The 105811-nt window shown below is 43.5% G+C and overlaps 1 protein-coding gene and 1 pseudogene across 1 annotated transcript; one reads left to right on the forward strand and one right to left on the reverse strand.

Moving 5' to 3' along the window:
* Positions 1–847: 847 nt before the first annotated feature.
* Manba (mannosidase beta) lies at positions 848–87110 on the reverse strand. The gene is made up of 17 exons (XM_052179181.1): positions 86868–87110; positions 67688–67782; positions 62255–62360; positions 61343–61513; positions 55123–55246; positions 50431–50606; positions 48828–48938; positions 34897–35048; positions 32566–32683; positions 28942–29028; positions 27910–28077; positions 25236–25454; positions 22184–22354; positions 9533–9677; positions 6106–6248; positions 5026–5283; positions 848–2286 (listed from the first exon to the last, which is right to left on the reverse strand). Exons 1-17 carry the CDS (start codon positions 87042–87044, stop codon positions 2065–2067), a joined length of 2643 nt encoding a protein of 880 aa, XP_052035141.1. The 5' UTR covers positions 87045–87110; the 3' UTR covers positions 848–2064.
* Positions 67922–76593, forward strand: LOC127682450 (60S ribosomal protein L39-like; annotated as a pseudogene).
* Positions 87111–105811: the final 18701 nt, after the last annotated feature.

Here is a 105811-nt window from a genome sequence, read left to right on the forward strand (position 1 = left end):
TCCTCTTCCTCCTCCTCCTCCTCCTCCTCCTCCTCCTCCTCCTCCTCCTCCTCCTCCTCCTCCTCTTTCTTCTTCTTCTCCTTCTCCTCCTCCTCCTCCTCCTCCTCCTCCTTCTCCTCCTCCTCTTCTTTCCCTCCTCCTCTTCTTCTTCTTTTCTTTTTCTTTTCTTCTTTCCTTCTTTTCTTTTCTTCTTCTTCTCCTCCTCCTTCTCCTCCTCCTCCCCCTCCTCATCCTCTCCCCTTCTCCTTCTCCACCTCTTCTCCTTCTCCTCTTCTCCTTTTCCTCCTCCTCCTATATTTCCTCCTCTTCCTCCCCCCTCCTCCTCGCCCCCTCCTCCTCCTCCTTCTTCTTCTTCAGTAGGTAACATTTCGCAGTGCTAATACCTCAGAATTTGGTTCCATACATTTAAAATTAAGTGGTTTTACACTGCTATGCTGGGTACGCACCTCCCACAGGAGGCAGATTATGTGTGGCTGCCAGTTTATCAACTTCAAAGCCCCCTTTACAGGATTCACACGGGGAACTCACCCAGTGAGCGAAGGACAAAGTCCCCCCTTGCCCTCAGCACCTTGCAAGGCGGAGTCCTGGAGAAGCCTTACACGGGTGTGAGAGCGTCTATGTTTGTGTGTGTCTGTACAATGATGAAGCACTTGGGTATTGAAGAAGAAGACTGAATAACCTGTAGTATTTAATCTTCTTTACAGAGTTTCTCAGCCTAGAGATTCTCAGTGTTAAAAATAAAACCTTTAGTCAATGAGTCTCGGCTTTAAATAAAATACTCATCACCAGTCCATTACACTATGTAATTACGAATGCTTTCCCGTAATCTTGGTTTATAGTCTTCAAATTTTCTCATTTGTCAAGCAGGCATGAATGCTCAATGCAGCTTTGTATGCAAGGAAATGTTTATTAAATGGTTAAACAGAGCGCAAATAAACTTTCAAGTTTTCAATGCAATCTATATAACCTATGTTTTTTTATATAATTTAAAATATATAGAAAAAGTATAAAAGTAGTACCAAGAAGCCCACAAACCAGTACCCAAAATAGCTACTTATTAACTTTTTTTGCTCCTTCCACACCAGAGCCAATGAGTTTAAATATAGCTCATACCTTTGGATTAGAGAGTTCATCAAAATCAGTATTAAGCCTAAAGCTCAGCAGGGCGGTGGTGGCGCACGCCTTTAATCCCAGCGCATGGGAGGCAGAGGCAGAGGCAGGCGGATTTCTGAGTTCGAGGCCAGCCTGGTCTACAGAATGAGTTCCAGGATAGCCAGGGCTATACAGAGAAACCCTGTCTGGGGGGGGGGGGGGGGGAACCAAACAACAACAACAAAAACTAAAGCTCACAAGAACATTCAGAGCCAGGAGAGGTGAAAAATTCTACAGTATAGTCAAGGCCAACTCTGAATTTGTGATCCTCCTGCCTCTTCCTACAGAGTCCAGCACAACCACCCTAGACTGCTTTTTAAAGAAAAATCACTCTCTTAGTCTCTTTAAGAAAAAGAGTTATTGCCAAAGTATATGAAAAAGGGAGTCCTACCTGAAGATGGTTATCAAGTACAACATTCAGGCCCCTCCGCTGTCTACTGACAATATATAGCTGCCGTCAAGCAATCTCTATTGTAGCATCTGAGTTCCCACTTCCTTTGGCAATTGTAGCCACACACTTCACCTTCAGCGGGTAGGATTCAAAGTGCTATGAAAGGCCTATATTACTTCAGAACCTTCACACTTGGTTATGCACATACAATCAGCTCATAATCTAATGGTTTCCCAAAAAGGTCATTGGGTGGTCTAACTCCTCTGGCTGTGCTTTAGCTGTAGAAGAAAGCTCTAATAAAACCCACAATCCTAGAAGATTCAAGAATACCTGGGCACGACCTTGTCTAAGGACATCACCTGGATGAACAGTATCTACTGTTCAAACTGTAGGTGAGGGAAGTCATCGCACCCCAGGCAGCAGCAGATACTTCCTCCACTTTACCTTAGACAGTCTTCCCTCCATGCTTTAGAAAGGCTTCCTACGTCCCCAGTGTCCACTGAAATACAAGCCGCGTCCCTTCAGTAGGTATCAGTCAGGGAGGTGACACTGAAGGCCTGCAGGAGCTCGCTCTTGCTGGTGGGCCTCCAAGGGTAAAACAGTACCGAGCAATTCTTAATCATGAGGAAGCCATTATCACTAAATCTCCCTGGGATGCTTCCTACGTCCAACCAGACAAAGGGAGCGACAGCTGTCGTTTTCAGATCAAAAACAAAAACATCGCCCTGCTGAGAGATGTTGACCTGAAAAAAAAAATTAAAAAAAAAAAAAAAAAAGGTAAGTGAAATGAAGGACAAGACGGAGCTACAGTCTACATCTGTCAGCTAGACATTTATGGAGGCCTAATAAAAACTGCATTTCCCAACACTCCGGGCTGAACCGCCTAAGTCATATATATTCTGTGCAGTTGTGATAGTTGCCAGTATCTGGAAAGTGATTTAAGTCTGCGGGGAAATTACCAATTGTCACCTCAAACCATGGGGATGTATAAATGCCAATTATTAAGGAAAACATCTCTGAGAAGCTGAAAGTGCAAGAAATGGGGCACTTGGCATTTTGGTGGCTTAAGTGACTGTTTCAAAAGATTATGACTGGACCTAGCTTCAGAGCACAACGACAGAGTTCCTAAACCCAGGAATGAAGTTACACAGCATGATCCCAAATCACGGCACCTTCCTCTTCCAGTGAAGACCCCAGACACAAGCAAGCAGATCATGTGGTTTACGCTACCCCTGTTAGGAAGTACCAGGGGAAGCCCTGGCTACTATTGCTGCAAGGCCAAGGCCAAAAGTGGAACCAGGGCCTAGCTTTCTCTGATGCCTACTTTGGAGAAAAAAAGTCCCATCGCTGTGTATCTTACAGCAGAGCTGGGGCTTGACCTTAAACTCTGGGTTCACAGAGAAGGACACAATAAGTACCCCTTAACCATAAGTGCTGATCAACGTTATGAGAAGGATGAGTCTCACTGATATGCTAATGAAATAGAACAAGAAGCGCTTATGCTATTTGACCTCCAATTATCATGAGTAACCAAAGTCTAGCTAAAACAATAAACAAATAAATAATTTTTTAATTAAGTCTTTTAGAAGTGTGTATGTGTGCGCACGTGTGTGTGTGTGTGTGTGTGTGTGTGTGCATATGTGTGTGTGTGTGTGTGTGTGTGTGTTTGTGAGAGCATAAGTAAGCACACTGAGACCATAGGTCAGGGTCAAGTAGCCTCTTTCTTTTGGTTTCTCTTTTTTTTTTTTTTTCTGTTTTTGTTTTTGTTTTTTTTTTTCTGAGACAGGGTTTCTCTGTGTAGCTCTGGCTGTCCTGGAACTCAGAAATCCGCCTGCCTTTGCCTCCCAAGTGCTGGGATTAAAGACATGCACCACCACTGCCCTGCCTCAAGTAGCCTCTTCCTCTCCTTATTGGCTTTATTTTTTGAAACAGGGTCTCTAAATCTAGAGCTCTCCAGTTAAGCTAGACTGGCTGGCCAGTAAGGCCTAGGATTCCTCCCTGTCTGCCTCTCCAATGCTGGGATTACAGAAACAAGCTGTCACAGCTGGCTTTTTACTTGGGTTTCTGGGGACCAAACTCAGGAGTCCCCGTTTCCTAGCACTTCAGCAACGGAGCCATCTCACCTACAACAACAACAAACCACTTTTGATTTCAACGTCATAAGCTGATAGATCTTGAATGTGACCGTTATTTAGCTATCTTTGCTATCTATGGCTGCATATCAGTCATTCTGTCGCTGTGATAAAACACTAGGGTAGCAACCAGAAGGGTCTGTTTGGGCTCATACTGCAGAGTATTAAGATTCCGTAATGGCAGGGCAGAGTCTTGGCAACAGGAACAGAAGCTGAGGGCTCTTATCTTGAACCACCAGCACAAAGTACAGGGAGGGTAAACTAGAAATGGAGTGAGTTTTAAATTCTCAAAGCCCCGCCTCCAAGATGGCTGACCTTCCTAAACCTTCCCAAACAGCACCACCCCCTGGGGACCAAATACACAAGCCATTTGGGGGACATTTTCTCATTAAAACAGCCTAGGCTATTTCTTGCTTTGCTGTTTAAAAAAGAAAAATAGAAATTGACATAAACACATCATGACTTTCTTCTCTCTGTTTACCTGCGTGTTACAATGAAGGTATGTTTTCAGTTATTTTAACTTTTTTTGAAAAAAAAATAGGCCTCAAAAAAAAATTATCCTTTCTAAAGCCAACTAAAAATCTCAATAAACTATGTAACAAGTTTAAATTTGAATAGAGAGAGAATGAAAGTTTCTAGAAAAATACTGTCCGTTTTTATGTAGAGGGAGAAAAGGAAGGAAACGTTTTCAATCAACTAGACAGGTGCCAAGTTTACCAGATGCATTAATTTGAAAAAAAAAATCTTGATTATCTTTTTTCCCCCTTGCCAATTATAAAGCAATTTGGTGATTAAGGGACTTTGAAGCAATGAATCAAAGAGAGAAGAATAATTAATGAATGACACTAGAGTCAAACTAGACGGATTTAATCACTGTTCTTCCTGGGCCATGGGACACTGTGCTCGCTGCCTAACCCTCTGTGCACTGGTTAGCTCACTTGCAAAACAGTTCACGGCCTGTCTGAGATATCAAGGAAGCCAGCCAGAGCTTATGCAATAGCATGCCAAGAACAGAGCCCGGAGCCCAGCGGAGATGCAATCAGTGTAGATGTAGATGCAATTGGTGTAGATGTAGCCTCCACCTCTCACTCCACCATTGTAACCCTACCAGGCAAAGGTAACAGGACAGCAGAAACTGTTTATGAACAGTTTCTGAGGCAGAAACTGATTATGAACAAACCCTGAAGCAGAAATAAAAATGACTTAGTCTTAGCATCCAGTAGGAAGAGAAGAACCATCCCCAAGTCACAGGCTAACAGTACTAAGAGGTAAAGGACCAGGCAACAGCTCGCTTGCCCAAGAAAAGGAACACCCCACAGGCCACTGGGACCCCAGACAAGAGACACTTACCGTGATGTTGGCCTTGACCAGCCCTTTAGCAGCCTTCAGGGAGGACAGGAAATGGTAGTTGGTTGGGCTGAAGAGTTCTTTGTCAGTTGAGAGGTAAAAGGAAACCACACACGTTTCCCTGGTACATCCCCTGCATCTCAACAGCAGCTTAGAAACTGGCTTCTTGAACAGAACCACAGCCTCCCCGGCTTTAATCACAATACTTGAATTCACGAAGGAGCACACGGGCTTCAGGGAGCTCCAGCGATGGAGACTCACCTGGGGAGAAAAGAATGACAAGGACCACTCTTGCCTACTGCTTTGCTTGCCTATTTACAGAGGAACATTGGCGGGACAGCAGAACGGCAGAACCGATCAACTGTAAAACCTGCCCTTGCACCCCAGACCCTCGAAACGCTAGTCATGTAACTAATTACTCAACTTCCATTACCCACGATCCATTTCTTCACCTATAAAATGAAGAGGACAACACTGAAGACCATACTGCCTGTCGTGAGACTTGAAAATGACAGGAACCCAGCACACTGCAGGTCGTCTATAGCTGGAACCTGTTTCTAGTATTAAGTGGCATCAGTTAAGCAGGAAACATCCAAAGGTTTCCTTTTTACTTAAACTTACGACACAAGTTTATTTTGTTCTGGATAGTTTTACCCATTCGAACCTTACCACGCCCCTTTAACCACCTCTGTGAAATGTGGACTAGTCCCAGCTTCTCACAGTGATAATCTTACACTTACATAGCACTTCGCTCTTTGCACAGTTCTTCATGTAATTCTTTTATTCATTTTTCATAGATAATACTAAGGGAGACAGACTAGTATTATTTGACAACCCAGGGAATTGAATCCCCAAGATGATAACAGCTTTGCTCATATCGGTTATATAATACACAGCATACATTAGCCTGATTAGTGTATCGTCTACACAGCCAAGCATATACTACAAATATTAAAAGCATTAGTATTAACTTTGCCTTTGTTCATTCCCAAAAGGATATCACCAGACAATTAAAGAAGTCATCTAAAAGTTGCCCTCAACTTTAGAAACGGAAAATATATATATCTATATCAAGTAACTCACGGTGAGCTTTGTGTGGTAGTCTCTGTGAAGATCTGACACACCATAGACATAAAAAACACCTTCATCTTCAAAACCTACTGGTAATAGCGGCGCGAAGAATCGCTGTGCAAAGTAATGCAGCATTTTCCATTTTCCTCCGTACTCTGAAAATAACCAAGAAGAGTCAGAGACACCAGGAACAAGCAGCTGGGGGCAGGGTTCACATGAGCAGTAGTTTGGCTTGTGAGAATTCTTTGAAGCACGTGTGTGAGGGGGAGTTTGCATTAGGGTGAACTCGGTGTTCTAAGGGCTCGAGCATCAGCTCTGGAGACTGCTTCATGTGATGCTCACATCAGAAAGACAAAGGGAAGTAGGAACTACCAGTGTTCCAAAGGAAGACTCAAGCACTTAATTGAAGCCTGCTGGGTAGCCGGATGTGGTGGCGCACGCCTTTAATCCCAGCACTTGGGAGGCAGAGGCAGGTGGATCTCTAAGTTTGAGGCCAGCCTGGTCTACAGGACAGCCAGGGCTATACAGAGAAACCCTGTCTCGAAAAAACCAAGAAAAAAAAAAAGAAGAAAAGAAAAGAAACGTGCTGGGGACAGCACCTTGCACCCAGATCTCACTCCAAGACAGGCCTTTCTTAGAGTCAGCCTTGCCTTCGGAAGCACAGCCAATCGATGCAGTTTTGACATTGTTTGGCTGGTTTTGTTTTGTTTAGATTGAGACCAAGATCCAGATTGGCCCTAATCCCTAGGTTTGCAAACTTCAGCCTCTTCATGCTGCAGCGACAAGAATACACCAGTACGCTTGTAACCAGTGTTCTTTCTTACTACACACTCATAAAGGAGAGGATCATTAGCAGCATGAATGGATGCTTGTTGGAAAATTTCATTCATACGAATTATCTAGACTTCATTCTCCTTTCCCCATGGCTACGAAATCTAAGCAAAGCAAAACAGGCACGCCACAAAAATTTGTCTCGGAAACAGATTGAGCATCCAAATCCAAACTTCTCAATTATTAATTAATTAATTACCTTCTCAAAGATAATCTGAAAGTGTCAGGACTCTGTAGAATCCCACACCCTGTTCAGATGTCTACTAGGCTGAACCTCCTTAGGTTATATTTGAGTTGGTTATATTTGAATTGCTATTATAAAATACCATAACCAAAAGTTAACTTACAAAAGATTTGTTTTTTGGGCTTAAAGTTCCAGAGAGAAAGAAAGTCTACGGTGCAGAGAAGCCAAAGTATGGTAGCAGGAGCTAAGTGTCACATTTTAGCCACACAGAGGAAGCAGAGAGAAGCAGGAAGCCGGGCAAGGCTATGCACCCGAAAAGCCCCGCCTCCTGAGACACAGTTCCACTGCCAAAGCTACACCTCTTGGAGGTGCCATTACCTCCCCAGCTAGGGAACTAAGCGTTTAAATACATGAGCCTATGGGGTACATTTCTCATTCAAATCACCACAGTTTATCATTCTGTCTTTACATTTTCTTCCATTCTCAAAATCTGTCTGAGAATGAAGATTTTCCCTGATAAAGAACTAGTTCTACAGGGGCTGGAGAGATGGCTCAGCGCTTAAGAGCATTAACTGCACTTCCAGAGGTCCTGAGTTCAAATCCCAGCAACCACATGGTGGCTCACAACCAACTGTAATGAGATCTGATGCCCTCTTCTGGTGTGTCTGAAGTACAGTTACAGTGTACTTAGATATAAATAATTAAATAAATAATAATCTTTAATAAAAAAAAAAAAAAAAAGAACCAGTTCTACAGGCCAGAAGAACAAGACAAAGAAAAAAGGGTGGGGAAAAAAAATAACCTTCTTCATGATGTGGATTTATAAAATAAATCTTAGTTGGTTAAAATGGGGAATGAGCTTTCTAGAAAATATTGTTAGCTACTGTCTGTGGGGGAAGGGGAGAATGAAGTAAAGATTTAATTAACTAAACAGATAACAATTTTTTCCAGCTGTATGATTTTTAGAAAAACATCTTGACTATCTTTTTTTGTCAATTATAAAGCAATTTGGTGACTAAGCCATTTTGAAACAATAAATCAAACAGTGCAGTGATTAATAGACTGTACTTAAAGAGGCACAACTGGAGGGATCCAACCAGCCTTGAGCCTGGGGCACTGAGCTTGCTGTCTAACCTCTGCTCTGCTTTCTCACTTGCAAAAGCAGATCACAGTGCTTGGGGGTGATGCGCAGGAGGGAACCTAGGGCAGAGCCTGGAACACAGTGGCGCACAGTTGCTGCCACTGAGAGAAACAGAGACTGGGAGGTGGTCACACAATGTAGAGTGCAAGCTGTGGAGGTGAATGAAAGATAAGACCTCAATTATTTCTAGTTTTGCAAAATTTAATGTCTGAAAATCTCATTCCCAATGGTTCTTGCTTTCTTAGAGCAGCGCCAATTGGTGGGAGAAGTGTGCACAGACAAGGCAGTCCCCTTGGATTTTTACTGGTGACGTTTTCTGCTAATGGGAGATGGCTCCTGAGGTAAATTACCATCTCATATATGACATATGACGTATGATGACCTTTATAGTGGAGAGACTGCAAGTAAGCATCATGGCTCTTCCCCCTTATAGCATCCCATGATTCCCTCTACCAAAGGTCAGAGACCCACTATGACCCCTTAGCTTTTCTAGAGATAAAAACATAGACAAAATCATCCAAACTGCAAATTCCACACCAGGCGTGTCACCCATTGCTACTCGAGCTGGTTCAGGTGCCAACCTTTCCTAGTTGCAGTTCTGACTCTGCTACCGTTTCCAAGGTACACACGGAGCACATAATGAGGGTTTTATAGTGTTAAGTCAAATTCATCGAGTGGGACACTTCGACATATACATGAGGCAACCTTCTGCTCGGCAGAATTCTCCCACACTGAACGAAGTAAATGCCCTTTGTGCCCTGAAATAAAACCTCTTGAATGGATGCAGAATCCTATGTGATGAGGACCGGGGGAGGGTTCACGCAATGAGGATGGAAGAATTGGTAAATTGCTTGCCACGCAAGGTCAGATGGTCCGCATCCATGTAAGAAGCGTGTCGTGCACTGGGAAAACAGAGACTGGGAAATCCCTGTGGCTTGCAGACCGGCCAGTCTCCAGGAAGGGGTGAGGTAGGAGACTAAGATGCAGAATGATTGATGAAGACGCGTCATATTGACCTTTGGTCTATACACACACCTCTCCACCCCACATCACACCTGGGATCTCTACACCGGAACCCACTCCTCCACAACCTGCTGTGACTTTGCCGAGAACAGCAGGCTCACGGAGAGACTGTTAGGGCCAGCGGAGTTCACCGAGGGTTCAGAGAATAGCCTCTTTGGCCCAGTTCTCCTTAGGGGTAATCTGATTCTTCAGGCTCCACTGTGTTTTCCCAGTCCCTCTCCACACAGGCATTGATTTCTCTCACACAAAGAGATACTCACCGAGAGAGGCCCAGGAAGGAGCCTGCCAGATATCATTCAACTGCCAGTACAGTGCCCCCATGGTGTGGCCTCGGCCGTCCACTATCTCGCTGCGGCTGCGCATGTAGAACTCCGTTTCTGTCTTGATACACTGGGCCTGCATCACCTGATCAGGAGGCATTCACAGACAGGCGTTATTGTTCGATGGAGGCTGTCCAGATGTCAGAAATCACAGGCTCGGGGCAGTTTGTTTGTTTGCTTGCCTGCTTGTATTTTTTTTTTTTTTTTTTTTTTTTTAGTAAATTGGACAAACTAGAGAGTTGAAATTGCATTGATTAAGGCTACATTATTTTTATTAATTAAATTAATAAATTTTACTACATTACATCTGGAGCTAGTCCCTTGCCATGAGAGAAAATGCTGTCTACAACAGGGCTGGGGAGGGGCTCGGTGTTTTATTTGTTATAACAGCAGATGAGGAAGACGAAACGAGGGAAAGAAAAGCTATCATTCCAGAATAAACTCAGTACTCGGTCAAACAGCACACGGGTTTGCAACAACAGATTCTGCAAAGACATTCATAGCTTTGGAAAACTTTTATTAGTTTAAAAAAAATCTACAAGAAAATCAGCACTGTTGTTATGAGTAAATTAGCCAATCTCTGTTTTTCTAGCCTAACTCTTCACATCATGGTTTTTGATAATTAACCTGCAATTTCTTATAGCTGCCATTTCTCCATTAGAGCAGGACAGGCAGTGTGATACCAACAAATGAAGCACGCCCAGTTCTTGTTTAAGAGGCGTGGAACCACTCCAAGCAGGGCCTTAGTGACTGTCATCAACACTGGAAAATCAGTTCTTCATATGCACCGCTGCTCTTACTGACGCTGGCTGTACCTTGTGGTCTTAGCTTGGAGTTCTGCTCGGGAGGGGAGCGTGGATAGTCTGAGAGCCTCAGAGATGGTCAGAGCAACAAGATCTCACTCAGAGAACAGAGTGACCTTAGAACAGGGTGTGGATCATGCCAGAAAGAGGTAAGAGAAAAAGAAGCTTTCCTGGCCACTAGGAAACTAAGTGCAGATTACTTCCTTCTATAAACCACAAAGCTCAGACGGGGAGGAGATTTCAGACTGTAGGGACTAAAGGCAGAAGAAGCAACAAGGTGACTACTCAAGACTCAGAGGCGCACGTTTCCGGAAGGGTGACATCACAGTCATCCCATAGAAACAATGGACGTATTCATGATGTTAAACCTCTTACCCAAGCAAAAATGAGGATATATCCTTTCTTCGTGGCATTTACTGCCTTGTATAGAAAACAGGCCAATGCCGGGCAGTGATGGCGCATGCCTGTAATCCTGTAAGACCCCCCAAAAAAACCCAGGGTGCCCCAGCACCCCATGCCTCAGAAGGCGACATCCAAATCACTCGCAAGAAACGGTCTTGGTGCAATAGCATGAGGATTTCTTTATTCCAGAATTCTGGGTTCCACAGCCATACAACGCGCAGGGTAGAGGACTGTGGACTCCGAGAGCAGAATTGTGACAGTTTTTATAAGTTTACAACAAAGCCCTCGAATCACAAACCAATTATTCCTTAGCATTGAGAGCCCGCCTAGTGCAGACCAATCAATTTGTACCACTCTATAATTTTTAGACCAATTAGTTTAAATTATCGGAGCCCACGCTCAGTGGACCAATTAGTTTCCTATTGGAGTCTGTAGCTGGGTGAACTCCTGGATAGGGATAATGGTGTAAGCAGTTTACAGAAGCAAGATAAGCTTAGCTCATTTCCAGTAACCTTGTGGGGCCAGGATCACCTATTCAAGGCCTCCCCTCTCTCCCTTCCTCCTCTTCCCCTCTCTCTCCCTCCTCCCCTCCTCCTCCTCCCCTCTGTCCCCCTCTCTCTCTTCTTCCTCCTCCTCCTTCTTCTTAGGCTTGACTAGCACCATGCCATGAGGCATCATCACCTCAGACTCCTTCCACAGAGACTCCAACCTGAAGGCAGTCTTCTTCCTAGTCTCCCTGGGTTTCCTCTTCATCTGTAGGGAGAGCAGGGACTCCATAGCTGCGTTCTCCGTGCCTTCGAAAGCCCCTGTACAGCAGTGATGCTGCCAAGCCCTGCTTGCAGAAGCTGCATGTGGGCCCCCTCGTAATGAAGCCAAGGGGGGGGTCTTTTTGCCAGCAAACTAGAGTTCCCAGGCCCCTTCCGGGCTCGTTCCTGGGGCCCCCTCAAAGAATCCTTCTTATTGCCAGGATTCAACACGACAACCTCTGTTTATCAGATTCAGTCTTCTTGACCTGAGCTTGTTCTAGAAAGCCTTTCCTCTTTAGATCCCGGTGGCTTCTCTTCTGGTTTCGAAGCTCTGCTTTCTTTTTATCAAGCTTGGTCTTCAAATGATCCCTCTGCTCTCTTGTTAGACCGTAAGCCATTAGGAGCAGCCACGCTGCAGCCTGGGCGCTTTGGTGTTTGGCAGTCTCCTCTGCTAGGTACATTGGTTGATCACTCAGAAGCTAAGTCTTCCAACATGCCTCTGGACAAGGACACAGGGAAGCCAAACTCTGCCACAAAGTAACAAGGATGGCCTCTACTCCAGTTTCCAAGAGAGTTCCAATTTCCATCAGGAACCTCATCCGTGTGGCCTTCACAGGACACATGCCCAGCAGCCTTCTTGGTCTCTGAGCCCTCACCCACACTGTAGGCTGATCTTACAGTAGCCTGCTGCTGCTCCAGCCTCTTCCTTCCTTTCCCTCTTAACCAGGCCCAAAGGGTCTGCTACATCTTCAGGGGCAGTGATAGAAAGGACATTTTACATTAGAAAGTCAAAAAGAGGTCTACTTTGCTCTTGACCTTTTGAAGGCTGGAAATCCAATAGAAGATGTTGACAATGCTGTCTCTGTTTCTCTCTTTCTCCCCCTCTCTCTCTCCCTCCCTCTCTCTCCCCTGCTGTATCCTAAGAGCAACTGAAGTCTTGGCTGCTGTATAGTGAAAGAAGGGTGTGGCCAACTCACATTTCCAACATGTCACTAGAATTCTGAGCAGATACAGGGCTAGGGACAGGGCTACATGGATCTCGGGAGACATCGTTGCCGAAGCTTCTGTTGAAGAGTTATGTGTGCTGAGCTGATGAAGGCACAGCCTTCCCTCCCATTCTGAGCCAGCCTACTGGGGCCAACAGCAATGGCAGTCAGAGAGTGTGACCAATGACCACAGGACAATAAAAACAGATCCCGTGACAAGAAGCACTTATGACAGCTCAGAATGGCCACAGTGTACACTTGGAATGTGTTCCTCTAAAAATACCTCAGGAGATGAAATTAAAAAAAAAAATAGACCAAAGAATGTTTTCTGTTAGTCAAGCTAATCTGCAGTCCAACTCAGGATCTCTAGCCAGGTTTCTTGTAAAAAAAATACCATTCTTATCTAAACTAAACAGAGCAGGATTTATCTCCTTTGAGACTTTGATACCTATGCACAGAGAATCTGGGTCCTTGGAGTAAGCATCTGTAGTGTATTGAGTTGCCGTGCCTAACTAACTTAATAAAGCGATTTCTAGACTTTCTATGAAGAGAAGTAGCCAAGAAGGGAAATCTCAGTAGAGATAGATGGGATATTGAGTCTTGGGTCTATACTAAATATCATTCTATGCCCAATAAATATCTTAAGCTCGGGGTTGGGGAGATGGTTCAGTGGATAAAGCATTTGCCACGCAAGTGTGAGGGCTGGACTTCAGCTCAGGTAAATGCTGCCAGGAATCCTAGCACTTGGGAACAGAAACAGGGACTCCTCAAAGCAAGCTAAAACTGGTAAGCTCTGTATTCCGCAAAAAGACCTGTCTCAGTGAAGTCAATCAGTGGAGGAAGACACCTCATGTCAACAGTCACACACACGTGCTCCCACATACATACGAATGCACACACATGAACATACATGCACAATCAAAAAAAATTTTAACCTTTCATCAGCATGGAAAGTAACCCATTAGGTTTCAAGATTTGCTAATAATATCTAAATTCATTAAATCACTGAACTTCCAAATAATGCCCTTCCAGTCATGGTGCCTGTAGTCTCTGGGGACAGTGTCAGTTAAAATACCTGTTAACGTAGCTTATACACCCAATACCCAGAAATCCCTTCTCACCCTGAGATCCGTGAATCACTCATGATTTCAAGTGTGAAGGGCTCACCAGAGGTGCGAGGAGTCTCCATTGTGCCCCTAAGAAACAACACAAGCTTCCAGAACCCCCGGGACCCAAAGCATCACTGAAGGCTGGACCATTCCTCACAGAGCAACAAGGTTAAGGAGCCCAGTGTGGATGAAATGGGCCACTCAAGGCATCTGGGAGAGACGCCACTTTCCTTAGATTTAACTGTAAGAGAAAAGAAAACACTAGAGGGACAATGCGTAACACGAGGCATCAGCATACGCGAAGTAAGTAAGAAGTTTGCCTATGTCAGGCAGAGATAAAGCTTCCAGGAAAAAGCTATGAAATATAAAGAATGGCTCGGGTTTAGTTAACTCTTAAAATGCCACAACTAGATGGCTTTGATGGATCTAGCACGCTTTTCTTTTTGTACGTGGGAAATTTGATTTTTTTTTTTTAAGGGAGAGGGAAAAAAATCTAATAAGGTCCAAATTATTCACCTGGCTTTAAGCTCATTTGTAATCTCACTAACATATCTTATAACTCAAAACCAGTTATTGTTTTCACATTATATAATTATAATAATAATAAAGACATTATATAATATATATATGTCTGTCATGTGTGTGTTCTGATTTTGTGTGTGTATGTGTGTATGTATGTGTGTGTATTTCAAATACTAGGTGTTAGGAAAAATAGTTTCTTTTTTTTTTTTTTTTTTTTTTTTTGGTTTTCCGAGACAGGGTTTCTCTGTGTAGCCCTGGCTGTCCTGGAACTCACTCTGTAGACCAGGCTGGCCTCCAACTCAGAAATCTGCCTGCCTCTGCCTCCCAAGTGCTGGGATTAAATGTGTGTGCCACAATAACCCAGTAATATTTATTTTTAAATACAAGGGCTAGTATTTTCCATTCTCATTTTTTCCTCCTTTGTGCTGTCTTTTTTGATAATGATATATGATGAAGTAAGCTTGGAAACAGTCCAGTCTGAATGAAATCCCAGCACTTGGAGACAGAAACAGGAAGATCGGAAACTCAAGGGCATCCCTAGCTTCCTGTCTCAAACAACAAAAAGTGAAAAAGTGTCCTGAGTACTATCTGAAACAACAAAAAGTGAAAAAGACCCTCAAACAAATATGTGTGTGCATGTTATGTTTGCATGTAGGTGGGTATGTGTACATATGTATGTGTGTATTTGTATGTATATATGTGACAATGTTCAATGCTCTTGTTTTATATTGACACTTGCTTTGGTAAGGACGTTGCCATAAACTGGCAACAACCTTGCCAAACTTAGTGGTGCGCTTGTTAATTTCTGGGTGTGTTTTGTTTCTCCTGTTGAGGTTATTGTCACTTAATGTCTTAAATTAGAGCCAGAATACTCCATTCACCACCATCCTCAATAGATATTTTTTTTTATTTTAGTTTGTTTCTGAGTACCAAGTCCAGTGTGGCAGTTTGAATGAGATGTCTCCCATAGGCCCCTAGGTTTGAAAGTGTTTTTAAAGGTGGTGGAACTGTTTGGGAAGGATTGGGAGGTGTGGCCTTGCTAGAGCAGTGTGTCACTGGACATGAGCTTTGAGGTTTCACAAAAGTCCACAACATTCCCAATTAGCCTCTCTTTTCTCCTTGTGGTTTAACATTGTCTAAATATGTAATATTGTCTCAAAGTAAGCTCTCAGCTACTGCCCTGGGGCCGTGCCTATCTATCCAGTGCCGTCCCCACCATGATGGTCATAGACTCTACCACCCTCTGCAACTATAGGCCCCAAATTAAATGCTGTATTATATAAGCTGCCTTATGGACATTGTGTTTTCCATAGCTATAGAAAAGTAGCCAATACACCCAGGGTCTCACATATGCTTAGCAAGAACTTAGACATGGGTGACACTCCAGCTCCATAATCCTCCATAATCATTATTCCCAGCTACTTAAATCATTAGTCAGTTCCTATAAACACTTGTCTTCAACATTTAAATCATATACGTATTCATGGCTACTTACAACATAGTTATTTCTGTAACCCAGTCTAACATTAGCTTCAGTATTATAATGTATTTTTCTACCATAATAGGTAAATACCATAAATCCCTAAGAATTTTCAAACTTTAAAAATATTAAAAAAGAGAGATGTCTCAGTGGTTAAGAGCACTGACTGCTCTTCCAGAAGTCCTGAATTCAATTCCACATGGTGGCTCGCAACCACCTGTAATGGAATCCAGCGCCCTCTTCTGGTGTGTCTGAAGACAGTTAGAGTGTACTTATATACATAAAATAAATTCTAGTCCATCTAGTCTATCCAAAACATTATCCATTCTATTGATCTTCCCAAAGAACTGTCATTGTCATCTTCTCTAGTGTTTCAAAAGGGTTCTAGAAACTAATGACTCAACCAAATGCCTCAATAGCTGCACAACTTCTATTTTTCTCAACTGTAAGGTGGTGGACTGTCACACAAATAATTTAAAACTGAGTTTTGTTCTAGTCATTGACTTGAGTTCTTGAGCAAAGCATTGCTCTTCTGAACATCTGTTTCCTCTGGCATGAAATCAAATAGTGGCTGTAGCTGTAGTTCAGTGATAGTAGGCTTGCCTAACATGCAGAAGGCCTTGATTTTAAATCTCTCAATATTGCCACAATAAAAAACTAAACAAAAAAATCTACTTTATGATACAAATAGCTAATACGATGTCTGGAGATGTTAGAATTTCAGGGGAAAGGGTTCAAAATGTTTTGTGGCCAAGGATCAGACATTCAGTAGACACTTAGAGGAATCTTGATTGCCTGAATATTAAATCACTTGATGCCTTGAAAAGATTCTAATATATGTCATATGTTAGCTATGTTAGCAAACACTCTTTCATTTTCTCAATGCAATATGCATACACACACACATATACACATACACACACACACACACACACCTCTTTCCTGTGGTGCTTGGAATAGAAGCTAAAGCATATCAGGAAAGTGCTGTGTCGCTGAGAAATACTCCTAGCTGTAATTCACATATCTGACAAATACTCCTAGCTGTCATTCACATATCTGACAAATACTCCTAGCTGTAATTCACAAAACTGAGAAATACTCCTAGCTGTAATTCACATATCTGACAAATACTCCTAGCTGTAATTCACATATCTGAGAAATACTCCTAGCTGTAATTCACATATCTGAGAAATACTCCTAGCTGTCATTCACATATCTGACAAATACTCCTAGCTGTAATTCACAAAACTGAGAAATACTCCTAGCTGTAATTCACATATCTGACAAATACTCCTAGCTGTAATTCACATATCTGAGAAATACTCCTAGCTGTAATTCACATATCTGACAAATACTCCTAGCTGTCATTCACATATCTGACAAATACTCCTAGCTGTCATTCACATATCTGACAAATACTCCTAGCTGTCATTCACATATCTGACAAATACTCCTAGCTGTCATTCACATATCTGACAAATACTCCTAGCTGTCATTCACATATCTGACAAATACTCCTAGCTGTAATTCACATATCTGACAAATACTCCTAGCTGTCATTCACATATCTGACAAATACTCCTAGCTGTAATTCACAAAACTGAGAAATACTCCTAGCTGTAATTCACATATCTGACAAATACTCCTAGCTGTAATTCACATATCTGAGAAATACTCCTAGCTGTAATTCACATATCTGAGAAATACTCCTAGCTGTCATTCACATATCTGACAAATACTCCTAGCTGTCATTCACATATCTGAGAAATACTCCTAGCTGTCATTCACATATCTGACAAATACTCCTAGCTGTCATTCACATATCTGAGAAATACTCCTAGCTGTCATTCACATATCTGACAAATACTCCTAGCTGTAATTCACACATCTGAGAAATACTCCTAGCTGTCATTCACATATCTGACAAATACTCCTAGCTGTAATTCACATATCTGACAAATACTCCTAGCTGTCATTCACATATCTGACAAATACTCCTAGCTGTAATTCACATATCTGACAAATACTCCTAGCGGTAATTCACAAAACTGAGAAATACTCCTAGCTGTAATTCACATATCTGAGAAATACTCCTAGCTGTCATTCACATATCTGAGAAATACTCCTAGCTGTCATTCACATATCTGAGAAATACTCCTAGCTGTCATTCACATATCTGACAAATACTCCTAGCTGTCATTCACATATCTGACAAATACTCCTAGCTGTCATTCACATATCTGACAAATACTCCTAGCTGTCATTCACATATTTGATTAATACTCCTAGCTGTAATTCACAAAACTGAGAAATACTCCTAGCTGTAATTCACATATCTGACAAATACTCCTAGCTGTAATTCACATATCTGACAAATGCTCCTAGCTGTAATTCACATATCTGACAAATACTCCTAGCTGTAATTCACATCTGACAAATACTCCTAGCTGTAATTCACATATCTGACAAATACTCCTAGCTGTAATTCACAAAACTGAGAAATACTCCTAGCTGTAATTCACATATCTGACAAATACTCCTAGCTGTAATTCACATATCTGAGAAATACTCCTAGCTGTAATTCACATATCTGAGAAATACTCCTAGCTGTCATTCACATATCTGACAAATACTCCTAGCTGTCATTCACATATCTGACAAATACTCCTAGCTGTCATTCACATATCTGACAAATACTCCTAGCTGTCATTCACATATCTGACAAATACTCCTAGCTGTCATTCACATATCTGAGAAATACTCCTAGCTGTCATTCACATATCTGAGAAATACTCCTAGCTGTCATTCACATATCTGACAAATACTCCTAGCTGTAATTCACATATCTGACAAATACTCCTAGCTGTCATTCACATATCTGACAAATACTCCTAGCTGTAATTCACATCTGACAAATACTCCTAGCTGTCATTCACATATCTGACAAATACTCCTAGCTGTCATTCACATATCTGAGAAATACTCCTAGCTGTCATTCACATATCTGACAAATACTCCTAGCTGTCATTCACATATCTGACAAATACTCCTAGCTGTCATTCACATATCTGACAAATACTCCTAGCTGTAATTCACATATCTGACAAATACTCCTAGCTGTAATTCACAAAACTGAGAAATACTCCTAGCTGTAATTCACATATCTGAGAAATACTCCTAGCTGTCATTCACATATCTGACAAATACTCCTAGCTGTAATTCACATATTTGATTAATACTCCTAGCTGTAATTCACAAAACTGAGAAATACTCCTAGCTGTAATTCACATATCTGACAAATGCTCCTAGCTGTAATTCACATATCTGACAAATACTCCTAGCTGTAATTCACATCTGACAAATACTCCTAGCTGTCATTCACATATCTGAGAAATACTCCTAGCTGTCATTCACATATCTGACAAATACTCCTAGCTGTAATTCACATATCTGACAAATACTCCTAGCTGTAATTCACATATCTGACAAATACTCCTAGCTGTCATTCACATATCTGACAAATACTCCTAGCTGTAATTCACATATCTGAGAAATATTCCTAGCTGTAATTCACATATCTGAGAAGAGATACCCAGAGGTAAGAACTTCTATAAAACAGAAATCTTGAATAAATACTTTACTACAAAAAGCTACCCAAACGGCCACTATGCTCTACAGGGCAGTGGTGGCGCATGCCTTTATTCCTGGCACTTGGGAGGCAGAGGCAGGTGGATCTCTGAGTTCAAGGCCAGCCTGATCTAAAGACTGATTTCTAGAGAAGCCAGAGATACACAGAAAAACCCCATCTAGGAAAAACCAAAAATGAAAAAAAAAATCACATTCTTTAAAAAAAACATTTTATTTGATATGTATGGGTACTTTGCCTACATGTAAGTCTGTATAGCATGTGTGTGCCTGATGCCCACAAAGACAGAAGAAAGCATCAGATTCTCTGGAATTGGAGTTAGGAGCAGCCATTGGGTGCTGAGAATCCAACCCGGGCCATCTAGAAGAGCAGCCAGTGCTCTTAACCACCGAGCCACCTCTCCAGCTCTTCAATCTCATTTTTAACCAAGCAAATGAAAATTAAAGCCATTTACGACGCATGCCCACCAGAACTCCCGCAGTCAACAACTGACAGCACCAGCTGTCAGCGAAGCGAAGGTAGGCCAGCTGGAACGGTGAAACGCTGTCCCACGACCTGTCAGATTGTTTAACCACTTTGGGAAGGTTTCTGACAGTTTCTGTCAAAGTTAAAAACTCAGCTTCCTTGTAAATCAGCGATATATCGAAGTGAGCACACCCATCGACTCATTGTCATCTAAAACTCTGTTCATAGCAGAGTTACTCATGACTGCCTCCAGCTAGAAACAACGTAAGTGTCCTGTGGTAGGGAAACTGTACACAGTGTGATTTGTTCCCATGGTGACACAGTCCCTGCGCAATACAAAAGAATACACGCTCATTGTCTTATCGGCTCAGGCAGCTCGGCAGAGTGTGTTGAGTAAGCAAGTGGAGAGAGATGGTGTTGAAATCTAAGTATAGGGAGCACTCATCAAGGCATCGGGGCAGACGGACATCAGTGTGGTTCTCTGCTCCTGTGTTTCAGTACTGACCAGGTTTGCCTGGGCATTTAGCATTCATAGCCAACTAAGCCTTGGTTCAGAATTGGAGACTTTTTCCCACTCGGTTTGTCACTCTGCGTCGATGCCCTCTAAGTCTGAACCGGCTGGGATCTCAATGGACTAGCCTGCTGCTTTTCTCCTCCCTCCCATCTCCACCTTTGTACCTACACTCCCACTTTCTCCTCCTCTCCTCTGTTGACAGGAACTAAACTAAAACCAAACTCAAACTGCCAATTAAATAATTCATTTTAAAAATCCTTGAGCTGGAAGCCAGGCCTTGCCAGGTAAGAAGGAACGGGACGAAGACAAGGAAACACTGACTGGGACGATGCAGGAATTGAGTGATCTTAAGTGCAATTCTCATCAAAACCTGTTTAAATGACAGGGAGGCGAGAGGAGGGGAGCATGGAAGGAAACTCGATTAATCCTTTCTCTGGTTCATCCTCTCTAAACTCCCTCCCACACTGTTCTCTTTTCTTATTAGTCATTCATAAGGTTCCGAAGAACAGGATGTGTGCCCACGTCACTTTTTAAGACTCTATTAGTTGAATGAATTTTGTAACTATCAAAAAAGTTTGAACCGAGAAGGCTTTGCAGAAAGCTTCCTCATAAATGCGTAGAACCTCCCTTCCCTGCTTCGTCTCATAGTAACAAGTGGGTTCCTCTGCCTCAAGTTCTTCCAGAATTCCAAAGTCTCTTCTCATTCCCCTTTCTTCTCTGGTTATGTCTGGTCCAAACGGCCGCACACCCAGCATGCTCTCTTAATCTATGATTCACATAACCACTCCCTAAAGCTGACTAAACCAAACTTCATGACACACACGCCTCTCACTGACCACCTACACCAGGAGGTGACTTCAGAATTCACCAACCCCTGAGCTTAGAGCCCCCTCTACTGCTTTCATTTGTTCCTAGCATATATTTGTTGGGCATTTGATGCCAGGTTGGGAGAAACTGATTCTTTAAGGGCACCTTTTACCTTTCTGCTCCTCTGATAACTCAAGTTGTCTATGGGAACAGATAATTATTCTATTATCTAGAGGGAAAGAGCTAAGGTGTGCCTGCAGGCTCAGGTTTGAAATCAAACGTGATTTATTTGGTAAGCCGCAGACATGATGAAAGACCCAGGCCAGACAAATTATATATAAATAATTGTAAACAGTAGTCCTCAATCTATAGCTTGCTTCTTTCTCTTTCTCAGTAGTGCTTTTAAAAAAATATTTAAAAGCCAATGATTTTAGTGAAATATAATTTATCAGCATTTTTTTTCATGGTTAGTGTCCTTATGCCTTAAGAACTCTTTAATGGTCTCTAAGCCTTGAAGACATTGTCTTGACTTCTCTCCAAGATGCTTATTGTGTTGCTTCTTTATTTCAAGGGCTTCACTTTCTTTGTCTCAGGGATCAAATCCAAAGCCTGGAGCACGTAAGCATGGCTGTGCTCCAAACCCTCCCATTTGAATCTCAGGTCAGTGGTGGAAGTAATCTGTACACATAGAGACTCTCATTTTCCTATAAAGCTATCTTCTCAGTCCAGCATACCTCATCAATGACTCCGCCCTTCTCTACCAGAAGTGCCAGGTCGCATAGCCAGACACCAGGTAGCCATTGTGTGCAAGTCCATTTCTGCCCTCGTAGGAGATTCTCCTACTGCCTTCATTGCTGAACCTTTACACTAATCTTAAACAACTAACACTTTAATACACAATTTTAGAATTTCGTAAGCTGTTCTTGTGAGAAGAAACAAAGCCAAAAAATTAGATACAGGTTTTACGAGTTTTCTCATCTGTATTGTGAAGAAAACAACAACCTTAACAAGAGCGTGCAAACCTGAACATTTTCCACCATGCGAAGGCTACAAAATCTGCATGACTGCATACGTTCAGCGTAGAAACCTATCAACTGCAGACTTGGCTTACCTGAGTGAGGTAGATGATGTATTTAAATGTGCGCAATGGGTCCGTCCTCATCCTTTGGGGGAGTTTGAAATGCAGCTTAACCTGGTGGAGCATCTCATGGTTACCATTTCCATGATGCTGCCGGTGAAGGGAAAAGTGGCTGTTGTAAGACCAGTCCTCTCGAGATGAGACCTTGCGAAAAGAGAAGTCGCAGACCTTAGCCGTGAAACTACTTCTCTTATACATTCCTGGAAAGTGTTCTACACATCGGGAAAGAACTTATGAATTGTTTTGTGGTATCGATTTCAAACATTAAAAAAAAAAAATGCTGGGGATTGAACTCAGGACCTCTGGAAGCGCAATCAGTGTTCTTAACCACTGAACTATCTCTCCAGCCCTGTCATTCTCATTATTACTATAAAGGCCGGCCTTGTGCAAGATGGAATCTAGTTTGGTAACAATGGTCTGCTTTCACACCTAGAAAGTTGCATTGTATTATTTCTCTTAAAAGCCTGGCGTACAAAGACATTCTGTTCATTAAAACACATATCGCTCAGGCTGGAGAGATGGCCCAGTGGTTAAGAGCACTGACTGCCCTTTCAGAGGTCCTGAGTTCAATTCCCAGCAACCACATGGTGGCTCACAACCATCTGTAATGGAATCTGATGCCCTCTTCTGGTGTGTCCGAAGACAACAAAATAAACAAAACAAAAAAAAAAATCTAAAAAAAAAAAAAAAAAACACATATCGCTCATATCTTCTTCCTGTTGTTGACCTCTGTAGCACCCACAGCGTCTTCTCCACGTATGTGTGACACTGAACTGATTGCCCTGCCTCCCAAGTGCTGGCCTTACAAGACATTAGTAGGAAACTGACCTCACTGAGTACATCTTGCAATCCCATATCATTAATTTAGGGTAAATTCTGTTATCAGGTTTTTAAATCTGAATGATGGGCAACAACTGATATTCTGCTTAAAATGTCATAGTTTTAAATAAGAATCAAATATTGATATTACAGTAGTCGATATTGTAGAATTTTCTCATATTCCTTATCTGAGAACTGCCTAGACCAGCAGTTCTCAACCTATGCATAGCGACTCCTTTGAAGGTCAAATGATCCTTGACTAGTACCACCAGAAAACCCAAATATTTACATTACAATTCTTTTTTTTTTTTTTTTTGATTTGGTTTTTTCGAGACAGGGTTTCTCTATATAGCCCTGGCTGTCCTGGAACTCACTCTGTAAACTAGGCTGGCCTCGAACTCAGAAATCTGCCTGCCTCTGTCTCCCAGAGTGCTGGGATTATAGGCATGTGCCACCACCGCCCGGCTTACATTACAATTCTTAACAATAGCAAAGTTAAAGTTATAAAATAGCAGCAAAAATAAATAACTTTAGGGTTAATAATATTAAAGGGTTAAGAAGGTTATAGAATGAGTTAAATTACAGGATAAGTTCCAGACTAGTGAAATCCTCACTAAGACAATAAGTAAAATTGAACAAAGGATCGGAATATACATTTCTCAAAGGAAGATATGTTAACTGCAAAAAGCACAGAAAAATATGTTCAGAATAATCAGCTATCAAAGACATACAAAGTTTCAGCAATACTTTATTTCCACAAAAATGTTTTCAAAGCATGGAATAAGCATTGGAAAGTATTGGGGAGGGGGGAGGAGATAGGAGGAAAGCTAATCGGTGACATCACTAGAGAAAAAAACACGATTCTGAGCCTTAGGAGAGTCATCGAATGATTCAACAGCTACACTCATAGGTTCACACCCAGTAAGTCTGAAAAATGTTTATTCAAAAGCAGACACACTGGTGCTTACAACAGCTTTCTTCTTGATAGCTAAGAGATGGAAATAATACAACTAACTGTCCATTACAGACAAAATGATTAACAGAGGTAGAAATACATCCAGGAGAACAGAATGAGCAGTAAAGAGCAATGACCTTCTAAGGCAGCATGTTAAGCCAGTTTCATAACACCACTTAACATAGTGTACTAATCCCATGGATTGTGAAGAACACATAAGCCGGTAGACATGGACGCCCGAGCAGGGCTGGAGGGGAGGGTGGGGAGAGAGTGGAGAGTCACTGCTAACAGGATCAGAGTTTCTACTGAGGGATGCAAAGGCTCTAAAGTCAGACAAGGGGTTGGGTGTGCAAGTCTGCAAGTGCACAGGGGACTGGCTGAGTTATGCACTTTAAGTAAGCAAATTCTTTACCAAGAGAATTGCAACTCATTAGAGGTGTTTTTAAAAGAGCACACACAATGCTAAAATTAAATCTTCAGATATAGTGATATGAGGAGGAGGAAGAAGAGAAGAGAAGGAGAAAGAGGAGAAGGAAAAGGAGAAGGAGGAGGGAAAAAACAAGAGAAATAGAAGACAGACATGAGGAAGGAGGAAGGGGAAAATGAATTTGGGTAACACAGACCAGGACTTACTTATCTTGTTCAATTCTTCTACTGTGCTTGAGTATCCAGTTCTATAGCTATAAATAATTAGACTGTATAGAGAGTTATCAATCCAGGGTCACCCGGGATGACCCAGCTGGGAAAGGTACTTGCTGCCCAGCCTGACAGTTGGATCCCCAGAACTCCAGTGGTAGGAGAGGACCAGTTCCTATAAGCTGTCCTCTGCCCACACACACATGTGGCAAGAGTAAACATACATAGATAGATAGATAGATAGATAGATAGATAGATAGATAGATAGATAGATAGACAGATAGATAGATAGGTGGGTGGGTGGATGGATGGACAGACAGATAGACAGAAAATGTTTTTAGCAACTAGTTATTTTCATGTACAATTGTAAGTCAAGCTTAAGTTTCTACAGTCTTCCATTTCGCTTCTAGGTGTTCTTGAAGGCACACAATTAAAAGCATACTGGAAAGTCCCTCCCTCAACAGGCAGTTATAGCATTTTATCTCCTCAGATAATAAGGCAGGATTCTTTTCTTTCATCTTCTTCCAGAACTATCAATGAAATAAGAGGCGGCTCTCATCTGAACCCACCATCTACTGTTGTAAATTGGGCAAAATCAAGAGCCCAGTGGCTTACCTTTTCTAGAGTGCTAAAGGAAGGCCAGGACTGGTAGCCATATTCAGACACTAATCGAGCTTTTGGGAAGGTCTTCCAATTCCAGCAATCATTGATATAGTCATAAAAATGTGTGTCGCCATACTGGATGCTATACGGGTCTTGAGAGATCCAGCCTTCCTCCATGGTTTTGACCCCATTGGTTGGGCTAGATGCAATGAAAGGACGGCTCTTGTCTTCCTGGACAGGGAGGTAAAATGATTTTAAAGATAATATGTTGATTTTGCAAGGTACAGATAGTTAACTTCTATTAAAAAACAAACAAACAACAACAACAAAAAAAAAAAAACATCAATTCCTAGAAAGGTCAAATCACTGAAAGTTAACAGGGTGGTCACCACTCTCCCCGTCAACACTGTACCACTCATCTTTGCTATCCTTCCTCCAGCTGTGAGCACTAGAGCCTGTGCCTCGTGGCACCATGCCTTGTGGCACCTGGTCCCGATGTTTTCTGCCATGATTTGCCTCCTCTCTTACTCCACAGGTATGTCGTCTCACGCAGGGTCCCGACTTTGGTACTATTGACTTTAGGGTTAATAGTGTAGAGGAATGTTCGTGGTAGGCCTCTCTTGTCATGACAGATATTTAGCAACATCTCTAGCTCATCCCCTGCTGGGATGGGGAGTGTTTGTTTGCTCTTGCCACATGTGTGTGGTAGACCTATCTTCCAGCCATGACAAATTTCTCCTAGGGACAAAACTGCTATATTTCAGGATCCTGGGTTAAGAACAAAAGCTACTGAGTCAGAAGCACTTGGGTTTAAAACTCAACTCAAAATCTTACTGGTTTGGGGTGGGTTTCAACCTCAGGAATCTTATCTGAAACAAGAAGAAAATTCTAGATCATGATCTTAGATGTTTGCTTAGAGCAAGCTGAACCACTAGGAACTAATCATAACAATTATACCTTTATGGAAACAAAATAGTAATTACATATAATTCAACACTATCCATTTTCAAGAAGCTCTGTAAACATCATGACTTAGAATCAAGTCATCTGTGCAGTTTGAGACAAAGAATCATAAGAGCTCCTAGAGTTAGTCCCTCCTTCTAGCTCAGTTTTATAACTTGAAAAATGGATGTTAAGCAGATTGCCAAAGATTGTATAGGCAGAGCATTAGAAAGCAAGCACACGCCCACGCCGGCCGTTGGTGGTGCCCACCTTTAATCCCAGCACTTGGGAGGCAGAGGCAGGCAGATTTCTGAGTTCAAGGCCAGCCTGGTCTACAGAGTGAGTTCCAGGTCAGCAGGGGCTATACAGAGAAACCTTGTCTCAAAAAAACCAAATCCAAAAAAAAAAAAAGAAAGAAAAAAGGAAACATGCACTTTATCACTATCAAACTAAAATCCCCAGGCATTAAAATCAAATTATTACATTTTATGAACAAATATTCTTTAAGCCATTTCTCCAGCACTCACATGATGACTCACAACCATCTGCAACTCTAGTTCCAGGGATCCAATGCCCTCCCTGGGCACTAGCCATGTACTTGGCATACATATACATATACATGCAGGGAAACACTCATAAAATAAAAATACATAGTTTTTTTAAAAATAAATACACATATAAATCATTGATTAGGATATGTAGCTGTTACCTATCCCATACTGTTTTTAAAAATATATTCCCCTTCAAATTGCTTCAGAATATTCCAAATATGTAATTACAGATGCAAAAATGTAAAGACAGTCAGATTATTAAATCACTCAGTAAATATTAAAGTTTTTGTTAACAATATTTTGAAATTGTTACTGAAAAAAAAACCACCTTCCTCTCATCTCACACACATACACACACACAAACATACACACACACACACATACACACATGGCCAGTGTGCATTAGCACAGACTGTTAAATATGCCTAGTTCACAATAGTGACACAAGAGAGAGACAACATAGAAGTACCCAGGGTTCACTGGTAGCCAGACAGCCTTATTCCTCACACCACAGACAAAATGTCATGTATGATACACACCAAAATATACATCAGCACATACAGATATATATACATTTGCATATGCACTGACAGAACTGTAAAGGAGGCATACCATCAAATCTATAATCCAGAAACTTAGTAAACATTTGAGGATCTATGCATGAACTCCATAGTGTGTACAAATCTGAAACTAAGTACTGAATACAAATGGAGACTCCCAAAGGCAGTTTATTGTCTAAGAAATCCATACATAATCCATATGGACCAGTTCCTAGAGCATTACAATGAAATACTCTGAATTCAAATGATGTTTCAAACAGTACCTTTAAAAGAGGTGTACAATTAAAGAAGAAAAAAAGACCAGGCAGTGGTGGCACACACCTTTAATACCAGTACTCAGGAGGTAGAGGCTGGAGGGTCTCAGTGAGTTTGAGGCCAGCCTGGTGTACAGAGCAAGCCTGGTCTGCAGGCACATTGAACAGTCTGTGCCTTTTTTATGTCAAGAGGAAGATGGTGTTTTCTTTTCAGCAAAGATAATTTTTTAGCAAACAAGAACAGACAAAGCTACACAGAGAAACCATCTTGAAAAACAAACAAAAACAAAACAACTTAACATACTATACCAATACTGAGGCCTATGCATTTTAAAAGCACATTCTTAAATTCTGCTGCCCCCCCCCCACCTTTGCTCACCGATAGGACGATCTCCCTGATGTTTTTCACGTAGAGGGTCACGTAGTCGTCGAAGTAAGTTTTCATGTCACTGGGATTTACGTGGAACCAGTTCACCCTGAGAGCTACTTCGTTCTCGTTATTACCACTCCATATGATGATGGAGGGGTGGGGTTTCAGTCTCCTAACCTGAAATGTAAGAAAACGTAATTTCCCTATGCCTGCCACAGAAGAACTCAGTCATAATGGCTAATCAGACTGCAAACACTGCCTTTCCACATAGGCGTTCTTGCCCAGCTGACATCTCACAAAATACGGCCTTAATAGTTCTCAGAGAGACTGGGAGACATAGTTCAGTCATTTAAGAGCTTTGTACTCAAGCGTGAAAACCTGAGTTCTATCCCCAGCACCCATGTCCAAAACCGTGGGCAGGGTTGAACACATCTGTAATCATGGTGCTGGGGAGGCAGAGACAGGAGAGGCTCAGGGATCTCACTGACTGACTGGCCAGCCTAGCCTAGACCATGATTCTTAGGTTCCAGTGAGTGGAATTAAAAAAATAAACAAACAAATAAATAAATAAATCTTTTAAATAAACAAACACGTAATGACTGATGAGGCATGTATAAAATGCAAAACAATTCATGGATTCAAGAGTCACATTAAATCTCTGTCCTGAGCTGGACTGGTGTCCATTTGCTGAGGAAAACTCCAGGAGCAGCAGGATTGGGGAAGAGATGATGTATGGTTTACACATGTTACACTGAGGTGCCGACTAAACCTCTGGCCACACCGCCACGCAGGCAGCTGGACACAAGGACGAGCGAGGGATTCATCAGAGACTGGAAGATTGGGCACAAATCTGGGAGTTCTCAGCAAGTAGGTGACGCTTCAGCCGTGACACTGGGTAAACCACTCGGGGAATGCGTCACCAGACTGCAATTTTTCAGAGGAGTTAGCAGGAAACACCAAAAAGAAATGGGTGATTTAACAAAAGAAAAAAATAAGATGTATTCATTTTTTCTCTTTTTTAGAGGTGTAATAATAGCATACCTGGTAAGTGACTTCTTTCCTCACTGACTCTAGGAATCCCTGCTCAGTTGGATAAAGGGCACTGGCAAACATAAAGTCCTGCCACACCTACAGGACAAAAGAAAAGGCAGTGTCGTCACAAAGAAAGCAAGACTTCATTCTCACTTAGGGGATTATCTTCCAAATAAAGGAAAAGCGAACTCTGCAAACGCACCCACCTGAGCATCTCTGCAAAGGAAAGGAAAGATGCCCACGCACTGAAGGAGTTTTGAGGGTTGCACAAAAATGTTTAGAAAATTGAGAGAATGATAAGTAAGCAGGAAAGCTTTGGAAGGAAAGGATCCAGAGGCTGAGCCCAGTGTGGCCCTGGTGGGGACAGGGTGACTTGGTGACATGGTTCCTGCCCCTGGAACAGGGAGGGCCCTGGGTTAAGCCTCCATGAGTGTCAAAGACCGCTGTGGGCATAAGGCTTGTTTGTATAATAATGCACATATTTCACATTCCTCCGAGGAAGGTCCTCCCAGTTAATATTAATGATTCCATGAAAATTAGAAATAGCAGGAGTCGAGGGTGTGGCTATGTCTCTGCAAAACAGTAAACACTAGGACCTTCAGGACAGCCCTCAAGGCTATGGGAAAGAGTTCTAAATACATGAGATCAAAATATATATAATTTCTCAACTATGCAAAATATAAGGATGCAATATGAATTATGGAGGCTTCATGAACCTAAAGGAACAAAGGCAGCTACACTCTGAGCCAGCTTGTCAGAAAGATTCAAAGGCAGGCAGATTCCAGAGTTCAAGGTCAGCCTGGGAAAGAGAGAGGTTAGGCCCAAGTGTGGTAGAAATGGTAATTTTGGGGCAGGGTCCCACCCAGCTAAGCTAGGTAGTCAGCATTTAACAAAGGCACACAGATCTCTGAATCCTTTTGCAAGGTTAAGAGAAAAAAAAGCATGCTTCCTGTCTCTTAAGATTCAAAGGGCTAGGCTCCCTCACAAGATAATCAAAAGGAAACCTGGAGTAGATGACTGGACTGGTATGTAAAATAAAAGACTGGACCTGGGCTCTGCAGGGGATGAGCTATCCAGAGAACTTTTTAGGATAAAAAGAGAACTTCTTGGAGAACACACACACACACACACACACAGGCAGGACATGTCAGAGAGATCTCTTAGAACAGCAAGCAGCACAAATGTCATCCGTCAGCTTGGATCCACCCTGTTTGACTGTGAGTCGTTCTTTTTTGCTGCTCCTTGTCACCCTTCCCTCAGAATCCCTCTCCAAGCCGAGTCTAGCCCTTGGCATCCAGAGAAAGGAAATAGAGAGGGGGAAGGAAGCTCTGTAGGCCCTCCCTCACTCCCATGTTTTCCTCATTTCACCAGGCATTTAGTAATGAGAACTACACCAGACTGTTAACACTGCAGTACGTTTACAAATGATTTCGCTTTTCTGCAGACAGGAAGAGAACTAGATGCCCACGTTCATGATGAGTCCTTTCCTAAGAGGCCTGGGGGTGGGGATGTAAGACTCCCCCAAAACCGAAGGCACCCCAGCACCCCATGCCTCGGAAGGCAACACCCAAATCACTCTTGAGAAACGGTCTCGATGCAATAACATGAGGATTTCTTTATTCCAGAACTCTGGGTTCCACAGTCAGCCGTACACCGCACAGGGGTAGAGGAGTGTGTGCTCTTCCAGAGGACTGTGTGCCTAATTGCAACAGCTTTTATAAGTTTACAACAAAGCCCGAGAATCACAAACCAATCATTTCTTAGCATGGAGAGCCAACGAAATGCGAGCCAATCGATTTGTACCACTCCATAGTTCTTAGGCCAATCAGTTTAAATCATCAGAGCCTGAGCTCAGTGGACCAATTAGTTTCCTATTTTCTTGGATGTCTATAGCTGAGTGAACTCCTGGATAGGGGTAATGGGGTAAGCAGTTTACAGAAGCAAGATAAGCTTAACTCATTTCCAGTTACCTTATGGAGCCAGGATCACCTATTCAAGGCCTTTCTGCTAGGTCTAAACAAAGGGCGGGCTCTGGACTGTGACCTTTTACCTAGTTTCTAACAAAGAGCACAAAGAGCGGGCTCAGGAATGTGAAGTTTGGGGCTCCTTGGCTGGAGTTAGGCTGTATTTCTATTCTATCAGGGGCAGCTGAGCAAAGCCCAGCCCCCAGCAGCCTGCCTTCCTGCCCTGATCCTACCATACACAGACAGCGAACCACTGGGCAAGATGTAAACCCTCTTCATGGGTCAGTTTAACTCCCTGTAAATGGCAACAGAGAACAAGAGTAGACACGTCATGAATGCTTGAAAAATACTAAAACAAAATAAAAACGTGTAGCACCAAAAAAAAAAAAAAAAAAATGCCTGACATTCAATGAACAGTATAGAATGTAGTTGTCATCATGAGTGACCTCATTGTTGCTGTGACTCCAACTCTCTCCTGGCACTCCGTATTCCTAGAACTAAAAATAATATAGGGGGCTTCAGAGAGCACTGACTGCTCTTCTGAAGGTCCTGAGTTCAAATCCCAGCAACCCCATGGTGGGTCACAACCATCTGTAATGGGATCTGATGTCCTCTTCTGTAGGTTCCTGAAGACAGCTACAGTGTACTTACATATAATAAATATATCTTTATACACACACACACACACACACACATGCATATAATTGCCTCTCCAAATCCACAAGTTTAACATCTGAAGATTCAACTATGGGTCAAAAATATCCACAAAAGAAAACAAACAAACAAAACAAAACAAAACAAAACAAAAATCACACACATGCATGCACACAAGTACGCCCAGGTACACAAGATATGGATATAGACAACATAGATTAAACACAGACAGATTCTTTTTCACAAGTCTGGAAAGATGACTCAGGGATTAAGGCCACTTGCTACTCTCACAATTCCCAGCACCCACACGCTGATTTACACCCACCTTTAACTCTGTGCCAAGGAGATGTGATGCCCTCACCTAACCTCCAAGGGCACTAGGCGTGCACATGACACACATACCCATGTAGGTATTCACACAATGTGTGTGAGTAGACAGTGTGTATGTCTATATGTGTGTATTGTATGTGTGTGTTTAATGTACCATGTTATATGAAGTACGGTAAGTGGTTCAATAATTATATAAAGCACATAAAAGAATGTGGGTTTGTGCAAACATTCTATTTCTTTGTGTGAGGGGATCAAGCATCTAGGAACCACATGCCCACAGGACTACTGCTTAGTCCTTCTCAAAGCAAAACTTGTATACTAAGAACATCCTTTCTTTGGTTAACTTTATTGTTCTTGTTTCTCTCCAAAGTTCATCAGAGCTCCTTAAGTTTCTTACTAAACTCTGATACCTATATATCAGAAAGAAAAAATATGAAGGAGGCATATATAGATATGTGATTAGCTATAACCCACTATAATGACTATAATTTTAAAGTGGTAAAGAATTCTGTTTTTTGTTAGCAACTATAGTTCACTTAGTCCTTGGCCAAAATTAATAAATAAATCAACAATGGAACATGACTCCCTGCTCTGAGAGAGGTTATAAAGGGATAATAATGTCACTCACAACATCAGAGTGAAGACAAGTCACCATGGGTACACAGACACCGGATCACGTGCTCACCATTATTCCAAGTTCGTCACAGAGGGCATAGAACTCATCCTGCTCGTAGATGCCACCCCCCCACACGCGAAGGGTGTTCATGTTAGCATCCACGACCGACTGCAAAAGACGTTGCAACCTGCAGAAGGAGTTGCAAGAGCACATGCTAATTCAGGAGTTGGGGAACAGTACAAAATTTTCTAAATCAGTTAAGGGAATAAATAAAGAAGAGCGAAATAAGCCGGGCGGTGGTGGCGCACTCCTGTAATCCCAGCACTTGGAAGGCAGAGGCAGGAGGATTTCTGAGTTCGAGGCCAGCCTGGTCTACAGAGGGAGTTCCAGGACAGTCAGGGCTACATAGAGAAACCCTGTCTCCAAAAACCAAATCCAAAAAACAAACAAACAAACAAACAAAAAAAAAGAGCAAAATAATTTTGCTCTACTCAACACCAAAGAAACTGAGGCAAAATAACACAGAGACTCATAAAACAATGAGCCGAAAACTCTCGCATGATTTCCTCATTATAGAAATTGTCGGTAAATTCATACCATTTCTTAAAGTATTTTTTGCTTTGTATTTTGACCTGTAGGAAAATGCAGCACATATGTAAGGAAATGGCTTAGAAAGTACTTGATGCAGAAGCGTGAGGACCTGGATTTGATTCCAAACCCTCATGTACAATGTGGCACGTGTAGGCATGTGCCTGTAATGTAGCTATGCCTATGCATGGGCACATAACTGAAGCCCATCAGTAAGCCCCAGGTTCAGTGAGAGACTCGGTCTAAGAAGGTAGGGCGGAAAGTGATTAAGACACCAATATCAACTTTAGCCTTCACATGTGTGTGCATGCCACTGAACATGTAAACACACACAAAAGAAGGAAGGAAAGTACAGTATAAACACGCCATATATATGAATGGACATTAATTTTTAAATTCTAATTTCAAGACCTTCTAAGAACACTTGTAGTCATCTTCCAGATAAAGAACTTTCATGGTTTTGTTTTGCTTTATAAGTTTTCTTGTGGGTGTATTTAAAGTACAAGGCATGGCATTGTAGGAGAGCTGTTGATAATAAAAAGGTTATTACTGAAATAAATTAACAGAGCCATCATTTTGAATTATCTATCTCCCTTTGGTTTCATGCATAGGAAAATGTTATTACCCAGAATCTTCAAGTCCTCATGGTATCCCTCAGATCTCTAGACTTGCTTTCCTTCCAGACATAACATTTTGTGTGCTCTTACATTTTTACATATTCCTTTCCCACCAAGACATTTTTTAGTTCCTTAGTGGAGCCAGATAGCCTGTCAAACACAGGGATGAACAACAAAGGGACCATGTCTCAGATAAGATGGGCGGTAAGGATTGACATCCACGGCGGACCTCTACACTGCATAGTTTTCTTTCAACTTGACCTAAGCTAAAGTTATCAGAGGAGGGAACTGCAATTCAGAAAATGCCACTATAAGACAGGAGGTCTGTAGGGCATTTTCTGAACTAGCGGTTGGTATAGAAAGGCCCAGCCCACTGTGGGTGGTGCCATCCCTGAGCTGGGGGTCCTGGGTACTATAAGGAAGCAAGTTGAGCAAGCCATGGAGAGCAATCCAGTAAGCAGCGCCCCTCCACAGCCTCTGCCTCAGCTCCTGCCTCCAGGTTCCTGTCCTGCTTGAGTTCCTGTCCTGACTTCAGTGATGAACAGTGCTCTGAAAGGATAAGACAAATAAACTCTTTCCTCCCCATTTTCCTTTTAGCCATGTGTTTTGTCATAGCTCCACAGACATGTGGCATACATGTGATTCTATATACATACACATGAACGTGGACATGTGCACACAACACACACATATCATACACAAAAAAAGATTTTTAAGTGAAATAACATTTTTAAATAATATTTTATTTAAATAGTAAATATTTAATAATATTTTTAAATCTTCAATAGGATATTTTAACTAAAATAGTATTTAAATTAAAAAGATGTAGACCCTTATCCCTAAAACCATGCTCAGAAATATTTAATGTATTTTTTGAAGAACAACAAAAACTAGTCTTACTATCAATGTGTCACTTCCTTTTTTTCCAGAGAAAAATGTATAATGGTTTCCTAAAAGGTGGATAACATATCTTTAACAGTCTCAAACTAATTATCCATAAGACTGTATCTCAAGAGGGAGAATGACCGATTAAGCCCGATCGTGTCCATCCTGAAATTCCTGTCATGCCATCAAGCTATACTAGCCTCGGGTCCTTCTGCTGGGATTAAAGAAAATGATATGAGTCACTTGACCTTTGAGCTTGGTGGCATTGCAGAGAGGTGGGGGAGTGACAGGGAAAGAAGTCCGTACTCACAGTTCGGAAGTGACTTTATCTTGGAAGGAGTCGGCTGGAATCCAATTGGAGCCTTTCAGAAATATAGGAAGTCCATTAATTTTGAAGTAGAAACTCAGACCGGGAGACCCTTTTATATCCTCTTCTATAAGCTGCACTGTCCTGAAATAAACCTGCCGTGAAAAGAAATAAACTTGAATGGGAACTGGAAGGAGTAGTAGTCAAACTGGTTTGTTTGTTTGTTTGTTTGTTTGTTTGTTTGTTGCAAAGGGAAGTAGGGATGTGGGAAGTAGGTTCACAAGTGTGAGAACCCGAGTTCAGATCCCCAGCGCCCAGCTATGTCACCGGTCCCTCCTGTGATCCCAGGGATGAGAGGGGTGGAGACGGGGCGATCTCTAGGGCTGCTGCCCAGCCGACCCAGCTGGGGAAGCGGTGAGCTCCAGATTCGATGAGAAATTCCGTCTCACAGGAACAAAGTAGATAGCAAGTGAGGAACTCAGCAGACGGCCTCCCTTGACCTCAGCTCATGCAGGCATCTGCACACATCCATACGCGCGCGCGCGCGCGCACACACACACACACAGACACACACGACACTCACACACAACAGACATACACACACACATACAAAATCTTTAAAAAGGGAAGTTTGATTATTTAAAAATGTTTTCTCTCTCTCTCTCTCTCTCTCTTTCTCTCTCTCTCTGTGTGTGTGTGTGTGTGTGTGTGTGTGTGTGTGTGTGTGCCCTCACAGCCAGAGAGAGTGTAGCATCTACTGGAAGAGCAAGAGAGAAGCAGAGAGAAGAGTAAGTATTTCCAAGCTATCCCTGTAAAAGAGTTAACTCAGGAACTTTGAAAAAGTCATGGAACACTCGCCCCTCCCAGAAGGGCATGTGTTCCCCCTCCCAGAGGAGAGAGGCTAAATTACATGCCTCAGACCACAGGGAGGTCCCTGCAGCTAGGAAAGGCCCAGAGTCCGTTGGCCACCTACCTCATCCCCTAACAACCAATTACCAGTTTAAAGTGTTACCAGTTTAAAGGTAGCACTGTTCTGCCAATCACACTGTGCCTAATGGTGACTGCCCTTTGGACTGTATAAAGGCCCAAGGAGCCCGGCGCATGTGGTCATTCTCTCTCCATGTGCAGGGAGACCCCAGCATGTTGGATATTAAATAAAATTCCTCATGCGTTTTGTGTCGATTCCCGTCTCCACGTGATTCACTCAGGGGTCTCTGGTAAGCTAAGGCTCTTCAGAGCCTTGCACCTGCCCCACTGGAAGCTGACACTGTCCCTGCATCACTCTGTGCAGGCTGTCCCACGGGAAAGCCTAGGCAACAAGATTATCTCTTCTCATCACAATCTGCTTCCTCGGCACACCAAGATGGCTCAGTGGGTAAAGACCCTTGTCTGCCAGCCTGAAGACCCAAGTTTGAACCTGGGGCCGCACATCATAGGAAGAGAAACTGAGTCCCACAAGTTGTCCTCTGACCTACATATGTGTTCACACACATACACACAAAATAAATGTAACTTAAAAAAAAACTGCATTCTTGCCAGCCATAAACTAGATCAAGGATTGAATAACATGGTTCATGCTAATAAAACCTAATCTTGAACCAGAATGAAACACTTCTCAATTTTTAAAAATAATTAATAAATTGGTCATCTATCTCATGAAAGGGAAGGAGCTACCATGCCCCCACGTTCTCCTGCTTCTTGGCCTTTATATTGATGACATAAGAAAGGGCACCAAAGCTAGCATAAAGGACAGAATGCCTGGATGAGGCCCATCAGACATGGCCACAAAATCCACCCTTCTGCTATAGAGGTAAAGAGATCACTTGACATTTTTTGTAATTAATTTTATTTTATGTGTATGATTATTTTGTTTGCATGTATGTATGTCTTTGTGCCGTGTGTGTACCTGGTGCCCATGGAGTTCAAAATAGGGTATCATTTCCCTGGAACAGGAGTTATCAATGGTTGAAAACCACCTTGTGGGTGCTAGAAATGGAACATAATCTTCTACAAGGACACCCAGTGCTCTTAACCAACGAATCGTCCCTCCAGCCCCCAGAGGGAACTTTATGATGAAACCTAGGACAGAGGTATCTCAAGGTGTCAAGCTATTATCCAAGTAACACTGAGACATTTGTCTCCTCCTCTCTCGCTACCTGGAAAGATAGTGGGACTTTCCAGAGACAGGTGGCTAGGATGATGTCATTAACAATAGACAATGGATACTGGCTGCATGCTCTGAGTCATCTATTTCTAAGGTAGAGGTTGGAAGCATAAAAAAAAATGGTTTTGTTGTTATTGGTGGTGATTTTGTTTGTTTTATTTTGTTTTTTGGTTTCTGTTTGTCTAAGTGGTTGGTTGGTTTTTGTTTTTATTTTTTAAGTGTCTTGCTGAGGAAAGCAAGGTTTTTTTAAAAAGATTTTTTTATTTTATGTATATGAATACACTGTAACTGTCTTCAGACACACCAGAAAGTAGTATCGAACCCCATTATAGGTAGATGGTTGTGAGCCACCATGTGGTTGCTGGGAATTGAGCTCAGGACCTTTGGGAGAGCAGTCAGTGCTCTTAGCCAACTGAGCCATCTCTCCAGCCCCTGTTGGTTGGTTTTTTAGGAGAAGGTCTCACTGTGAAGCTCTGGCTAGCCTGGAACTCACCCTGTAGACCAGGCTGACCTAGAATTCACAGAGAGCCACCAACTTCTGCCTTCCGAGTACTGGAAGTAAACACATGCTCCACCACTCCTGGCTGAAAAAGCAGGTCTTAATAGATTAATTTAGGCAGGGTCCAGTGTCTTAGTTCATGTACTCTGAGATGCAGAGGCAGGCAGATGTCTGTGAGTTTAAGACCAGCTGGGCCTACATAGTGAGTTCTAGACCAACCAGAGCTACATAGTGAAAATTGTTTCAAAAAGAAATAACAAAAGAAATTACTTTGCAGGCTGGGAGTGGTGTTGTACACCTATAACTCCAGAACTCAGGAGGTAGAGATAGGAGGGAAGAGTTCAGGACCAGCCTGGAATATATAGTGAGATCTCCTGTCAAAAAAAACAAAACAGAGACTCCGTTTGCACTCACCAGCTTTCCTGAGAGCCTACTGGCTCTCAATGGCCATCTTAGTTCTGTAACCTTTCTTTTGCTCAATACATGCTTATTTTGAGCCCTAAGGTTTTTCTATACTAAACTATAGAAAACTTTATAGTTTTTCAAAACTATAAAGACCGAGTTGTATTCATTAATTTGATCTGCAGCAACTGATATTTTAATTTAAAATTATATTTTCATTATAATCGAAACTCACTTTAGAGTTTAATACTATTTTGGCTCTCTCTAAAAGGACACTTGTAACATTTTTTTTTTCCTACCCTAAAGATGAATTGTAAAAATGTGATCAGAAGGCTTAAATTCTCAGGCTCCGGATGTGGCTCCCCTGGAAGCCTGCCTGCCTGGCTTGCAGAAAGTCCTGGGCTGGGTTCCTGGGTCTCCTAAAGCTAGGTGTGGTGACACATATCCACAAGGCCAGGCCAGAACTCAGGAGCTGGAGGCAGTGGGAAGAGAAGTTAAAGGCCATCCTTCTCTGCATACCGAGTTTGAGACCAGACTGATTTACAAGCTACAGGTTCTAATGAACAGAACATTTCAATTCTCAGTGTGGAAACTTAAAATTTAAAGATAAGAGAAACTGGGCGTAATTATAAACAAGAAATGGAATTTTGATAAAAGGCATCTTTCCCTTGACTTTTCAAAAGTCAATAATTTTTATACATAATGTAAATGTAACATCTGTTTAAAAAATATTAATGGGTTATTCCTCCTTTGGGAGTTCTTTCTCACTTTTTCTGTATAAATCTTTTCTCTATTTAAAAGTAAATAAGTAGATAGACAAGTAGGTAGATGATAGATAAGATAGAAGGATGGATGGATGGATGGGCAAATAGACAGACAGACAGACAATAATTATGGGGTTTGGGGAGATGGCTCAGTGGGTTATATGCTTGTCACGCTATCATGAAGATTTGAAATTGAATCCCCTACATCTATGTAAAGAATATCAATATGGCAGCGTACCCTTGCAATCCCAGCATGTGCCTATAATCTAGAATTGGGAAAGTAGAGACAGGAGGATCCCTGGGGCGGGCTAGCTCTCAAATCATGCCTAGACTAATCTGTCTATCTATCTATCTATCTATCTATCTATCTATCTATCTATCATCTATCTATCATCTATCTATCATCTATCTATCTATCTATCATCTATCTATCTATCATCTATCTATCTATCATCTATCTATCATCTACCTATCACCTATCTATCATCTATCTGTCTATCTATCTATCATCTATCTGTCTATCTGTCTATCTATCTATCTATCTATCTATCTATCTATCTATCCTTCTCTAACTCTTGTCTCTCTCCAACTTCCAATAAGTTGTAAGCTCCCAGGTACTTAGTGCTCCAGCATCCTGCTAGCCTGTCTGTTACCCTATACCCTGACAGTCATGCACTAACTCTCTGAAACTGTAAGAAAGCTCCCAATTAAATGCTTTCCTTTACAAGTTTCATTGTCATGGTGTCTCTTTGCAGCAATAGAAAAGTAACTAAGACAAACTCCAAGGCCAAGTACATGTCATTTCAATACTCATGAGACAAAATGGAGAACACACACAGAACCCCACACCAACAATGTCCTGAGGGAAGAGCAGCTGAGCCATCATCTGAGCGGTGAGCAGAGTTAACCATCTAGGTCAGAAAGTTCCATATTTATTTAACTGAGCAGTGGCCCAATAACCACAGCTACTTGGCTTTGAGGCATCGTAACAGTGAATGAAGTGTACATTGTCAATATCCAAGGCCAATAATAAAATTCAATAGAAAAAGAAGGCTTAGGAAGACTTGTACCTGCCACTGTGAGCCTAGGAGCATCCAGTAGACTCCACTGTAAGTAAAGGTCAGGGAGGGGTCTAACAACAGCATCTCAGATGACATCAGCGGAAACACCAACATGTGAATGTGCTACCACACGTGGAAATGTTTCAACTTTGGGAAGATTCATAACCCTCAGGAATGCAGTACTTTTCAAAGAGCCCATGTGTACATTACTATAACACACCTGGGTAGACTCTACTATAAGTAAAGGTCAGAGAGGAATCTAACAACAGAATCAAGAGGGCATCACAATGCCTTTAATTCTCAGCCCAACTCACTTTAAGAAACAGAACTCTTAGTGGTTTTATTTTTCAAATACTTGCTTTTTTAATTTTTATGAGTATGGGAATGTTCTGTGTGGGAGTATGCATAAGTGATGTTAGCATCCAAAGGAACCAGTTAAGATCATCAGATCCTCTAGAGCTATCCATACGGAGCTGGAAACCAAACCAGGGTCCCATCTCCCATCTCCAGGAACCAGCACTTGTTAAACTATAGTACAATATCGACAACTATCTGAAAAGACTATTCTTGTCCTCTCTTCCTTTCTAGCTAAATATGAATGATATATAAAATATATATTGTCTTTGTGAGGTCAGAGTGCTGTTCCAAGACAACACTGCCAACTGATTACATGCAGATATACTGAGACCCTCATCCCCCTCATTAACATATTAGAGATTTTCAAGCATGAAAAATTATGTTATTATTCACCCCCAATTTTTTTCCTAATTATATTTTTTTAACAAAAGGAGTCAATGGACCTTCAGAAGTTTATACCATGAACTTCTGATGGTGACGTCAAATAAATAAGTAAATTATCTAACTCTCAGCTTCAATATTTAGCATGCTAAACTATGGCCCACAGAAATATATACATAGCATAATGTTTAATTTTTTTATGTAAAAAGTAGATCTATGTCAAAAATAAATTTGAGAATAATTAATGTTAGAGGAAATGAATTATTTCTTACTATCTATTAATATTACAAATAGTATTAACTATGAAACACAATACCTTTCGATGTTTTTCCTGTGAGGTAAAACAGAAGTATCTCTACCTATTCCCCAACCACTCCAGCAAGAGCAAAAGGATGCCTCAAAGTACCCAAGAGCCTTTGAGGAAGAAGTTCTCAACCTGTGGGTCGAGACCCCTTTGGGGGTCAAATGACCTTGTTACAGGAGACACTTAAAACCATCAGAAAATAGATATTTACATCACAATTCATAACAGCAGAAAACTTACAGTTAGGAAATAACTTTATGGTTGGGGGGGTCACTACAGCATGAGGAGCTGTATTAAAGGGTCACGGCACTGGGGAGGCTGAGAGCCACTGCTCTCGGGGGAGGCCGTAGTCACCAGCCGCCTTGCTCTGGTACTTGGTCCTCTTAAAGGCCAGCACTCTCTGGATAAATGTCACTGTCCTTATGTCCTCTGGCAGCCTTGATTGGTAGCACCGAAGCCTTCTGCAACAGGTATTTTATTTCCCTGAATACAATGGCGTTTTGAGACAGCTTTTGAAAAAGATCCCCGAGCAATACACATATTTGCATCATGTGCATGCAGAGTGAACACATCATCCGCTGACGGGGATTTAAAAAATTCTGTTTTAAAAGGATTTTAAACAACGAAGTGTAAAAGTAGGGGAGGAGTATAAATATTTAAAAAAAAATTGAAGAAATGTAAAATCAAGCAGTTTAGATTTTTAAATGATTTATGGTTTTTGTTTTTTGTTTTTGTTTTTGTTTTTATTTTGGGGCGGGGGGGGGAGGGGCTGTCACTGTGCGAGTGGTAAAAGCCTGAAGAGGGTGTCTGATCCCTTGGAGGTGGAGTCCCAGGGCCTTAGGAGCTGCCCAGTGTAAATGCTGGGAACCAAGCTCAGATCCTCTAGCACCAAGCACCTCTTAGCCACTGAACCATGCCCCAATTTTAAAATCAAAATTTAGCATTCAACATTTTCCATCTCTTTCTCGATGGTTCTATAAACTCATCACTTGATCAGAATTTTTTTTAACTGCTTCATATAGCAGTTAAATTCAACTCATAAAAGAATCATTTTTATTCTGCTCTGTTTTGTCTTTTGAGGCAAGGTTATCACAAAGCTCCCAGGCTAGCCCAGACCTCACTATGTAGCCAAGGCTCACCTTGATCGCTTCTTGATCCCCCTGCCTCAGCCTTCCTTCCGAGTACAGGGGTGACAGATAATGAACCATTGTGGCAGCCATGGCTTCGTTGTTAAAACAGAAATGCCAGATTCAAACGTGCAGAAACCTCAATGCTGTCCTCCAGATGGGGCTCTGGACACTGAGACCAAAGGCCAGGAGAGCCCATGACTGATAAGCAAATACCACACGCCTCACATTTCTCTCTCTTGCTGATCAGACAGACAGAGTGACTCTCAAGCCTGGAGACACTTCTCAGGTATGTGTAAGCAGATATTTACGAAACTCTCTGGAATTTTCTTCTTAACAACAAAACTGCTTGTTTTTAAACTTTAGCAAACCTTGTGCTTTCAGGGCCTTCCAGACCTACCACTCTGAGCTTCAGAGATAGAGACCAAGTTATCTGCACCAAAAAGGACCACAGAGTGGGGGTGGGGGACCTGCCTGGTCTCCACAAATAGCTCCAGTCTGTAAAAACGACAGGTAGCCTTCCCTTCACTGCCCCCTTGCTAACAACACAAATGGAAGCCACCAGGTTGGCATTCACATACCTGCAAAGTTGTCCGATCATGTTTTAGCCAGATGTGCATTGTATGTATCTGATGCCAAATGACCATTTCGACACCTCCCTGTTCTATGTAACAAAGCTGGACTGGGTTGTAATAATAAAATGGCATAAACGATGTGGCCAACATGACATGCAGATAATAACAATAGTCTCTACTTGACCTTTGTTTGAATAATTGCACTATTTCATTTTGTTTAGGGTCACCAGTTGGCTTAATTAGGGTTACTTACAGGGGTGTCAGTGAAGGGCTGATTACAGGAGTATGGTCAACCGAAGAAAATGGTCTCCCCCAGCTCCAGAACCATTACCTATAGGCCCTGTGGCATGGTGGCTGGAGCAGAGAGCTCATATCCTTTACTGTAAACACGAGACAGAGAGAGAATGGGAAATGGCATGAGTCTTTAAAAGCTCACCTCCAGTGCCCAACTGCCAGGGCCAACAGCCTCCCAGAAGAGTGTTACCAGCAGGAGAACTAGTGTTTAAAACATGAGCCTGAGACGATATTTGTGACTCAAACCACAATACTGATCTTTAGATATATATAAAGAATACCAAGTTTGCCAATCTACCACGTCACAGCCGATAGGAAAAAAACTCCTTTTGTGAGTCTTAGAGATGTTCTCTCAAGTGATGGGGATCTCTTCATCAAAGAGATGGAGATACTTTAAACATACCAGTAAGTTCGGCAGACATCCCTGCTTTTCTTTCTTTCTGACCCATTCCAGCAACTTGCTAATGCCTCTGAAATTAAAATAAACAAGTACGTTCTCAAGTATTTCTTCCACAAAACCAGAGAAGCGTTGAATACGAGCAAGCCTAAATGTTTTTCCGGTTCGGAACAGGTGTGTAGCTCCTGGTACAGTGGCCAGGTCATCCTGTGATCCTGTCCTCAGCACATGGCTGCACCACAGAATGTTATTTCCTCAGGACCCTCTCTCCCACACCAGCTCCTCTCTTACAAACGGATATCTATTTCCTTCCATGTTATTGTTGCGCTGTAAGTCATTTCTACCAAATTTCCTATGTACTATTTTCAAAGAAGGGGCTTAAACTGTGATGGTCCAAGACAGTGTATATTACCAAATATACTCTATCTGATGGCCACACCACAAAGTACAAGAAAAAGATAACTCCAGAAAGAACAATTCATGCAGACCAGTGCACAATCTGAACTGAATTGCAATGTCTACCTTTTTTTTTTAAATCCATGTCACAGTTCAGATTGACTTCTTGGGCTATGTCCCTCTCCTGTCCCAGGTCCACAGTAAGCAGCTCACTTAGGGAGGCCCTTCTAGACTTTATAGATTTTTTTTTCCATTAGAAAGAATGAAGTGGCCGGGCGGTGGTGGCGCACACCTGTAATCCCAGCACTCTAGGAGGCAGAGGCAGGCGGATTTCTGAGTTCGAGGCCAGCCTGGTCTACAGAGTGAGTTCCAGGACAGCCAGGGCTACACAGAGAAACCCTGTCTCGACAAAACCAAATCCAAAAAAAAACAAAAAAAAAAACAAAAACAAAAAAAACAAAAAAAAAGAAAGAATGAAGTATTTCCAAAGTTCTGGAAGATTCACATCTGAAGGTATGCTCCCAGAAGAACAAGTCCCACGAGGTTCACAGGACAAGCTTCAGGCAGCAGAGGTCAGTTGGGGGGGGGGGGGTGGGGTGGGGGGGGGGAGTCAATAGCATTGACCTCTGTATGACCTCTACAAGGACTGTTGGTCTTGCTAGCATTTTTATCTTGGACCATAGCAGGGAATTAAGAAACACGGATGCAGTTGCTTGCAGATATCCTGCCTCTGTCTCCCCATTGTTTGGACTACAGACGTGGGTCACTGCACCCAGCTTTTATGTGAGCACTAGCCATCAAAGGCAGGGCCTCATGCTTGCCTGGGAAGCACACTGAGCAAGCTCCCGGCCCCTTCACCTATTCCTAACTACATATCAATGAAAGGACATGATATGAAGGCAATGACTGAAGACACCAATCGTGTTCAAAGCAAGCTCACGCAGAGCAACTGTTTTAAAAAGAGCGCTACGGGACTGGAGAGATGGTGCATCAGCTAAGCACTCCTCGCTCTTGTAGAGGACCCAGGGTTGATTCCTAGCACCCACGTGGTGGCTCACAACCATCCATAACTCTAGGACCAGGGACACATGCCCTCTTCTGACCATCTCCGGCACATATATACATACATGCATCCCCAACACTCACAAATAAATACAGCAAACAAATCTAATTTCAAAAACTTTTTAAAAACCACATGCAAAGGAGTATCCATGAGACCAGGGATACTATATCACTGGAATTCTCGAAACAAATATACATATATAACAAATATCTGCTAAAGGAACAATAATAAGAAAGAGCCAGATGCATCTCTCCACACATATTCAAAAGTGATCACCCACATGTAAAAAACTTAGCCCAACAACAGATGCAAAAGAAAGAGCATTTAATCACTGACATTTTCTAAAACTCCCAAAACTTAGTAATAATTAAAATCTGATGACAAAGCAAGCCACACACTTACTGCATGTACCTGGGTGAACTGCTTTCACAGAACCCTGTGGAAGCACTGACAGCAGCCAGTTTGTCAATCTTTAAGTTTTTGACAAGGAGAATGAAGGGAGGGAGACTGACTTGAACCCTGTGCCTCCAAAAGTCAGGTCTATCTCAAACCACAAAATGGGACCTAATTTGGAAATAATGCTTTTTTTTTTTAAGGTTTATTTATTTTACGTATATGAGTACACCACCATTGCTGTCTTCAGACACACCAGAAGAGGGCACTAGAGCGCCTCCCCCCATTACAGATGGTTGTGGGCCACCATGTGGTTGCTGGGAATTGAACTCAGGACCTCTGGAAGAGCGGTCAGTGCTCTTAACAGCTGAGTCATGTCTCCAGCACGGAAATAATGCTTTAAAGATATAAATCATTGGGTTTGAATAGGGCCATACCAAGCTGTAACCCAACGGATAAGAAGGTGGGCGTGATGACTTGTGCTTGTGACCCCAGCATTTGGGAGGCAGAAAATTAATACAAGAGAAAACACGGGCACAGCTGTCTGCCCGGGAGCTAGTGAGGTCTTAGGATCCTGAGTTCTAAGCAGCACTCAGAAATGATGAGTTTCAGAGCAGCCTGGGCCACATCGCAAGACCTTGTCTCAAAAAACACACAAACTTCGAAAGAAAGAGAGATGTGGGAGGTAGGGTGGGGAGGGAGGTGGGAAAAGCTATACATGAAGGGGGACAGAAACTGAATCAGCAGAGCAAAGAAAAGGTTTCAGGCAGTGAGGGGGAAGAGGCAAGGAAGGGCCTTCAGCATGTCTGCAGGGAAGCCTAGCTCCAGATGTGCCCTGGATTGGACCTGCAGCATCTGCCTCTCTCTGTGAACGAGCACACTCTCACTGTTTCAAGCAACCCAGTTTGTCAGAATCTGCTCTGACAACGCTGGGGAAATTAACACACGAGAAAACGCCGCACGGCCTCGGGCAACTGTACGTGGAAGCACACTTTCATCATTCTGAATTCCACCGAGTCTGCCTGGAGCTAGTGATGTCTTCAGAGAATTCTGAGCGGCACTCAGAAGGGAAAAGCGAGAAATCCATGGGTGTCAAGTTCCCTTTCTGCCCTAGGGAACAACGGCAAAGCTGAAAATGGGGATTTGAAACTCAAAGAAAGGACTAGAGGGTATTTTATGAATAAAAACTGAAGAAGTCCCAGTTGCTTTTCTAATTAGAACAGCTATTGGCAATCTTCTGTATATGAGACACAAGTTGTAATTGGCTGCTTACATTGTCTTACCGCCTCCACACGAAAATTCAACTAAACGATCTTGACACCAGAGACAATACAAGGACACAAAGAGCCTTCAGCAAAATTAGTTACGTTGAACGGAGAGAGAAGTTAAAAAGAAATGGCAACCAAGCGACTCTCTATCCCCACCCCCCACCCCCGAAAGCGAACTATGATTAGCATTCAAAAATAGTCAGTGGGTGAGGGAGTCAGATGGAGGTGCCCACTGCACAGGCCAGAGGGCCAAGTTTGGTTCCCCAGGACCCCAGTGTTGGAAGAAGAGAAGCAACTCCACAACACCGGCCTGTGATCACCACACAGGATCTAAAGTAAACCTTTCTGCCACTCACTCTTTGTCTCTCGAGTCCTTTTGTCACAGAGATGTGCAAGTCACCAGAACAGTATATGCGCCAACCATTATGCAAACTCTGGTTCCTAATACATCCACTTATTTGCTCAGATGCCTACAGGTGGACAAGCTCTTGATTGGTCCACAGCTGGCCACCATCACTCTGTGGTGAAGGCAGACGGGCAGCGTTAGTAGCTGCCGTAGCCACTGTCTTAACTTAGCAGCTATGGCTAGAAGAACCCTTGCAGTTTGGTTTCCATTCCTGTCAAGGCAACCAGTGACCTAGCTCCTCACAGCCAACCCTCAGGATCCTTCTCAGTGTCTTTCTATCAGAAGCACCTTTGCAAGGGCCAATGCTTGTGAGAACTCTCCCACGGGCTCTGCTTACCTCCACTGGGTGACGCTCTCCCTCTGATCACCCTTTGTGTAGACTTATCTACGGACTTTTCTGCATCCCTATTTATTATAATACCTCAGGGTTCTATCCTCTCTGTATCTTCTCCTACCACACCTACGATTATCGATATTTTGCTGATTTCCATGTTCCCAATCCAGTTGGAATCCTTATCTAGTTCTCTTTCTGTGTTTCCTTTAAAGATGGGGGGGGGGGTCTTACTAGATAGCCCAGGCTGGCCTCAAACTCTGACCCCTTCATCTCATCCTCCCAAACATGGGATTACAGACATGTGCCTCCCTGTGCCTGGCTTGCTTCCAAAGTTCTCTATTTCTCTAGCATGTTCATCAACCGTGATTATAAGTGCCTGCTTCACAAATATACCTCCCAACCAAATTATTAGCATTGTCAGGTTCTCAGAAAGAAATGAACACAACATATGCATCGTCATGAACATAGCAGCCAAAACACAATAGAACCCCAAGAGGTAACTGAATGAATAAGCGTCCACAATCAGGAGCTCTCCAGAAGCCACAGAGAGGGTACACGCCTCACCTACACATGAGGGCACGGAGGGGTGACACGTCATCTCTCTCTTCAAAGGCTGGCCTCTTCGTACGGAGTGAACAGTGGTACAACCACAGTGAGTCTAAATGAGAAGGAATGGTACACCGCACACAGAAGCTCTTTTTGCTCTGTCGTGAGCTTGGCTGACTCATTACTTTTCACGTTTTTATGAAGACCACACACAATAAATCAGCATGTGGGAGAGCACACAGCTACTGTCGAGAGGGCAAGAAAAAAAGTCCAAGAGTCATCCTCAAACACGCTATGTGTGCGCGCGTACACACAAGACACTCACACTCTTGTAGAAATACGTAGCACAATTAAACAAGAAAAAAGCAAAGGGTATGTCCTACACTCAGAGTGCCACCTGGGCTGGAGGAGAAGCGATACCCATTGTGAGAGGTGGCACCAGAAGACCTCCATCAACAGTAGACACCGAAGGTCCACGACAAGGGAAGGAAAACTCTAGGAAAGGATTATTATTGCTTTGACTTATACACTGTGGTGGCGATAGGTTAGAACCGAGTTATGTCATTCCAATTGCCCCATTTAATATAAGGAAATGGCACTTGAAAGGGTGACTTAACCCATAGAGCCAGGAAGTGAAAAAGTGTAGCTCTCTGTATTTCTAAGTGCTCAGTCCCAAAGTGGGCAGGAGGGATGAACTGGAACGCATCGGTAGAAGCAGGTTGATTTGGAAAATGAAGACAAACGCCTGGAGAAGTTAAGTAGAAGTTATTTTCGTTGTTGCTGTCCTGAGATGTAAAACGACAAAGGGCTAGGCAGGGTTCTTTCCGATCACAGAACCTTCCAGCAGTATGTACACTTTACAATTACATATTATGTGTTACTTAGCTATAACGGAAGAGCACACAGAAGAAGGCCAAGCCTTTCGTGTCCAGGGCAAGACGTAGTCTGAAGCCCTGGCTCAAACCCTAGCACTAAGAAAGAAAGGAAATACAGAGACAGTGGGAAGCACAAGAAGCTATGGCCAAAATAGAAGCCTGATGCATTTAGGAACCCACAATGACACACCCGGAAACCCTGAATGCTATTCATTACTCTGGGTGGGAGAATTGTAAACGTTGGTAATGACTACTTTTCTTTCGAATCTCAGTGTAGCTATGTTATCAAGTAATAATCTCCTTTCCATGAAATAGTTTATTTACTTACCTTGGCTGCTTTTTCAATTTTCAAGCCTCCATCCAGAGCAAAGAGAATTGTCATGTTGTACCCGGTCTGGTTCCCATGTCCATGAGGCCACCAGGTCTCCACAGCAACATCCTTTTAAGAAATAAGTCATTCTAAGTAATGTTTAGACACATGCTTACAAAAACAGTGTGTTATATGAAATTCTCAACGCTGAAGCACACACTGCGTCCTGAAGCCGCACAAGTCTCCGTGCCTACACTCTGCCAAAGCACAGCCACAGAATGGCTGCTTTCAAAATTTATATATTTGTTTGCACATTTCAAGCCAGGGTCTCCTGTAGCCCAGGTTGACTTCAAACTCTTTGTGTAGCAGGGGACGACCATACATTTCTGATGTTCCTGCCTCCACCTGCAGAATCCTAGGGCTACAGTTAAGTGGTGCCAGGCATCAAATTCAGGACTTCATGCATAGCAGGGAATGACTCTACTGACTGAGCCCCTCCACGGAGAATATTTAAAGCAAAATGCTGGAAGCGCAGCAGATTCCCACAGCAGAACACCACGCCATGGAAACCCAGCTGTTCCCTGCTCCAGTGTTTATTCTCTGGTCTCTGCAGTTGGACCTGGATGCTGACTGCTCGTCTAAGCCCGAGACAGTGCTCTCGTGGAGTCTTACTTCCTTCCAAGTTGCTGTCCGTCTGCTCTGCCTTCCAGTTCACAATCATTAACCAGAATCATAAAACAGTGACAGATCAAACTATGAGGAAACCTCAGTCCCGGGTTAGAGCTTTACGGAGGAATAAATGCCAACATTCAGCGAGAATGAAAAGAATGGAAGGGATCCACACTGGGCCCTGAAGCCCTGACCACATTAGGGGCAAAGACACTGTGAGTAACTGGGGAAAAACTAAAGAGGTACCTAACTTCTTAGAAGACAAACTGGCAATTAATCACATATTTCCAATTATATTAATCTCAAGTGTGAGAAAACCAACCATTGGTTAATACGCAGAATATAAGAAAAGTTAAAAATAAAGGCAAAAATGTTGTGTGTGGTGGTACACACCTGTAAACCTGAAATCTCATCTCTTAAGTGAGCCACAAGCAGGCAAGGTGGAGAACAGCCTGAGGTACTTACGGCCAGCCTAGGCTACAATGTAAGACCTTATGTCAAACAAACAGACAGACAGACAAACAAAAAGAAGCCACCCTGGGCTGCATTGTGAGTTTCACTTTGTGCTATAGTGTGCGATCTTGTCTTTAAAAAAAAAAAAATCTAAATAAAACTCTTAAAAATAAAAAAACAAGCCAGGCATGGTGGCGCACGCCTGTAATCCCAGCACTTGGGAGACAGAGGCAAGCGGATTTCTGTGTCACTCTGTAGACCCTGGTCTACAGAGTGAGTTCCAGGAGAGCCAGGGCTACACAGAGAAACCCTGTCTCAAAAAACCAAAAATAAATAAATAAATAAATAAATAAATAAATAAATAAAATAATAACAGTGAGAAAATAACTTTTAGAAAATACAAGACAAAGTTGATAGCCGCCACCCTTCACTCCACCATTTCTTCCCTTGATCAGCAAAAGCATTCACCCAGGACGGCTCAGGAAGTGACGTCACTCACCTTCCTAATTTTGACAAGGAGTTTAACAATCCTTTGATCCCGTTGAAGTTCAATATCGTTTGTCTGCCATGTTTTCAGCTTAGGGATGGCTACATTCACCTGGCCACCAACGGGCTCGGAGCTGACGACATCAAAAGAAGCCTCTATTTCAATAGTCCAGGCCTGAGAAGTGTTATCTGCAGCGCAGAGGAAGAAAACAACAGGTGCATCATTAATGCATACCTCTGAAGTCATGCAAAATAAGAACAGAGCAGTGGCTAAGCAGTGAGCGGCTCCACAGGGCTGCCACAGCAGGGGGTGGGGGCGGTGCTAAGCAGTGTGCACCACATCCGGGTGTGGCAGAGGGGCTAAGCAGTGAGCGCTCCATGGGGCTTCCACCCCAGGGAGCAGGGGAGGGAAGGGAAGGTGGGGGGGGGGGGATACTGGATGGGGATGCTACACCCCGAAGAAACCATCCTCATTCTAAACAACCAGAATTGTGTATTTTATACAGAGTTGTAGTTAGCACATGGAAAACTAAGGAACTTGGGGTAGCCAACCTTTTTTTATGATATCACTAGAATAGTGTATAAAGCTGTCCTCTGTCTTGTGCGCCGCCACCTATGCCTAGAAAACAGCTTCCTAGTGCATCTCTCCGGGAGTCAACAAGTCACCAGCTCCTACATAAACCAATGATCCTCAGTCTCTCGTATGCAAAATAGTTTTGAAAGTTGTTCTGGGAGGCAAGGAGAGAAGAACCGGGCAGGGAGTACCCCACAATTCTGTACAGCACCTGCCCCTCCCAACCTGACTAAACCTGGTGTGCTGCCCTCCCTCGTTCTTACACCCTAGGCCCAGACAAGAAATGGGCTCTTGAAAGAACAGGTAGGTGGACAGGCAAGGCCGGCCTTCCCTCCCTGTGAGGCCAGCCTTGGCCTGAAGCCTCCTTCCTCATTGGTGTCCTGTGCCCATGCAGGAGGAACTGCAGCTTATTTTAGTCTTATGACCTCAACCAGGAAGGTGATCCAGGAGGGCAGACTGTGGTTCCAAACAATGACTCATGCTAGGGTTTTCCCAAGGCCAGCTCACAAACTCATGCAGGATTTTGAAAGGAAGGAGGGGAGTTAAGAAAGGGAAGGAAAGGAAAGGAAGGGAAGAAGGGGAAGGGGAAAGGAGAAGGGGTAGGGGAAAAGGGAAGGGGAAGGGGAAAGGGGAAGGGGAAGGCGGGAGGGGAGGGGAGGGGAGGGGAGGGGAGGGGAGGGGAGGGGAGGGGAGGGGAGGGGAAGGGAAGGGAAGGGAAGGGAAGGGAAGGGAAGGGAAGGGAAGGGAAGGGAAGGGAAGGGAAGGGAAGGGAAGGGAAGGGAAGGGAAGGGAAGGGAAATCCTGTGTCTGGCTTGGATGGAAAGTCACAGTAATACTTAGCAGACATGCCCCAGTCAAAGGGTTGAGGAGTCCCTAGTATGTGTGCAACACATATGACTGAAAAAAAAAATCCTCTAAGGAAAGGTGGAGAATGTAACTAAGCCAAAGAGCTCTTGCCCAGTGCATGTGAAGTTCTGGGTTTCTTAAGCATTCTCAAGACATTCTCCGTTGGCAGGGTCTAGCTGTACATATTCATCCCAGCACTCAGGAGGCAGAGGCACTCAGATCTCTGTGAGTTGAAGACCAGCCTGGTCTACAGAGAGAGAGGAGTTCAGGATGTCATAAGGGCTGGAGAGATGGCTCTGTGGTGAAGAGTACTGACTGCTATTCTAGAGGAGCTGGTTTGGTCCTAGCACTCACATCAAGTGGCTCAAAATGTCTATAATTCCTATAATTCCAGTTCCAGGAGACTGACTTTCATGATGCTCATTTGCACATGTGTCTTAGTCAGGGTTTGTATTCCTACACAAACAACATGACCAAGAAGCAAGTTGGGGAGGAAAGGGTTTAACTTAGCTTACACTTCCAACACTGCTGTTCATCATCAAAGGAAGTCAGGACAGGAACTCCAGCAGGTCAGGACCCTGAAGGCAGGAGCTGATGCAGAAGAGGCCATGGAGGTGTGTTGCTTACTAGACTGCTACCCCTGGCTTGCACAGCCTGAGAACCCAGGACTATCAGCCCAGGGATGGCACCACCCACCATGGGCCCTCCCTCCTTGATCACTAATTGAGAAAGTGTCTTACAGCTGGATCTCATGGAGGCATTTCCTCAGTGGAGGAGGCTCTGTTCTCTGTCATAAATGCATCTCTAGTCAGGTTGACACACAAAACCAGCCAGTAAATGCATGATGCACATAAACTCATGCAGACACACATATACACACATTTCTTAACATCTTAAAGAGAGAGACAGAAGCTTGACAATGCAGGCCTTTAATCCCAGCACTCACAAGGCAGAGGCAGGCAGATCTCTGTGAGTTCGGTGACAACCTGGTGTACAACCCGTGAGCATCAGACGGGGCTGGTGTGGTCACTCAGCAGGCAAAGTACTTGCCTCCCAAGTGTAAGAACCCAAGTTTGAATTCCCTGAAGTCTTGTGACACTGTAGAACATGCCCGTAACCTCATCTTCAGTGAGACTGAAGACGGAGATGGGAAACAACTCCTCAGAAGCTCACAGCTAGATATCCCGATGTACAACCCAACAAAGAGAAGACTAACGGAATGGAAGGCCAGGACAGACAGACACCCAGAGCTGTCTTCTGACCTCCATGTCTGCCCCAGTGAGAGATGGGGAGAGGCATCTGGGACTTGAGAACCAATGAGGTGGGACCGGGCGTGGTGGCGCACGCCTGTAATCCCAGCACTTGGGAGGCAGAGGCAGGTGGATTTCTGAGTTCAAGCCCAGCCTGGTCTACAGAGTGAGTTCCAGGACAACCAGGGCTACACAGAGAAACCCTGTCTCAAAAACAAAACAAACAACAACAACAACAACAACAAAAAAAAAAAAAAAAAACAAGAACTAACGAGGTGGGAACATTCAGGTAGGCATGGGATGGTCTGCAGTTTGTGGGCCATTGCTTGTGTAAGAGGAAGGTGGTTCATCTCATGGGCAGAGAAGGTTGTTCAAAGGCAGCTGCCTTAAATGATTTTCTTCTGTTGACCCCCTCACAGGCAGTCTCCTGCGCTCTGCGCTCCTGATCCGTTACTAGAAACTGAGAGATTAGAGGGAACTCTGGTCCCGCGCATTTAAAGGTTCTGCGACCTCTGCATCACGGAATGTGTAAACTCCAACACCATGCATTTTCCCAGACTCGTTTTACAGGACAGATTCAAGCAGTTGATGTTCAGGAAGCTGCCAGCGAAACCGGCCAGACAGGCAGGCTCACGGCCGATACACAGCCCTGACTGTGTATAGGTGCCCTGATGTGGCTGGTGCCCTGACTCACCAGCCAGCCGAGCTCCTTGCCTATTTAGAGGAAACCTTCAAAACTGAACCGAAAGCAAAACACCTCAGGCAGAATCCACTCAAAACAAGGACAAGCCAGCGAGAAGGTAACATACACGAGTGAGCAGTCAGAGGGCAAGAACTAGAGACTCGTCATGCAACTTAGTATAAATGAATCACTTTTAAGGGAGGACTCTGGCAAAGTAGAAACTAAAGGAATAAACAATATAACAACAACTGCCAATAAGACACTCAGCGGGACTGACAAATTCTTGTCAGTTTTTACATTATGTTTCCCAAAGGAAACCGTAGTACAGAGCAGCTGTACACCAGGCAGGCCACAGTCAGGCTGAGGGAGCAGCCTGTGTCTCCATTCCCGGGCTGGTCATCTAGAATGAAGGAGGGGGCCGGAGCCAGGGCTGAGGCGAGCATCTATGTGTGGACAGGGCAAGAGTGCAGAGCCTCTGAGTCGGCGGATACGACTCCAAACACTGATACGACTCAAACACTAAACGGAGATCAACAGCCCTGCTCAGCTCAGCAAGTCCAAAAACAGGCTGGAGCGATGGCTCGCCGGGCGAGCCGTTGCTGGGCAAACCCCAGGACATGATGAGGTCAGGCCATAGCACCTATGAAAAAAGCTGGGCGTGAGTAACCCCAGTGCTGGAGAGCAGGGTGGAGACAGGAGGATGGCTGGTGCTTGCTGGCTACCTGCATAGCTCCAGTTTCACAGAGAGACCCTGTCTCAAGGAAATAAGTCGGCAAGGGAGAGTGATGAAGCAGGCGACTCGAGGTCCCTCTCTGGCCGCTGCGCATGCGCGCCAGTATTCATTCCTACACTGTATACATGCTCACACAAAAATACATTTAGAAACAAATAAATACACATTATCAATGCGACATTAAGAAAAAAAATCAGTGTGAAAGGAAACTGACAGCGGAAACAGCTCTGACAGAGAGTGGGGCTGTCTCAGCGTGGGGTAGGAGAGGGCGCTGGGGAAGGGTAGCTGGGGCAGGAGACCCTCTCAGGGGTGAGGCAGCCCCTGGGAGAGCAGAGCAAAAGCAAACCAACCAACTTCCCTCCCTTCTTTCCCTCATTTCCTGTTGGGTACCCCCCCCCCAATAAAATATTTTAGCAGGTATCTACCTACAGACCTGGTTTATGCTGTAAGTTTCATGACAAACTATTTGCATGCATTTCACACTTTTATAAGATGGATATGCTGCATTATTTTAAGAAGTCCTTGAAGAATATAATCATATTCCAAATTATAAATAAACTTTTTTGTGAGAAGGCGAAGACTCAATTTTTCTTTTCAAGAACTCACAAATCTGGACTTACCATATATGGGCAAAAACGTGAGGTAATCCAGGTGAGCAATGTTATAGGCCTCGATCCTAACATCTTTCCAGATCCCTTGAGAGGGAAAGGAAGGCCCCCAGTCCCAGCTGAAGGAGCACTGTGCCTGGAATTTCGGGGGAAGAGAAAGAGAGGTACGTTGTTCTGGTTACCTGAAAAATTAAACATTAGGAAAAGGGTCTTACAGACTACTCCCCCTTTTTAGGGACTACTCTCCCTAAACGAGAAGTAAGAAAGGAAAGGTTCTGTCTTTAATTATGATTACATATACACTTGTATAGCAGTTTACTAATGATGCCATAGCCAAACACTGGCCTGGAGGGGCGGGGCCTCACCCACCACACCAGCATCCCTGGGCTTCCGGTCCCACCATGCCTCCCCACCCCTCCCACTGCTGTCCAAATTTCCTTACTCTAAACACCTTGCTTTAACTTAGCTTGATCAGGACTCCAAATCCAGTTACAGTTACTTTCTGAGATGCTTGAGCAGAGGGGTGTTACGACTTCCACAAGCAAGTTTGGGGAACAGTTCAGCTCCTAATTAACTGTGTTTGGGTGTCAGGCATGTGTGTGTGTGTGTGTGTGTGTGTATACACATGCGCGCGTCCAAGCCCTCCTGTGCTCACCTCCCTTGCGCATGCGCTACTTAAAGAGAACCACTTCCTATGAATAGAATATGGCAGAGGTGATGTCATTTCCAAAATTAGATCACAGAAGACCGGCCCTTCTGTTTGGGGCCCTGTCCCGTGCTCTCTCTTGGCCAAGAGGGAAACCAGCTGCTGTGTCCGAGCAGCGCTGTGGGAGGCCTGCGTGAGAGATTTGAGCAGTAGATCTAAAATTTCTCGACAGTCAGGGTGAGCTCAGAAGTCTTGTCAGCCCCAGTCACACCGAGGTAATGGCTTGATTAAATCGCCCTGAGCTACAGGTGCCCGAGGCATACTGTACATAGGCTGAGAAATGTAGGCTTGTTTGCTATACATTATTATTATTATAACCAAAATACCAACCTTAGTGACATAGTTAAATTTATCAAGAAGAACGTAAAATCTAGTTATGCTTTATTTTACATTCATTTCTTCAAAAGCGCACTATATCAGAGCACTGTTGTTTGTTTGTTTGGTTGGTTGTTTGTTTAGTGCTTGCCTTTCAAGTACCACTATGAAACCCAGGCTACCCCAGTCCTGTGCTCCTCCAGGCCAGGCCTGAAAGTGCCAGGACTCCAAGCATTGACCACCACACCCAGCAAATGTTTACTCTCTCTGAAGCTCCAAAATACTGCTACGCCTCACCACGCCTCTATTAAACATAACAACTCAATGAATGAGTAGCTTCATTGAAAAATAAAGATATTATTAAAATGTTTAAAAAAAAACAAACCTAGCCTTATTCCCTACCTCATGACGTATGGACTCTGTTTAGTCCCTGTTTAGGAATACCAAACACAAGCCAGTGGTGGCATCATTTGCCTTTAATCCTAGCACTGAAGAGGCAGAAATGAAAGTCTGTGAGTTCTAGGCCAACCTAGTGTACATAATGAGATCTGAGTTAGCCAAGGCTACACAGAGGGAAATAAAAAAAGGAATACCAGGTACACACACACACACACACACACACACATCACTTCAGACTCCGGACTGGAGTAGCTAATTATCTGAGAGGCCTAATCTTGTCTGCGGACTATCTGTCTGAGAACCATGACACTAAAAAAAAAAAAAAAAAAAAAAAAAAAAAAAAAAAAAAAAAAAAAAAAAATTCCAATTACAAAGGTTCAACTAGTAAGAAATGATTCTGTGAAGTGAGAGGAAAAGAGAGAATAATAGAATCCAAGTGACGGAAGAAGAGACAGGGAATGAGACTCTCTGGGGGAGGGGACCGCCAGGCCAGGCTGGGGACACAGTGAGAGCAGTGGGGGTGAGGGAACAGCTGAGCACAAGACAGAAAGCTCCCCTGAATGAACTGCCAAATGAAACCTTCGTGTGCTAAGTTTAACTTAAAAAACAGAAATTAAAAAAAAAAAAAAATTCCGGAGGGCTGGAGGGATGGCGCAGCGGTTAAGGGCACTAGCTGCTCTTCCAGAGGTCCTGAGTTCAATTCCCAACAACCACATGGTGGCTCACAACCATCTGTAATGAGATCCAGCGCCCTCTTCTGGTGTGTCTGAAGACAGCTACAGTGTATTCATGTACATATATAATAAATAAGTCTTTAAAAAATATCTTAAAAATATTCCATCAAGCAGAAAATTTTCTTTTACTTCTTAAGTATAAAAGATATTTTGAAGATAATGAAATCTATGACACTGTGAGTTCACTTTGAAGAGCTGAGGCGGAACAGAGGCGCTCTGAGCTCAGGGATGGCGGTGTGTTCAGAAGATCGGGCCACACTGCTCTCACTGAAGCATGATTTCCTTCAGTCTGTATTTATGTCAGAAGAAGATAAACATGTTTCTACTGCAGAGAAAAACGCAAGTGTGGCTCTCACCCCCCACCAGAGAAGTTTCTTTTCACAGCAGACAGAGACCATCTCAGAAAACCAAAACTAGTCAAAACACAGAGAACACCTGATGCAGGATTCCCAGTCACAATGAGGGCAGCCACTGCACAGCTCCTGCACCTGAGGCCCAGGGAATGTTAAGGAGGAGGTGGTAGCAAACTTTGAAGAGCCAGAAGATCTGCAAGTCTGCTGGGACCCTGTACCCACAGAGACCTTGACAGTGACAATACAGCTCCCTAAACAAGACCTGGACAATGAAAGACCAATAGGTGTGAGTGGGGACATTTTCACAGGGCCCCACCCCTAAGTAAAGGACAACAGCATTCAAGTGACTGCTGAGAGAGCGAGAATTCACTAATTGGCTGAAGGGCACCGAGTGGTTAGCCCTGACATCATGTACAAAAAAGCAATGTTAAACAGACTCAGCAGGTTGTGTCTATACATTTATGCATTTTTATATGCATACTTAATAAAATAAGGAAAAAGAGGTCATAGATTTTAAAGGGAGTAAGAGAGGAACAGGGTACGGATAGAGGGAAAAAACACGGGAGGGGGAATGATGTAATTATATTTTAATTAAAATAAATAAATATTAAGAAAAAGCAAGGGTCTGGAGAGATGGCTCCACAGTTAAGAGCACCGACTGCTCTTCCAGAGGTCCTGAGTTCAAATCCCAGCAACCACACAGTGACTCACAACCATCTGTAATGGAATCCAATGCCCTGTTCTGGTGTGTCTAAAAACAGCTACAGTGTGTACTCATATACATGAAATAAATAAAATCTTTTTTAAAAAAGTAAAGAAAAGAAAAGAAAAAGCAAGACCAAGAACTAGATTTACTTCCCAGCACCCACACCTATCTAAACTCAGCCCTTGGGTATCGGATTTTTACATATGAAATGCAATCCACCCTGAGGATCTTTATAGAACATTTATAGATACATAGATAGGTTTAGATCTTCTGCTAGCCTTGTAGGGTGTGCTAGCTAGTTCTATGTCAACTTGACACAAGCTACAGTCATCTGAGAGGAGGGAACCTCAATTGGCAAGGTACCTCGAAAAGATCGAGCTATACAGGCAGGAAAGCAGGGCATTTCCTTAGTGATTATGTGAGCGGGTCCCGCCCATGGTGAGCAGTTCCACCCCTGGGCTTGTGGTGCTAGGTTCTACAAAAAAAGCAGGTTGAGCAGGCTATGGGGAGCAAGCCAGTAAGCAGCACCCCTCCACGGCCTCTGCATCAGCTCCTGCCTCCAGGTTCCTGCCCTGCTTGAGCTCAGGCCCTCACTGCTTTTGATGACGAACTGTTACATGGAACTGTGAGTGACATAAACCCTTTCATCCCCAAGATGCATGTGGTCATAGTGTTTCATTGCAGCAATGATAACCCCAGGTAAGACAGAAAGCAAGGAGAGAACACAATATTCAGCATCCCAATCAAACTTCAAGTCACTTAATTCCTTCAGCCAATGAGGATTTTCACTGATTCAGAAAGTCCCTGTGACACCCTGTGACTCAGGCTGGGTACATCAACACACAGCGCTGAATCGGCTCCAACTCATGATGTTTACAGATGAGTGAGGAAGTTGAACACTGAATGAATAGTAGATGCATGGCAAGCGTTATAACAGAAATAGAGCGCCAGAAGTTGGGAAGGCCAAGTATCTACACGAGTTTTCCAAAGAAAAGGAAGAAAGAAAGCCTTTCAAGCTAAAGATGTGGCTCAGTAGTGGAGCGCTTGCTTAAGTGTACGCAAGACCCTGAGTTCCATTCACAGGACAAAACAGCAAGAAGCTTCTCTTGCAGGGAAGTCTCTTTCTTCCACCTTGAATTAGGGAAAGGAAGTGAAGTGCTCTGTCAGAGGATATGCGACATTAACCTACTGATGGTGCCAAGCTGTTGAAAGATAAAAATGATAAACTTTGAAAAACATAACTGGACCGATCAGCCCCTACCTGAGTACGAATGAACTAAGAAGTCCCAGTTTCTATTTAACCGAAAAGGACGCTGTGGTCATTTTTGTCCAAAGAGACCATGCCAACTGCTCCATGGATAATTAGTTGAAAGAAGGCAAATGGAGTTGTGGGGATACCAGGTAGGTGACGGAGCAGCATGCTGTAAAAGAAGTGACTGGACCCACATGCAAACAATAAAGATTGTCTTGGAAATTGGCAGGAAGTAGACTGTGGGGCCCGTTGGAGTGAACAGATCACTGATGAGAATACACCCTATCTCAGTCACTCCCTCAGTATCCCTCTGCTTCCGGTAAACAGTTTTGTCCTGCACTCCCTTCTACCATGATGTTCTACCTCACCACAGGCACAGAGCCAGAGAGCACGGACTGAACACTTTTGAAACTGAAAACCAAAAGAGATGCTCCGCCCACCCCCAATCTGTTCAACGCAGCATATTGCCATGGTGATGAGAAGTGACTGACAACAAGGAGAAGAGGAGTAGAAAAGATGGAGGTGACCATCGTGCTGAGCAGAGAAGGGAGCAGAGACAAGAGAGGATTTACAATGATGTGGAGAATAAGGAAGGGTAACATTTTCTTCTAAAAGCTAAAATGTCTTCCAGAACTCTGGAATCAGAGGCAGGAAGATCTCTGTGAGTTCAAAGCCAGCCTGGTCTACATGATGAGTTCTAGGCTAGCCAGGGCTACATAGTGAGACACTGTCTCAAAAAACAGAAACAGAAACCAACCAACCAACCAAATCTAAATGTTACATACAATTATAATACAATAAGTATGCATTAGTACATGTTCAAGTACTGTGGAACAGAATAAACCTCAAAGAAAAATCATCTGTAGATTATACCTTCCCATTCTGTTTTTAAGATCCTAGCAGTAAAATATGAGAACATCTCAGGAAAAATATTTTTTCTTTTTTGGGGGGAGGTATGATGGAGGATAGGATGTTTCTCTATGTAGTTCTGGCTCTCTTAGAACTCACTCTGCTGACCAGGCTGGTCTCCAACTCACATAGCTCTACCTGCCTCTGCCTCCCAAGTACTAGAGCTAAAGTGTGCACCACCATACCCAGCTGAAAATATATTTCTTTCAAGCAGGTTGCTAGTCACAAGTCTCACTAATACGTTTTCACATCTGGTAACAACTTTAATAAATATAAACGCTATAAAATAACTTATAGAGACAGGACTGTAACTCAGTTGGAAGAATTATCTTAGGGCTCTGCCTAACATGCACAGAGCCTTGGGTTTCACCCTCAGGACCTCATAAAACCAAGCAAGACTGTGCATACCTTAAACTCAGCACTCTGCAGAGAGGTGAGGGATGGATTGGGAATTGGAGGTCATCCTTGGGTACATAGCAAGTTTGAAACCCACCAGGACTAGATAAGTCCCTGCCTGAAAAAAATATAATAATTTATAGAGTCCTATTATCAGCTACCCATGGTGGTTCATGCCAGTAACCCCAAGACTTGGGAGGCTAAAGCAGGAGATTGCCTCTTTTAACAACATAGTAAGTTCTAGGCCAACCTAGGATATAACATCAGGTTCTACTATCCACAGTGTGTGTGTGTGTGTGTGTGTGTGTGTGTGTGTATTAACCTAAATTCTGAAACATGTTTCAGGAAGGAAACCTAGAAGAATGAGAATCCACCACAAAAATCCAGAAAATCTTGTTTCCAAACCTTCAAGTCTGACAGACACATAGCCGCAGCCCACACCCTTGAAAGAGCATTCACTACCTTTCGGATGAAGTTAACGTGGCATTCTCCCTTCTGCTCCACCGGGGGACACTCTGGGGGGACCCGGTAGCGAGTGTGAGCTGTGCTCTGCTGTTTGGCATACTGCACTGCTGACTGGAATCGCAACTTTAAGGAGTTCACGTCTTTGACCACATTGGTGACGTCAAAGCTCTGAAGGACAGAAGAAGAGGATACAGAGCCATGAAGAAGACCTGGTCTTGTGTGTAACACTTTAGAGAAAGGTAGACTAGGTGAAAGATACACGCGATAGCTAAATCTCGAGCTGGCCTCATTAACAGAAGGAATCCCTCTGAAAGAGAACTTAGTGGGCACCTTTAGTTACAACTCCAACCTCCTGTCCGAGCTTGGATTTCCAGGCTTCTCCTACTTTTACTGACAGAAATATGGTCCTAGAGAAATATTCACAAGAGAAAGTATCTTCAGCCCTGGACTGTCTGCTGAGGTTTGCGCACATGGCCTTGGGCTGCCAAAGACTCCTAGACACTATATAACAACCTGACGCCTGAAATACACAGTGTATATTTCTAAGTCATCAGTTATTTTTGCTTTCCAAAGCACACCCTTGAAACAGAAGGGAAATACAATTCCAGAACGTATTTCCTTTTAAAATGGTCTGTCACTTGTCATTTCCCGTGAATGTGGATCACCAGACCACTGAGGAGTGAACATCAAACAAGTTGAAGCTGTAATTTCTTTCCTCAAGGCCCACAGAACCATCATGGGATTTGCACTGTCCCTAACATCCTTCAAATGGGTGACCTAAGAGGCCCAGTAATTTACCAGTGTTTCAAAGGCCTTGTACTTGACCTATGGCAAATCTCGCAACTATCCTTCCCTATTCAAGAACACAAAAGCACACTCATTCTCTCGAATCTAGAGCCATGTACTCACGTATCCAGTGAACATGTTGTCTGTCTTCCCAATAGTGACATCATTGAACAGGATTTTTGCAACTGTATCAACTCCATCAAAAATCAACTTTACTCTCTGCCATTCACTAAGAGACAACAAAAGAATTTTAAAACATTAACTCACATAAGTCTCTTTGTCATCAGTTGAGAAGCAACCAAGTAAAGATTCCACAGGAAAATATACACCCTTAACCTTAACGCCATCAGATTTCAGGAGTGTGGGTTTGGCATAACTGCAATTTCTTTGTGTGATCCAACTCATTTGTTCCTCTGATGTGTCAGTCAGAGCTTTGCCTTAAAATCAAGAGTGCAAATTATAATTTCCAAGTAAGTTGATTCTCCCAGTTATTTCAGAGTTCTTGAACAACACAGAAAACATTTGTCAGAGCTATTAAATCCAAAACAACACATTAACCACCACCTAGGGCCAATGATGGAGAATTCTGTGCTCAGAGTTCTGCTCAGGGAATTTGAAGTCTGTAATCTGGATGGCATTCAAGCCTAAAATACACAGGAATCAAACAAACTTCTTGATCTATTGGACAAGGGCTAAGAGAAGTTTACCGTGTGTGAAAGAAGAGAATAAGAAAGAAAGTCAGAAGTCAACAAAGTGAATATTTTTCAGCAGTAACAAGGAACTGGGTCATGACGGACACTGCGATACTGAGGAATTTTGGTTATTTAAACAGAGGAAGCCTTGATAAAGAACCAATGTCTCCAATGTGCTCTGTCAGCGAACAGTGCTACATCCCATCCACACAGAGGGAAAGTGAGCTGGTACTGGCTGTCTAGGCCGGGATAGGAACAGGGGATGGGAATGAAAAATGACAACTGATGAGTCATGGATGGTGGTTGATTTAATTAGGGTTTCTATTGCTGAGGAAAAAAACCACCTTGACCAAAAGTGACTTGGGGAGGCGGGGGTAATCTCAGTTTACAACCTAGGCCGCTCTCCATCAGCGAGGGAGGAAGGCAGGCTCTGGGGGCAGGAACTGAAGCAGAAGCCTCAGAAGAATGCTGCTCACTGGCTTGCTCTCCAGGGCTTGCTTGCTCAGTCCACTTTTTTGTACAATACTGGACCACCGGGGAGTCCTCCCACATTAACTGTTTGAAAAAGGACAGCAACCCACCCATAAAGCCTTTGACCAAAATGTGTCCTGCCTACAAGATGTGCAGGGACAAAGACAGAGCAGAGACTGAGGGAATGGCCAAGCAATGACTGCCCCAAATTGAGGCCCATCCCACGGACAAGAACCAATCCCTGACACTCTTAAGGATTTACAGACAGAAACCTAGCATAACTGTTCTCTGAGAGGCTCTGCCTAACAGCCGCAGGAAAGCGAGGCAGAGACTCACACCCAGACAGTAGATGGAGCTCTCTGAGAGTCTTACAGAGGAGTTGGAAGAAAGATTGAGGGACCCAAAGAGGACAGGGACTCCACAAAATTAACCAAAAGAGTCAACTAACCTGGACCCTTGGGGGCTCCCGGAGACTGAACCACCAACAACGCAAGCACAGGCAGCACCTAGGTCCCCTGCACACAGTAGCAGAAGAGCGGCTCGGCCTTCATGCAGGTCCCACAGACAACTGGAGCAGGGGCTGTCCCTGAGCCTGTGGCCTACCTGCCTACTGTGGATCCTGCGCCCCTAAATGGACAGCTTTGTCTGGCCTCAGGGGGAGAGGATGTGCCTAGTCTCACAGCAACTTGATGTGCAGGGTCGGGGGCTGGGAGAATGAGACGGGTGGGGATGGGGGGAAGGGGGGGAAGGATGAAAAGGGTAGGGAGGTGGGGATGGGATGTGGGGGATGTGTAGGGAGTTGATACCCTCAGGGGATGTACTGGCTAGTTTTGTGTGTCAACTTGACACAGGCTGGAGTTATCACAGAGAAAGGAGCTTCAGTTGGGGAAGTGCCTCCATGAGATCCAGCTGTGGGGCATTTTCTCAATTAGTGATCAAGTGGGGAGGGCCCCTTGTGGGTGGTACCACCTTTGGGCTGGTGCTCTTGGGTTCTATAAGAGAGCAGGCTGAGCAAGCCAGGAGAAGCAAGCCAGTAAGAAACATCCCTCCATGGCCTCTGCATCAGCTCCTGCTTCCTGACCTGCTTGAGTTCCAGTCCTGACTTCCTTTAGTGATGAACAGCAACGTGGAAATGTAAGCTCAATAAACCCTTTCCTCCCCAACTTGCTTCTTGGTTATGATGTTTGTGCAGGAATAGAAACCCTGACTAAGACAGGGGGGCTTCCCCTTCTAAGGGGAATGGGGGGAGGACTTACGTGGGAGTGTACTCGAAGGAGAGAAAGGAATGATATTGGGTTGTAAAATTGTAATTAATTAATTAAAAAGAAAGAAAGTGCCCTACATTTTCTTACACCACACTAACCTGTGGTAGTGCAGGACTTTGATCCTAGCAGGGAGGCAGAGTCAAGCAGGTCTCTGTGAGTTCAAGGCCAGCCTGGTCTACAAATTGAGTCCAGGACAGTCAAGGATATTATTACACATAAAAACTTTGTCTCAAAAAAACTAAAAAAGGGGGCTGAAGAGATGGCTAGGAACACTGACTGCTCTTCAAAAGGTCCTGAGTTCAATTCCCAGCAACTACATGGTGGCTCAAAACTATCTGTAATGGGATCTGATGCCCTCTTCTGGTGTGTCTGAAGATAGTATACATATAAATAAATAAATAAATAAATAAATAAATAAATAAATGTAAAAAAAAAAACTAAAGAAAGAAAGAAAGAGACAGAGACAGAGAGAAAGAGAAAGAGAGAGAGAGAGAAAGAAATTGTGGTTCTCAATTGTGATAACTCCCATAGATAACTCCAGCAAGCATCAAGTTGAAACAAACAAACAAACAAAAAACAAAGAAAACAAACAAACGAAAAACCAGGATATGACTGCCAAACTCTGAATACACTAAAGACCATTGAATTGTTCTTTAAATAAAGCAAATTTCATGTTACTAAGATCAGAGCTCTATAAAACTGCTTTTGTTCAGGTAAGTAGAAAAGCCGGAGTCTCGCACCCCACCTCACAGAACCCTGAGAACTGCGCCGCCCCGCCTCACAGAACCCTGACAGCCTCAATCAATCACTTTAAAGACAGACTTTTTAATCGGGCACATCAGTGGGGCTGAAGAGCTGAGAAGGAGAAATTGAACAGGTTGGGGGTCCATGGCAGGGCCAAGGGGTGGTGTGGCCAGTGTCACGGGTACACAGTGAAGCGGTGTTTCATTTATGAAGCCGCGAAACAGACTTTCTATTCCTGAGAAAACGCACCTGGAGAAGAAAACATGTTCTCTCACATGATCAGAGACTGAAAGGCAAACCCGAGACATTGGATTCTGCACTTTCTGGGCAAAGTTGAAACTGGGAAGTGAAAAAATTCTACTGAGAGAGATGTCAGATAAACTTAGAAATAATGGGGTGAAGACGGTGGAGAAAAATCGCGGCGGCAAACCCACATCCCTCAGCACAAGCTTGGGTAGAGGCGCCTCAGTGCTCAGTGTTACATGAAGAAGAGCAGTGGCTACTGGGACCTAAAGCTGTTTGAGTGCGGAAGCCAGCGGGCTGGATTTAGGAAGTGTGACTTTCAAAGTGAAATGGGATTTTTTTTTTCTGGTTTTTTTTTTTGTGAGTTTTGTTTTAGTTTTAGTTTTGTTTTTGTTTTGAGTCGGTGTCTCAGGGAGCCCAGAGTAACCTGGAACTCACTATGTAGTAGGAGAGAGGATTCCTGTGAGAAATATTTTAAGCGTTATCTGGAAATGAAAGCACGAAACGCAGTAGATTGCATCCCCAGGTGAGCACTGTGTTTCATGGATCTCCTAGAATATGGATCGTAATATTCCGGCTTCGTTCTCAGCACTGAGTGTTGAACCCAGGGCCTTTTGCACACTAACCACGCTCTTTACCCTATCCCGTGGCTTTAGATTTTAATGACATAATAAATAATATAAAAAAAAAGTCATATACAAAACAATTATTTAAATTTAGTAATAATGATGGCTTGTATATCTGCGTGCATTCTGCTTCATCTAGAGATATTTTCTTATAACAGAACACGACTGAAAGCAATACTTGTACTTTTCTTTATGGCCACACATAATTAAGGTTAAGGTCATAGTCTAGTAATATCAAAATTAACCTGTAAGCTCCCCCTGCCCAAGGACCAGAAAACCTTCTGGGATGCTGGGAGTTGTAGTTCTTGCAATATAACAAAAGCTTTGTGGGAAAGTATGGTGGCCTATAGGTTTGTCTTTATAAACCCCTGCCACATGTGTCTCCGGGCCATTCAGCTTGGAAATTCCAGGGATTGGTCTTGACCAAAGTCCATCTCTTGGTCAGTACTTAATATTTAATAAAGCTTGCTTCAAATTTGGCCCAAAATGGTGGAACTGGTTTTTCTCCCAAGAATCTCAGGATTAACAATATCAATGGGTATATAGCACTAACAATACTATGGATCTGGGGAATGTGCTTCAATGCAAAGGCTTTGGGTTCAGATCCTAGTGCCATCCCTATACACACACAGACACTAACACACACACACATACACACAGACACACAGACACAGGTGGTGGGGGAGCCTGTGAAGATAACTTGGCAACTGGCATTGCCATGCAAACATAAGAATCTGAGAGATGGAGCGATGGCTCAGCGGGTAAGAGCACTGGCTGCTCCTCCAGAGGTCCTGAGTTCAAATCCCAGCAACCACATGGTGGCTCACAACCATCTGTAATAAAAGCTGATGCCCTCTTCTGGTGTGTCGTAAGGCAGCTACAGTGTACTTACAGTGTATTTATTATTATTATTATAATAAATAAAATCTCAAAAAACAAATCTGAGTACAATTTACAAACCCACATAAAAGGTGGACACAGCAGCACTTGCCCACAATCCCAGGACTGGGGAGGCGGAGGCAGGAGAACCCTTATGACCCATTGGCCAGTCTAGCAAAATTGGAAAGTTCAAAGTTCAGAGAAAGACCCTGTCTCAAAAGCAAAGTGGAAAGTAATTGATTAAATCACCTGGCATCTCTCCTTTGGCTACACACACACACACACACACACACACACACAAATAACTTCACAAAAAATACTGCCAATCAATATAGTCTCCTAGATACTGAGAGGTCCAGGACATTTGTATAAAGGGAGGATGGGATTTAGGTGACTTCAGTATAACCACTGGAGTGATTGTTCCCTAAAACACAAGGTCACGACTGATGAGCAGTGGCACTGTCCTCACATATAAGATGAAACATTAATTACACAATCACTTCCATAGCAGGTTTGATCTGATTTAAACTCTGATATACATCCTAAGCAGACATAAAATATAAAAGAAAATCTTGTCATAATATTGTATATATGCGCATACTATATATAATACAGTATATATAAACATATACACACCTGAGATTAAAGGGGATTTTAAATTCTGTGCTGTAGGTCCAGTTATCTAAGGAAATCCATCTGTAGTTCAGGTCATTAAATCTGTAATAAGGATCCTGTTGGGACAAGATAAACATTATGATAGATAAACAAATGTGCTAAAAATAAACCATTGAAATAGGTAACAAACAATAGCTATTGATCACCTAAAAATTTATGAACTCTTGGCCTAGGAAAGTCAGATTAACACTAAGAATGTGGGCTGTGGACCAGAGGCTGCAGATACAGCCCAGTGGAGGGATGTGCAAGGTCCTGTGGCCAATCAGTGCCCAGCGCTGCAAAGTGAGGAGGATGTGGGAGAAAATTCCCAACAGTCTATGTGAAATGAAACAGCTCTGCGGTACAAATAATACTCATTATCAGAACATGTCTGGAGATCGATACCGGCTCCCTTTGTGTTGATTGTTTTTTATTATATTATTATATTATATTATTATATTATATTATTTTTTATTATATATTATATTATTATGTGTGGGTGTGCGCATGCATGCACCAGCATGGGTCTCCCTTCTCTCTGGGGTCATCAGCCGCCAGACCCAGATGACGTGGACGAACGGGGCAGAGTCGTTGAATAGGGTTTTAGATGGCCAGTACAAAGGAAAATGAAGTCATTCCAGGATCAGTTTTAGGGAGACAGACCAACGTTTTTAGGGGTGAATCAATGGTTAGATAGTTTGGGGGAAAGGAGCAGGAAAATCCAGGAAGGGCAAAGGTCACTACAGGCTGAGGGCAAAGTAAAGAGATGACTCATTAGCATAGAGAGGCATTCCGGGAATCTCAGGTGCCTGCGGAGCCAGTTCTTATCGAGAGAAAGGAAGCGAAAGGAAGCCGAACCTGTAATCTAAACAAAGACATTCCACAGATGGGGGGGGGGGGGGGCTTGAACTCTCCAGATAAGGTCAAAGGACACGCCCTGCTGATAAAGAGAGTCCACCATTTTGTGAGAGCTCCGAAGGCTATCTGGACTTCGACCTTAATTAGCAGGACATCACACCAAAGCACGCAAGTGGGGGTCAGAGGACACAGTGGGAGGAGAATCAGTTCTGCATTTCCATTGTGTGGAGTCCGAGGGCTGAACTCAGCCATCACGCCTGGCAGCAAGCACCTTCACCCACTGAACGGTCTCAGAGAGACCCTGGCTGCCTCTTTTAAGCCAAACACAGAACCTCCAAAGCACTGGCCATAAATCGAATCTGAAAACACCGGGACGCATCTACTTTCTCTCCAGGGCCCAGTTCTTACTCATTGCTACGTTGCTGCCACCACCCCGGAGAGCCTCCAGGGGGCAGCACATCTCCTGCCCTCTCCTGCCCAAGGTTCTCAGAACTCCCACTCCTTGGTGTCCTTAAGCAACTTACTTTCGGGATGCTTTCTAAGTGAGCACTGACAAGGGCTGAGTAGAGACCACACAGGGAGTGCACTCTCTGCCAGACTCAAAGGACCCCGCTTTGCTGTATTATCCTGTATTATCCATGTTAGCAAACTGCAGCCCGTGGGCTTGATGCTGTGTGGCAGCCAGCCAAGGGCCACACGCTGACAAAAGACTTACAACAGGCAAAGTACTTGGATTTTGTTTTTTGTTTTTTGTTTTTCTAGACAGGGTTTCTCTGTGTAGCCCTGGCTGTCCTGGAATTCACTCTGTAGATCAGGCTGGCCTCGAACTCAGAATTCCACCCGCCGCTGCCTCCCAAGTGCTGGGATTAAAAGCGTGGCCACCACTGCCTGGCTAGAAAAAGTACTTGTTGCAAAGGCTAAAGATCTCAGTTTGATTCCCCAGCAACCCCGTAAAAGCTGAATGGAACACCGACTGGAGAGCGGCCCAGCAGGCAGGAGCACTTGTTGTTTTTTCAGAGAACCAGATGATACCCAGCATTCACCTGGTGGCTCACAACAATCTGCAATTCCATCTCCAAGGGATCCAATGTCCTCTTCTGGCCTCCCTGCGCACTGGGCGCACACTAAACACTAATGCAAATAAAATACAAAATTTAAATCTAACCATTTGTTTGAAGGACAATGAGTCAAGCTTTGTAGTCCTTGGGCCGTTGACATCCCAGAGAGCACAGTGACCCGACTATACTACAAAGAGAAATGATGTATATAGATCTGCTATCGAAGCCAATCAGTAGCTGTAGCATATTTTTTTTTCCTTTTAAATGTATTCCACTGGGGCTGGAAAGAAGACTCAGCAGTTTTTTGTTTTTTGTTTTTTTTTTTTTTTTTTTGGTTTTTTGGATTTGTTTTTTTCGAGACAGGGTTTCTCTGTGTAGTCCTGACTGTCCTGGAACTCACTTTGTACACCAGGCTGGCCTCGAACTCAGAAATCCACCTGCCTCTGCCTCCCAGAGTGCTGGGATTACAGGCGTGTGCCACCACTGCCCGGCGCAGTTAATAATTCTTAGTACTCTTGCAGAGGATTCAAGTTTGGTTCCCAGCACCCACACCGGGTAGCTTACAAGCACCTGCATCTCCAGCTCCAGGAGACACAATGCCTCTACTAGCCTCTGTAGGTCCCTGAAGATTGGTGGTACACATAAACTCACACAAACTTAGTCATATCTAGGAAGGGGATCATAAGTGAAAACAATTCCTCTATCAGAGTGGCCATTAGAAGGTCTGTGGGTGCTGTCTTGACTAAGGATCAATGTGGGCGCGCCCAGCCCACTATGGGCGGTGCTATCCCTAGGCAGGTGGTCCCGCTTATTTGAGAATGCAGGCTCTGAGAGACATGAGGAGCAAACCAGTCAAGTGGCATTCCCCCAACACGTCTGCTTCCGTTCCGGTAGACTGTGACTCAGGATGTGTGTGCTGCCTAGTTTATGTCAACTTGACACAAGCTAGAAAGAATCATCTGGAAGGAGGGCACTTCAGCCAGGTGTGGTGCTGTAAGCCTTTAATCAGAGTACTTGGGATGCAGGTGGATCTCTGAGAGTTTGAGGCCAGCTTGGTCCACATGAGTCCCAGGGCAGCCAGAGATACTAGGTAAGACCCTGTCTCAAAAAATCAAACAAACAAAAAAGGAAGGAGTCTCAATGGAGAAGACAAGTCTATAATACTAAATTGTGTTGCTGGGCAGTAGTGGTGCCTTTAATCCTAGCACTTGGGAGGCAGAGGCAGGTGGATTTCTGAGTTCGAGGCCAGCCTGGTCTACAGAGTGAGTTCCAGGACAGCCAGGGCCACACAGAGAAACCCTGTCTTAGGAAAAAAAAAAAAAAAAAAGACTAAATTGTGAGGCATTTTCTTATTTAGTGGTTAGTGGGAGAAGGCCTAGCCCACGGTGGGTGGAAATGGGTCAAGGCTGTTGGTCTATAAGAAACCAGGCTGAGCAAGGCTCAGTGAGCAAGCCAGTAAGCAGCACTCCTCCAAGGCCTCTGCATCAGCTCCGGCCTCCAGGTTCCTGCCCGGTTTGAGTTCCAGTCCTGACTTCCTTTGATGATAAGCTGTAATATGGAAGAGCAGCCAAAAAATAAACCCTTTCCTCCCCAAGCTGCTTTGGTCATGGTGTTTCATCACAGCAACAGAACCCCTAAGGGAGAGCTGGGCGTTCTTTCGTCGGGAGCAGGAACGCCTGGAGTAGAAGAAAACACCAGTGTTGTCCACGATCCTCTGAAACGAGAGCTGGATGGCCACGTTTGACTGGCGGTGACCATCCGGGTGGCTGCCCAGGGTTCCCATCCAGGAAGGAGCACCATCAAGTCTCCAGGGCAGAACACTGCAGTCAAGATTCCAATCTGCAACACACTGCTCCTACACAGGATAGTTTGATAAGCCTTGGGAGAAAACACTGTGAGACCCAAAGCTACGAAACAGATTTGTATTTGAAGTTGTGTTTAATGGTGAGACTCAGTTAAATGGTGTGTGGAAGTCCCAACTACCTTCCTCTGAGCTGCCCCAGTGAGTAAACATGGAATATGTATTTAAAAACTCAGGCTGGAAGAGAAGCCTAATTATTAACTTGCCCAAATGTCTTCACTCGGCTGTTTATTATAGCTCCGCGCTGTGGACTTAAACCAAGATGGTTAAAAATATCATGAAAGAAAAATACTAGTGAACTGTGAGGGCAGCTCAGCCAGCCGTGTCAACGTTGCACCCCAGGGCTAGCTGGGGCAGCAAGGCCTTGGGTCTCCATCCCTGTGCCACTGGGTCCTTGCAGGAAGCTCTGAGGTGAGCTCAAGAAGGCAATCATGCTAGGGGCATTTTCTCCACACAAAGAGAATTTACAGACTAATTTCTCCCATTTATACAATTCCAACTTTTTTTCATTTTACTGATGGGGGAGGGGGGCACACGTGCCGTGCCTCCCGTATGGAGGCCAGAGGCTAATGCGCAGGAGGTGGCTCTGTCCTTCCATTATGTGGGTCTCAAGGATTGAGCTAAGGTCATTGAACTAAGCCTTGGTGGAAAAAACACATTTACCCACTGAGCCATCTTGTCAGCCCTATTCCAATCTTTAAAAATAAAAATAAATAAATAAATAAATAAATAAACTAGTCTCTAAGGTTTATTGCGAGGTAGGAAAGGTGACAGAATTTAGGTCCAAATACAATGGGAAAGCGCTTGTCATTCTAGGCACTAGCAGATGTCACACAGGGCCAGGATATAGCCCTCTAAGGCCTTAGTGTCCAGACTTTGCCAGAATCTCCAGTGCCTGAACCAATTACTAAAACAAGTGAAAAGTCGACCCACAATGGCCTGAGAGGCGAGTCTTCAACACCACTGTGTGTGACAGTCCTGCTGGCTACACCCCGGCTCTCTGGTGTCCATAAATACCTTGCAAGCTCCCTGTTCCAAGCTCTTCTTAAAAACCTGACTGCGGAACACACAGGGCAGAGAGCAGCTGAGTTTCTGGGGACAGCACACCAAGCCGAACAGACCTGGCCACAATAGGAGCTGGCACTGACTCGTGCAGCTTACAGAAAATGCTACATTGGTGGACTAGCTGGCAGAGAGAAACAGAAACACAAAGCCCCAAGCTTCGGAGGGATCTGGACAGAAGACTCTAAAACTCAAAGACCACGACGTCGTTCAGCATCCTTTCCCTGGGATGGACCTGGATGGGCACAGGTAGCCAAGACCACTTTTGGTGGCAGAGATATTTCAGTCTTTTGATGTTGCAGCCACAATGTTGGAATCTACAAAGTAGGCATTCAAGAACTGTGGCTTCAGACAACCATTGGACTGAGCACGGGGTCCCCAGTGCAGAAGCTGGAGAAAGAACTGAAGGAGCTGAGGGGCTTTGCAGCCCCATGCAGGGGAAACTGTCAACCAACCAGATCCCAGGAGCTCCTGAGGACTGAATCACCAACCAAAGAGTACGAATGGAGGGACCCATGGCTCTGGCCACACATGTGGCAGAGGATGGCCTTGTCGGCACCAGTGGGAGGAGAGGCCCTTGGGAGAATGTAGGAGAATGCCAGTGTAGGAGAATTCCAGGGTGGGAAGATGGGAGTAGGTGGGTGGGGGTGCCTCTCAGAGAGGCAGGGGAAGGATGGGATTGGAGGTTTCATAAGGGGAGTCCTGGAAAGGGAAAAACATTTGAAATGCAAATAAAGAATATATCCAGCCGGGCAGTGGTGGCACATGCCTTTAATCCCAGCACTTGGGAGGCAGAGGCAGGTGGATTTCTGAGTTCTAGGCCAGCCTGGTCTACAGAGTGAGTTCCAGGACAGCCAGGGCTACACAGAGAAACCCTGCCTTGGGGGGGGGGGGGGGGGGGGGGGGAAGGAATATATTCCAAAAGAACAACAACAACAAAAAAAAACCCCAAACAAACAAAAATAAACCTGTGCAATCAAATTATAAATAAATAAGTCACATAAAAATGATTCCATGTTTTAAGTAAAATTTTCTCTTCTGTGTTAGGCTACACTCATAGTTACCTTATGGCAAATGTAGCACATGGACCATAGCCCTAGGCCTATCTAGATAGCTCCATGGTGCAAAGGCGGCTTGACAGTTATGAAGACAACCAGCTACTTTTCTGCCTGAGTTCTTATGCCTGCTCTACAGGAGTCAATCAATGTCTGCCTAGCATGCGGCAGAGAGTAAGAGGCACTAGGAGTGGAGTGGGCTTTTATAACCTTGAAGCCACCTCCACTGGCCCACCTTATCCAACAAGGCCACGCCTCCTAATCCTTCTCAAACAGTTCCACAAACTGGGGACCAAGCATTCAAACATGTGAGCCTATGGCGATGACTCTAAATCAAACAACCACAATTATCTTCCTCCTCCTCCTCTTCCCCCCCAGCCCCCATCCTCCAAGGATCAAGAATCATTTCAGAAAGAATGGAGGGCTATGAAATGCTGTCTTCTGGGCATGCCATACCATCATACTCATGAACTCTCTGTAGTTATGGAAACCTGCATCGGACCCAAACATGATCCTGCTGGTCAAACGTCAAGCATGGATTAGGGAGGACTACACAAAGTCCTAGGGCCAGCTGAAGAGCTAGCGGTAGTTAATGACCTCTGGGAGAAAAAAGAGTCATTTTTCTTTTGTGGTGTGACTACAGTGGGTGTCCCACACTTAACGATGTACAAGCAGCAGTAACTGGACTCTGTGGGTTATTTACCAAAGAGGAGAAAGAGATGAAGTTGGGACAAGGATGTGCAGGGGGGAGTATCTCGGGGGAATGGATCTGAGCAAAATGTGTTCTCAGTGAGTAAATCAAAATTATTATATCCAGAAAAATTAGGAAGGTCATTGTTCTGGGTGGAGTCTGAACAGACCAGACAATCACTCACATGTAATCAAATAAGCCTAGGGGCACAGAGAGATACCCAAATAGGTGAGTTTTTCCTAAAGGTAGAAGATTCTAGACTACCTGAGTCAGTGCAATAATGGTGAATTTTGATTGCCAACTTGATTAAACTATGAACCACTTATGACATTAGTTAAACACGCTGTGAGAGAGACCCCAAACAGGGTGGGTTTATAAGGGAAGAGCCACTCTGGCTGTGAACAGCACCACACCACGCTTTAGGTTTCCAGCCTGAATAAAATGAGGCAAAGGAGAAAGACAATGAGCAGCCATGTTCCCTGCTCTCTGGGTCCTGGACAGGCCACGTGAGAGGCCGCTCAGATGCACACTCCCGCCCCACAGCTGCTGCCGTGCCTGCCCTGCCCCCGACCCACAGACTCCACTCTCACAAGCTGTAATTCCAAAATAAATCACTGTCTATCAGGTTCTTGGTCCTACTATAAAGATCTCTCTGCTTGAACTCCTGCGAGGAACCTGGTGTTACCCAATTCGTCCTTGACAAACAGTACTATATAAATTAAAAGACATATGCACAGCATGGCAGAGAGTGAGCAGACGGCAGACAGAACAGAGGAAAACCTTTGTCAGCTCTATACTTCAGAGGGGGATTAATAGCTGAATATATAAAGAACTACAAAAATTAGACAGAAAAACCCAAACTTTCAGTTGCCAATGAGTTCTCAAAAGAAGAATATGAACAGCTAACAATGTATTTTTTAGAAGTGCTTAACCTTAGTAATCATGGAGATATAAATGAAAAGGTACTTTGAGGTAAGATGGCTCAGTATGTGGAAAAACCTTGACTGCTCAAACTGAAAAACCTAAGGCCAATTCCCAGAATCCACAGTGGGAGGAGAACTGACCTCTGACTCTGACACAGCCATGGCATGGTTAGGCATACATATGTGTACAAACTCACCTTTCTCTCTCTCTCTCTCTCTCTCTCTCTCTCTCTCTCTCTCTCTCTCTCTCTCTCTCTCCCCCTCCCTCTCCCTCTCTCTCTCTCTCTCTCTCTCTCTCTCCTCTAGCCCCCTCTCTGAATAACTAAATTTTTAAAATTTTAAAAATTAATTTTAAAACATCATCAGTATAGCTATTGTGGAAGAAAGACGATGAGCGTGTGAGCTGGTGCGGCTCTGGGGAACCACTGTGGCATCTTCTCAGAAGGCTAAACATAGCTGACCCGGGTGATTGCCACTTAATTCACAATATCAAAGAGATTAAATCAGCCTAGACGTCAATCAGCAGAGGATTGATAATGTGGTCCATATACACAACAGAATTCTGTTCAACTGTCAAGAAAAATTAAACTTGCAGCGAAATGGATGGGACTGGTAAATACTACGTCAGGTGAGGTAAACTAGGCTCAGAAAGTTTTCTCTCACATGCAGATCCTAGTGCCTGATGTTTACATATGTGTATGCATGAGGGAGAAAGTGTATAGAAGCCAGGAAACTGCCAGGCGGTGGTGGCACATGCCTTTAATTCCAGCACTTGGGAGGCAGAAGCAGGCAGATTTCTGAGTTCGAGGCCAGCCTGGTCTACAGAGTGAGTTCCAGGACAGCCAGGGCTACACAGAGAAACCCTGCCACAAAAAGTCAAAAAAGAAAAGAAAAAAAAAGAAGAAGAAGCCAGGAAACTGGTAAGGGGCCATGAGGGGAAAGAGACTTCAGGGAAGGGGGTGGGAGAGTAAAGAATATATGTGAATGCATGGTATACATGTGAATGCATGGGATATACATGTGAATACATGGGATATTCATGTGAATACATGGAATATACATGTGAATACATGGGATATAACAAGCGGGGGAAGGAGAGGAAGAAATGCCCAAGCTAAGCATGCTAGAACAAGCCGCAGAAAACCTGTTAGTTTGTCTGCTAGTTTAAAACCAACAAACAGGCCTTTCCTCCGCCATGGTGCGCGCTACCCCTGACAAGTAGTCTCACAAGACTTTCAGAATCAAGCGATTCCTGGCCAAGAAATAAAGTCAAAACCGTCCTATTCCTCAATGGATCTGGATGAAAACTGGTAACAAAATCAGGTACACCTCTAAGAGAAGACACTGGAGGAGAACGAAGCTGGGTCTGTAAGGAGTCACGCCATGCAAGACTGAGCGTTTATACTGAACTGTGATCATCGGTCAGTCCTACCAGATGGAGTTCAACATTTTTAACCTGGAGATTTGCTTGTGTCTTAAATTAGGGTGTTTGTCCAGTAATAAAACTTAGAACCTTCCAAAAAATAAAAAATAAAACAAACAAACAAAAAAGCAAAGAATCCAGGCAGTGAGATGGCTCAGCTGGGCAGTGAGATAGCTCAGCTGGGCAGTGAGATAGCTCAGCTGGGCAGTGAGATAGCTCAGCTGGTAAAGGAGCCTGCTGTCAAACCAGGCCACCTGAGTCCCATCCCCCAGAACTCACATGGTGGCAGGAGACTGTCAACTCCCACAAATGCCCTCTGACCTCCACACAGTCACCATGATGCCCACATGCCCACACATACCCAGACACATTCACACAAAATGAACAAATAAGTGTGCAATTTAAAACTTTAATGAAGCAAGAAAGACTTAAAAATGTGCATTTAGAGTACAGACTTAAATCTCCCCTTACAAACGCACCAAATGGGCCCATATGCTAAAATAAAATAGTAAGGAAAATCACTTTTGGTTCTTTTGTTGTTGTTGTTTTTATTTTGTTTTGTTTTTTGTTTTTCGAGGCAGGGTGTAGTCCTGTGTAGTCAGTGTAGCCCTGGCTGTCCTGGAACTCACTCTGTAGACCAGGCTGGCTTCAAACTCAGAAATCCACCTGCCTCTGCCTCCCAAGTGCTGGGATTACAGGCGTGCGCTATCACGGCCCAGCTAGGGTCACCTTTTTCTTGACTCATAGAGTCAGGCAAGCGACTGATTGCTAAACAAGCCCTGGAGTCCAGTCTTTAAGGTAGAGGACTCATACCTACAGGATCAAATATGTACTGCTGAGTATCGACGGATAGCGGAAGAAACCTAAAAGCCAAAGGTGGGGTTTCTAAGGCCTTACGCTTCTGTGCCAGATGGAATTTTCAGCAATGGTAATAGTAGCTAGAAGACACTGCCTGTGACCATGCTGGGCAGGTCTTATTAGCATTCGCTAACACAGAATCTAAGGCTCAAAGTCAAACAGCTGTTAGCCAGTGGAGCAGTGACTCACCCCAGGAAGTCTGGCGTGCTTACTCATGACCCAGTACTTAGGTAGTGCCAGGGACACCACTGATCATTCCAGCGTCAGTGTACATTGAGAATCACGAGATAACCTCGCCACACACAACGTGTGCCTGAGTAAGTCGTCTGTCACTCCTATTTATCATACTTACAGGCTCAAGCCACGTCTGTAATCTCAGCACCTAGGAAGCCGAGGCAGGAAGATCACAGCAAAGCTCAGGGTTACACGGTGAGCTCCAGGCCAGCCTGAACTGCAGAGTGAGATTCTACTTTAAAAAAACAAAAAACAAAAAATGACAAAAATCAAAGCTGGGTGTGGTGGTACATCTCTATAATCCTGGCACTAGAGAAGCTAAAGCAGGAGGATTGCCATGAGTAAAGGCCAGGCAGAGCTACATAATGAGTTCAAGAGCAGCTTGGACTAGATAGCAAAACACTGTCAGAGGGAGAGAAGGGGAGAGAGAAGAAGAGAGAGAGAGGAAGAGAGAGAGAGGAACTCGAAGCCTGCCTACACACACACACACACACACACACACACACACACGACACGCCATGTGCCACCACAGGCCAAAATCAGCAAAGCCAAGTGAGCCAAACTGAGACCTACAAAGTCAGGAACCAAATGAGCCTTCCGTGTTTCCAAGGTAAATAGTTCAAGTATTTGTTACAGTGCCGCAAAGCCAATGGGACGTGGGCAGGTGACCTCAGAGAGAAGTGTGGACTCACAAGCACTCGATTATTAGGATTTAAAAATCATAAATCCCAGGGCCTGGAGAGATGGCTCAGGGGTTAAGAGCACTTGCTGCTCTTGCAGAGGACCCACCCAAGTTTGGTCCCCGGCACCCACATCTGGCAGCTCACAATCACATGTAACTCCAGCTCCAGGGGATCCAGTGTTCTCTTCTGGCTTCTATGGGCACCACACACAGAGGCAGCATACACAGAGACATTTAAAAGGACACTGAAGCCTGGTGGTGGTGGCCCACATCTTTAATGCCAGCACTCAGGAGGCAGAAGAAGGTGGATCTCTGTGCATTTGAGTCTGATCTACAGAGTGAGTTCCAGGACAGCCAGGGTTATACAGAGAAACCCTGTCTCAAAGAAACATAATTAATAGGTACTTAAAATCACAAATACACATGTGCATGTAACCTTTTATGTGATGTGCTGAGTACTCTATAATAAGTGTCAAAGGGCTGCTAAGTTAATGTAAGCCACATGAAGGTACTGACAATGTCTATTCAGAAAGCTCTGTGGTCTCCAAAGTTCAGCTGCTCCATTATCAACTGTCATCTTTACCTATAGTTCTTACCTCAAGGATCTTTACTTACATACCTTTACCCAAGGGTGCATGGGTATAGCCCATGAGTCAGTCTGAACACTGGTTTGTTTTGTTTAAATCTTTCTGTTTGTTAATGCTGCTTCCATTGACCACAGAAAAAGCAATTGCAATTCAAAGAGACCTGTTATTTCTTTTTCTAATCAAAGTGAGTTCAACTGAACAGGGAAAATATCACCAAGGATTTCCTTAGCCCACCACTATATGCCAAGGATTCTTCCTCAAGGGACTACAGGAGACATGGGTGTAAGGGTGTAGACCCCTGGCTGTAGGGCAACAGTGGATTCTGAGGCTGGTGCTCATGAAGGGTTTGGAAGGGTCAGAGTTGGACTGTGCTGGGCCCCTGAAGAATCCCAGAGGCCGCTGCTGCTTCTGAGGTCAGGTGAATAAAGCCAACAGGTGGAAGACACAGTCTCTAATGCTCTGACTCCTAGCTTAACCAGACTGCCTGTGGAAAGGTGAAGGGCAGAAAACAGACGCTCAGAGCCAGTAAGAAGGCTCAGTGAATAAAGACACTTCCCACAGAGCCTGATGCCCTGAGTTCCATTCTCAGGACCTCATGGTGGAAGGAGAGAACCGACTCCTTCAAGCTGTCCTCTGACTTCCATAGGTGCCCCATGATACATCATCCACACCACTGCAATATCTCAAAATGTAATACACTTTTCTTAGAAAGAAATCATCTATCTGTTCAGTCCTGACTGTCCCCACCCCCAATATTGCCACTTACACACACACACACACACACACACCCGTCCCACTCTGAGATAAAGGTGATTGTTTCTCAGGATCACAAAGACTCAGGAGGTAAAAATTCTCAGAGCTGTTCTCAACACAAAGCTAGCATCCTGTCATGACAGCTAGCATTTCTACATGCATAGAAATCTGAAAAGCTTTCTAAGAGTTATCAAATTACAGGTTAGTATAAAATAATGGTCATGGAACGTTATCGTTTGCGGGAAGGGTAGACAGACACGAATAAGAATTCACAAGAAGATGTTCATTGTAGCTGTTTCTGAAGAAAGAAAGTGGTGATCTAGGAGACAGGCAAAAAAAAAAAAAAAAAAAAAGAATGGCATTGGGTCTGGGAAATGGCTCAGTGGGCAAAGGCACTGGCTGTGCTAGCCCGACAGCTCAAGTTCCCTCCTAGAACCTGCAGAGAACCAAGCTCAGCCAACCCCATCAGTCCTTAGTTAGATAAAAATTAGAAAAAGTTCCTTTACTCCTGTACACCTAGGGGTTGGAGATTCTATACAGGCACCTCGGTCAGTCAGCTGTGAGACAGCCAAGGTTGGCCACAGAGCCTCTCTGTGAATCCAAGTCCCATTTGGCCACTGGCTTGGGCAGAAATGCCTGGTGCCCTGTGAGGCTCCTCTTGGTCCTACTGCTCACATCCAGTCTGTAAACAAACCCAATTGCTGGCTCTACACATGTAACATGTCCACCCACAATCCTTTGAGTCAGGTGTAATGGCACACACCTGGAATCCCAGCACTAGAGAGCCTAAAGCAAGAGGCTCACCTGGGCTCCGGGAGTGAAACCCTGTTTGGAAAAACAAAACAGCGAGGGCCAGCAAGGTGACTCGGTGAAGAAACTAAGGTCCTGGCTGCTGAGCCTGACCTCCAGAGCTTGGTCCCTGGGATTCCTGTGGGAAGAAGAAGACCCATTTCTACAAGTGGTTCTCTGACCTCCACAGCTGTACAGACTGTGAGTCTGCAGATACGTAGACACACAGACACACACATGCATACACACAGACACACAGACACACACACACACACACCAAAAAGAAACATGGAAAAGAAACAAACCACAAAATTCCTCTCCTCATTTCCTTGTTCCAATACAGAAATCTCCAGGCCCCAAGACCATAGCGGACTCCATGCTTCTCTCGTGTACAGCAGTCTGGAGAGTGATGATTTACACAGTAAAACCACCCTGGGGAGCTGTCTTCCATAGGGTCTTACTGCTGTGAAGAGACACCATGACCAAGGCAACTCTTATAAAGGAAAACCTTTCATTGGGGCTGGCTTCCAGGTTCAGAGTTTTAGGCCATTATCACCACGGCAGGGCGCATGGTGCCACACAGGCAGGCGTGGTGCTGGAGAAAGAGCTGAGAGGTCTACATCTTGATCTCCAGGCATCAGGAGACTGTGCCACATTGGCCGTAGCTTGAGCATAGAAGACAGCTTCCATTATAACATGTTTCCTTCAGCAAGGCCACATCTGCTCCAACGAGAACACGCGTCCTAATAGTGCCACTCCTTATGGCCAAGCCTTCGAACACAAGAATCTATGGGAGCCATTCCTATTCAGTCCACCACAAGAACCATGCTTCTCCAAGCCAAAACTCTCAACAGGATCTCATCATGTAGAGAATGAAGACAAACTGTTCCACTTGCTCCTATACCTTGGTTGACCAGTGAACTCAACTTCCTGCAGGGCTTATAGCCTCCCGGTCCTCTGTCCTGCTTACCATTAATGGGACCTGTGAGGAAGGTCAGGGTTTCTTCTGGCTCACTCCTGCCCTTTCTCTACTTGGTTAAAGATGTATGTTTGCTTTACAGTGGAAGAGTTCTCTGAGCAGAAAAGTCCATATTAAAATGGCCTTTAAAACAAAGCAAGTCACCAGGCTGTGGTGGCACACGCCTGTAATCCCAGTACTCTGGGAGGCAGAGGCAGGCGGATTTCTGAGTTTAAGGCCAGCCTGGTCTACAGAGTGAGTTCCAGGACAGCCAAGGCTATACAGAGAAACCCTGTCTCAAAAAACAAAAACAAAAACAAAAAAAAAAAAAAACAAATCCAAAACAACAACAACAACAAAAACCAAAGCAGTGTTCCCAGAGTTCTCTTCCCTTTACCTGCTGACTTTTCCCTTCAGGGCGCCCCGTGTATTGTAATTTATTAGCTTGGTAGCTGACTACCAGCTCTCTAGAATGTTCACTGGAGCAAAACTTCTTTCCTTTACTGTTGGAGTCCAAGCACTTAGAACCGAGCATACTACAATCAGAGGAACCAACTAAATACAGGGTAATTAATTAGGTAAATGGATAAATAAATATATGGCTTTCCCAAGAGAGGTCTCAAATTCATATCTGGCCCAGTGTCTGTGCCAAACAATAGACTGTTTCTCAAGGTCAACAGTAAAAGTGGGGATGCTATAGAAACACAGGCAGCAATGTCACCTTACTCAATGGGTGGAGTCTTTCCCGATTCACTAATCGTCTCTCTTCCAAAGGACTACCACCAAGGACTCCAACCCTCTTTATTTGAACTTTGCATTTCTTTTTTTTGTTTGTTTGTTTTTTGTTTTTCCCGAGACAGGGTTTCTCTGTGTAGCCCTGGCTGTCCTGGAACTCACTCTATAGACCAGGCTGGCCTCAAACTCAGAAATCTACCTGCCTCTGCCTCCCAGAGTGCTGGGATTACAGGCGTGTGTCACCACTGCCCAGCTGAACTTTGCGTTTCTAAGAATCTGTGAAGAGGTTACAAGGCCTTTTCAATTACTCCCATGAAGAAGCATTTGGTAGTTACTTCACAACCCAAGCAAACGTCCACAGTCAAAAAGTAAACCTTCTTTTCTTTTTTCTTTTCTTTTCTTTTTTGTTCTCTTTCTTTCTCCCTTCCTTCCTTCCTTCTTTTTTTTGTATGTAGCCTGATAGTACAGGACAATAATCTGATTTACTCAGGTTACGGTTTCACGTTGGCTTAACTTAACTAGTAAAAGGAGGCAAAATGAGACTCTGCAGATCACAGTAATCTGTGGCCTGCCACATGCACATGGGTTCTACTTTGTATGTTTGTTGTTTGCATACAAAGAATGAGGTTTCATTCTGACATTTCCTTCAAATGATTTGTTTTAGACGTTTCTTTCCCCTTCCCCCCCAAGTCTTTCTTCCTTTTTTCCCCTGTCCCTCCCCCCACTTCCTTTTCTTCCCTCTCCTATCTCCCTGCCCCTTTGTTCAAGTTATAGGCTACCCTGGGCTACCCCATCAATTCAGGACCAGCCTGGGCAACTTTATGAGACACTGCCTCAAGTCAAGAAAGAAAGAAAAGAAAGAAAGAAAGAAAGAAAGAAAGAAAGAAAGAAAGAAAGAAAGAAAGAAAGAAAGAGGGAAAGAAAGAAGAAAGGAAGGAAGAAAGGAAGAAAGAGGGAAAGAAAGAAAGAGGGAAAGAAAGAGGGAAAGAAAGAGGGAAAGAAAGGAAGGAAGGAAGGAAGGAAGGAAGGAAGGAAGGAAGGAAGGAAGAGGGAAAGAAAAAAAGGAAGGAAGGAAGGAAGAGGGAAAGAAAGAAAGGAAGGAAGGAAGGAAGAAAGAAAGAAAGAAAGAAAGAAAGAAAGAAAGAGGGAAAGAAAGGAAGGAAGGAAGAAAGGAAGAAAGGAAGGAAGAGGGAAAGAGAAAGTGGGAAAGGAAGGAAGGAAGGAAGAAAGGAAGGAAGGAAGGAAGAGGAAAAGAAAGAAAGGAAGGAAGGAAGGGAGAAAGAAAGAAAGAAAGAAAGAAAGAAAGAAAGAAAGAAAGAAAGAAAGAAAGAAAGAAAGAACCGGGCAGTGGTGGCGCACACCTTTAATCCCAGCACTTGGGAGGCAGAGGCAGGTGGATTTCTGAGTTCGAGTCCAGCCTGGTCTACAAAGTGAGTTCCAGGACAACCAGGGCTACACAGAGAAACCCTGTCTCGAAAAAAACCAAAGAAGAAAGAAAGAAAGAAAGAAAGAAAGAAAGAAAGAAAGAAAGAAAGAAAGAAAGAAAGAAAGAAAGAAAGAAAGAAAGAAGAAAAGAAAGAAAGGAAGGAAGGAAAGGAAAGGAAAGGAAAGAAAAGAAAAGAAAAGAAAAAAGAAAGCAAGAAAGAGAGATTGTCAAAATGCCCTAATTCTACCAATTAGTACTGATTCTAGGCTAAGGGGTCAAGTCCAGCCTGGGTTAGAATTTCAACTCTGAGCAAGTAGTGGTAGTACACGCGCTTAATACCAGCACACAGAAGGCAGATACAAGCAGATCTCTAAGAGTCTGGGGCCAGCTTGGTCTACCATGTGAGTTCCAGAACAGCCAGGGTTATACAGAGAAACCTTGTCACCAAAAACAAACAATTTCATCTGTTAGCTACTGCTGCTGTGTGATACCAGCCATGATCTCTAGTGCTCCTGGAAAGGAAACCCAAATTTACTCAGATCTTAGCTGTTGAGAGTTTTGGTGCAGCTTCTAGGAATTTGGCATTTGTCACTGGGCACAGACAAGGAAGTAGGCTCAGACAGGAATATTAGAAACAGCAGCTGTGGGGCTTTGATTCCTACTTTACTTAATCATTATTTTGTGTGATCCTTTTGCTGACTACTTAGCTTGATTACTATCTTGTGTGATCTTGTTCACTGCTTTTCTTGATTACTTTTTCTTTGATCTAAAAACTGACCATGTTTTTTGGATGTACCTAGAATGATGTAAAAGCAGACTGGAGAGAAATAAGACTGCTTCAGCCTCAGCCCTGGCTGGAGTCATGTTATAATTTTATATAATTTTTTTTTCTTTTTCAATTCTCACTCCCTCCCTTGAGCCCCTGTGGACTGACTGAGCTAGCTTGGTCACTTAGAAAGCTTTAAAAATTAGGTAGGCAGGGTCCTGGGGACATGGTTCAGCTGGAAAAGTACTTGTCTTCGAGGAGGACCTGAGTTGAGATTCCATCTGTAATCCTGGTAATGGGGGAGGGGAGACTGCAGCTAACTAGTCTAGGCAATCCCTGAACTCAGGGTTCAGGGAAAGTCCCTGCCTCATTAATAAGGTAAATATGACTGATGACACGCAGCCTCAACCTCTGGATCTCACACACACACATACACACACACACACATAAACACATACACACACACACATACACACGTACATGCACATGTACATGCACACATACATGCACACACACACACACGTACATGCACACATACATGCACCACACACACAGGCTTACTATGCAAATCAGTATGGAAGTTCCTCAAATCACTAAAAATAGTGACACTCAACCTGTATCAGTGGCTCAAGCTTTTAATCCTCACACTCAGAAAGCAGAGGCAGGTGGATCTCTGTAAAGTTTGAAGCCAGCCTGCCAGGGCTACACAGAGAAACTCTGTCTTGAAAAAAAAAAAAACAAACAAAACAAAGAAACAATGAAAACAAAAACAAAATACTCTGTCTCAAAAACCATAACAATTAAAAAAGAAAACACTTAGCCAGGTGGTGATGGCACACACCTGTAATCCCAGCACTCTGGGAGGCAGAGGTAGGTGGATTTCTGAGTTCGAGGCCAGCCTGGTCTACAGAGTGAGCTCCAGGACAGCCAGGGCTATACAGAGAAACCCTGTCTTAAAAAAGGCAAATCCAAAAAAAACAAAACAAACAAACAAACAAAACAAAACAACAAAAAAACACTTAACAATAAGCCCAACCTATAATCCAGCTGTACCACGCCTTCATATTCCTGAAAAATCCTAGGGCAACATAGTGCAGAAATATCTGCACATCCATTTTTTTGCACCATGATAGCCAAGTGATGGAATCAGTCCAGGTGCCCACTAACAGACAAATGGATAAAGAAAATCTCTCTCTGTCTCTGTCTGTCTCTCTTTCTCACGCGTGCATGTGTACATGCACGTGCGCGCGCGCAGCGCGCGCGCGCACACACACACACACACACACACTATCCAGAAGGAAAACTGTGATTAGGCTGTGCATGGGGGTGAACACTTGTATCTCCAGCACATGGAAGGAGGAGGCAGGAGGATCAGGAGTTCAAGGCATTCCTCAGTTACATTGGGAGTTCAAGGCCGGCCTGAACTACCTGAGACCCTGTCTAGAAAAGCCAGAAGAAAGAAAGTATGAATAACAAAGACAATTGAATCTGGTATAAAAAAAAATGCAAAACAAAAACAAAAAACAATACAACAGCAACAATAACAAAGAAAACTACACGAGAATGGAAATAGAAATAATCAAGTTAGGTAAGATAAATCAGACTCAGAAAGAAGACAACATGTTTTCACTCATGTTGACTCTAGATGTAAATATATGTATGCATGACCATGACTGTATGTATATAGGACACCGGAATGGAAAGGAACTCCTTGAACTAGGGAGGGATCACATGGTGGCAAGACACAGTAAAAAGTGAATATTCGCAGAGAACATGGTGGACTTACATGAAACTGTCATCAAGAAACCTACTACACTGTTGGATGACAGACTCTCATTTAAAAAAAAAAACATCACGTTATTTAGGCTTTAGGACTGGGATGTAGTTCGGTGGTACAATGTGTGCTTAGCATGCTCATGGCTCTGGGTTTTATACACACACATACACACACACACACACATAGACATACACACACGTACACGCGCCCATGCACACACACACCCCTCCCAAATATTTTGGCTTTTCATTAGCACCAACAACCAAACTTTACTAGTGCTCTCCCCAGTCCCTTGCGTTTATTTCAAACCTGACTCCCGAGGCTTCAAAACAGAAAGAAAACCGGAGACCCTCCGGTCCGTGAACTTTGATTAACTAAGAGCTCCTACAAGCATCCAGATGATTGCAACAGAGTAACCCTGTCCACGGGGAGAAAGGTAGGTCCTCTTATGAAATGCTTGAGCAGAGAATCACCACATTAAGTAGCAGCAGACATACTGTTGTGGTTTTTTTTTTTCCATATAGACAACTTCCGCCTCCCAGGGTCACTGATGACCCAGCGAGGGAGGGTCAATAGCCACAACTGGCCTGAACCCCCACAGCCAGGACATTTCCCCAGATGCCCACAGCTGCATAGACCGCATGGAGGGGTGGCTGAGCGCCCTACCTGGATCAGCCCGCGCTGGTGCAGAGCGCTGTGCACATAGCCGGGGACAGTCGCCGGCAGCTCCAGGGAGCCATTCCCGTTGCTCACCCGCCAGCTCCCTCTCAGGCTGTAGCTGGGACCTGCCACCACGCAGCCTGCCGGAAACAGCGCCAACAGCAAGAGCAGGTGGAGATGCATGCCGACCGCTCGCAGCAGGAACCCGGCAGTGTGGCCCAAGCCTTGCCAAGGCCAAGCCGCCTTGTCCCCGCCCCGAGCTCGGACCCGCCCCCAGGTCAGCTGAGTGCTTCCCGTAGCCCCGCAGCGAGGAACTGCAGCCAGGACCCGCCACCCGGGTGCAAACACCACCCACGGCTAGGATCTCTGCGACCTGTGAGCTGGGCTTCTTGCTGCAGCTCGACCCTGTAAGTGGGACGCGCATCCGAATGGTGCAGAGCGACCGAAAAGTCTGGAAAGCAGAGTCTGAGCATTTGGGAGACCACAGGTGCGTGTCCACAATAGTGCACAGGCTATGCCAGGGGACAGCTCCTGCCACACCTGGGCAGCAGATTGCACATGGTCCCCAGGCCTCAGTATCTGTCAGGCTGAACGCTCCCTCGATACGCGACCTGCTCGGACTAAACAGTGCTAACTACAGGGTTGCTTCAGCAGTTGACTAAGGGCTGTGCTCCTGTTAGCAGAGGCTACATCATGTCCTAAGCCCCGTGGAGCTGCTTCTGAGGTTCCCATTAGTTATACAGGTGAGTCTGAAACCCCCTTCTACACTGTTGTGGACTTGGACAAACAACAGAATTCTCATTCCCCCAATTTTTTTTTTTTTAAATGCAGACACTTATTTTGGAGACCGAGATGTAGGCTGGGTTCTTCATCTTCTTTTAAACAAACAAAACACCTCACGCTTATATACATATTAATTTCACGGAGGGGTTGAAGGGGGTTCTTGCCACAGCACGCAAGTGGCAGTCATCGGACAGCCTGTCAGGAACTTACTGGGGTTCTCACCTTCCAAGTGGATCCCAGGGCTAGAACTTAGGGTGTTGGGCTTAGACACATTCTCCCTTAACTGCCGCACCTGCCACACCATCTCATCCACCCCTGGGTTCTTCTCAGAGACTTCTTCACCCAGGTGAGGCCAGGATTTTATGGCCACAGAAAAGAATTTCCAAACCAGTCAGTATGAAGCAAAACTTGGAAATTATCAACATATATCTTCTACAGCTTAAGCAAGGACATTGAGAGAAGCTTAAGCCAGGACAGCAGCCCCCAGCTGACAGAGATCAGATGTCTCAAGGCAGAAGAGCAAGCATGGGGTTTGAAGTTGGTGTTTTCTGTGCGTTTGAAGTTACACTGTTTAAAAGGGAGGTAGGTGCAGGGAGGTACTCACACCTGTGAGCCAACAACCACTAAGTCTAAACACATTGCGACTGGCTATAACTTGGAGACAGAGGGAGGAGGGTCAGGAGTTTATGATTATCCTTGTCAACACAGGGATCTTGAGGCCAGCCTGTGCTACAAGACCTGTTTCCAAAATGCAATAATGGTTGGACTGGAGAGGTGACTCAGTGGTTAAGAGCACTTGACTTTTTGTTGTTTTTGTTATTGCTGTTGTCTTGTTTCCTTGGCAGATCTGCAACTTGACCTGGTACTCAGAAGGTTAGCTCTCATCCACCTTGACAGTCTGTAGATTTTGGAATGTGGTAACAGGTAGGTAAGATAACAATCGGTAGAGCTTGTTTGGTGAGTCCTCATACTCACTACATTGTTTTCTGGACAAATGCACACCAACACATTACGTAACACCGAGCCTGGTATCAGTGCAAACTCGGAGTGCCCACTCCCTCATGGCAGACTTCCCAGGGGCCATGCCTCTTGAAGCCCGCTTCCACAGATGTGCTTGAGAATGTTAATGGTGACTTCTCTCATCATCGTGTCGATCATGGCAGAACAGCTCTTCTTCTCATCACTTTCTTTGTAGGAACCATTTTTGCCAGGCCAAGTTCAAGAGCACTCGTTCTTGCAAAGGACTTGGATTCAATTTCCAGCACCCACTTTGCAGCTCACAACTACCTGAGCCTCATTCCACCCAGTTCTAGGGGATCCAAGGTCCTCCTCAGACCTCTGATGGCATGAGACATGTCTGTAATGTACATCACATATACATAAATACATACAAGCGAGACATAAGTTCACATTAAATAATAGATTTTTTTTTAAAAAAATTAAAGTTGGAGCTGGAGAGATGGCTCAGTGGTTAAGAGGACCAACTGCTCTTCTGAAGGTCCTGAGTTCAAATCCCAGCAACCACATGGTGGCTCACAATGAGATCTGACTCCCTCGTCTGAGTGTTTAAAGACAGCTACCATGTATTTACATATAATAAATAAAAACAATTAAAGTAATAATAGCAAGAAAGATGAAGTCTGTAGGTTTAGGTGGGGAATGCTCCTATAAGATTGCTCATGGAGATTAGGAACACAGAAGAGTCTGGCACCTCGTTCCCCAGCTGGAAACTACAAATGTGGACATTTCTAAACCCATCAAGAATAAGGGAAAGGAGACAGACAGACACACACACACACACACACAAAGGGATAAACAGAGATAGGGATATAGATGGATAGATAGAGATAAATAGATGATAGAAGAGATAGAAAGAAAGAAAAAGAAAGGAAGGAAGAAAAGAAAGAAAGAAAGAAAGAAAGAAAGAAAGAAAGAAAGAAAGAAAGAAAGAAAGAAAGAAAACACCTGATGAAATAGTGCTTAGGGAAACTTGACAGTTGCCATGGTCCCTAGACTCTCAAATATCACAAGGAATAAAAGTGGTAGAATCTATGCCTCACCACTAGGACACAGTATGTCAAGGATACATAACTGTGTTAAACTGAGAGTCCCCCACAGGAAGTAACAAGGCTTGAGCCGGGATGCTGGGATCCTGCCCAGGACTGTCAGAGATGTCATTCACAGGACACACAGACGACATCAGCAAGATACAAGAATTGAGTTCCTCTGAGGGAGCTCCCAAAGCTACAGATACAAAAAGAAACCATTAACTCTCTTCTCCTCAGCTGGACTCTTGAGAAGAGAAATATTTCAATCTGTTGTGAGACTAAAATTTTAAACAGAACTAGACTTTTAAAATGCCTTCCCTCTCCCCTTCTCAGGTCAGGGTTTCTCTGTGTAGCCCTGGCTGTCCTGGGACTCACTCTGTAGACCAGGCTGGCCTTGAACTCAGAAATCCGCCTGCCTTTGCCTCCCAAGTGCTGGGACTAAAGACATGTGCCATTCCTGAAGTGTGCTAGGTAGGATTATTTTTTTATTATTATTCAACTTCACACGAGCCAGGGTCATCTAGAAAGAAGAACCTGGACTGAGAAAATACCCCCATCACATTGGCCTGTAGGTGAGCCTGTGGGCATTTTCTTAGTTAATGATTGATGTGGCAAGGACCGGATCACTGTGAACTGAGCCATCCCTGGTAAGATGGGTCTGGGTTTTACAATAAAATAGGCTGGGTAGGCTTTGGAGGGCACACCTGAAAACAGTGCCCTCGCCTCGCATCTGCTACCATTCCTGCCTCCTGGTTCCCGCCCTGAGTTCTTGATCTGACTGTCCTCAGTGATTGGGCTAGAATGAGGACATGTCTATCAAATGAGCCCTTTCCTCCCTGAGTCCCTCCTGGGCAGAATTTTAGCACAGCTAAGGAAGTAGAGTAATGCTTGAAGGTAAGGGGAGGCCAGGTGTGATGGGCCAGCACTCAGGAAGCAGAAGCAGGTGGATCTCCGTGAGTCTGAGGCCAGGCTGGTCTACAGAGCCAGTCCAGGACAGCCAGGAATACAGAGAAACCTTGTCTCAAAAAGAAAGAAAGAAACGAAAGAAAGAAACAAACAAACAAAGGGAGGGAGGGAAAGAAAGAGGAAAAGAGGGAGGGAGGGAAGGAAGGGGAGGGGGGCGGAGAACACCACCTGATATCATCAACAGATGAGTGTAACTAAAAGCAGAAGCAAGAAACTTAATTTCAAAGAACTGGCTACAAAACCATAGGCTATTCTTCAGTCTTCCTAACTCTAACTCGCTTCCTGGACATATTTGCTACAATGTAACTAACCTAGCCGGTTACATCAAGGAAGCTTATCTCTCAGGAACCCAGCTGAGAAAAGATACTTTGTTATTTTAATACCATTACTCTCAGTGTGCTTGGATTAGCTGGGGGTGAAGGTGAAGAAGACCAGTGACCAGGAAGTGGGTCACAGAGCTTGAGTGCGAGCAATCCAAGACAAGAAAGCGGCCTTCAGCTAATAGGTAGAAAGACTTCCATGTGCCTGCCCCGCCTTTTAATTCCTATGCAACACTGGGGGAATAAATGACACTGTACCAAGCTACAGAGAAAATACCAACAGATTCCAAAGAATTGAGAAAGGGAACCTTAGGCACTTTCCTCATTGCTGTGATGTGATGCCCAGTAAAAACAATTTAAGGAAATTTGATTTTATTTGGGCTCACAGTTTGAGGGTACAGCTCATAGGAATCAGTGGTAACAGGAACCAGGAGGCTCCTCGTCCTGTTGCACTCACAGTCAGGAAGCAAAGAGACACAAATGTTCTGCTTGGGCAGCTATCTAGTCACACCCTCCAGGAGCCCAACCATCGAGTGGTGAGACCCAAAGGTGGGCCTTCCTATCTCAATCAATCCAGTCTAGAACCTCCTCTCACACATACTCAGCGGCTTCTCTCTTCATTAATTCTCCATCTCATCTGGTTCATAATCTCTCTCTCTCTCTCTCTCTCTCTCTCTCTCTCTCTCTCTCTCTCTTTGGTTTTTTTTTTTTTTTTTGAGACAGTGTTTCTCTGTGTAGCCCTGGCTGGCCTCGAACTCACTCTGTAGACCAGGCTGGCCTCGAACTCAGAAATCCGCCCGCCTCTGCCTCCCAGAGTGCTGGGATTACAGGCGTGCACCACCACCGCCCGGCTATAAATAAATCTTTAAAAAAAAAAAGAAAAAGAAAAAAAAAAGAATTAATTCCAGTTTTTGGTCTGGAACATCAGGAGTGGGCGTGCTGACTTTTCTTGGTGTTGTGAGCAGACATCTGACAAGGAGCAGCTTGAAGATCCCAAGTTTAACAAGGTGCAGCTGATTGTGGAGAAGGGACAGCACAATCCACAGCGAGTGCAGCAGTGTGTGCCTGGGATTCCCTACAGCAAAAAGCACTGATAGGAGTCGGGGAGATGGCTCAGCAGTTAAGGGCACTGACTGTTCTTCCAGAGGACATGCATGGATTGAATTGCTAGCACAAATATGGTGGCCTAAAACTGCCCGAGGATGCTCTGCTCCAGGGGATCCAATCGATGCCCTCCTCAGTCACCAGTCATCCACACAGAACAGACAAGCAGACCTGTGGGCCAAACACACAACACTTAAACAAAACAATAAGAATTCTACAGCAAGGAGCAAGCAGTGTTGGCGCTCCTTGGCTTCTGCTGTTATTAATATTAATATTACTTATTCAGTGCAGCATTTCAGCCCTTGCGATGATGGGACTAGCATTTGGAATGATCTTTTCCTCAAACTTTTTGGGAAATAACCCTCTCAGACTATGCAGGGTTGTGTCTCCTACTGTAAATCCAATCAAGGGCCAGAGAGATGACTCAGTGGGTAAGAGGGCTTGCCACCAAGTCTGACAACCTGAATTTAATTCCCTGATCCACAGTTCTCAAAGATTGTCCGTGCATTGTGATACGCACATGCCAGTACATATATGTGTTCCCACATGCACGCGTGTGAGTGTGTGTAGACACATACACTCACACACACGCGCTACTACCACCTAAAAAAGCTGCCTTTGAGTGCAATTGACTCAGTAGGTATAATATTGGTCAAGAGAAAAACTTCTGAGCTTGAAAGAAAGAAAATTTCTTTCTTTCTTTTTTTTTTTAAATTTTTTTTATTTTTTATTTTATTTATTATTATTTTTGTTTTGTTTTGTTTTGTTTTGTTTTGTTTTTTGAGACAGGGTTTTGTGGGAGACCAAACTCTGGGAAACCAGTGTCGGGACGGGGTTTCTCTGTATAGCCCTGGCTTTCCTGGAACTCACTCTGTAGACCAAGCTGGCTTTGAACTCAGAAATCTGCCTGCCTCTGCCTCCCAAGTGCTGGAATTAAAGGCGTGCGCCACCACTGCCTGGCAACAAAAAATTTCTGAAGTAAAAATTAAAGTAAAACAAATAAACTGAAAAGAATTGGACAGAATATCCAGGAGTGTAGAGGCAGCTATGGAAGTGCTAAGAGACAGAGCTAGGGGTGTTATAGGAAAAAGACAGACTGGAGCACACAACATGGCACACAACATGTTGAGGCAATAATGACTGAGAATTTCACCTAAATCTAGGTCAGGCAACCCATCTCAGATGAAGCTAAGGGGACACTGAGCAAAATAAAAGATAATGAAGAAGCAAATATATCTAGGCATACCTTAATCAAATTGTACTCAATCAAGGAGTAAATGGAGTATCTTAGTCAGGGTTTCTATTCCTGTACAAACATCATGACTAAGAAGCAAGTTGGGGAGGAAAGGGTTTATTTGGCTTACACTTCCATATTGCTGTTCATCACCAAAGGAAGTCAGGACTGGAACTCAAGCAGGTCAGGGAGCAGGAGCTGGTGCAGAGGCCATGGAGGGATGTTACTTACTGACCTGCTTAAGCATATGGTTGTATAAGAGTTTTACTGCTGTGATCAGACACCACGAACAAGGCAACTCTTATAAAAACATTTAATTGGGGCTGGTTTACAGGTTCAGAGATTCAGTCCAGGACTGGAGAGATGGCTCAGTGGTTAAGCGCACTGACTGCTTTTCCAGAGGTCCTGAGTTCAATTCCCAGCAAGCATAGTGGCTCACACCATCTGTAATGCGATACAGTGCCCTCTTCTGGTGTGTCTGAAGACATCGACAGTGTGCTCACATATATAAAATAAATAAATCTTAAAAACAACAACAACCAGGTTCAGTCCATTATCATCAAAGCAGGAACATGGCAGCATCTAGGCAGGCATGGTGCAGGAGGAGCTCTGAGTTCTACAGTTTCATCTGAAGGCGGCTAGTGGAAGACTGTTCCCAGGCAACTAGGACAAGGGTATTAAAGCACACACAAGGCCACACCTACTCCACCAAGATCACACCTCCCAACAGCGCCTCTTCCTGGGCCAAGCTTATACAAACCATCACAGGAAGGCAGCAATAGGGCAACAGGAGGAAAGATCTTGCTAGAGCTGCAGAAGTGCCATCTTCAACTCATAGCCAGCTACTTGGAGGGCCAGGTAAAGGAGTGTGGAGTGAAATGTCTAAAGTCCTGAGCGGGAAACATAGCAAGGCAGTTTTGTGTCTTGCAAAAGCATCCCTCCAAACCCAGAGAAAAAGACTTCCTGATGTCACTGAGAAGATGCTCTAAGCTCCCTCTGTCTATTTCTCTTCTCTAAGAATCTGGGTATTATGTAGCTTGTATTTTCTTTTCTTTTCTTTTTTCTTTTCTTTTCTTTTCGTTTCTTTTCTTTTCTTTTCTTTTCTTTCTTTCTTTCTTTCTTTCTTTCTTTCTTTCTTTCTTCTTCTTCTTTTTCTTCTTCTTCTTCTTTTTCTTCTTCTTCTTCTTCTTCTTCTTCTTCTTCTTCTTCTTCTTCTTCTTCTTCTTCTTCTTCTTCTTCTTCTTCTTCTTCGTTCTTTTCAGGTTAAAAAAGTTTTGGTTTTTTTTGAGGCCTGGAGATGACTCAGTGGGTAAAGAAAGTCATGTGTCAGTGGAAAGGGAGAATCAGTTCCTAAAGGTTGTCCGCTGTCCTCTGCATATGCATGGAAATGGAGGTCTGCTTGAATTCACAAACATACTCCCCGAGCCCCCTTCCCTCCCTCTAAGAAAGACACCTTTTATTGTCAGATGTGTTTGGACTTAGAGAAGCATCACAAAAACTGGCACAAAAAATCCCTCTGTGTCATTCAGCCAGGTTCATTCACTACTTCACATATTATATAACCCAATCTAAAAATCTAAAAGCTGCCCGGCGGTGGTGGCGCACGCCTGTAATCCCAGTACTCTGGGAGGCAGAGGGAAGCAGATTTCTGAGTTCGAGTCCAGCCTGGTCTACAGATTGAGTTCCAGGATAGCCAGGGCTATACAGAGAAACCCTGTCTCAAAAAAACAAAACAAACAACAACAACAAAAAAAAGCTAAAACTTAATACCGATATAATACTATTAAATCATTTGCATTCCGATTTTCATTTTCCATCAATGTTGTTGGGGTGGGGGAGAATTCAATCGATCATTTACATCCCTTCTAGTTCCCACACTCCTGTCTCTTTCTCATCTGTGAGACTTCTGATTATAACTCAATATCTTTGAAGAGTGCCGGGAGTTCTTCTGCAGAACGTCTAAGGCTTGTCTAAGGTTTACATAAGTAGATTCAGTGTGTGTGTCTGTGTGAGTAGAAAGGACAAATGGGGAGATGCCCTTCAATGCAGAATATGGTAGAGATATGTGTCACGCACAGTAACTTTGCCTAAGGTAGTATCGGCCAGGTTTCCCAGAGGAAGCTGCAGTTTCCTGCTTTGTAAGTAACACATATTGGGTATGGAGTGACAGTGTGAGCCTCTGTGGATATCCTGTTCCTTTAAGACATTCGCCCATGCACTTAGCATGCATCTGCAGACTTCTCCTACAGCCAGTGTTTTTTTTATTTTGGAGATGAATCTGCCCTATCTTTTATCCTTCGTATACTCGCTCTCTGGAATTCCCAAAGAACTGTCTCTGAACTAGTATTTTCTCTGCTACATTACCAGGGATCTAACAGTGCATTGGAACATGCCTACCTACTTTACTGGATTATAGAAATTATCATCTCTGCCTCCTCTCAAATAGTCTTAAAACTCTTTTTTTTTTTTCCATTTTGGTTTGTTTTGGTTTTCAAGATAGGGTTTCTCTATATAGCCTTGGCTGTCCTGGAACTCACTCTGTAGACCAGGCTGGCCTCGAACTCAGAAATCTGCCTGCCTCTGCCTCCCAAGTGCTGGGATTAAAGGCATGCGCCACCATTGGCCAGATGTTTTAAAACTCTTTAATTGCTATTTTATGCTGCTCCTCAGTTCATACCTTTTCCTTTACTTCTAGCAATTTTAAAAATGTTGGACAAGTTTGGAGTTGCATGGCAAGTTTTTTGTTTTGTTTTGTTTTAATCCCAGAAAATACTGCTTCATAGTTAGTGCTGAATTTCTCACTTTCTCTTCTTTACAGTATTTCGTATTTCTAGCTTTATTATTAGTGAGAGGCAGAGTCACAGTGGCATACCAGCCTCGGCCATTTGAGTTCTTTTTTGAAGTGTTTTACACACACGCACTCACTCACGCACGCACACACGCATGGTATTGTGCCTGCATCTGTACAGCTGTGCACCACATACATGGATTATCCTCTGAGTTCAGAAGTCAGAATACCCTGAAACTGAAATCACAGATGGCTGCTAGCTGCCGTGTGAGTACTGGGGAATTGAACCTGCGTCCTCTGGAATAGCAGCTGGTGTTTTTAACTGCAGAGCCAGCTCTCCAGCCCTCAGTTCATTTTCATTATACAAATTTCTACTTCATTTAGGATTTACGTACTTGCAGTGCCTTCGCTTTGCTAAATTATTTACCCAAATCTTTTGCTTTTGCTCTTAAGTTCCAGGTTCTGCCTCCCGTCTCAGGATGTCCAGAGACCGGTTCGTTGGCTCCAAGAGGTCCAACCTCCGAGAGGTTGAAGTCTAGACCCGGTGGGGTCCTCAGTCCACTCCTTCCCTCCGGGATGTGTGCTGCCGCTGAACACCGGGCCGCAGAGAGTGGAGCAGAGTCTGGGACAAGCAGGATCCAGGTCCACTTGGGAGCAAGTATGCCAGTGTGTGTTGGGGGTGGAGGTGGGGTGGGGTGGGGTGGGGGGTGGGGGGGTGGGGGGTGGGGGCCCCTCTCCAAGGATCTTAGTGTTCCAGCCCCTTTAGTCGAAGGCCTGCTCTGGCCATCCTTAATGAAGCAGCTCTCTGAAACAATCTTAGCTTGTTCGTAATTTTTTTTGGGGGGGGTGGGTGGGTTTGAACACATACACTTTTTTCAGGGTAGACCAAGGGTTCTATAGTTTTGGGGAAGAGCATGAGCATGGTTCAGGGAAGGAAAAGGTTCGTGGCTGGAGGCCAAGGCTCCTGAAATATCTCATTTGCAAAGGGATGAATCCCAGGTGCTATGCTATATGACAGACTACTTATGACCTCCTGGGCAGGCGCAGAAATAGGGAGGGAACTAGTTCTCTCCTGCCATTCTCCAGTTCTGAGATTTCTGAGCTTTGAACACGCTCAGTTTCACCAGTTCCGAGACAATTCCTCTGGTGAATCCCACCAGTGAATGTCCCTGTCATTTTTTTTCTAGATAATTTACTAGTTTTTGTCTACTTGTGTTAAATTTTTTTCTTTCCTATTCAGCACAATGTCTCAAGGTGTTGAACATTTCCCCTTTCTCTTTGAGCTTCAAGAGAGTTTACCTAATCTGTAGTTTACGTAGATTCTATTTTAAGAAAATACAAAATGAGCCCCTTTCTCTAAAATTCCAAAACTCTTTTGCTTTATTCCCATAGTTTTTAAGAGTCTAAGTCCGCCAGGCAGTGGTAGCACATGCCTTTAATCCCAGAAAAAAAAAAAAAAAAAAAAGCCAGGCAGCTACACCCCTTTAGTTCTAGCACTCCAGCATGGAATTGGAGTATAATATAAAAATTAACTAATGGTACTACATGGTAATAAAAGAAAATTACATGGTTCCTCAGGCTGGGGGAAGAGTATCCAAGTATGCAAACTTGAAAATGGAGATTTAGATCCCATCAATCTTGCTGAGTCTACTCTGTTAGGTATCAAACAAAAACAAAACTGCATTTAGCCAAGCAGGTCTCGGGACAAGTCAGGCGTTCCTATGCCTGGGACAGACGGCCTGGTAGATTATAAGCAGGGAAGCAATAGATCACAACTGGCAATGTAGGCCTGCTGCAGGACTCCAAGGGGCTCAGAGAGATACAGAACTTGTCAAAAAGATACAGAAAGGTTGTACGACAGCCAGGGATGCAATGGCTTGTACGTAGGCACATACTGGCTTCATACCTCTGCCAACCAGCTCTCAGCCCCACACCAGAAATTTCTAGTGAATCCTGCTCCTGCATTCTCTCTCCAATAGTCTTTATTAAGAAAGTCTAACCACACACCAACTTTGAAGATAAGCTCTTAAAAGAATTAGTACTCATAATTATATTGGAATATGTAAATAAAGTATATTGGAAGATATTCTTGTAGGCTGCAGGCAGTAAACTAAACTCAAGCCTCAATTGGAAGTGTTACTGCCAGTTTTCTCTGAGTTCAAGGGCCAGCCTGATCTACATAGTGAGTTTCAGGATAGCCAAGACCACATAGAGAGATCCTGTCTCAAAACAAAAAGGTGGAAGAACCATTATTTATATCTTCATGTTTCTCAAAGCTTTCTTCATTTCTTGTACTACACTCAGAATTCCTTCTTTATGTATTGAAGTTCTAATGCCTTAGCGAATTTCACCCACCAGGCCATATCTTCTAAGGCTAATTATTCAACTTTTTAACCTGTAGAAGTAGTTTGCAGTTTTTATTAGCATTATACTTGCATCTCGCTCATTATTTCTATATGTGTGTCGAGAATGTAGATGACTGTGAATGTGTGTAGACCCACTTGGATGCAAATGCACATGCATGCGTGTGAGCAGGCCAAAGGACAGCCTTAGGTGTTACTCTTAGGAGCCACCCCTTTTTGAGAAAGGGACCCCAGGACTTGCTGACTTACGGTTAGCAAGTTCCAAGGACCCACCCAACAGTCTCCAGTTCCCCAGCACTGAGATTACAAGCATGTTCCTCCATGTTACATGTGTGCTGGGAATCGAACCCAGGTTTCCTTATTTGTCTGGCAAACCCTTGCCTGATCTATGTCCCCCAGCCCTCTGGTTATAGTTTAAGTTCTTCATATATACCATAATGGTTAAGTCGTAAGAGTATAGAACATGCAGATGTGTTTATAGTTTTTTAAAGATTTATTTTATTTTTATGAGTACACTGTCACTGTCTTCAGACACACCAGAAGAGGCCATCAGATCTCATTACAGATGGTTGTGAGCCACCATGTGTTTGCTGGGAATTGAACTCAGGACCTCTGGAAGAACAGTCGGTACTTATAACCAATGAGTCATCTCTCCAGCCCCCCTCTGTTTAATCTCTGTTATTCAGTGAGTATTAGCCTCTTTTTTGTCAAGCGTTTACTTCTAAAATATAGGCACAGTGATATGACCATATCATAATAATCATACAAGTTACTAGATTTTAAAGTTGATTTCTAATACTGGAGAGATGGCTCAGTGGTTAAGAGCATTTGTTGCTCTTGCAGGGGACCTGGGCTCAGTCCCAAGCACCCATGTGGTGGGCTCACAATCACCCTATTTCTAGTTGCAAGGAAGATCTGATGCTCTTTTCTGACCTGGCATCAGGCACATGTGTGGTAAATATAACTAATATGCAAATACTCATACACATAAAATATATAAACTATTTTTAGAAAGAAATTTTCAGATGTTGACATATATAAGAATTCATAACAGAACCTGGAAACTAAAATATTATGGTTTATCTGTCCTTTGTGCTGATATATTTTACAGGGGTGATTGATGTATAATTAACCATTTACGATTATATGGGTGACATTTTCGTGTATTTAAAAGGTTCCACAGCCATTGCTTAGGACATTTTCACTGTGCACAAAGGGTACTCCTGTCTCAACAGGTAATTGCTTCCATTTTTCCTTGGAGCTGAACACACATCAGTATGCTGTTTGTAGACTTAACTCTTCTGATTGTTCATATGATATGGTGTATTTGTTTAGTTTTCTTAATGATTTAAGATCTACGCACATTGTAATATCTTGTAACTAAGAAATTATTAAAAATACAAACTTCAAATTTGTTCATTTGTTTCTACCCTTCAAGTTATAACAAATGCACGAGAACATTCATTCCTACTTGCTTAAATGTGTGTTTTCATTGCCCTTGATACATATTTAGAGATTCCTAATATGAGGCAAGAGCTGGGCTACTTAAGCTGTATCCTGGGCCTGCTTCTGAGAAACTTCCAAACTCCTTTCACATGGGTTGAACCCCTTAAGTTCCTATCAGAAAAGCTCAGCTGGGCGGTGGTGGCGCACTCCTGTAATCCCAGCACTTGGGAGGCAGAGGCAAGTGGATTTCTGAGTTTCAAGGTCAGCCTGGTCTACAGAGTGAGTTCCAGGACAGCCAGGGCTACACAGAGAAACCCTGTCTCGAAAAAACCAAAAATCCAAAAAAAGAAAAAAAAATCTCAATTTTTTTCTCCAAATCTGCATTCTTCTCTATTTAAAAATACAAAAACAAAAAACCAAAACAAAAAAACCCAAAATGTGTATGAATGTTTTTTCTCTTACGTTTGTGTGCCACATGGAATTAGGGTTTGATTCCAGAAGGCACCAGATCCCTTGGGACTAGAGTTATAGCCTATTGTGTGGTGCAGGAATCAAACCTGATTCCCACCCCCCACGCCCACCCCAGAGCAGTCAGGGCTCTTAACTGATGAGAAGTCTCTCCAATCCCACACTTATCATCAGTATAAAGTAACACCTCATTGTGATCTTATTGTCCTTTCACTGATGATGTTCAATTGCTTCATGATTGCTGGCTATCTGCACTCTTTTGAGAAATGTTTTACAAATTTTTCATATTTTTGGATTTTAGATAATATCATACTGTACATTTTTCTCTATTACAATGTCCTCTGGCACATTTGCTGGCCTTAAACAACTTGCTGATTCTTCTGCTTGTGCCTATTAAGGGCTAGGATCACAGGTATACATTATGGTGATGCCTTGCTTGGGATTCAATTCATTCCATGTCAATTCTTCTAGGATAATGTAAGGCAGAGAGACCCAAGAACATTTTTATTTATTTACCTGGCTGTTTCAGTAGTTTTGGATGAGACTACTTTCCCATGTGAATGGTTTTGATATATCATGTGAAATGTGAACTGATCAGAAATGCATGGTTCCTTATTTCTATTTCAAGGCCTCTGCTTTTTCCAATAAACCATTTCGGTTAGTGGTAGTGTAGCTTTGTTAGCTTCTGGCGAGTCTAGAAAAGTGAAGTTTGTATCCTTCGCCTTTGTTCTTGCCTTTGACAGAATAACACTGAATTTTAATTGCTTTAAGCATATTGCCCCAACACCATAAATCTAATACGTAAACACAGGATTTCCACCTTTGGACTTAACTCATAAATTGTTTTCATTACACCTTTGATAACTTATTCTCATTTTTTTGGAAGTCATAATTCCTAACATTTTACTTGGTGTTGTATCCTATAACATTAGGTGGTTTGTATGTGAATTCTCTTTGGGTTTCCACATCACTCAGGAAGTTTATTATCTTCCCATTTCAAAGATTAAAATTTTTTTATGTGGATGTGTCGTCTGTGTAGATGCCAAACTTGGACAAGTATTCACTGAAGCCAGAAGAGGGGGTCAAAGTCCTCAAAGCTGGTGGTTGTGAACTGCTCATCATGGTTGCTTGGGCTTAAGTGCTGAGTCATCTCTCCAGCCTGCTGGTATTATCTTTAGTACTTGAAAAGTTGAACTTTTTTCACTGGGAGGCTACTCTTTCATTTTCAGTCTGTTGGCCACCAAACTCTTGAAAGGTACTCTTCAGCTGATTTGGAATAACTTTAAATACTCTGGGTTTTCTAGTACCACCTTTTTTGGCTACATTCATCTAAGCTGTACTTAAAATTATTTTTCTCTGAGTTTTGAGCACAACAGCAAAATTGAAAGTATTGGACTTCTATCAAGGATGAGTTCATAGAGACAATCTGACACCACTATGGTGTAGCCATGAAAACAAACACACTTACCCAGGACTTCAAAGAGCTCACTCAAGCAAACTTACCTGGGCATGTTTCCTGATTGATCTTTGTTTTAAATTCTGTTTGGGCATGAGAATGCTCCTAGAGCCCTATGGGGTCTTGCTATGTAAATAAAGGTGGCTTCCAATTTGTGGTGGTCCCACCTCTGCCTCTCAACTGCTAAGATTTACAAGTGTGCATAACTGAGTCACTCCTTTCAGAAGCGATAACCGACCTTCCCAAAATGTTTTGCAAAATTGTCATTTGTAAATACTTGTACTAATAAAAAGTAGTCTATGCTGTGATTTCATCTACAGTACTCTTCTAGAGCTGAGACTCAAACTGAGTCAGAATCCCACATGCTAAGGAAGTATGGGGGCTACAAACAAGATCAACAGTAAACTTTTACAAAACCACAGCAACCCAGAGCAAGCACCTCAGAGCCAAGGCTGCAAGGAACCTGGGTGTTTTGGGCAGAGTGCTCTTCTGAGTCACTTTGTACGTCACACTGGTTCTCCGCAACATGCTACACATACGAGCAGGTCACATAACCAGCAAATACCTGTTTTATAAACTTTGATCTACTGTACAGATGTTTTCTATTCTTACAGAAACCTTACTTCTACAGGTTACCTTAGACCACTTCTATCTCAAACAGCATCACAGAACTCGTAATTTTCCTACCACTACTTAGCATGCAATTATCAATTAAGTTTGAGCTGTCATGTTTGATATTTTTTTTCTTCTGAGACACGGTTTCTCTGTGTAGCCTTGGCTGTCCTGGAACTCACTCTGTAGACCAGGCTGGCCTAGAACTCTGCCTCTGCCTCCCAAGTGTTGGGATTAAAGGTATGCGCCAGTGCCCAGCAATATTTGATTTTTTAAAAATTGGTTTTACTTGCCAACTTGTTTTAAGAACTGTTAAGGAACTATGCTTGAGATTAGGGCAAATTTCCCAAAAAAGCTGTGAAATGAATCTAAATATACTTATGCCATTATTTATCTTGTATTTATGGGTAGCATTCTCACTGCTGATGATCTGAAACTAAAAACTTCAACTCCAATAAAACACTTAAGATGCTTTACATCTTGTAATCACAATACCCAAGCGAGATTCATGCAAAATAAAACACCCACTTCAATATGACTTATTTTCCAAGAACATTTAAAATGAAGTTAGTTTTGGTTTGTATACCTATATACTAAGACTTAAATAAAAACATGGGGTGAAAATAAGCCCTGTTGTAGACAGTAAAGGTTAAAGTTTTCTACATTATAGTGTAGAAATATAAGATTATAACCACAAACTGTCATCTGTGTATGAAACTACCTAAAAATGTCCAAGCATTCAATACAAAAGACAAAACCTGCCCTCATGGGAGTTTACATTCTAGGATGGATCCAAACCAACATTAAGTAGACAGGGCAGTAGCCCCAATGCACTCTAGTTGATATACTATATAAATGAAAATGCTCAATAAATGCGGCTCTGACATTAAGAGATATACTGTAAGGGAAAAAAGCCACACAGCATGTAGTATAAAACTCTCATCTGTCTACATATAGAGGAAGCCAGTTATGTGTCTGCAGGCACCAAGGTGAACTCAACCAGAATAGTGATGGAAGTGGGTGGGACAGAGAGGTAACACGCTGAAATTTATGTGATAATTACAGATGCTACTGGAGCATAGTGGTGTATACCTTTAACCATAGGAAGAGACAGGTATGTCAGAGTTTGAGGTCAGCCTGGTCTACATTAAGTAAACTCCAAGCTGTCTCAAATCAACCATGCCATGGCACACCATTAGTCAAAACTATGAATGTGAGACCTCAAGAATTCAAAATTTAAAAATAGCATTTATATTGTTAGAATGGCTTATGGCAGAACTTAGAAAGGAAGTCAAGATGCCGGTTTCGGATCAGTGCAGTGAGCACTTATATTTGAGGCCTAAGAGGCAGTTTTGTCTACAGAGAATTTAGATAGCCAGGTGTATAACAGGAAGCCAAGTGACAGAATAGGCCTTTGTTTGACCTAAGCAAACAAGGGCATGAGAAGTTACTTTTTATGCCACACACCCAATTTGGTTGTGGTAAATGATAAATTAGGAAAAAAACTGAAATGAAAAACTGGCAGAAATTGTGAGTTAATCATTAAAGAATGTCCTTAAAAACAAAAGCTAAAGTCCAAGTAGCAAGAAATAGGACAAGTGGTGGCCGGACTCATTTTGTCTAAGAAACACTGCACTCCAGAACATTTGCTGTTGCCAAAAGCCATTTCCAAATGTTTATCATTTATTTTTCTCACTACACTGGGCAAACTACTTTACTATCTAATTTACATTTAACTAAAAACACTAACATTCTCCAAACCTCAACTTACACTATGAGAATTGGTCTAATAATCAGACCCCTAGAGTTGTAAGTATCTACAGCCAGTCACAAACCTTTGAATCACTTACGGTCTTTACAAGCTACTAGGCTCCACACTGCAGTTTTTCAGACCTTGGGGCAGGACTCACCGGCTTCTATTCTAAAACATCAAAAATGACCATGGCTCTGAATAACTTTGAAAACCACCATACTAATCCTCCTTACACCAGTTTGACACCTGCTTCTATGTTATATTCAAAACTCAAGGTCATACAGTATTAAATTCAAGGGCAGACTTCATGGTAGCTGGAATTACTGAGTAAGACCAAAGTGTGTTTAAACACAGACTTTAATGGTAACAATTCCTTTAAGCTCAATTAACTTTAGCTATTACAAGTCTTATGCAGATGTCACTATTAGACAACATTTAGTGACTTGCACTGGGTTCCTCATAAAATAGACAAATTCACTTAAAAGTGTAACCAACAGTCATTGAACAGTTGTTACGTGAACACAAAACATGACTAATTTTAGTATTACCCACCCCCCAAATCACGAACACAGCATGATCAGTGTCTTAAGTATACTTCAACTAACCCAGAAATAAAAAGTGAGTGTTTCACTACCCCTGAGACCACTAGTTAACCGTGGTTCATACTTTTAAATGTGAGTACACCCACACAAGGAAACAAACTATAATCAGTTTAAAAAAAAAATCTGATTATCACATTGCAAACCTGCCCAAGGAAAAGTCAAAAGGAAATTCACCATTAACAGGCCAACTGGACACTAAAGACAAATTTAAGAATGTATGCATTAAGAGGTATAGGACACACAAATACTCTACATCAGTATTCAACCTAATACTCACTTTAGTCCTATACCTGGCACTAGTGATGCCACACACTACTGGGTAGGGTAGAGAGCAAATTCTTGGATTCTTTTGAAAACCTCATCATGGGTGACCCCAAGTCCAGTCCAGTGTCTATACATTCAGAATGTTGGTTTTCCAGGTATTCTGTTCTCATAAACCTGGAGAAGCCTAAGCCTCTATGGCTTATTCCCTTAGAAGCAACATATGAAATGTATAAAGCATCAAGTCAAAGATAAAGAGAACTGGACATACCCATTAATTCTGACAATCAAGGATTTAAGGAAGTCATCTCTGTAAATACCAAAGGTGGTGGATAGGAGCAATTTGAAATGAAAGCCAATTAGAGATCCACTGCTTTGTGAAAATGTTTGTCATATCTGGCTTTCAAGACACAGGGCTAATAAAGCTGTTTTGAGTACAAGTCTCAGAAAGGATTTCTAAATTTTTAAGAGTCAAAGAATACTGTTCTTACCCATATGGGAACACTTGATTTGAACCCAAAAGTTTTATTAATTAGCGTGACATTTACCCTGAAGAACCCACAATTTAAGCAAAAGATAAAATGGGTGTGTGTGAGGAGAAACTCACTGGAAAAATTGTATAGCGGGATTGGTATTTTCCAATGTAAATACTTATTACAGAATAAAGCCAGAACATCTTCAGAAGGCATGCACTTCACTTCCAGTTTAAAGAACCTTAAGTAACAAATCATGTCCAAATTACATAT

The sequence above is a fragment of the Apodemus sylvaticus genome, chromosome 4, assembly GCF_947179515.1.
Source record: "Apodemus sylvaticus chromosome 4, mApoSyl1.1, whole genome shotgun sequence".
Classification (NCBI taxonomy): domain Eukaryota; kingdom Metazoa; phylum Chordata; class Mammalia; order Rodentia; family Muridae; genus Apodemus; species Apodemus sylvaticus.

Bases quoted from the DNA above. Each gene is read 5' to 3' on its own strand.
- Manba (XM_052179181.1), bottom strand. From the start codon at position 87,044: ATGCATCTCCACCTGCTCTTGCTGTTGGCGCTGTTTCCGGCAGGCTGC. The intron at 62,361-67,687 runs GTGTGTATATGT...GTTGTCTCTTAG, and splicing joins AAAATCCCCTTTAATCTCAG to TGAATGGCAGAGAGTAAAGT. The intron at 61,514-62,254 runs GTGAGTACATGG...TCTGTCCTTCAG, and splicing joins ACAACATGTTCACTGGATAC to AGCTTTGACGTCACCAATGT.